The sequence below is a fragment of the Corvus hawaiiensis genome, chromosome 8 (assembly GCF_020740725.1).
Source record: "Corvus hawaiiensis isolate bCorHaw1 chromosome 8, bCorHaw1.pri.cur, whole genome shotgun sequence".
Classification (NCBI taxonomy): Eukaryota; Metazoa; Chordata; class Aves; order Passeriformes; family Corvidae; genus Corvus; species Corvus hawaiiensis.
The window spans coordinates 1,084,134-1,224,807 of NC_063220.1; the positions used below are offsets into that span (position 1 = coordinate 1,084,134).

General features: G+C 51.7%; 1 protein-coding gene and 1 long non-coding RNA gene across 2 annotated transcripts; both read left to right on the plus strand.

Moving 5' to 3' along the window:
• The first annotated feature begins 6,961 nt into the window (after window positions 1-6,961).
• LOC125329575 lies at window positions 6,962-11,338 on the plus strand. The gene is made up of 5 exons (XR_007205215.1): window positions 6,962-7,034; window positions 7,219-7,323; window positions 8,673-8,819; window positions 8,968-9,105; window positions 11,007-11,338. It is a non-coding gene; the product is annotated as an uncharacterized LOC125329575 (long non-coding RNA).
• A 41,560-nt stretch (window positions 11,339-52,898) lies between these two features.
• On the plus strand, window positions 52,899-104,212 carry TCERG1L (transcription elongation regulator 1 like). Its single transcript, XM_048311547.1, has 13 exons — window positions 52,899-53,186; window positions 54,794-54,940; window positions 55,802-55,982; window positions 65,710-65,874; window positions 84,223-84,348; window positions 88,385-88,479; window positions 89,538-89,626; window positions 91,921-92,075; window positions 95,109-95,178; window positions 96,407-96,542; window positions 99,479-99,568; window positions 101,706-101,824; window positions 103,272-104,212. The coding sequence occupies exons 1-13, from the start codon at window positions 52,914-52,916 to the stop codon at window positions 103,426-103,428; spliced, it is 1,803 nt and encodes a 600-aa protein (XP_048167504.1). The 5' UTR covers window positions 52,899-52,913; the 3' UTR covers window positions 103,429-104,212.
• The last annotated feature ends 36,462 nt before the right edge of the window (window positions 104,213-140,674 follow it).

A 140,674-nucleotide genomic window follows, 5' to 3' on the forward strand; every position in this document is an offset into this window, starting at 1 on the left:
GTCCTGGCAGCGGCATTGGGGATGCTCGGGGATGCTCAGGGACCTCAGCCCTGGGCCCCACAGCTCTGAGAGCAGGACACTTTCCCACATTAAATGTACCAAAGAATGCACAGGTTCCCTGACCTGGCTGTGAAATTGTAGAAGAAATTGCAGTAATTACCTCGAACTGCCACCTCCAACCATGCTGCACCACAGATTTTTTTGAAGTAAATCTGTATTTCACTTTACAAATACCTATGAATGTTTTAATTCTCCCCTTCTACAAAAGAGACGCGCGAGCTGACAGAAATTATTCACCATTTGGGACTTCTGCGATCAGGCAAACTATTTAATTTTCTAAGTGTAGATTCGAGGTCTGACTTTGAGGAGCTGAAGTTTTGAATATTACATTATTTCTTTATTTTACAAGTGCATGCAGGGACGGCACTGCGCTGCTGGTGAAAGCCTTCAGGACTTTGTGTGGGGAAAGTCTGCACTTGGCTCCAGGTTATCTTAGAGAAGTAAAACTTCTGAGCTTTCTGCAAGAATCCAGATATATAGATATTATATATATATGTGTGTGTGTTAAAGGATTGAAATATATCTGTGTCTGTCTAAGCTTCCATAACTGACTGAACCAAGGTCTGATCTGAAGGCAAACTCCTCCCAACTGCCCTTGGTTTCCTTTCTCTGTCTTGCAATCACATCAATCTAATGGAAGATGCCTGAGCCTTAATTTGGAATTTTTTTATGACCTTGGGTTTAAAAAACCTCTGTGTTTCAGCATGGAAAGGGAGGTCAAGCCTTGGCAGGGGCTGCCCAGGGAGGTTTGGAGTGCCCATCCCTGGAGGTGTCCAAGGAAAGCCTGGAGGTGGCACTCAGAGTTCTGGGCTGGGGACAAGGTGGGGATGGGCACAGCCTGGACTCGATGATCCTGGGGGGCTTTTCCAGCCTTAAAGATTCTGGGATTCTGTGTTGTTTTTTCATTTGTTTTTCTTTTTTTTTTCCTCCAACCCACAGGGATTCTGTAACTCTTAGACCTGTTGGCTGAATACTGTTGAAATTATGCTTTTATTTTCGAGGAGTTTTGCATTCTGCATCTCATTTTATTGTGAGCATACATCAGCTATTACCGAGCGTGACTCCAGAACTAATTTTTCTTCTATTTTCCCGGTTTTTCCTTGCCTTCATGCCAATTGTGTTTTACAGCACACCTTGCTCGCTGCCCTTTCGTTATAATTTTAGGGGATTGTCACATATTTCACACTAACTTTTTTCAGTGTTGCTTGGAGAAAGGTTAAGTAGGTTCTTGATTACCCCTGTAGTTCTGGGGTTTATGGCCCTGTTGAATTAAGAGCACCTGATTTGTGGCATGGCTTGAGCACCAAATGTATACATTGAATTATTTCTTTACATCTCATCGGAGCTGGGAGTATTCTAGAGGGTAAATATGTATGCAAATTACCTATATTGAGAAAGCTTCCTACACTTTCCATTTACAGAAGATGGATTTATTCCTTTGGAAATATAACTGTGAAAAGACCCAAATCTTTCCAGTTTTTAGAAACCATTCCAGAGTGCCACAGGAGAGGGGCAGCTTTACAGCCACGGTAGAAGATGGTTTTATGTGTGAGTTACTTTTTATGTTGCACTGAGCCCAAATACTCACACATGCTCTGATCCCTGTTCTCAGTTCATATATTTATATTTATTAATTATTTAAGACATTCATTGTTACTGTGTGACTTTGTTCCTTGTCTTGCCTAATGTGCCTTGGCATGTCAGAGCTGTATTTTTACAAAAACCCCACAATTCTAATCAGAAGATACTTAGCGTGCTGTGAAAATTCCGTTCCCAAGACAGAGGGAGTGGGGGGATGCTTTTTCTGGACTTACAGGAGTTACAAAGCAGACTGGGTTGGCTTCTTAAGAATGCAAATGATTGCGTGTGAGCAAGATCCGTTGGTACAAAAATAAAATATTCCACATCCTGCTTGGGAAATAATAATCCATATCCAAGCAACACGTAGTAGGTGGCTGAATAAGACCTTGGCCTCAACTTTCTGCAAAACATGAGGAGCTGTATTAATTTGGCAGAGATTAAAAATCAAAGTGTCAGTGGTAGCCAGCAGAGTCACGGTCTCCTTGCGATGGGGGTGGATGTGCCCAGCTTGCTCTGGAAGCTTAAAATTCCAGGCACATTTCCCCACGAGGTTTCCAGTGCTGGTGTTTGATTAACTGTGTCTCACATGAAGCATTTCTTCTCTAATGCGCTCTTGATGTATTTGATAATGTACAAATTCCTGATGTATCATAGAAGGGGGGCTTTAGTTTAAGGCAAACTTTGATAATTCTTTAACTTTGGTAAGTGGAGAAATCCTTCCCTGGGAGGGTGGGCAGGCCCTGGCACAGGGTGCCCAGAGCAGCTGGGGCTGCCCCTGGATCCCTGGCAGTGCCCAAGGCCAGGCTGGACATTGGGGCTGGGAGCAGCCTGGGACAGTGGGAGGTGTCCCTGCCATGGCAGGGGTGGCACTGGGTGGGCTTTGAGGTCCCTTCCAGCCCAAACCAGTCTGGGATTCCATGATTCTGTGATTCCATAAATCTGATTCTAAGCCAGCAGAGCCAGACTTTATTCCCATGAGATTCCCATGAGATTTCAGTCCTATAGAGGTCAATCCCAATATTTTTTACAAGCTGGAGAAAAGTGTGTGATGGCAGCAGCAGAGGAGGTGACCTCTGGGAGTCCCAGCCGTAATGGCTTTGCGTTTGTTGTTTCCATTTGATTCTACCCAGCTCCTGTAAATCCCACACCTCCAGGGCGGAGAGCTCTGGGAGAACTGTCCATGCTGTCCCTGAGCCTGCCAGGGAAACTCAGTTGTGCCAGTCTGAGCCCTGGTTTTGCAGTGGGCTGGGCTGGGGAGCCCTGGGCTGTCCCAGGAATGCTGTGCCAGGTGACGGATGGTGGGTGGGATGTGCTCCCGCTGTCCTGCTCTGAGCTCAGAATTCCCAGTGCAGTGCTGGGAGTGAGAAACCAGGCCAGGGGAAGGTAATTAGTCCCTCTCCAGTTACGGAAGGAAACTGCCAATTTTGTGCATTGTTTTATAAATAAAGCCCTCACAGGAGTGGAATGAGCTGCTCCATATGTGCCGTTCCTCATGCACAGAGCACGGGGGGTTTATTATCATATTTTTGATGACTTGCTGTTGTTCTCTGTTTACTTTTGCCCAAAAATATGTCCTTGCTCTGCTGTAGTAATTTCCAGGTTCCCTAATTTGTTTTGTTTGAAGTGTATTTCTCGCAGTCACACACTCCAGCATAATGCTGGCATGGAGCTTGTTATTTAGCAACTCATTTAAATGAAAATAGACATAATTTAAATAGACGGAAATGTCCTTTAATACTATTTTTAAAGACTAATGGAAGAGCTCTGTGGGCTGGTGCAATGCACTCTGGAATACAAAATAAACAGAGTTGTTCAGACGCATTTAGATGATTCTTCCAGCCCTTCATGGGGTTGTTTCAACTGCACAGTGGTCAGATTTATCAAAGGGATTGGGAATCACTTTGATACAAAAGAGATATTTATTTCTCTGCAAGCTGGCGTTTCCAGGAGGTGATGGAAGGGTTTCTTGTTTTTTGAAATACTGTTTTAGAAAATGCCAGTGGTGAGAATCCTTTGTGTCTGCAGCTTCTGCTCTTTCATGTACAGTGCCCAAATGATGATGGATTGTTTTAATTGGAGAGATTGCTGCATTTCTCTTTGGGGTGGGTTAGAGGATGGACACAGCCTCAAGCTGGGCCAGGAGAGGTCTGGATTGAGTATTTGGAATTATTTCTCCATGGGAAGGGCTGCCCAGCCCTGGCAGAGCTGCCCAGGGCAGGGGTGAGTCCCCATCCCTGGAGGGCTTTAAAAGCCCTGTGGAGGTGGCACTTGGGGACATGGGGCAGTGGTGGCCTTGGCTGTGCTGGGATGGTTGGACTCAATGATCTGAGAGGGCTTTTCCAGCCTCACAATTCCCTGACTGCAAGACATGGAGCACAGCAGCAGCCAAGGCACCGCCTGTGGTGTGGCTGATGTTCCCCCAGATAACAGCACCCGGGAGCATCAGGGCCAGGTTAGGCCTAATTAGGGTTAAAGCTTTAGGGATTAGGATTAGGATCAGTGTCTCCAAATGCAAAGAGAGGCACTGTAAGCAGGGCTTTAGATACATATAAAATTTTATTTATTTATTTCTATATTTATATGTGTTTGTATTTCTTCCTTTTTTAACGTAAGAAACACTTTTGTTCTTTCTGGGTTCAAAGAATTTAACACAGTATCTGAAGTTTCATGAGTGAGCAGAGGAATGCTGATGGGCGTCTTTATCGTCTCTTCCCTCCCTCTTTTATGTCTCATGAGCAAAATTTGGTAAATTGGGGCAAGGAATAGCAAGTTTAAGCAAGGTTTGGGCAAAGAGGAGAAAAGGCCTCATGAAGTCCCAGCCTTTACTTTCCTCCTTTTTGGTGAAATGAATGTGGCTGGGAGGGACTTCAGGAGCTCTGTGCCTGAAAGGGATTTTTAAAAATAATTTAAAAACAATTTTAAGTGAATGTTTGCATTCAAAGAGGAGGTTTCAGGGCCGTGCCATGGGCAGGGCAGGGACCTCCCACTATCCCAGGTTGCTCCAAGTCCCATCCAACCTGGCCTTTGGCACTGCCAGGGATCCGGGGGCAGCCACAGCTTGTGCTCACCATTGCTTCTCCACAGGAAAGGAATTTGTCCCACTCTGCAGACATATAGTTTTTAAACCATGGCAGCTGTATAAATTAATTTTTATGACCTGCAGTATTTAATCTTATTAAATAATGACTTTAGGAGCCTGTTCCCTGGTGTAAGAGGATTAGGCTGCTCCACACTTTGTTTGTACTGCAGCGTGGAATCAGCTTAACACAAGTTTTATTGAATTTTTCCAACTTATCTTAGGAGAAGTGGTTAAGCAGAACTCATTGCTAATTACTCTGCTGAGTTAGGGTGACACCAAGTGCTGCAGGTCTTTGCTGGTCCCTTGAAGTGCTCAGGGCTCTCCAGGTCCCTGCTGTCCCTTGTGTCACAGTGAGTGTCTGCAGAAGGGGAGCAAAGCCAGAGAATCCCAGATTGGTTTGGGTTGGGAGGGACCCTAAAGCCCACCCAGTGCCAGCCCTGCCATGGCAGGGACACCTCCCACTGTGCCAGGCTGCTCCCAGCCCCAATGTCCAGCCTGGCCTTGGGCACTGCCAGGGATCCAGGGGCAGCCCCAGCTGCTCTGGGCACCCTGTGCCAGGGCCTGCCCACCCTCCCAGGGAACAATTCCTGCCCAATCTCCCATCCATCCCTGCCCTCTGGCACTGGGAAGCCATTCCCTGTGTCCTGTCCCTCCATGCCTTGTCCCCAGTCCCTCTCCAGCTCTCCTGGAGCCCCTTTAGGCCCTGCAAGGGGCTCTGAGCTCTCCCTGGATCCTTCCCTTCTCCAGGTGAGCACCCCCAGCTCTCCCAGCCTGGCTCCAGAGGGGCTCCAGCCCTGGGAGCAGCTCCGTGGCCTCCTCTGGCCTCTCTCCAGCAGCTCCACGTCCTTGAGTTTGGGGCTCCAGGGCTGGATGCAGAAGCAGAGAAGAGGTGTCCAGGTGGACGAGGCCACGTGAAAGCCCATCAGGAACCTGACCATGTGCGAGCCCTGGATCCACCCCCCCCCCACGGATGTGCCTGTGGCTGCTTTTCCAGTGTCTCCATGTCCTGGCCTCTGGCCCTGCAGCCCCCGTGTGCTGCGTGGGAGCAGGAGTGGGAGGCAAGCTGCTCCTGGGTTTCCCTTCCCTCCATTCAGCTGCTTCCCCTGGAAAATGCAAGCTGCATTAAAGAGGCGGCATCAAGCTGGTAGAAGAAAGAGGTTTAAAAAAAACTCCACAGAAAAATGCCATAAATTAGAGCCATTGAGAGTTTCAATTTCTTTATTCTCATTGTTAATGTAATTTTTTTCACTTCTTTCTGTCTAACAGGATTGAAATTTCTACCAGTGTAGTATTGGCACAATATAATAAAATGAAACTCTTTCAACAAACTGTTGCTATAGAAAACTTAAAAGCAGGAAATTAATGTGCTTTGAAGTGCTGTAATTGTGGTTAATAGAGGGGTACATGGAGGATTAAAAAATATATATTTTGCTTACTTACTTTTCCCTCACCTGAATTCAGTTTTGAGGCAAAAAGCAAGACATTTTAAATTCCCTTAATGTCTCCAAATTAAACTGCTCCTCTTTGTATTTCTGGATCACTCTCAAGTTTCTGTAATTAGGAATAGAAATAAGGCTGGAAAATGGAAGAGGCAGAAGCATGAAAAAATTAACTTTTCACGGGTTGCAGCAAGTGCCGGTTTTTCTCCCTGAAGCTCAGATTTTAGGGAACCTGGGATATTTTAAAGATTATTAGCATGGAGAGATTTGTTCATCAAAGGTGTGTTTTAATTGAATATTTAGAAATATTGGAGTATGTAAATAAATAAAAATCAAAACGAAGTTTCCTAGGTGGGGCATCTCCACTTACCCCAGGCATCTCCACTTACCCAGGCTGTGCTCAGAGCTTGGCCTCTCCCATTGTTTATGGAGCTTATAAAATCGTCCTGTTGCCCCAAGAGAACCCAAACCAGGGGAGTCAATGGGCTGGGGGAGCTGGGGGTGCTCACCTGGAGAAGAGAAGGATCCAGGGAGAGCTCAGAGCCCCTGCAGGGCCTAAAGGGGCTCCAGGAGAGCTGGAGAGGGACTGGGGACAAGGCATGGAGGGACAGGACACAGGGAATGGCTTCCCAGTGCCAGAGGGCAGGGCGGGATGGGAGATTGGGCAGGAATTGTTCCCTGGGAGGGTGGGCAGGCCCTGGCACAGGGTGCCCAGAGCAGCTGGGGCTGCCCCTGGATCCCTGGCAGTGCCCAAGGCCAGGCTGGACACTGGGGCTGGGAGCAGCCTGGGACAGTGGGAGGTGTCCCTGCCATGGGAGGGCTGGGAACTGGATCAGCTTTAGGGTCCCTTCCAACCCGAAGCAGGCTGGGATCCTGTGAGTTCTAATGAAGAATGAGAAAAGTGCTGTTTCCAATGGTGATTTCAGTACCGTGGATCCCTTCCCCTGCCCGTGCCGGCTCTGGGTACCGCGCACTGAGCAGGGCTGGGGCAGGGGGAGACAGGGCTCTTACAGTCACACCTTACACTGAATAACGGCGCTTTTGTTTGGGTTTTTTTAGGCAAAAAGGAACTGTTTGATGTAACAGGAAATTTCCCCACGACATTTCTGTGACTGGCACTGAATGCTGAGCGTCTGGAGAGGAGCAGACCCGGTGCGAGCTCGGGTAGGAGCTCACCCCATCCTTTCCCCCGACTCGGACCCCGTTAGCTGGGGCTGGCAGGATCACGGTCATCCCCAAACCGTGCCCCAGCTCCTGCTGGGCCGGGTGCCAGCCCTGGTGCCAAGGCAGAGCTCAGCCCCCTTTCAGGGGCAGGGGAGGCGGAGCGGCGGTCGGAGCAGGGGCTGAACGGCGGCTGCGAGGAGCGGGCCCGAGAAAAGGCTGTGCTGGGCCATTGTCAGCTCTGGCTTTCACTGACCTGTGCAGGGCTGTGGAGCAGCTCCAGCCTCACAGACCCGTACAAAGCCACGAGCATTGGCTTTGTTCCTTCCCTGCGGGGTGTGAGGGTGACATCCCCTCAGAGCAGGAGCAGCACGGCCCCAGCCGGCAGAGCTGCCTGCAGAGAGCCCGGCCCGCAGAGAAAACACGGAGTATTTATAGCTCCGAGGGCTCCAGGCGCAGGGGGACGGACCCTGGGGAGCAGCAGCAGCAGCAGCAGCAGCAGCAGCAGCAGCAGCAGCAGCAGCAGCAGCAGCAGAGCCTTTCTGGGAAGGAGGATCCGATCCGTGCGGCCGAGCCGAGCCCCGGCAGCGCCCGGCGCCAGGGCAGGGCTGGGATGAGCCCGGGGACTGCCGGTAACCACGGCTCCTCCTGCCCACAGACAGCCTGAGCGCATTACCGAGGAAATTGGAGATGGCAGGGAACAGCCAGCTTTCCATTCTTTATGTTTCTCCCATTCTGTTTTGTGGGTTTGTCAATTTATTGGCCATTTCATCCAGCTCCTACTGGAGCACTTGCTACTGAATCGATGTAAAGATAATTTTAGTTTGCTTGCATGTAAAATTTATTCAAATATTGATAGTTCTCCTCACAATATGGCCCACATAGATCTGTCAGGACAAGGCAACCTATTTCTGAAAGCGATGTTTAAAATTAACTTCAGGATTTCAGAGCTGGACATGCATTACTTGGAATAATTTTAACACTTCAGGTTTTGAATCAGTAGCCCTGTTTGTAACTTAAATAACCATAAGAAGAATTCAGTACTAAGCACCAAAGTGCCTTGGCTGATGTTTGAAAGCTCTGTGTGTGTATTCCTAAGGCAGGGTGGGGGAAGGGAGGATGATCAGGAGAGAAAATTCCCATTTGTGTTTGCTTTCCTTGTGATTTCTTCTCTTACTGTCTCAGATCTGCTTCTTTTTTCCTTCATCCCTCCTTTTTCTTGGTCCATCCCCAGGTTCGATGTGCCAGAGCCAGCACTCACAAAAGGCTGATTCCATATTCCCGTTTTGCTTTTCCTTTTAAACTGAGGATGCTGAGCTATCTCAGTAATTTGAATTTTCCATGTTGAGCAGGACGTGGTGTCCAGTGGAAAGGATGACTGACCCTGGTGATTGCCTGATGGTCTCCAGATCTGGTGTGGAGCCTGTGCCTTCCTCCCTGCTCATCTGCTGACCCGTGCAGCATCCCAGCCTGCTTTGGGCCATTTCATTCACTCCTGGGTGCGTTTGATCCTCAAAGCCTTTGTTGGGACGCCTTGGATGGGAGAAAAGCTGATACTTGTTATTTATTTGGGAGTGAGCTGCTTCCTGGGAATTTTTGAAAGCTTTAATTCCTTTTCTAGGCTTTAAGTTTGAATTCCTGTTTCAGGTTTTGCTGTTTGCCAGTGTCAGTGTGGCAGAGGTGGATAATCCCATTGGATAGGGTTTGGGATAATGGCTTTCCCAGCACTTCCCACTTCACAGTACAAGCCTCAGTCCTGCAGACACAACCAGAGTTATGTTCCAGGTAATTCCTAGAACTGACTAGACAGAACCAGACTTTTTTTTTTTTTTTTCATTTCCATCTCCTTTTATATCTGAAACAAATTCCAATGCATGAGAAGGAAATAGAGACCCATCAGTATTAGATGTCAGATTAGAAGCTTTAAATAGGTAGGTCTGGAGGGAAGGCAGAAGCACTTGCACAATTCCTTTTTCAGGAATTCTCCTGGGAAGAAGAGAGATCCTCACACAGCATCTCTCTGAAAGCAGAATTACCTTTTTTAGATGGCTGATGAAAGTAGATGTGATGGCTACAAAACCCGTCTCCCACTCCCTCCAGTCTTAATTAATAGCTGGGCAAAGTTCATATGAATTTCCCACCTTGCAGAGACACCTCTTTGAACCTTTGTGCAAATATATTTTGAAGGGGTTTTTTGACCAACACTTAAAATATGTTTATTACCCGGGTTTTTTTCCCCAAGTCCTGATTCCTTAAAATGAAAATAATGAAAGAAATGCTTTAACTCCTCAGTCCTTCAGGTGCCCTGTCCTGCACTGAGCGCACAGTACTCCTGAGCTTCCTCGGGGCTGTTCATTTATTTGCCAAAGACCAAAAGGTCAGGCACTTCCAGCTCGGTGAAGCTTCCAGTGAATTACATCATGCATAAAAATTTGCTATTTCCAAGCTACCCAGCCTCTCCTGTGAGGATACCTTGCTCGCCTGAGCAGAAAACAGGCTGTGCTAGCAGCTTTTGTGAGCAATGTTCTCCGTGAGCACACGGGCCCTCCACACAGCCCCTGCATGCAGCCCCAGCTCCTGGCTCCAGTGCTGCCCTCGGGGGCCATCCACAGGTTTGATCCCCATTTATTCTTCAGGGAATCACAGGGAAATGAGCTCCTGTCCAGGGCTGAGATGTGCACAGTAAGGGCCTGTCTTGAGCTGTGCACACAAACAGGGTTTGAGTGTCCGCTTAAGGCCCCAAACCTTCAGAAAAGACTGGGCAGGCATAATCATAGGATCATGGGATCGTCAGGCTTGGAAAAGGCCTCCAAGATCATCAAATTCAACCTTCAGCCAAACCCCACCATGCCCACTAACCCATAGCACAAAGTCCCAGGTCTGCTCCTTTTGAACACCTCCAGGGATGGGGACTCCACCACCACCCCTTCAGTGAAATCTTTCCTCATATCCAACCTGAGCCTCCCCTGGGGCAGCTTGAGGCCATTTCCCCTTGTCCTGTCCCTGTTCCCTGGGAGAAGAGGCTGATCCCACCTGGCCACCACTTCCTGTCAGGTTATGAACTTCCTCACAGTCTGATTGTTGCAGAATCATGGAATGGTTTGGATTGGAAGGGACCCCAAAGCCCACCCAGTGCCACCCCTGCCCTGGCAGGGACACCTCCCACCGTCCCAGGCTGCTCCCAGCCCCAGTGTCCAGCCTGGCCTTGGGCACTGCCAGGGATCCAGGGGCAGCCCCAGCTGCTCTGGGCACCCTGTGCCAGGGGCTCCCTGCCCTCACAGGGAACAATTCCTTCACTTACCAAGGTTACAGACTTAGCAAAGTTTTCCTTAGATTAAAAAATTAAATTACATTACAGCAGTTGTAGGTGCTGGAGCTGCAGTTTTCTCTCTGTTGGGGTGGCTCTGCCCTGGTTTCTTCTCTGGGATCAGAGGGAGGGGAGATGCTCCAACAGCCTGAGCCTTGCAGTGACAGTTTTGTGGTGGAAGCAGATCAATAGGTGGGACCTGGAAAATACAACCAAACCCTGAGGGGCTGGGGGTGTCAGTCACAAACCCTGCTGAGTGATCAGTCAGTGACTGGTGGGGGTGGAAGGGGCAGTGGGGCCCTGTGCTGCCCACAGGGACCCGGGGGAGGGGGCAGGGATGTGTTGTGATTGTGCAATCCATTATTTATTTTATTTTTAGGAATAAGAGATGACTAATGCTGAACCACTCCCAGAAGATTTAAACCTTTGGCTAAGCCCCATGGAGCAGGATTATCCCCACCTGCCTGACTCCCCTGCCCTGGCACCCTGGGGCTCCCTGGGAGCAGCACTCAGGTGAGGGGAGGCACAGGGCTCACCACAGCCTTTGGAGCATCCATCCCACAGTGGTGGCACCTGCAGCACCTTCCAGCTCCTGGCCTCTGAGGGACGAGGATTGACCTGGTGGCTGTGGGAATTCAACAGCTGAGCATGGAGAGAAGGCAGTGGTGAGGTGAGAGGGGAGGGAACCAGCTGGTTCCCTCTGGGACCTAGGAAGAGGTTGTTTTATCTCCTTTGAGTAAAAGTTCGGCCCTGTTGAGTCTCCCCTGTTCCCTTCCCTCTGTTGTTCCCTTCCCTCTGTTCCTGGGTGGCGTTGGACATCCTCTGTGCTGAGGGGAGATAACACCCAGTTCTCCTGGTGAATGATAGCAGCATTGTGGGATTTGATGAACCCAGCTGAGAGCACGATCTGTGCACGGGTGTGTTTAGGCAAGGCCCCTGGACTGGAAGTCCTGTCACTTCCAGAATCACATTTCCAATTCAGAAAAGACTGGGCAGGCATATTCATAGGATCATGGGATTGTCAAGCTCGGATACCGCAAAACTGCAAATCCACGGGAGCTGGCACCCAGCCGATGCTAATGAAAACCATGTGTGGGAAAGGACAGTGGAAATGGAGGTGCTGCTCTTGTAGGAGCACTCCCAAAGCAGGAAGAGTCCCACACATCTTCTCTCTCAGGGCTGGTTTTCCTGAACCTCCAGGCTGGACACTGGGGCTGGGAGCAGCCTGGGACAGTGGAAGGTGTCCCTGCCCATGGCAGGGGTGGAGCTGGATGAGCTTTAAGGTCCCTTCCCACCCAGGCCATTCTGTTATTTTTTATGATTCTGTGTAATATTGCAAAACCATCCTTTTTGAAAATTCTGTCCTGAATTTAGAAAATAATTCTAAATGAGTTTATTAAAAAATGAATTCTGATCAATTTTAAAAGGAAAAATGAGACTTACCATGAAAAAATTTTGAACCATAGCAACAGTATAAAAATTATTTTTTGAGGGGGATCTTTTACAACTTAATTCCATCCCTATTTTCTATTTTTAACTTTTAATCAAAGCTTCTGGCTTGTTGGGAAATACAATAAATCTTTATATCTCCAAAGCTTTTAAAGTGTTCACTGTGCCTGCTGTTCTCTTTCTGACAGGAGATTATCCTTTTGAGTTGGAAATTTTCTGTAATTTGGGTCTAAAACGGTTGAAAGTGGAAGTGGGGCCTCAGGTCCGATTAACAGCAGCCCTAATGAAGGTGTGGGATGTGTGGAGGCTTTTCATGGCAGGGATGTGCTCCGGCCCCGCTGCCATGGCCACGCTCAGAGCTCGGAGAAAGTCCCACTTTTGTCCTATGGTCGCTTTTCTTTTTTGGTTCCAGCCCTGCTGTCCTCACACAGCCCTGTCACAGGGACTTGCCCAAACCTGAGGGTTGTTTTCCCCGCTCTGTCCTCAGCTGGAGCTGCCTCAGCATCATCACCAAACCGGAACAGTGGGGATTCCATGGAATCACAGCATCACTGAGGTTGGAGAAGACATCCCAGGTCATCGGTCCCAAACTGCACCCAGATCCCACCACGCCCAATAAACCCCATCGCAGAGTTCCTCATCTGCTCGGTTCTTGAACACTTGCAGGGATGGGGACTCCACCACTGCCCTGGGCAGCTGTGCCAGGCCTTGAGCGCTGTTTCAGGGAAGGAATTTTCCCCAATATCCACCCTGAACCTCTCCTGGTGTAACTTGAGACCATTTTCTGCTCTCCTTTTCCAAGTTCCTTGGAGAAGAGGCCAACTAACTCACTAACTCCTCCTTAGTTTATTATTAATAAAATGTATAAAATCATTGAGTCATTAATTTTAAGGCATTGGATCCCAGGATTTCCTGCCTGACTTTTTCTGCTTTTTATTTCCTATCTGCTCAGAAACTTCCCCAAGACTTGGATTCCTTCTTTTTCCTCTTCCCACTTTGAAATTAATCATTTGTGTGTTCCAGTCTGTTGGATGCTCAAAGGAGCACATGGAAGAGGAACAAACCCCAACCCTCCAGCTGCAGGATGCTTCATCCAGCACCATTTCCCTTAGCTGGAAGTGGGAAGGTGGAGCTGCTGGAGCCAAGCTCTGGGGTGGGGCTTGGCACTGGGGAATGGATGTGGTGATGTGGGAAACTTATCCAGGTGATGTGGTGTTGTGGGAAACTTATCCCTCATGGTGTTCATTTATTTCCTGAGAAATATTTCTTTTGGGATGGCTGCTTTTTTCTGGAGAGCTGGACTTGAATAACGTGTTTATTAGGGCATTTCAAAGCATTTATTAGGGTATTTCAGTGCATTTTAGGATATTTTCAATGCATTTTTAGGGTGTCTCAAGGCCAGGGCTGGGGCACTCCCTCGCTGTCTCCAAATGATGGGAATCAGATCCAACAGTTCCTACTATGAAAACTTAGGGAAGCTGCTGCAGCCAAACCAGGAGATTGTAATCCTTGAGTGACCATAACCATTGGGGGAGTGGGAGGACAGGAGGCTCTAAAGCTGCCCTCTTGAGCCACACTTACTAAATCACTTTTACAGCCTGTAAATTCCCATGGATGCTTCATGTTCCCTGATTTTGTTAATGCTGCCTTTAAATTTAGCTTTAAATTCTTGTTACCATCAAGCTTTGCTTATGGATTTTGAGCACATGGGAATTAATTTCAGACTATTGCCTTAAAAGTAGGAGAACACAGTATTTGTGCAAGGCTTCTAAAATATTTTGTTCTCAACTTAAGAGTCCTACTGTTTCATACAAACCATCAACACTTTGAGTGAGTAATTCTCCTAAAAATAACTCCTACCTGAAAGGGAAATGACTCACCTTTAATGTGAGTCAGCCCGTGGACTTCAGAACCCCCAGGATTTCTTTCTAGCAGAGGTGGGACTGTGTCACTGGATGACCTCCAAGGTCCCTCCCAGCCCAAACCAGGCTGGGATTCTGTGATTTTATCAAGGTGCTGAAGTCCAGACCCATGGCTCCCCTTGGACAGCTCTGACACTCCCTCTGCTTCCATGGTGGTGGAGTGCCCATCCCTGGAGGTGTCCCAGGAAGGCCTGGAGGTGACACTCAGAGCTCTGGGCTGGGGACAAGGTGGGGATGGGGCACAGCTCGGACTGGATCATCTCAGAGATCGTTTCCAACCTTTTTGGTTCTGGGATCCTGTGATTCCCTGCTCCTCCCAGCCTTGCTCTCCTGCCATCACCAGCTTTCAGCTGCAGTATTGATGGCACTTCATATTCCTTCCCTCTGCTTTTTAGTCCATAAAGACCCCTTTTAATTCTCTGAAATGAAGCTTCTGTTTTCAGAGAAGCTCTTCCTCACCTCTTCTCTCTCCAGTGAGCAACACCCTAAACTCTGCTCCCCCCTGGGATGAACCCACTGGTGTTGGGGCAGCGGGGGGGCTCTGTGGCCTCTGACCAGGGCTGGGCCCACCCCAGCTCTGCTGACCCTGGGGGAATGTCAGGACCTGAACCCAAACCCGTTTCCCTCAGGAGTGGCTTTGTGACAGTGCCTCACATGGCTGCTTCCCACAGCCTTGAGTTGTTCCCATGCAGGACCCACGAGGCTCACAAAGGCATCCACATGCCCTGAGCCTCTTGAGCTGACAATTCCGTGGGAACAGAGTCTGCCTCACGATTTTCTGCTATTTCCTGCTCTGTCCTGATGGCAAATTGCCTTGGGAAGAGCCTCTCCTGCTGGGCTCAGGAACCTGCCTGATTTCTGTTGTTGCTCTGGAGTGCCTTCAACAGCGTCTGCATGCACAGGGTGAGTAACAGGCACTGTGGGGAAAAGGGACTTGGGACTGAATCCCAAAGAACCTGTCTGGAGCTGCTGGTGCCGGGCTGTGCTCTCCAGGCTGTGCTGTCCCTGCTTTCCCAGTGTCCTGGCTTTCCCACTGCCATCGTGTCCCTGCACAGGACCGGGAGTGACCGTCCAGCCTCAGGACGGCGTGGGGCTGGCTCTGCCCCTCCTCCTGCTGCTGTCTCCCAGGGCTCCCAGCTTTGGAGTCGATAGCACATGGATTTTCCAATTCTGATCTCAGACAAGCAGTGCTCAGCTCGGGTCAGCACAGACTCCCTTCGCTGCAGCTCTGGCTGTGATTGCTGATAAAAGATATTCCTGAAGACCCAAACACACCACGGACCCACCATCTCCTCATAGACAGAACAGGTTTATTGAAAAGCATGTGGCTTTCACCTCCTGGCCAAAAATCAGAGGGTTTTTTTCCAGCTGTCTCCTGCAGTGTGAACCACACTGGCCTGAGTGATGGGGCTGCACCAGTTGCTCAAGGATATTTTGTGTTGAGCGATGTCCAGCTGGATTTAATGACACCTGAAGGGCTGTTCCTGCCTGGCTGAGTGCTCCAGCCCCACCGAGTATCAGAGAAACCTGATATGTGACAAGTGGTATTTAAAGGAATTGTGGTCCTGGGATTTATTTGTCATGGATCAGTTTAATTAGGAATGGCATTGTGCTGATTGGAAGCCATGCTCTGAAGGACTTGTTCACTTTGGTTTGGATGTTAGAAATCCATGGATTTCCCCAAGGCCCTGCATTTGGAATGAGCTAATCCTGCTGGTGTAACAACCACTGCCTTGGCAGTGCTGGGGGAATGCTTGGATCCATAGTCTGGGAGGGTTTTTCCAAATGAAACCATTCCAAGTTTCTGTGAAGATGAACTCTTTCTCATCCTGGCTTTTAGGGAAAGATTTCACGGAGCTCACCCTGAGGATGTTTAAGGCAGAGGTAGCTGGAGCTGACAGTTCATTAACAATGCATGGGATGGACTAAGCTGACATTGCCCAATGGGCCATTAAGCAAAACTGCTGCCAGCAGCTTTAAACTCTCATGCCTTAAGTGACATCCAAACTATGAGTTTGGATCTCAGGAATAAAGCAATTCCTGGAAGAATGCACTGGAGGAGTTTCCCTGAACAGCAGATTTTTCCAGGGAGCTGTTGCTCAGCACAGCCACAGCAGCACTTCACAAAGCACAGTTCCGTGACAAGCCCCAAAAGTTCCATTTTGTATCCAAACACCAACACGTTTTGGGGGTGTGAGTGGCTGCCCCTGGATCCCTGGCAGTGCCCAAGGCCAGGCTGGACATTGGGGCTGGGAGCAGCCTGGGACAGTGGGAGGTATCCCTGCCCATGGCAGGGCTGGCACTGGGTGGGCTTTGGGGTCCCTTCCCACCCACACCAGTCTGGGATTCTGTGGTCCTAGGAAAAAGTGTTCGCTGGAGAACAGGAATTCTCTCCTGGCACCGAGCTCAGGGCTCAAGAGCTGAGAGCCCAGGGGGCTGAGGAGCAGCTTCCCCTTCTCCCTCAGCTCCTGTTCACCTGTAGGAGGAGTTAGGGACAGCCTGGTGTCTGTCCGAAACCCTCTGCAGTGCATGGCACGTGCCAGCAAGCAGGGAGGGAAATCCTCGTCGGAATGAGAGGGTTGATAATGGAAATAATGAGATTGGAATTAAAAATTTCAAGTTTCAAATCCAGTCTGGGACATGAAAGTTTGGGAAAAGCAGCAGTGCCAAAGCTGTGTTTGTGTCCTGGGCCCTGCCTGGGTGGAGTTGGTCCCTGGGGATGCAGAGAGGGGCTGGGGGTGTTTGTCCTCACATTAACACAGGACTGGGTGTGCTGGGGCAGGGTTTCACCCTGTCCCTGTGCCAGGGAGGGCAGAGCCTCAGGAAGGACGTGTTTTATAAAGGAAGCACATCCCTCAGTGGGGCTGTGATTCAGAGCATGGAACTCTGATCCCAGTCTCAAATTCAGCATTGCAACCAACATTAAAACAACACTTCAGTGAAAAAGGCAAACCTCCCAATTTTTTCAGTCTGACATCTGCAGTGCACACTCAGAACAGGGGTGGGGGAGGTTGGGAGGGGCTGGAGTTTGCTTTTGGTTCGTGCTGGTGACAGAGCTGTTGAAGTTTTCAAGGTCACTTGGAGTACTTTTAACACAATTTATCAATACCTTAATGACACCTGCCCCTTTGTGCATGCTGAGGTAATTGGGTTGAAATTCCCCAGCTGTCTGATGCAGGTGTCGCTCCTGGAGCTGGGAAGGGAGAGGAGGAACTGTGATTCCCCAGAGTGGGAATGGGGCACTGGGAGTTCTGTTCCCAAAATAAGGGTGTTGTCTCAGGTGTATCTGCCCACTTTTATATAATGGAGTTTATTCATATGCCATGGAGTGACAGGACACAGGGAATGGCTTCCACTGCCAGAGGGCAGGGATGGATGGGATATTGGGAAGGAATTGTTCCCTGGGAGGGTGGGCAGGCCCTGGCACAGGGTGCCCAGAGAAGATGGGGTGGCTGCCCTTGGATCCCTCTGGGGGCTTTAGTGGGGCTGTGCAGGGCCAGGAGCTCCACAGCTGTCAGGGGAAGTGATTTGATGGAGATCTGACCCTTCCTTGGCTTCTTTCTGTGCCTCCTAAAGCCTGAGCTCGGTATCTGGGTGGTTTAATTTGATATCTGCCACTTGTGGCTGTGCTGATCGATATTGGTAATATCTGTTCATAGGGAGATTTTCCAGGAGCCGGAGCACATGTTCCACACTCAGTCTAAGCCAGCACTGCAATTTTGTGTGGGGATTAGTTTGAGACTCGAGCTACGCAATATTTTCCTCTCCAGAGCGTTCATTGCCTTTAGCCTGATATTGATCATTATTTTTTTTATTATTATTATTATCTGCAGTCCCCGGCAGTGACCTGTGCTGGAAATCCCAGCTCCTGCTCGGGTCAGCCCACAGCAGCTGTGGTGCAGAAGGATCAGTACCTTGGAGAGCTGCTCCGAGGGGAGAGGGCTCCCTGCTCCATCCCGCTGGAAATGCGGGTGTTACGGGCCGGTTTTCCCTGCTCCATCCCGCTGGAAATGCGGGTGTTACGGGCCGGTTTTCCCTGCTCCATCCCGCTGGAAATGCGGGTGTTACGGGCCGGTTTTCCCTGCTCCATCCCGCTGGAAATGCGGGTGTTGTGGGCCGGTTTTCCCTGCTCCATCCCGCTGGAAATGCGGGTGTTACGGGCAGGTTTTCCCTGCTCCATCCCGCTGGAAATGCGGGTGTTATGGGCCGGTTTTCCCTGCTCCATCCCGCTGGAAATGCGGGTGTTACGGGCAGGTTTTCCCTGCTCCATCCCGCTGGAAATGCGGGTGTTACGGGCCGGTTTTCCCTGCTCCATCCCGCTGGAAATGCGGGTGTTACGGGCCGGTTTTCCCTGCTCCATCCCGCTGGAAATGCGGGTGTTACGGGCCGGTTTTCCCTGCTCCATCCCGCTGGAAATGCGGGTGTTACGGGCAGGTTTTCCCTGCTCCATCCCGCTGGAAATGCGGGTGTTACGGGCAGGTTTTCCCTGCTCCATCCCGCTGGAAATGCGGGTGTTACGGGCAGGTTTTCCCTGCTCCATCCCGCTGGAAATGCGGGTGTTACGGGCCGGTTTTCCCTGCTCCATCCCGCTGGAAATGCGGGTGTTATGGGCCGGTTTTCCCTGCTCCATCCCGCTGGAAATGCGGGTGTTATGGGCCGGTTTTCCCTGCTCCATCCCGCTGGAAATGCGGGTGTTACGGGCAGGTTTTCCCTGCTCCATCCCGGTGGAAATGCGGGTGTTACGGGCCGGTTTTCCCTGCTCCATCCCGCTGGAAATGCGGGTGTTACGGGCAGGTTTTCCCTGCTCCATCCCGCTGGAAATGCGGGTGTTACGGGCAGGTTTTCCCTGCTCCATCCCGCTGGAAATGCGGGTGTTATGGGCCGGTTTTCCCTGCTCCATCCCGGTGGAAATGCGGGTGTTACGGGCCGGTTTTCCCTGCTCTGTCCCGGTGGAAATGCGGGTGTTATGGGCAGGTTTTCCCTGCTCCATCCCGGTGGAAATGCGGGTGTTACGGGCAGGTTTTCCCTGCTCCATCCCGCTGGAAATGCGGGTGTTACGGGCAGGTTTTCCCTGCTCTGTCCCGGTGGAAATGCGGGTGTTACGGGCCGGTTTTCCCTGCTCCATCCCGGTGGAAATGCGGGTGTTACGGGCAGGTTTTCCCTGCTCCATCCCGGTGGAAATGCGGGTGTTATGGGCAGGTTTTCCCTGCTCCATCCCGCTGGAAATGCGGGTGTTACGGGCAGGTTTTCCCTGCTCTGTCCCGGTGGAAATGCGGGTGTTAGGGGCAGGTTTTCCCTGCTCCATCCCGCTGGAAATGCGGGTGTTATGGGCAGGTTTTCCCTGCTCCATCCCGGTGGAAATGTGAGTGTTATGGGCAGGTTTTCCCTGCTCCATCCTCACACACACAAGGTTTGGCCGAGTCACTACTCCCCATCCCGACAACAGCAGCTCAGGCTGCAGAAACCACCCCGAAATTGAATTTCTCTGCCAAATAAATAATTGTGCTGCACCAGACAGTTACAGTGGGAACTGAATTGTTTCAGCAGAGAAGTGTCCTCTACTTAGAGGAATTTGTTTTTCAAATAGGAAATTTGCTTCTCCTTGCCCTGAATTATAGAAAGGAAATATCAATGCCGAGGGATAAATTCAAGCAATGACACTTTGTAAATCCTCTGGCCTGTGACAGCCAGTTAAGGTGAAGGAGGTCCTGGTTTTTAGATTATTTCTAGCCCAGGTGATCTGACAAAAAGCTGCTCTACAAGTTGTCCAACACCTTTTCTGGGAGGTCTTGCAGAATTTTTGTGCTTGGCTTAGTACTGACATTTAAAGCTGGTCTAGAGCAATTATTTCTGGGTTTCCTCTATAACATTAAATTCTTACTGTAGCAATTCTGAAAAGAGTTTTCTATTATTTAATCCTGTGATATCTGAGTGGAATAAGAGGGTTTCATTGGGAGGTTTTGGGCACTAATTTTAGGTGAACACCATTTGCTGGCAGCTCACAATCACAGCAAGGAAAACTCATCACTGTGGTACCACACAGTCCTTAAAATACACCGAGTTTGTGGGAATAAAGTTGGTTCTGATGTGTCCCCACTGCAATGGTGTCTGTAAGGGGAATAATACTGGTCAAGTTTGTTCCGAGGTTGGTGAATGGTAGAACAGAAATGCTGCCATACAGGGGGAATTTGCAGCTGCTTATAAAACCTTTGGGGCCCAGGAAAACACTCAAACTCTGTTTTAGTGAGAGGAGAAGGCTGGAATAATGCTCCCATTGGAATGGTGGGAATTGCACACTGGGGGTGAGGCTGGACAAGCTGGGTAAGACAGATGAGTGAGGAAAGCTTGAGCTGGGGTTCTGTCCAGCCCCCTCACATCCAAATGCTTAAAGTTCATCAGGTTTCTCCTGAACAGCAGTTACAGTGATCATAACAGGGCCACAAATCCCTGGTGCTGGCTGCAGACCATCCACACTCATCCCATTAAAATTCAAATGAAGGTAATTCGAATTTGGCGTTCTAATGCAGGTAAACAAAAGGAACGCCCGAGTTAGGTGGCAGCCCCTGCTTGTTTGTAATGGATTTGGCAGTTACTGAGATGGATGGGTTTGTACAGAAGGGCTGGGCTGAAGGGCTGTGAAATGAAGGCTGAGGATGGTGGATTCCGAGGCCTGAGCTGGCTCCTTTCTTCCTGCACCAGCAGCTGTCACAGCAGGCCCTGCACAGCTCCTGCAGCCCCGGGAGGATGGCAAAATCCCGAGCTCCTCCTGCCCAGCTGCCCCGAGCTCAGCAGGGCAGTTCTGAAGGACAGGTTGTCATTGTCACCCAGCCTGGGTTTGGCCCAGGGCACTTTGGCTCAGCACATCTTGGGTGGGACTGGTTGAACCGTGCCTGACACTGAAAACTAAATTAGAGGGAGAAAAACTCTCAGTTAGAGAGACTTGGGTAAAAGTACAATACTGTAGAGCATGAGGCTCTCACCTGTATAGTTTGTAAGGCCTGGGAATCCGTTTAAAAGATGAATTATTTAATATTAACACCCCCCTTGCCCTATAAGCAAGAGAAGTGGGTAATGTATAGCAAAGACTCTGCCTTCCCCTCCAGCCAGAATTGCCAGTGTTTATTTATTGCCAATATCATCAGCAATGTCCTGAGCCTGTGTGAGGCTGCTGCTCGCAAACCACCGGAATGTTTCTAGATGAAATAGAAGATGGATAAAAAGGATCTTTATCCTGTCAGTTTGATGAATAATTACAGTATGGGAGCAGCTAAAGAGCTGTGCTTGGTGCAGGTTCCATCGTCAGAGTTAGGGCTGACAGAGAAATGGGTTTTTTTACTAGATTAACAAAAGCTGTGTTTACAATCCAAAAATTGACTGGATGGCCCCAGTCCTTTATGGGGGTATTAATGCATGTTTAATTCAAATATATGGCATTGATCTGGGTCGTGCTGAATATAATGGAGCTTCCAGCATGATGGGCCTCTCCTAAAGCCTCAGACTCCAAGTGCTTGCCTGACTCCACGCTTTCTAAGTCTGTTTTTCTGCAATTAATGACAATCTGTGAACTTCCCTTGGCACAAGGGTTGTCATTGGAAATCAGTGTCTGTGATGAAGCTGTTCCACACCAGGACAGGTCCCTTTGGGGCCACAGCTCCAGCCTCGTGCTGTGTCCGTGTGCATGTTCCTGGGGTTCCTCTGGGTGACTGAACACTGAGATCCCGATTTGCACCCCGGGAGATCCCAGCTGTAAACACAATCCTGGAAATGAGCGTGTGCTTGGAATCACTCAGTTCTGTAGGGAAGGGCTCTGTGCAATCAGGGCACTAAACCCCACTGAGCTCTCCCTGGAGTGTGGGAGAGCACAGGGCCACGTCGGGATGGGATTAAGCTGAGGGAGGGTGGGTTTAGAGTCTGTATTCGGAGAAATCCCTCCCTATGAGGGTGAGGAGGCCCTGGCACAGAGCAGCTGTGGTTGCCCCAGCCCTGGAACGTCCAAGGCCAGCTTGGACAGGGCTTGGAGCACCTTGTGAAGCAGAAGCCCCAGGGCTGGCCCAGTCTGTGCTCCTGAGTGCTCTGACCCACCAGCTCTTTGCTGAGCTCAGGACTTTGCTCTCAGGGTCCAAAATCTGCCACCATCAGATTAGAAAGACTATGGGCAAAGTGACCCCACCAAAGCCTCCATGGATTTAATGTGATGTGTGCTCAGTGCCTCCTCACTTTTTGAAGAACATTTAGTTTGGAATTTAGCCCAGAAAGTGCATCTGCCCCAGCAATTTACACCTCATTGGCTAAGCCTAAGGAGGGAGGAAATGAAGGTGATTAATTAAGGAAAAATAAATGAGTCTCACTTTGTATGGACCGTGGCTGATTTGCCTTTGTACAGAAAAGCTGTTTGGGGGCTGCTGTGGCCCTGGATTGTGAACTAAAATTCAGTGTGTGTGATGGACTGCCAGGGACCAGCTCGGGGGAGCTGAGCAGGGTTGTGGTAAGGAAGGAAAATGTGCAACACAGCTCAGAAGGGCTCTTCCCCCGTGCTGCCATTTGTCTTTCCATAAGGTTTTGTTCTCACTTCATTCTATGCTAAGGATGATGCTAAATTTGCTATTTTCGAGATGTAAGAGTCCAAAGAAAAGTTAATTGCTCCTGCGAGTGGATAAAACGTCTCTGGAAGTATATTTATTTGGGGAAAAGAAAAATCTTCTAGTGGTGTTTAGGCTCTGGGTTTGATTCTTTCTTGATGCTGGTGTAAATCAGGAGCAAATCAAGACAAGTGGTCTGCCCTCCGGAGCTTCTGAGGGGATGTTCCTCAAGTACTTTATGTGAACCCCCCTGTTGAAAGTGGGAAATGCACTGGTGCCACCAGAAAGAGGAAATAGTCCTTTGTAATGGATTATTTGTTGTTTAGGTGCTGCTCTGGCAATGTTTAGACTCTGTATTAGCAATAAATCTGACCAGGATCATCCCCATCAGCTCTATGTCCCTTGTGCCTGGCCCAGAGCCTTCCCTCGGCTCCTCTGCCACACTGGAATATGGAACCGAAGCAGCTCCTGCATGTGCAGGAAAAGCCAGATTAAAGCAGGAATGGCACCAGGGTCTGTATTATGTGCAGCAGCTGAAGAATAAAGCTGTGGTCGAGTGAGAAATGAGAGGTTTGGTTGGGTTTTAGTGCCAGCACTGAGACTTTGCTGCAGTTTTCTAACAGAAATGGGTGGAAATCCTTCTCTGCTGTCTGAGCAGCCTGAGCAGGGCCCGTGGGCTCTGGTGTCAGGTGTGGGTGGCCAGGGGCTGCCAGCCCTGCGGGGTGGCCGGGGCCAGCTCTCCCTGGGCCCTGCAGAGGGATCTCGCCCTGTGCAGCTGCAGCTCCCAGCTCCTGCAGAGCTCAGGGAACGAGCTCCCACTGCCTGCCCAGAGCAAGCCTTGGGTGCAGCAGGGGCACGAGCCCCGGCTCCCTGACAGAGGAGAAGCCCTGTGCCCAGCAGCCCCTCCCTGGGTGCTGCCCCGTGCCCACCTGAGCGCCCATCCCGGGGGCTCCACATCGGCTCTCAGTGTGTTCATCTGGGCAGCCCCCCGGGTAACTTGTGATCTCCTGTGGCTGTCAGGGCCTGACTGCCCCAAGGCACCAGCCCTGACTCTTCAGAGGTGAGGACATTTATTCTTAACAAAGCACTCACAGTCTTGTCTTCTCATTTTAAAGGGGCTGGATTCTGTTGGTGGTTGGTTATTCTGTGCCCCTCATTACAGGGAAAAACTCCTTTGGAGAATGCATCCAGGCTCTCCTTTGTGGGACACCAAAGGTTTGAGTTCATTTTGATACATCACAGTTAGAAAAAAAAGAAAAAGTCATGAAGATTAAAAGACTTATGACAATCTCCTTTGGACTTTGCTCTGCCTTCAGCAGCAGCATCTTTATTGGCTCCAGGAGGAGGAAAATATTCTCTGAGCTAATGAGACTGGCAGCTTAAACCTAAATGTTGTGGCTTTTCCATGGAGCAGGGCAGGGATTGCCTCATGCAAATGTCGGCAGTTTCACTGCCCAGCCCTCAAACTTCACAGGAGAAGTTCTCACCCGTGGACGAGAATGAGCAAGAGATGTCCTGAGATGGGGAAGAGGAGCAAACTTGAAGCTGGTCAAGGCTTTTGAAATGAGTTTTGTTCTAGCTAGACTGAAACTTGTTTAAAAATCAGTCAATTAAGGTAATAGGCAGCACATTCTTGTGCTAGGGAGAGCCGTAAAGCAGCAGCACAAAAAAGAGAAGTATTTCCTTCTGTGAAGCCACTTAGATTAAACAGATCAATAACACACCTGTATCACGGGAAAACAGCCATAAATGACTCAAAACTCCCGGGTTTGAAGAAATCTTCGGGCAGATGGGCACAGGCAGAGCTGCTCTCGCTGCTGCTGCACATGGCAGCGTTAATGACCCCAGCTGCTGTCACCAGCAAATGAGGGATGGGTGGGAAATGGGCACACAGGGAGAAAGCCTGGAGGTAACACAGAATGAAGGAAGTCAGTAGCTGTGTGCCATGCAGTGGATTTAAAGTCCAGCCTCAACTCCTGGTGGGAGAGTGGGAAACTCCATCTCTCAACACATCAAACACCGCCACCGAGGGAAACACTGGCTCTGAATCCATCTCCAGCTGTCCTTCACCTTGGAAATCTGGGAATGGCAAGTGCTGTCTTCCTTCAGGTGGAGGGTTTATTGCTCTGCCACTCCCGGGCCTGGGTGGGTGCCGAGGCGGGATGTGGGGGCAGTGGGCCAGGTGCCAGCAGCTCTGATTTGGGGGCAATGGGCCAGGTGCCAGCAGCTCCAGCAGCAGTTCCGTGGTTTCCCTAGGAAAGCCCATTTCCAAGCAGAACTTGGCCGGGTGCCTGCCATTCCTTTCACACTTTCCAAAGGAGCTAATGGGAATTTAGCGCAGCGAGCTCGGCCCTTTGTCCCGCTGCCAGGCTCTGTGGCTGTACGAGCCCGTGCTGACAGCTCCGAGGGTTTTCCTGCACAGGGAAGGAACACGGGCTGGGGGAACGATACCAAAGTGCTCGGGAAAGCAGAGCTGGTTTTTCCTCCCCTGCTCTCCTCGGGATAACAAGAGCTGCTGTTTGCTAAACAAACGAGGGCTTGTTCAGGTGTGAATTCCCTGTCCCGGGGCTGTGCAGCTTCACTCCGCTCCTTCTGGAGTGGAGAAGGCTCCAGAGAGAGCTCAGAGCCCCTTGCAGGGCCTAAAGGGGCTCCAGGAGAGCTGGAGAGGGACTGGGGACAAGGCATGGAGGGACAGGACACAGGGAATGGCTTCAAACTGAAAGAGGGGAATTTTAGGATAAATATATGGAAGGAATTGTTCCCTGGGAGGGTGGGCAGGCCCTGGCACAGGGTGCCCAGAGCAGCTGGGGCTGTCCCTGGATCCCTGGCAGTGCCCAAGGCCAGGCTAGACAGGAAGGTGTCCCTGCCCATGGCAGGGGGTGGCCATAGGTGACCTTAAAGGATCCTTGAAGGATCCCTTCCAATCCAAGCCATCTTCTGGCTCTGTTCCTTCTGCTCTGCAGCCCAGCCTGAAGGGATGCAGAATTTTTTTCCATCTGACTTCTGCTAAATGAAATTTGATGGCAATACTGCATCAATGAGCTCGAAGGGTTTCTGCTGAAGATGCTTTGCAGAGCTGAATGATTCCTTGGGGGGATTGCTCTGCACTTTGCAGACTCCTCCTTGAATCTCTCCTGTGGCTTTAAAGGGAGAAGCAGCAAAGGGGAGGGTGGGATTCTACTATCAGCAACTTTTATCAGTTACTTCCAAAGCCATACAAAGAAAATCTTTTATAGGTGGCTCTGTTATCTGCTGCTTCATCTTCATATTACAAGAAATTTCTTCGCAGGATATTTTAATATCACTTTTTCTTTGCTTATCAGAAAGTCTAATACTGGGCAAACAGGCCCCAGCTGCTTGGTGGGGTTTATCTGAGCTCAGAAATGCAGTGTAATAACAGATCTTTAATAATGCAGCACGGGGCCGTGCCTGGCTGATTTATAAACTTCATAGCCACAGCAAGTCCCAGCTAACAGGGATTTACTGCTCCCTCTGCACCAGCATCCCAGGAATGCAGGGGGAGCAGATGCGGAGTTAAAAGAGCGTCACCATTTGTTTCAGCAGGGCTTGGGATAAATCTGTCCTCCCGTGTCAAGGATCTCAGCTTTGCTCCTGGGCCAGGCAGAGCCTGGAGACAAGAGATAAAACACAAGTGCTGAGAGGGGCAGGACAGTATTTGCAAAGCAGCTCTGGGGCTGTGGGGTGTCTGTTCAGAGCTCAGTGCCCAGGAACTTCTCGTGTCCACCCTAAACCTTGTCCCTTTTTCATCCCAGCACGTGAGAGCTTGGTTTAGCAGTGGGACACAAGTGCCAGGACCCCTGGCTGAGGCAGAAAGGCCACTTAGGTCCTCTGTGCCTTGTTGGCCTGGGCTAGACCACCCTGCAGAGCCCTTCCAGAGCCTGACTCCAGCCCAAAGTGCTGCCCGAGGCTCCCACCCCAGCACTGACCCTCCCTGGCCAGAGCCTGGGCGAGGGGAGGCTTTGGGTGGGCAGAGGTGTCACCTGTGGAGCTTCCAGAGAACACCAGGAGGGGTCTGGGGAGGGAAGAGGCTTTGGAGCAGCTCTGGCCTGGAGCTGCAGGCTGAGCCCTGGGAGTGCCTGGGAGCACCGAGGGGCCCTGTGGGACCCACCTCACTGCAGCCTCGCTCTCCACAGTCCCAGCCCTGTTTTACAGAGCCTGAACGTTCCGGATGTGTGCAGCCAGCTGGGCTTTCCCTGTGGGATCATCCATCATCCCCCTGACACTGCTCCTAACTGCCTAATAACAGCTCCAGATGGCACGGAGGCTTTGTGGGAGCTCCTGCCCATGCAGTGGCAAAAAATCTTCAATATTGTCTTTGAATATGCCACATTCAGTCCTTTCAAGAGAAGGGTCAGTGAGGTGAAGGGGTTAAATGTGATGCCAAGCTTGGAGATCTCAAGATCTTGGGCTTTTTCCATCTGAAGGGGAAGGAAAGCTGCACTTGGAGATTCAGGACAAACCAGGGTTTGGGGGTTTTCCTGTAAGGAGGTTTTAAAACACCTTGGATTATATTAAAGCATTTGTATAAAGTGATGAGTGGGGAGGTTTGTCAACATCTTCAGTCTCAGCTGCCTTCAGAAATTCAAATGTCACAGCCAAGAAAAGCACAGTGAGAATTGGCTGAAAACTTTGAACTTTTCAGGGAAAAGAAAGCAATGACGACATTATCTCCAAATTCCCCTAAAAGAGACACTCCCAATGCTCCCAGGGCTCTTGAGAAGGAGGCATCTTTCCCTGCACTGGAGCAGAAAGGAGTTAACTGCTGAGGGGGTGAGCAGAGCTTTTAAACAGACTGGGGAGAGAATTCTTCATCCACCTCTTTTCATTCTTCAAATGAACAAATGGCAAAAAGCTCCATGTTATGGTTTCTCAGCCCATTATTCTCCCCTCGTTGTCAGGGCAGCTGCTCGCTCCCTTACAAAGCAGGGGAAGGGCTGTGCTTGCTCTAAAGGGCATCCTTTCACTTCTTCTGTTCCTGCTGCCACTTTAAAGAGAGATAAGGAAAATGAGGTGCTATTTTTCCCTGCGAATACCTGTTTATCCTCGTTGTCATGTCTCTGCTCTGAACTTCGGAATGCGGTGGGAGGATTTCTCTCGCTCTCCCTTGGGCTGTTGCACAACTAAATCACAGCAGAAGGCAGAGGGTTCTGGCACAGCCTCCTCAGCTCGTGTGTGTCTCTGCAGGGAAAAATAGAATCGTGGAATCGGGGAGCCTGGAAAAGACCTCGAGGATCATCACAAGGAGGCAGGGTCCTAGGGAGGAGGGGTCATGCTGAGCCTGGAATTTGGGGAGTCTGGAATGGGTTGGGTGGGAGGGACCTCAAAGCCCATCCAGTGCCAGCCCTGCCATGGGCAGGGACACCTCCCACTGTCCCAGGCTGCTCCCAGCCCCAATGTCCAGCCTGGCCTTGGGCACTGCCAGGGATCCAGGGGCAGCCCCAGCTGCTCTGGGCACCCTGTGCCAGGGCCTGCCCACCCTCCCAGGGAACAATTCCCAATTCCCAATCTCCCATCTCAGTCTAATCTCTGGGTCACTCCTCTTCCAGAACCCCTTGGTGGTGGCTCTGCCAGCATTTTCTTGGGCATGTGCCTGCTCCTCTCCCTTCCCCAGCCCCAAACCTCTCCCCTGTTCCTTTAAAGGCAGCTTTATGCCCTCGGTTCCAGCAGGAGGGCTCATTCTCCCTGCTAGGTTGGCTTTTCTCTCAAATACATGGTTGAGAGCTTTAATCTGCTGCAAGCAGGTGCCACTGCAGGTGAGCTCTGCTAAGAGCGTATGTTTAATTATGCTGCTGAAGTCAGAAAAAGCTGTTATTTTAAAAAACTTCCTTTAATAGTCTGAGTAAGTGTTGGCAGCCAAACATTCTCAGCTGCAGATGCATTCAGCTTATTATTTCAAAACAAATTTCAGACTTGCAAAAATATTGAATTGAAGGAGTTTAAGTACAAAGGAAAAATTAGAGATGTTTCATTCAGGGAGCTGCGGTCAGCTCCCTGCATCCCAGGAACTGAACTGAACAGGGAAGCCTCAGCCCTAGAGGGAAATCTGGGATGAGAAGCTCTGGGTAAGTGGCTTTAAGAGGTCAAAGAATGAAGGTGTGTGCTTGGAATCAAAGAACCCACGGCTTCCATGTCCCCAAGTGCCACAGCCACACTTAAATCCCTCCCGGATTGTGGGATGGGGACTCCTTGGATAGACTGTGCTAATGCCTGAGCACCCTTTCCATGAAGGAACTTTCCCAATCTCCAATCTAAACCTCCCGTGGCACAGCTCGAGGCTGTTTGCTTTTGTCCTGTTGTTCCCTGGGAGCAGAGCCCGGCCCCACCTGGCTGCCCCCTCTGTCAGGGAGCTGCTCTGCCAGAGCACCACGGCTGGAGGGGTCAGGAGGTGATGGGGCTGGGGGGACTGGACACCCCTCCCTCCGAAACAACTGGAATTTCCAACAGTTCTCTGGGAAATAACAATTCCCAACTGACTCTCTCAGTGAAATGTGTCTGTGCTTCCCAGGCAGCCTTTGGATGGAGCCTTTGGAGGGAGCAGCCAGCCCACGGTGGGAATGCTCCAGCAGGATCCCATTCCAGCTGCAGGGAAGGCTCTACTGTGCACCACTGCAGACTCAGTGACTTCAGGGGAATTTTATTTATGGGTGAATAATCCTCAGCATCGATCTCCCCAGCATTAATCTCAAAGCAAGGGCTTTACTTCCACATTTCCTGCTATTGTAAAATAACTGCCAGGTGGGACGCAGCGGAGGATGCAGCGGAGGATGCAGAGGGCTGCTCCACTCTGCAGCTGTCTGGGTTTGCTGTTTACAGCCACAGCTGCGCTCCCAGACCTCTCCCCAGGCAGATTTCCTGGGAACCTTCGCTGTCTCTGAGTTCAAGCCGTAACAACCAGGTGCAAATCCAAGGTGATGTTTCAACTGTCTCCTCTCCCACTGAATTAGAGCCCTCTAATGATGCAACACTAAATCCATCCTGAAGGCTTCCAGCAAGCAGAGTTTCACTGGGAAGTGTTGAATCATCACACCAGGAAAGTTTTGCTGGAACAAAAAAGGTGATTCTGTCTCTCTGAACGGTCAGTGACCTCGTTGCTCCCAGTGCAGATGGATCAAATGTCTCCTGGGGGTGTTGGGAAAGGAATTGCCAGCAGGTCTGGGAGGGGCAGGGCCTGAGCCCAGCAATTGCCCTGCACAGGAGGCAGAACTGCTGCCCTGGGCAGTGCCCAGCCCTGGACAGAGCCCAGAGAAGGGCTGGAGTCTCCTCCTGGGGATATTCCAGACCCCTCTGGACACAGTCCTGTGCCCTGTGCTCTGGGATGGCCCTGCTGGAGCAGATGCCCCACTGGGGTCCCTCCCAGCCTGACCCAGTCCAGGATTCTGAGAAAATGAGCACTGCCAGCCTGCTCGGTGGGAATTTCCTTCTGGTTCTCATTTTCAGGAGAAAGTGTCACTGAAATGCCACCGTGTGAGCAAATATCTCCATTCACCCTGTCCTGCTCCTGCCTTCAGGGCTGCTCCTGGACTGCAGGGTCCTGCTGGGAAATGCCCTCCTGCCAACGCCTCATTTCCGTCCCAAACCCCTCATTCGTGAGTGTCAACACTTGTGGAGATCAGGAAGTAAAAGTGGGCTCTAAACCTGAATTTGACCTCCTAATGCCATTTGTGATGTTCCAAGTGCCTGGTGTTGAGCAGTTTCATTGATTCTCAGCCCAAATCAGCAGCGATGGGACAACTCCCACCCCTGGCATCCTGTCCCCACCAGTCATGGGAAGTTTCCACCTCATACAGACCCGGGGTTCACAGCTCCACATTTAGAGATTTACTGGGCATTAACCTGTCTCAAAATGGCTTTTAGCTATAAATGTACTCATTTACCTTTGTGGTGTGATGTGACATTTGCTTGATCCTGGTGAAAAAGGGAAGACTTCCAGAGATGAATCGAGCGAGGGATAAATTATTCATATGCAGTGTCTGGAAATCTTTCCATTGGTTTCCTAAATCGGAGACACCAGGAAAATTGGAAACCTCAGCTAATACCCTTGTAATAATGTGTCATCCTGGAAGGAATTAGAGCTCAGCTTTTGTCACTTTTCAGCACTTTCTGTGAGCGCTTCGTGCTCGTGAAGGCTCTGTGAGGCACAGGCTGGCCCTTGTGGAGATTGCAGGGCAGGGAATATTGCAGGCTCCCATCCCAGAGCCAGCCCGGGAAAGGATTCCAGGAAGGGCATCCTCACCCTCAGGGTGGGGGGAAACCAGGCCCCTGCGAGGGGGGCAGGAGGAGCTCGGGAAGGGGCAGGAGGAGCTCGAGAAAGGGCAGGAGGAGCTCGGGAAGGGGCAGGAGGAGCTCGGGAAGGGGCAGGAGGATGCTCCGGGTGCGGACCAGGGAGAGCCCCCGGGGAGGGAGAGCTGAGCTCTGACCCTCTGGGCTGGGGACATCCCCCAGGCTGTCGCTGTCACAGACGGAACTGCAGGCAGTGGCACCCCGGTGTTAACCGGGGATTTTGCCTCTAATGTTCTCTTTCTCTCCTTCTCTCTTGTAACCTTTCTGCAGACGCGGGGAGGATGAGGGGCCCCACTGAGGTTGTTCCTCGGGGCACGGGGACGCGCCAGGATGCAGAATGGAACTGGAGCTCTCTTTGATCTTTCCCTCGCTGTTGCCCGCAGGCTGGGGCTGGGAATTAGCGTGTGGGGATGATTCCACAGGCACGTTGTACTCCAGGGATTACAAACGCAAAGCTCCACGTTTGGTATCCATACCCTGGCTGCCCTGTCCGGGCAGACCTCAGCGGTGATTCCACCCTGGCATTGGGAGGCACAGGAGCAGCAGCGTCTTTGTGGAATCACAGTTCTGTGTAGAATCATAGAATCCCAGACGGGGTTGGGTGGGAAGGGACCCCAAAACCCACCCAGTGCCACCCCTGCCATGGCAGGGACACCTCCCACTGTCCCAGGCTGCTCCCAGCCCCAGTGTCCAGCCTGGCCTTGGGCACTGCCAGGGATCCAGGGGCAGCCCCAGCTGCTCTGGGCACCCTGTGCCAGGGCCTGCCCACCCTCGCAGGGAACAATTCCTTCCTAAATAATGCACCTGCAGTGCCTCAGGAGGAAAAGGCTCCGTGTGACCCCCCAGTGTCACCTCGGGAGCAGGCGGGGCTGGGCTGTGGGAGCAGCTGGAGCCTTTCAGCCGCAGCAATGATTCCTTTAAAGTCCAGTCTGTCCCTCCAAGCCGCTGTTCAGGAGAGCCTGAACCAGATGGAAGCTGATGAAGTAAACATGGAAATAAAAAGCTTAGAAATGGCTTTAATGTTTACTTTGAAGCAAAGTTATTTTAATGAATTCCAATTAACGTTAAAAAAAAAAAATCACTTTTGCTGGATGGTCCCTATGGTTAACAAGGGATGCAGATGTTTTTTGCACTAATTGTTCTAATCTAAGTGTTTCCCTGCTTTGCATTCTGAGGGCACCAGCTCTCATTGCCCCATGGTATTTAAATAGGAGAAAGTGATTCCATGATGCTTTATTTCCCCAAAAAGCAGAAAAAAACTGTTATACTTTTCATTTTGACATTACCTGGCAAATTTGATGTCCTTCTGAATTGAAAAAAAAAAAGAACCAGTATTTCAAAGATCTTTTGCAACACAGAAACCAAGACATTCCAATTTAGAATTTTGTTTATTGTCAAAAAATTTATTTCGTCAAACTCTTGTACTGTGCCCCAAAAACTCCTCACTTGGATCTCCTGTTAAGTGAGGTCATCAAAGATATTTGATACAAAGAAAAGGTAAACTGGAGGTCTGGATCTTTAGTTGTTGAAAAGCCATTGTAAATCACAGAATTATAGAATTGGGTGGGAAGGGACCCCAAAGCCCACCCAGTGCCACCCCTGCCATGGCAGGGACACCTCCCACTGTGCCAGGCTGCTCCCAGCCCCAATGTCCAGCCTGGCCTTGGGCACTGCCAGGGATCCAGGGGCAGCCCCAGCTGCTCTGGGCACCCTGTGCCAGGGCCTGCCCACCCTCCCAGGGAGCAATTCCTTCCCCAAATCCCACCTCAACCTACTCTCAGTTCGATGGACACTACAGTTAACTCTAAAAGTAGGAAATGTACCTGGAATGAATGTGTATTCCTGCTTTTCCCACCTAAAAGCACACAGTCAGTGCATGAATTGTTGCCATGACTCAAGAAAAAGCTAAACCCACCTTAGACCTCTGCTTCTGCTGAGCCAAATTCCTTCCAAGAGCTCTGAAGGCCGGGTTGGATGGGGCTTGGAGCAACTGGTGCTAGGGGAAGGTGGATGGGGTTTCAGGTGCCTTCCCAGGCGGGCAGGCTGTGATTCCATGAGTTCCCTGCGATTCCATGAGTTCCAGGCACGCTGCCAAGCCCAGAGCTGCACCCACCCAGAGAATTCTCTGTGCTGCGCCTCATTAGCACCGAGCAGCTGCTGGTTCATTCACAATTAATGGCAGGGATAATGAACGACACCCACCGCAGGAAGGGCTGGAGCTGCACAGGGCTCCAGGCAGGGCTCTGGCGTCAGTCGGGGGCTGGGCTGCAGCCAGCCAGGCTTTGGGAATGCAGGAGGGATGATGGGAAAAGGAGGGAAATGTCCATCCATGCTCCTGACCCGGCAGCCCGTGGCCACAGCACGTGTTCAGCTGGGAATTAATGCAGCAGAGGAAACTGAGGCCATTGCTGGGATGATTTTAAACATCAAAACCTAAGAGATATGTATTTTTATATATATTTATATATATGATGCTGTTCATGCGTGAGACAACCTGACTCTGCTGCTGCTGCATCAAAATTTTGCCCTGGGGAATATTTGCAAAAAACAAACCCTCCTGAAATGAAACTCACTTCATTTGTTTTCCACTTCTGAAAATATAGGAGAGGAGTTTACAAATCCTTAACCATTTTTCTGCCTTTTAGGAATTCAGAAGGAAACAGTGGATCTGCAGTGGGGGTGTGCACTGTGCTTCAAACCCAGAAAACATAAAAGCCAAGCAAAGTATTTGCTGGAGGAAATGTGTTTTTGTACAAATCACAATGTCTATACAAATTACAACTCCTATACAAATTACTATTTTGATTCAAATTACAAATATTTTGCAGAGATAAACAGTGATGGTGCTGCTGAACGGAGGGCAGGAAATCTGAGCAGCAGCCCAGGGTGAAGGAGAAAAGGCCTGTACACAGGGGTGGGATGGGGAAGGAGGGAGATGGAGCCATGGGTCAGGGGGCTGGGAGTGCTGCACAGGCTTGGGGGGAGCTGGGGGCTCCAGGGTTAATTTTGGGACCAGGTAAGGCTTTTAAATGTCTCCACTCAGCCCTGCAGAATGATTCGTTTGAGGTCAGGCCCCCGTGAGAGCACTCTCTTACTCCTGGGACACTCAGCTGTTCTTAATCCAGGTTTAGAGAAATGTGTGGGTTGTTGGAATCACAAGAAGCAGCAAACAGCCAAGAAACCTTTAAATTAAAGGTGTAAAAGGACCAAATCCTGCACACACAGCCCCAGCCTGGTGTCATGCTGTGCCCTAGAGCCACGGTGACCAGTGTCACACTGCCTGGCACCCTGGTCTCTCACCCTCCTGGCTGCTGACAGCTGTCACACCGTGTAAAGGAAAAACAGATTAAAGCAACAATGACTCTGCCACTTAAAAACCCATTCTGAACAGAAAGGGGGTTGGTTTGGGGTTTTTTTTCCCTGCCAGCTCCTCAGGCAATTAAGATCCTTTCCCTGCTCCAGGAGCTGAGAGTCCCTAAGGCAGAACAAAACCCCGTGAGCAAAACCCTTCCCACCTTTCCCTGCCAGGGGCCAGCCCCAGTGACACCCACAGGGGTGACACCCACAGGGGTCCCACCCACAGGGTGGGATCTGGTGCTGATTTTGCCGCAGGATTCCGTGCTGGAGGGATGCTGAATGCCACCTGTTCGAGGTGCCAGGGCGGTGTCAGCCCCTCCTGGGGACTGCCCTCTTCTCCCAGTGCTGTCTGTGCCTTGCCCGTGGCTGGCACTCTCGTGGAAGTGACCTGGGATCAGTTCTGGCTCAGGGCTGTCTGAAATGTGTCCCTGGTGCTCTGTGCTGGGCGAGGGGCCCTGCAGTGCTCCCTGTCCCTGCTGCTCTGGGGCGTTTTGCTCTGTGGTGAAGGAAACCACTCCCCAAATTCGGAATTTTGGCCACTCAGTGAGTGCTGTTTGCTTTTCCTTTCGGGTACAATGCTCTCATGAACTCATTAGCATTAGCTCCTGCCACATATTTTATGCAAATACTGGCTTAATTTATAAACTGCTCTTTCTTTTCAGTTTAGGGTGGGATAGTTATAAATACCCAGACCAAAAATAGGCTTATTACAAAAGCTCTGGGCTCATTAGGAGACTCAAAGGTGTGTTGATTTTTCCTGTACATATATTAACTTGTCTGGTTTCAAGGATTCTCAGGGAATAATGTTATGACTGGGTTTAGACCGGGGATCACAAGTGATGATGGTGGTGGAAAAACCCCAATTTTTTTCTACATTGTTAATATGATAAGAAATTAGAACGTCATTTGAGCATGCAATGGGTTTTTAATTTTAGTTTTCTGTAGCTCTGTGCCTTTTCCTGACTCCCCAAACCCCTCTGGTTTTGGGAGAGGGGATGACGTGGGGAGGGTCCTTTCTCAAGTTGTGTGTTCAAGCTTAATGGAAAAAAAAGTTCCAAATGAGAATGATCTTTGCACTGCTCCAGGTGAAGCACTGACCCCAATGACCCTAACTGGACATTAAACAATGAAGATGTGGTGAAATTCCTTTTCTGCTGCGTGTGTGGGGAGGAGCAGGGCTGGCAGGAGAACAGTGGGAATGGCAGCATGAGCCAGGGGGTTCTGGGCCTCACTTCTGGCCCATAAAAATGATGCTGTGTGGAGGAACAACATGAGGACGGTGCTTCAGCAGCAGCTGGTTGGGATTTTATTGGCACAAGGCTGGAGCTGCCCATGGCTGCCCGTGTCAGGTCCAGCCTGGACCTGGCAGAGTGAGGAGAAGCAAAAAAAGGCAAAATACAGTGAACAGTTAGACTGGGTCTGTGCTCAAGGGTACAGGAGATGAATCCCATCCCTGGCAGTGCCCAAGGCCAGGCTGGACATTGGGGCTGGGAGCAGCCTGGCACAGTGGGAGGTGTCCCTGCCATGGCAGGGCTGGCACTGGGTGGGCTCTGAGGTCCCTTCCAGCCCACAGCAGTGTGTGAAAAAGGACAGCAGCAGTTTGGATACTGAGTCACAAGTTTCCTAAAGATGCCCAATGCTGGAACTGGACAGGAAGTTTTAAATTTGCCATTTCAGGAAATGTAACTTTGATGAGTTTTCCTCCTGAGCACGCCCTTGTGTGGCTCGGGCTGTGCTGCTGAGGCTGCAGCCGTGGCTGGGGGTGCAGTGCAGTTCCCTCTGATGGAGCCACAGCCACCTTTGATTTCTCTGCGTGAGGCCCCGTGAAGGCTCCGAGGTGCCTTCGTTGGCGGCTCCATCGCTAATTAGGTGCCATCAGGTAATTATCCACGGGCCGATCCGTGCAGCCGCCTGTGAAGCGGTGCAGGAAACGCAGCGCTGAGAGGAGACCTCAGGGTGGGTGAGCTTTGCTGGGAGTCCCGGGGAGAGGGGCTGCGTTTGCCAGGGAAGTTCCCTGTGCAGGTGTGTCGAGGGGCTGCTCTGTGCCCGATGTGCGGGAATGTTCCGTCCTCATGGTGGGCGAGTGAGGAAGGTGAGCCCCACGGACAGCAAAGGCTCATTAGGAGGGTCCCGCTGCTGTCGGGCTGACAGAAGCGAGTGCAAGGCTTGAGCAAAGCAGCCGCGAATAACAAAAGGTAGCAGCAGTCACGGCACGCGTGAGGGAGCCTCTGTCATTGTGAGACTTCTGAATCGCACAACTTCCAGAGCACAAATGGTTTTTTCATCGATCCAAGGCCTGTTTTACTCATTCCTGCTGTCTCTCGGTGAGAGCACTGCTGCAGTGTCTGTTTGGATGTGACAGTTTTACGTCTGCTCTTCCTGCCGTCCCCACCCCGATGGCTCTCAAGTGATGGGGGGCAGGCAGTGGGGCCGGGGTTCTTTTATTTTCCGTGTGATTGCCGTGATCTGCTGGAGCCGTGTGGGGCAGGCATCCTGCTCGGCATCTGCATCAGCTCTAGTAGCACCAGGCAAATAAGTAACAGGTATTAACGGTGAGGGGGACTCCTAAAAACTCTTTCTTTACAGAGGGACAGCAAGCCCTGGGCGCGGGCAGGTGCTGGGGCTGAGCCAGAGGGTGGGGTGGGCTCTCTGTGGGCTGGGGGCCCTGGGCACAGGGAGCTGTGGTGGCTGCTGGAGGTGAGCTCTCGCTCCCTCCCGTTCCCACCTGTCACCCCACATGGAACAAATCCCTGAGTGTGTTTATCCCCTGCTCGTGTTGCGCTGTCTCGCCTATCCTGAGATGCTCTGTGTCTCCCGCTGCTTTTGCCTGCGTGTCTCGCTGTGAGTTAAACAAGCACGGTCGGGGTCTGCGGGGATCCTCGGAGCCGCAGCCCTGGGGCATCCCCAGCTGGGAGATTCCTGGTGCTGTTTGTTCTATTGACTTGCCGGGGTTTTCAGTGACTGGAGAGAGAGCAGAGGCAGGGACTGAACTTGCAGGAATCATAGTAAATAATTCCAGTGTCCCAGTTACCCCAGAGGGAAGGCGAGGGGAGGTTTGGGGAGCCTGGCAGGCTGTGCACCCACACTGGGTTCTTCCAGGTTGGGAACATATTTCCACATACCTCAGGAACTGGCTACATTGAGGTTTGTGTGAAGCAGAGCTATCAGCACTAATCAGCTCTCTCCTGTCAGAGTATGAGCATCCTCCCTCCCAGCTCGGCTCCTCAGCGAGCGTGGGCCACAAACCACGGGCTCAGCAGGCTGCTCCCTGCCCCACAACCAGGCACTGATTACCTGAGTGATGCCTTTCCACAGCCTGCCCCAGTGTCTAATGAACTCCTGGATAATACTGATTGCAATCAGTTCTCTGTCCACAGCTCCCAAAGTGATGGCTCTGTTCTCCTGCAAAACAACCCAAGATGTGAGCATACATCTTCTGCCAACTGTCCAATGAATATTAATCTGCTCATAATAAACTGTCTCATAAATAATTCCAGCTTCGCAAAATGAGGGAGTTTAAGATATTGCAAAGTTAAATGAACCATTAGTGATGTGTCTCTTCTAAGTACCAGTGATTGGATGTTGTTTCAGAGAGTTTTCCATCATGTACTTTTATTCGTTTATGAACGTGTGACAAAGAACCCTTAGCTTTTGTTCCTTATCTATCTTTTTATTGTTTCTATTGAAAGGTGAGATGGGTTTATTTGGATTGCAGTGGTTATGGCCCATTCTAAGTATGAAAAGGCTGCAATGCTGCCAGGCAGTGAGGAACACAAAGCAGGAGATGGCAAAGCAGCTTCATAAAATGAGGGCTACGGATGTCTGAGTGGAACTTTCTGGATCTTAAATTCCCTGCCTTAGCCAGGACAAGACTTGCAGCTATCCTCAGTTCCCCATATTACAAACTAAGGATGCCATTCCCTATTACGTTTGAAAAATCCTTTCTTGATGAGAATTCTTGGGCATGCCTGCCCTTTCTGCACGAGTGTGGGAGAACTCAGGGCAGGAAGTTCTGTTGTGTGATTTTGTTAATACCAAAAAGTTGGCCAAGTTTAATCAACTTAAGCTTAGATAAGTAAAAAATGAAATAAAACCCAGAATGGTTTGGGTTGGAAGGGACCTTCGGGACCATCTCGTTCCACCTCTGCCATGGGCAGGGACACCTTCCACTGTCCCAGGCTGCTCCAAACCCCATCCAGCCTGGCCTTGGCTTCCAGGACTCCAGCCCTGCCCTGGGCAACTGTGCCAGGCCCGGGCAGCCCTTTCCATGAAGAATCTTTTCCTATTCTTCCCATGTTTCCGTTGTTCTCTTATTTTGAAATAGAACATGTTGTTGTAGGTGAGCGTCAGGTGGGCGAGATGAAGATTTGCCTTTGAAATCACAGGAATAGTCAAACCACACGAGCTTAATTATCAATCACAGAGAAAAAATTGTGAAACTGCCTCCGCCAAAATAAAAGGTCTAATAAACTGTGGAAAAAGCAATTTTAAGGGAAATGTTTATCGCAGTGAGATGATTTATTCCCTGGGAACCACTCTCAGCTTGACTTTTCGGAAGCTCTCAGTACAAAACAATAAATTGCTACTTTAAGCCATGAAAAATTTTGAAGTAGACAAAGTCACAGTGACAGTGGCCTACTTTAATCTGCCATTTAAAGCAAATTAAAAGCTACCCTCTTTGTAGGTGTAGGTTTTAAAGCTGTTGCCATGTCTGGTTCCAGGAATACCTCCAGGATTGCTGGGATTCTCCCCTTTTTTGCATGGAAGGACACGGTGTCCATGTGGGGAAGGAAATGTTTGGGGTTTTGTTTGCAGGGTCTGATCCCGGGATGGAGAGAGGTTTTCCTTGAGTGAGCATGGAGCAGGAAGGTGCTGTGTCAGCACATTCCCTCCTCTTTCTGTGCTGCCTGGGATTCCCAGGGAGTGTCAGAGCCTGGCTCTGTTCTCCTCACACCTGGAGAGTCGATATTGCGGAGAGTTCATCAAACCCAGCTGGCTGAAAACCTCGCACTAATTAGGAGGCAGCTGTACAGTGGCCATAAATCCATTTCCTCCAGGAAACGAGGTGAGACACGAATCTCTGGGCTCTCAAACCGTGAGTGGTTAAGGAATTCAGTTATTTATAAAAATATGCAAGCTGTACTGAGAGAGATAAGCCTTGCTTATGAATAACATTACCCTAAAGTGCTCAGCTGAGCTCTCATCCCTTCCCTGCCACTGCTACGCAGATTGGAGAGGAGATAACGACCATTTGTAAGCCCAAGGAAAGGGTTTGTAAAAATTATTCTAACATTTCAGCTTGGATTTTCCTTTCCCACGTTGTGTTAATTTGGACCTTCTCCCAGCACTCTTGGTGAGGCGCCCATCTCTTGGTGCCACCTGCCCAGGAGCCCCCAGGTGCCACATGTTGGGGGTGCCACGTGTCCAGTGGGCTGTTGGGAGTGACCTCTGGAGAATTTGGGCATGAACAGCAGTTCAGGGTCAATCCCTCTTTCCAGAGGATTGGAACTTTATCCTCATTATTCCTCCCTGGGAGGGTGGGCAGGCCCTGGCACAGGGTGCCCAGAGCAGCTGGGGCTGCCCCTGGATCCCTGGCAGTGCCCAAGGCCAGGCTGGACATTGGGGCTGGGAGCAGCCTGGCACAGTGGGAGGTGTCCCTGTCACTGGCACTGGGATGTGAGATGGTCTTCCAGGTCCCTTCCAATCCAAACCATTCCAAGATTGACCTTGGAGGATGCTGGTGCTGGGCCTGAAGAAAGAACAGGTCACAACTCCATAAACTCTGCCCAAACCCAACCCCTGCAGCCCAGCTCTGGCCATCTGCCCTGGCCTGGGGTGTTTGTCCATCCTCCCTGAGCGCAGCCATGGGAATGCTGGGAAGCAGCAAAGATGGACTTGGTTTGTGGAGGTGATTTTTCTACTTTGTTCTCTTACAGAAAATTAATTAGGCCATTATCAGGGCTCAGCAGCAGCAGGTTGCCATGTGGCTCTCGGGTGTGTGGGTGTAGTCCTGGAGGTTTTCTGAATCTTTTAATTACCAGTCATGAGTGTAGCAGAGCCTGGAGGAGATTTGTGCCCATGGAGGGAAATGTTAACGCTGTCTGCATGGGGGGCTGTGGGAATGTCTCTGTGCCTGCAGCCAAACCTGCTCCAAACAGGCTCGGGGAGAAATAAACCCAGAAAGAACAATTCCAGGGCTTTGAATCATCATTACAGAAGCAGTGGGGATATGTACATTCTGCTTTTAATTTTAACAATCCTATCAAATCTGCCTTCCACACAGGGGGGTTCACAGGGCCTTTAGCACTGCCAATATTTTTTCTCCACTAAAAGTAAACTTTTATGTGTTCCTTCCTGAAAAAAAACCCTTCCTGATTTCACTGGGCTCATCTGATTTCTTATACAGATTTTAAAGGTTTGTTGCTTGCTTGGACGGGGCTTGGAGCAACCTGGGACAGTGGAAGGTGTCCCTGCCCATGGCTTTAGGCTCCTTCCCTGCCCAAACCCTCTGGGATTCCATGATTATCCCTTGTAGTGTTCCCTGTGGTGGTGTGGAGTGTCTGGCAAATCCTAAATGCCACAAAGACTGTTGAAGTTGGAGGTTTTGAACAGCATTTGCTGCCCTGAAAACCCCACCGGCTCTTTTTGTTTCTTGGCAATCTCTAGATCATCCCTGTGCAATTGTGGAGAGAAATTGCTGCATATAATTTTGATTCTGAGGACAGGCATTAGTTAACAAAAGAAATGAAAAAAACCTCCTCTAATAGCCTGTAATAACTCATAATGTCAACCCCTAAATTGTGTTTCTGTGGCATTGAGATTGGCATTGAGATTGCACAAAGGTTTTCTCCAACAGAGGCTCTGGGAGACCTGAATATTCCATTGTGTTGATGAAGACAAATCCTCCCCGTGCTCAGTTGCATTAGGTTAATGTCTGAGTGTGTTTCCTCAGCACTATGATGATAAATTAAATGGGTTGGTGTTGGGCGGGCATGTGCAGCTGATCAGGGCAAGGTTCCGGGATCACACACAGACCTTATCTACCTGTAAATATACTCTGTATTTAACGTGCTGCTGCCATCACCTCTGCTGCTGTTCCTCCCTCTCCCAGTTCAGCTGTGGGGTTGGAGCTTTTCCAGACCTGCCTTTGCCCAGGAGTTGGGCTCAATCCTTGTGGGTCCCTTCAAACTCAGATATCCTGTGATTCACCCCTCCTGTGCAGAGCTTCAACTGACTTTGAAGATGCCTCTGGAACTTTCCAGTTCTGTCCAGCCTGAGTTTCCTCATGTAAGAAATGTTCATTTGTGAGATGGTTTAAAACTTGTTTTTCTTTTAACTGAGTTTTCTTGTTCTCTGTGTTTCATGACTTTCTTCCCATCATCTCTTCTCATGTGTTTTATTCATCCATCTTCCCCCATGTTTTACTTATCCTTTCTGTTTCTTACCTCTCTTGATGATAGGACAGGACACAGGGGAACGGCTTTAAGAGAAAGAGGGTGGGACTAGACTGGGTTTTAGGAGGAAATCCAATCTAGGGTGAGGGTGGGCAGGCCCTGGCACAGGGTGCCCAGAGCAGCTGGGGCTGCCCCTGGATCCCTGGCAGTGCCCAAGGCCAGGCTGGACATTGGGGCTGGGAGCAGCCTGGGACAGTGGGAGGTGTCCTTGCCCATGGCAGGGCTGGCACTGGATGGGCTTTGGGGTCCTTTCAAATCCAAACCATTCTGGGATCTCCCAGCAGTCCTCTCTCTCTGCCTTTTCCTATCATTGCTCTCTTTGCATTTCCTTTTGACACCATTTTTCCAGCACTACTTTCTGGATACACAGTTGGAAAAGCTGGGAGAGTGCCAGGGTGGAGGGAAGTCCTTGGAATGAGGTTTCATCCACTCCCTGTTTTCCATCCAAGCAAAAAGCCAGTTTCTGCTTCCAGCCTTGAGTCCAGCTGTGCCTTCCACAGCCTTGCAGCCCCCCAGGGTTCGGATTGAGAGGTGAGCCTTGGTGGCAGTGTGGTGACCTTAGTCCCATCCAGGCTCTTGTGGGGTTGGAAGCAGGGAAGGGTGGCCCTGGTACTGCTCCTCTGCACCGGTCAAGTGCTGGCCAGATGTTCATGGAATAATTTCTCCTAATGTCATCTCCTGCCATCAAAAGGAGGGAGAGAGGGAGAAAAAAGTGATTCAGAATGGGTTTGACTCAAGAGAACGCTGCTCCTGCCTCAAACACAGCTTGACCATCTATGGAAGAATTATGATCTATTTAGTTTAATATTTCAGCCTTCTTCACTTTCGGCAAGTGCAGCAGTAATGAGTCACTGACCCTGGAAAAATATCACTGATTTGATTAATTAGCACTTAAAAAGGACTCCTCAGAAAGGCAACTTTCAAAGGTTGGCAATAATGCTGGTATTTTATTTGTCCTTTCATTAGCTGGAGCACTAAGAAATTCTGACAGGAGTTTTATGTGATTACTTCCCAGTTGGTGCAGTGCAACCCCTGAAATATTCCTACACTTAGATCAGAAGGAAAATTCAAAGGGAAAAAGATTTAATGTCTCTTTAAATTCAACTTTTTAAAACAAGGAAGCAGAGGATTATTCAGGGTGGGTAATGGACACTTTTCTGCTCTGCTGCCCCACCAACCCTGGGGTTGGTAACGTTATGGACTGGTTTGGGTTGGGAGGGACCCCAAAGCCCATCCAGTGCCACCCCTGCCATGGCAGGGACACCTCCCACTGTCCCAGGCTGCTCCCAGCCCCAATGTCCAGCCTGGCCTTGGGCACTGCCAGGGATCCAGGGGCAGCCCCAGCTGCTCTGGGCACCCTGTGCCAGGGCCTGCCCACCCTCCTTGTAAAACACTTCCTTGGAGAGTTCCCAGAGTCTCATCAGTGGATCCAATGAATCAATGAGGCAGGAAAAGCTTCCTTTGAGTGCAAGAGCAGCTCTGCTCCGGGGAGCCCGCGGGCCTGGCGTGAGCCCATCACTGCGTGCCCCGGGAGTGCTGCTGGCAGGGAAGCGTCTCCCGGAGCACCTCGGGCTCTTCCCCGGGCAGCGTGGCTGGCCTGGCAGTGAGATTTAGGTTTTTCCTGCTTTCCAGTAGAGCAGAGCAGGATTTTAAAGGGACCAGTGCTGGGGATTTGGTCACCCTTTAGGACACTGGACATGGATTGGGTCTGATCATCCAAGGGGGATGAGCCAGGGAGGGCCGAGCCCATAACCAGGCCTGGGGAATATTCTCATGTCCAATTCCAAGCACTGGTATCAGCACTCAATGATTCAAGAAGCCCACAGATGGTCTTGGATTAATCAACACCTCTGGATTTCATGAAATCCATAAATTCACCTAATGAAATCTGATTTCCAGCCTTCTGCCTGTGCCTGTTCTTGGAGGCTGCTCAGAAGGAAAGGGAGAAGAGCAGCTTTCCCTTTGGTTCCATCTAGGCCTGGCTGTGCTCTACACTAATTTAGGATTTAATCTGAAAACACTTTACAGCGCTATCATTGCGTGATGTAATGTTATTGCCTGTTAATTAAATTAATTGGAATGTGCTCCCTGGTGATTAGCCAGGCACTCTAATGGGATAGATGGCGTGGGGGCACAGGGGATAGCGGGGCACAGGCGTCCTGCAGATCCCCACCTTGGGCTGGCAGTGTGAGCAGGAACAGCCTCGGCATTTGCTGTGCTGAACTTTACCCGAGCGCTCCTGTGCCTCTGGGGCCTCCTTTGATCCGTGCTGTTTATGTTTGATTGGATTAAAACTGCTTTAATAACTGCGCAAAGCCCTGTTTGGATTAAGGAGCGAAATTAATGCTACGAGGAGGGAAATAATGAGACTGATCCCACGCCTCGTGCCTCTGCCTGCAGCCTCCTCGCCCGAGGAAACGGGGCTGTGGGGAGGGAGGGGTTGGGAGGGCACCGGGGTGCTGCTGGGTCACGGCTGCTCTTGGAGGGCTCTTCTGAGCTGAACAGCTCCTGGATCCTGTGCAAGGCTGGGCAGGCTTGCCTGGCTCCTGCAGGGTGTCACAAATCAGCAGGGAAAAACGAGGTGTTTGTTAAAGTTTTCTGAACTCTGCAGAGTTTGTCGCTTGTCATCGGGGCAGGAGTCAGGGCAGGGTCTCTGCCTGTCCTGGGCAGCTGGGCCTTCAGCCAGCATCGCTCTGTGTTTGGGGAGAATGGGCAATTTCCAGATGCAAACTGTACAAACTTACATTTTCCGCAGTGCTTGGGTCCAGCAGGTCCCAGTTCTGTGTGCTGCTTGAGAGTGGAGTTCAACCTGGGGGAGAGAAGGATCCAGGGAAACCTCAGAGCCCCTTGCAGGGTCTAAAGGGGCTCCAGGAGAGCTGGAGAGGGACTGGGGACAAGGGCTGGAGGGACAGGACACAGGGAATGGCTTCCCTGCGCCAGAGGGCAGGGCTGGATGGGAGATTGGGCAGGAATTGTTCCCTGGGAGGGTGGGCAGGCCCTGGCACAGGGTGCCCAGAGCAGCTGGGGCTGCCCCTGGATCCCTGGCAGTGCCCAAGGCCAGGCTGGACATTGGGGCTGGGAGCAGCCTGGCACAGTGGGAGGTGTCCCTGCCATGGCAGGGGTGGCACTGGATCCTTCCAACCCAACCCATTCCATGACCCTGTAAGTCTGGAGGAGCAGAGTGAACTGCTGTCCAGCCCAAGGCTGATGTGGGATGCTCCATCACGGGATCCATCAGGATCAGCTGCTCCAGGGACAGACTGGCCCCACATCGATGCCCACCCAGGACCAGCAGTGGAGCACGGGGGGCTCAGGGAGCTCGGGGGAAATCCTCCTGCTCATCCCCATCCCATGGGAAAAGAAAAATCCCCCATGTCCCCTGTGCTGGCCCATCATGGCACATCCTGCTGCAGCAGATGAAAAGTGTTTTTTTAAAGCTTTTATTGGTATTCAACAAACAATAATAATGTAATCAGAGCGATCAAATCCTCAAGTACTGTCAAATTATTTCTGGGAGATGAAAGCATGAAATGTTCTGTGCTCCTGGCAGTTTGTGCTACAGAAACTGAGCAAACTAGAGAGTTTGATAATGCATTAACGGCACTGGTTTTAAGAGGAGCTGCCTGAAATGCCACACTTCCCTGTCGCAGGAGTGCTGGGGGTGTTTTCCTTTCATTTGATGTGTTGGGGGTTTTCTCTCCCATCTCTGACCAACATTCTCAGGCCTGGCACAGGGTCCTGAGTGTTCCCAGCAGTGCAGCAGCATCCCCTGGTCCCCTCGCCCTGCCCCAGGCAGGCTGAGCTCCACTCACAGCCTGGGCAGGCACAGAAACTGCCCCTCATGGGGACACCTGAGAGACCTGGGGAGTTACAGAAACTGCTCCTTATGGGGACACCTGAGAGACCCGGGGAGTTACAGAAACTGCTCCTTATGGGGACACCTGAGAGACCCGGGGAGTTACAGAAACTGCTCCTTATGGGGACACCTGAGAGACCCGGGGAGTTACAGAAACTGCTCCTTATGGGGACACCTGAGAGACCCGGGGAGTTACAGAAACTGCCCCTCACAGGGGCACCTGAGAGACCTGGGGAGTTACAGAAACTGCCCCTCACAGGGACACCTGAGAGACCTGGGGAACCAAACCCCACTGTGGTTGAATGTTTGGGTATTTTTTATATTGAGTTTTCTCTGAAAAAGCCCATGGAAAACCTTAAAGGAACCAAGAAAAAGCCCCAAGCCAAAGCCCAAAAGAGCCCACAAAAGACTGCGATACCTCAGGGACCTTCCCCCCACTTTCTCGAGGGTCATAACAAGGGACAGAGAACTTAATTACTAAGAAGAATTCCCATGGCAGCTGGAATTGTCATCTGCCAGCAGGATCCTCTGGAATTGATTCCCTTTTCCCTTTAGGACTTTGCTTGTCGATTGAGCTTTGCCTGCATTGAAACACTTCTTTTTTCTTTCAATTTTCATCTACTCAAAAATACCCTAAAAAGAAACTCAGTTGTTTTTTTCCTCTCTAGTAGAATGGCACTACCAGCAGTTGCTCAGGCTATTTTTAAATTAAGCAGAGCAGAGGAATTTTCTAATAGGAAGGGAGGATTTTAGTCATTATTAGTCCCCCTTCCAGCCCAGGCCCAAAGCAGGCAGCTTTCCCCATCCCCAGCTGTTCCATTTGGAGAGGGAAGGGGCAAGTCTGTCATGCCAGGCATGGGGTTGGCTTGGGGTGCTTCTTATTGTAAAACTTTTGTCTTAAATTTGCAGAGTTCAAGTCTGGAGAATCCAATGCTTGAGGTCAATCACGAGTCTTTGCTGAGCAGTAACAGCGACTTTTTTAGTGGCTTTAAGGGTATTTCCTCAAAAAAAAAAAAAAAAAAAAAAAAAAAAAAAAAAAAAAGCAGTAATTGTTTTTTAAAGTTGCTTAAAAATCACAGAACCAGAGAATGGTTTGGGCTGGAATGGACCTTAAACAACATCTCATTCCAGCCCCTGCCAGTTGGGACTTCCAGGGATCCAGGGGCAGCCCCAGCTGCTCTGGGCACCCTGTGCCAGGGCCTGCCCACCCTCCCAGGGAACAATTCCTGCCCAATCTCCCATCCAGCCCTGCCCTCTGGCACTGGGAAGCCATTCCCTGTGTCCTGGCCCTCCATGCCTTGTCCCCAGTCCCTCTGCAGCTCTCCTGGAGCCCCTTTAGACCCTGCAAGGGGCTCTGAGGTTTCCCTGGATCCTTCTCCTCTGCAGGCTGAAAGTCCCTTCTCCTCATGGCTGAGCCCCAGCTGCTCTGGAGCCATTTCCTCTGCCCGGCTCGGGGCTGTGCCCTCCTGCCCGTGGCTCTGCACGGCTCCACAGCACTTTGGAGCAGGGGTTTTGATGCAAGCATTTGTTTCCAGGAGACCTTTGGGTCCTTCCTAATTCCTTGATGGATGGCTGAGCCCTTCCCAGGTGTGCAGCCCCGGGCTGGGGCAGGGGACTGCCGTGTCCCTGTGTCCTGCAGCTCATCCTGGAGCCCACCAGTCCCTCCAGGACCAGGAAAGCTCCGGATCAGGGGGAGGGAAAAGGCAGCATCCAGCCCTGCTGCAGGGCTTGCCAAGCCTGGATCGCAGGAGAAGGGACTGGGGTGGGATAAATGGCCTAAGCCAGAGCGACTGCAAAGGAAAATCATCCCTGCAGTGGGTAATTAGGCGGGGAGGAAAAGTGGCTGCAGTGAGGAGAGGCCGGGAAGCTCCATCCTGGAAATGCTCCTGCGGGAACAGAGCAGAGCCCATTTCAGCTGAGTGGCTGTGCAGCCATTCCGGGGGTTTAGTGCCGGGGAAATGAAATGGGAAGGGTTCCAGATGGAATAATTAGTTCTTGGTACCTTTTTTTGTAACTTGACACTGCTCTTCCCACATTTGGTTCCTGCAGTGGTTCTGGAGGAAGTGTGGTGTGTGATTTGGGGCCCTGAATCCAGAGTAATGGTGATGTTACTTAAGAGCAATAATCTGGGAAGGGAAATAATTAGGAAACAAAAGTGTATTAAAGTTACTGCAAAGAGGATAAAGCCCATAAAACTGTAATTGCTCGGCTGATAAAGTGAAGTTTAAAATTTGCAATCAGCTTTGACATAATCGCGTTAATGTGGGGAGGTAAAAACACCTAATTAAGGAGCCAAAGCCATGTGTTCTACCTTGGGATAATGGATGAACTGCAGAGGTGGGGATGATTCCCCCCCGCTGTGTGAGGCACAAGTGCCCATGAATCCCCTCCCTGCACTCATGGATTTAACTCCTGAGGCTGGGTCTGGGATCCTGGGGCAGCTCTGGGCCCCTCCTGCCAGGAGAGCCCTGGAGGGGCTGGAGCGTGTCCAGGGCAGGGAAGGGAGCTGGGAAGGGGCTGGAGCCCCAGGAGCGGCTGAGGGAGCTGGGAAAGGGGCTGAGCCTGGAGCAAAGGAGGCTCAGGGGGGACCTTGTGGCTCTGCACAAGTCCCTGACAGGAGGGGGCAGCCGGGGGGGTCGGGCTCTGCTGGCAGGGAACAGGGACAGGAGGAGAGGGAACGGCCTCAGGCTGGGCCAGGGCAGGCTCAGGGTGGATACTGGGGAAATTTTCTATCCAAAAAGGGCTGTCCAGGCCTGGCACAGCTGCCCAGGGAGGTCTGGAGTGCCCATCCCTGGAGGTGCCCAAGGAATTCCTGGAGGTGGCACTCAGTGCTCTGGGCTGGGGACAAGGTGGGGATGGGGCACAGCCTGGACTCAGTGATCCTGGAGGGCTTTTCCAGCCTCAGGGATTCTGGAATTGTGATGACATGACCATGGCTCAAGGAGCAGCAGTCCCTGTCCATACTGGAAACAGCAGGATGTCTGGGGCTTCTCACACAAATATTCTGCTGAAATTCATGAAAGAGTTAATTTCCAGATGAGTTATTTGGAGTGAACTCATTGATCTGACTCCACTGAGAAGCTGCAATGCTCAGAATTTCTTCCTTAGCTCCCTGAGGTTCCTGGAATGCTTATGAGATGAGTGGTGGTGCAGAGGACCAGTTCTCCAGGCTTCAGGGATGGCTGGAGAATGTAAATGAGGGAAGCATCCCTGGAAACACCCGGGGCTGTAGCAGCTGCAAACCGTCTTTTCCTCTTGATGCCACACTTGTGTCTTGCTGTTTTGGAGGGCTGAAAGGTGCAAGTCTGACTCTGAGAACGCTATGTTTCTGCAGTGTCTCCTTGGAGATCATCTCACAGAGTCCTCCAGACAGTCTGCTGGCTCTGGAAAGATGGGAGGGAATGAGGAAATTTGTCTCTTTCTGCTGTGGGCAGCAGTGCCTGCCAGGAGTGTCTCCCATGGAAAGGAGAAGTGTTGGCCCCAGGGAAGCCCTGGGGGCCCTTCTGGAGCACTGGACCAGCCCGAGGGCAGCAGATCCATGGAATCAGGGAACCCCAGACTGGTTTGGGTGGGAAAGGACCTCAAAGCCCATCCATCCTGCCATGGGCACGACACCTCCCACTGTCCCAGGCTGCTCCCAGCCCCAATGTCCAGCCTGGCCTTGGGCACTGCCAGGGATCCAGGGGCAGCCCCAGCTGCTCTGGGCACCCTGTGCCAGGGTCACTGGCATCAACAATGCCCGTGTTTGAGGGAGGCACCCACCTCCCTGGCGTCTCCTCCCTGAGGGCATCCCTGGGTGTGCTTTGTGAATTCCAGGCGGGAATTCAGGGTGGGTTTAGCCATCTCTGGCTGTAGAGAGGAGCTGAGTTGCTGCATCTACCGACTGCTCAGCTCCCACTTGAGCATGGAAACTTTTCTGGAGTCTTTTAAGTGGATGCCCAGATCCAAGAGAGCTGTGTGTGCTCTCAGGAGCGCTCTGGTACAAAGGGGGGCAGAGGCAGATATCTTTATCCTGGTTTTCTTTGATCCTTCTGCTGCTGTGGAGTGGCACTGGGACTGCCTCCCCAGAAGGGTTAAATCCCTGGACTGGAGGCGTGTTCCAAGGAGCTGTTACAAAGCAAACCCTCCCTGGACTGACTGTGCTCTTTATTCTCCAATTCACAAAGAGAATGTTTCCAGCCTCTCCGTCTCTCTCTCATGCACACACAAAAGATGTCTTTTCTTTTTTTTGTATTTCTTTTGGTTTGAATGTTTTCTGTTTCTTCTCACAGCTACCTGAAGTGATCTTCCTGTATGCAAACCCTGCCGAGCCTCACCCTGCGTCTGGACTGGTTTTAAAGAAGAAAAATGTCTTTGACTTCTGCATCCAACAGGATTAGAAGAAATTCAGGGTCTGAGTGAATGAATTTAGATGTTGCCCAGAGCAGCTGGGGCTGCCCCTGGATCCCTGGCAGTGTCCAAGGCCAGGCTGGACATTGGGGCTGGGAGCAGCCTGGGACAGTGGGAGGTGTCCCTGCCCATGGCAGGGGTGGCACTGGGTGGGCTTTAGGGTCCTTTCAAACCCCAACCAATCTGGGGTCCTGTATTTGCCTGTGCCTTCTTGTTCTGCCTTCAGCTGGCCAGGAACTGAAGGGCAGTGATCCCTCGATTGTTTTTCCTTCCTAAACTACCAGAGGTTGAAGTTTTGGTATCAATAACTCCAACTTTGGATAAAACCAGCTTGTGAATATTGTATAAATACCAGAAAACAAATTGATTGAAGTCCAATAGAATGGAAACAGATATTTTACAGAAGGAATTTTACAGGGGGAATGCTGCTCCATCCTTTTCTCCACCCAGTTTGCCAGAGGTCACCTCCTGCCAGAGAGGGGGGAGAGGCTCCCGAGGAGCCCAAGGCAATTCCCACCGTCCCAGAGACTGAAAAAGGGCTCCTGGGGAGGCTGAAGTCCTGCATCACACAGGTATTCCTGCGGTGATTTTTATTGCACTGAAGCTACTCTTCATTTACCTCCTCTTTTTTTTGGTATCTGTTAATGGGGTTGTAACAGGGCTCGTGCAAATCAATGGATTTCAGCAAAAATCACATCAAAGACCGGGTATTTCACATGCCAGGAGCCAAAACAAGGGGTCATTTGATGTCAATCTTTGATTTGATGTGTTTGCCTGGGGCTCTGCTCAGTGGAGGCTTGACTTGTGCTCCGAGGAGCAGCGGGAGCTGCTGCACCACCCACCACGGACACCCTCAGCAGCCACGGATCCCACGGGAACCCCGGTGCTGGCACCTCCAGGCACCTTCAGAGGCTCAAACGTCCCTGGCCACAGGTGCACCTGCACTCAAGGTGTTCCACGGGATGCCTTTGGAATGCGGGGTGGGATCTGGGCTGTTTGTGCCACCGCCCCAAATGACATGGATCCCTGGGGACGGCTGCTGATCTACAGCAGCCCTTCCTTGAAACAGTTCAGTGCACCAACATCAGCAAGTTTGGTCATTACCCGAGACTGTCTCACCGCACAACCGCGGCATGAGGAAAAGTGGTTAAGAGTGTCCTCAGGGAGAGAAATCTACAATGCAGATATGAACAAAAAGGATGTCTCTTTGGAGTGCTCAGACCCATTTTTTAGACTTAAAAATGAAGGTGGTGGGTCTAAACCTTTTATTTCAGTGCTAAATTGGCTTTTTGGCTGCCTAAAGTGCTCTTTGCAGTATTCAAGGGCCAAGGTGTGCACCGGAGGTGACGCTGATGAACTCTCTCAGGTGCCTTTTCCCCCCATTGCGTTCAAACCCAGCTCCTCAAGCACCAGTGCATTTCACAGGAAGCAGCCCTTTTTCTGTTTGTTGGTTTTTTGCTGTTGATTTTGTCATTGTGTTTCTGTTCCTCTGCTCAGTCCCAATTACCAGGATGTGGTTTTGAGTTGTACAAACAGCCACACACTAAAACATTTAGCAGTGATCCTCTGCTCATCAGATTTCTGTCGCTTTGTGCTTTACTCCAGTCTCCATTTCCCAGTGTCTCTCAGGGTAATTAGAAGCACTGTATTTCCCTGATCTCGTGCTTAGCCAGAGATCATCATCATTTGATTCCAAAACTTCTTAGGTATTACCTTTACTGAGGTATTACCTTTACTGAGGTTGTCTGCTGCCATGGGAGATCCAACTCCTCTGCAACGATTTTAAACCATGAAGCTGAAACATTTGTGAGTTCTGTGAACTCAGGCTCAGCCCATTTTGCTGTTATTCATCCCTTTAATTTTTTGCTGGAGCTGCTGGAAGCTGTGATGCCGTCAGCAGAGGCTTGCTCATCTCCTTCATTTCACAGTAGAGAGGAGACGGCAGCAGAAACAAACCCACAGGTCGTAAGGGAACATTGCTGGCCCTGGGGCGCTCAGCCCGGAATCACCTGGGCTGGGCTGGGCTGGGCTGGGCTGGGCTGGACTGGACAAGACAGGACAAGGGAGGTGCTCAGGCAGCAGCAGCAGCACCAGGCTCCTCTCCTCTGGTCTGCCAGGAAATTCCCAGGATCCCGGACTGGTTTAGGTTAGAAAGGACCCCAAAGCCCACCCCGTGCCAGCCCTGCCATGGGCAGGGACACCTCCCACTGTCCCAGGCTGCTCCCAGCCCCAATGTCCAGCCTGGCCTTGGGCACTGCCAGGGATCCAGGGGCAGCCCCAGCTGCTCTGGGCACCCTGTGCCCCTGCTCACAGGGAAGAATTTCCTCCCACTATCCCACCTAACCCTGCCCTCTGGCAGCTTAAATCCATGTCATTTTCATTGACGGCAGAAGGGTCTCGGCTGAGGGGGCAGCCGTGGGATACCCGACCCTGCTGCTACTCTGACTCCGTGGCACTCGCACGGCCTGGGAAAGGGGGAGATTGGGGGGGTCGGGAAGGTTTGGGGGCTGCGGCTTCTGGGGACGGCGAGGAGGTTGGGGAGCTTTGGGGGTCGGAGGTGTTGAGGGGGTTGGGTGGTCCGGGGGATTTTAGGGGTGAGGGGGGCTCCGGAAGGTTGGGGGTGTCGGGGGTGTCGGCAGTGCCGGCGCACCCCAGCCGTCTCTGCCATCCCCACGCGTCCCCCGCGGGCAGGGGCTGCCTCCCGCACCTGCGGCCGCGGGGGATGACGCCGAAAATCCCACTCGTTCCTCCGCCGACCCCCGGCAGCGGCGGCGCTCCCGCCGGAGCCTGCCCCGGGGCCGGGGCTCCGTCCCTCCGCCCGTCCCTCCCCCATCCCTCCCCTCCCCGGGGCGGCCCCGCCGCGCCCCCGCCCCGCTCCCCCCGCGCCGGGCGGAGCCTGCCCGCGGTGCCGCGGGCTCGGAGTTGCGCCGGGCGGCGGAGGCGAGCGGAGCGCGGCGCTCCTGGCCCGGGCCATGCAGGATGCTCCCGGCCGCCGCCCCGCGCCCGCCGCCGCTGCTGTGGCCGCCGCCCGCCGAGCCCCCCGCTCCCCCCTGGGCCTGGGTGCTGCCCGCGGCCGCGGGGCTGCTCCGGGTGGGCGCTGCCGCCGCCGGGGCCCCCCCTCCGCCGCCGCCGCCGCTGCTGCTGCTGCCGCCCCCCGCGCTGGTGCGGCCCGGGCCGGGCTGGCGCGGCCCCGCCGAGCCCCCGCTGCTGCCGCTGCTGCCCGCGGCCGCGGAGCCGCTCCTGCACGGCCAGGTAAGGGCGGAGCCGCCGTGCGGGGACACAACTTTCCCGGAGCCGCCGGCCCCGGCACCGAGACCCCTGCCCGCGGCGAGGACGCGCCGGGCGGGATGGGGGCGGCGGCGGGACAGACCCCGCGGGGCAGGGGGGGGCTCCCCGGGCGCTGCATTCTCCCTTTCCGAGCTCTGCATCCTCCCCTTCCCCGGGCGCTGCATCCCCCTTTTCCCGGGCTCTGCATGTCCCCTTCCTGGGTTCTACATCCCCCTTCCCCGGGCGCTGCATCCCCCTTTTCCCGGGCTCTGCATGTCCCCTTCCTGGGTTCTACATCCCCCCCTTCCCCGGGCGCTGCATCCCCCCCTTCCCCGGGCGCTGCATTCCCCTTTTCCCGGGTTCTGCATCTCCCTTCCCCGGGCTGTGCACCCCCCCCCCTTCCCAAGCTCTGCATCTCCCCTTCCCCAGGTTTTACACCCCCTTCCCTGGGCTCTGCATTCTCCCTTCCCCGGGCTCTGCATCTCCTTCCCGATGCTCTGCGCCCCGCGGGCTCGCTCGCCGGTCACGGCCCCGCGCGTGTTGGAGCGCGGCACTTCCAGCGGCTCTGGAAACGTGCGGCGAGGATTTCTCCGGGAGGAGAGGAGCTGCCAGAGGGGCTGGGGGTCCGTTCGGTGCGGCCGGGGGTCCCTCCGGCGGGGCTTGGCTCCTTGCTGGCTGCAGGATGCGCTTTCCGCAGAGGCAGCCGGAACGGGAGGGATGCTCCGGGCGCGCTCCGGCAGCCGGGGCAGCATCGCCGCTGTGCGCTCTGTGAATATTTATAAAGACGAAAGTTTTGAGCCGTGTCACTGGAACCAACGTGTCGCGCCAGTGCTTTCCCTGATGAATATTTCAATTATTAATTGCTGCCATGAGGCTGCTCGCAGTAGCGGAGCCTGCAGCCGCGTGTTCGTCCCGTCACAGCGGAGGGGTCGGAGCTGTGCGCGCAGTTTTGCCTCGGCTTCACGTTTTTTGGTAGACAGAAGTAAAAATAAACGCGAGCTGTGAGCGCTGTGGTGTCCGCTCGATTCGGTGTGATGATTTCCAGCCTTTTCGAGCTCGAGCGTCTCTTGTGGTTCGGGAGAAAACAGTCGGTGCTGCTCTAATGAAACGGGAACATCAATTATTCCCCAGCGGGAGACCACTCGACGAACCTGCAGAGGTGGTTTTGCTGTGGGAACCCACTTGCCAGGCGAATTTAAGTTGAGAAAAAAAAACATTTCTGCCGTTCCCTTTGGTTCTCCAGACGCGTTTTAAGGCACTTTCCGGTGCTGTTTTGGGTTCGGTGTGAGGTTCGGTGTGAGGTTCAGTGTGAGCAGAGGAAGCCCCGCTTGCCTGGCAGCTGCAGCCATTGCCGGTGCTGCCCTGCTCCAGGTTTTGGGTTCGTGGCTTCCCGAACCGCTCTGTGCCGCCAGTGCCGCTCGCTGCTCACCCTGCGATGCCCAAAGAAACACAAACCCTTGAGCTGAAGGGACATTCCTGACATTCTCCGTGCTCATCCGTCACGGATTAGGAAATCATGGAAAGCATCGGTTACTCAGAGTAAAATCCTTTTGTTAACTCCTCCTCCTATGGTTTTTTTTTTCCCTCCGAAGTGGCTATTTGGAGCTCACTCCCCGGTCGTAGGATTTTCCCCTTCTTCCAGCGTGGAGTTTGTTCCGGTTTTGCCGCCCGTGTACACAGCCACGGTGCCGCCTCACGCCGGGAAGAGCTGGATTGATAAAAGGCTGCCCAACTGCAAAGTAAGTGCGGTCCTGGCGTGCTGAAGGGTTTTTAAGGCTGGAGCATATGAAGTACCTAAGCTGAAGAGTGTTGTGGGCTCAGTGAACTGGGGAGGGCTGTGAGAGGTCGGTGTTTGTCAGGAAAACCCTGCGGGGGAGGAATGTTGGAAGGGGCAGGTGATGGAGCAGCAGTTACAGCCTCACTATTCCCGAGTTTTAATGAGACTAAAATGTCTTTAGTATTTATTCCTTTGAGTAGAATGTCTTCATTTTCCTACAAGACATGGTTATGGGGGTTTTCCATCTCCCCTTTCTCCCTGGTTTTCCCACTGTTTGTCCCTAAGGGGTGCCACAGTCCAGTGCTGGCAGAGCGGTGTCACCGTGGGCGCTGCCACACCCCCGGTGCTAGGGTGTCCCTCGGGGGGTCCCGTGTCCCCATCCCACCTCCGTTCCCCACATCTGCCCATTTGCCAGCTGTGTGCTGAACACCTGGTTTTGTGCCTTTGTCCCCTGCTGCACCTCAGCTGTTTTGTGCCTTTGTCCTGCCCTGTCCCTCATCCCCATGTCCCGGTTGGGGACGTGATCCTGGTGCCGACGGGGTCGCTCAGAGCGGCTGTGTCAGGACAACGCTGCCCTCAGTGATTCCTTGCCTCCTGTGCTGCTGCAGCAGCTGATGAGTCATGTCAAAGCCAATTAATTTTTAAGTGGTCGCTTCAATTCAGCCTCGGCAGGGAGGGAGCAGAAACCCCCCTGGTCTGGGAAGTTTGTCCCCAGCAGAGGCACTGCCTGCTGTAACATTGAGTTAAAGACACTTCATTCTCACTTGTATTTCTGAATTTTGGATCTCAAACTGTAACATTTTTCTTTCTTTCTGTTGGACAGATCTACTTGAACAATGCCTTTGCCCTGGATTCGGCCTGGATCCAACCTGAGGAGTCCAGGCTGTTCCAGGGCGCTGAGAAGCCTCTGCTGCTGAGCAATCAAGTAGCCATGGCTGTAGCCAGGCCAGCTGCTGCCTCCAGGCCACTGCCCACGCTCGTCTTGGCCCCTCAGCTGATCCCAGGTCAGGATATAAGTGCATCAAAAATAATTAAGTATCTGCCTGTTTCTTGATGTTTTTCCCTTAATGCGTCCCCCAGAGAGGCAAAGCTGCTCTCTAAAGTGAAGGTTTGCTTCCATTCAGCTGAAAATCTCTTGCTTGAGCAGACCCTTGATGGCCAGGTGCAGTTCATCCTCTGAATGACTCCGAGAGAAGGAAAAGGCCGTGTGCAATTATGGCAGGTTCTGCCAGGCTGTTCTGTAGCTGCTTGGTGACCTCTGCAAGGAGGGGACCAACCACTCCCCATCTACTGAGTTTATTTTTCAAACAAGAAATCGCTGACAGCCTGAAAGATCCTGTGATTCTGTGGCACAGCCCATGTAGGATTCTGCTGTCTGCTCATTTTAAGAGTTTGGTGGGGTCTGTGCAGACAGCCAGCAGGAGAGCAGAGCAGTGGATCCGTCATCTCATTACAGCTCAGTCATTTGTGAAATAAATTCCATTAATCTGCGTGACTTAACAGAAGAACTAAAAGCTATAAATACAAATATGAACTGTGTAAATATTCTGTGATGCTTTAGGTAACCAAGATTTATACCTGGAAAAGAACATTTACCCTTGGCCAAGAGCAGACCATGCATTCCAGTCGGGTTGGAGCTCTGTTTTGTTGCTGCAGGAGTAAATTAAAATAGCAGTTGTTCTATACAGAAGATTGAGGAGTAAAGCACCACTGATGCTTCGGCCCCTAAATACACTCTTAAAGTGGGAATTAGAATTACTGCTTGCTGCCAGTTGTTCCTGCCCTCCTCAGAGCGTAGGTGCTGTCCCTGGGGTTGAGAGCAGAGGGGTTGAGGCTCCCTTTCCATGGCCTTTCCCCAAAGTAGTTTGTATTTCAGAGCTGTGCAGCACTCAGGACCTTGTGTTTGCCATCAGTGCTGAGGTTTGGAGTGTGCTGGAATAGATCCTGGCTCCTGGGCTCGTTAGCCAGCCTGATTAATTAGCAGGGAATGCCCTGGAACGTGTTGGCCCATTCAGTCTGGGTCCATGTTTTGGTGTTTTAGCAGAGCTATGGCTCAGCTGTCCTCTCCTGCTGCCAGGACTGCCTGGGGCTCAGCTGGAGGAGGCACTGCTGTGACAGGGGAGACCCTGTCATTAATCCATTTCTATTTATTAGAGTATTTATTGGTATTTATTACCCATAAAAGCAGCTGTGTGCCCGGGCTGCCTGGGGAGTCACCGAGCTGTGCTCCCAGGCAGGAGGAGCAGGGGCTGTAAGGATGGGTGTGCTGGTGAGGGAGGGGGTCTGGGCAGGGGACCCACAGCCCCTCCTGTTTCTGCATGTCTAAAAAAGTCAGTATTTTAAAATATTTCTATATTTTAAATGTGCACAAGCATATTTTATCACGTGCAAAGTGTCAGATGTAAGGCAAGAGCATTCCTGGGAGTGGCTCAGGGACAGTGCCAGGCAGAACAGGGACACTGCCAGCCTGGTGCCACGTCTGTGGGCTGCAGGGAGCACCGGGAGGGGAAGGGTTTCATGCCTGTGCCCATGGCTGTTTGCTCAGTAGCCCTGCAGCTGGATCCTGCTCTTCCCCCAGCAGCAGGTTCAGTGCTGGCTTCCACCTCTGAGGTGGGAGAAGGGCAGGGAGAAGCACAAATCCCCCCAGCCATCTCTGTAAATAATGGAATCACAGAGTCATGGAATCCCAGTCTGGGTTGGGTGGGAAGGGACCCCAAAGCCCTCCCAGTGCCAGCCCTGCCATGGCAGGGACACCTCCCACTGTCCCAGGCTGCTCCCAGCCCCAATGTCCAGCCTGGCCTTGGGCACTGCCAGGGATCCAGGGGCAGCCCCAGCTGCTCTGGGCACCCTGTGCCAGGGCCAGTCAAGAATTCCTTCCCATCCCTCTTGAGATCTCCTCTCTGGTTGCTGTGGTTGGTGCCAGTCCAACATCCCAGGCTGTCAGGGGCCTCCAGAGCTCGTGAGGGACAAGTGGCCATTCCTGCAGGGTGGCCCGGTCCTTGCCCTGCAGCCACAACCAGGAGCTGCTTCTCCAGGTGTTATGGCAGCACTGGAGGTATTTCCTATGGAATCCTTGCACTTAATGTGAAGAGTAATAAAAATTGCTCGGTTAAGTGGGATAAAAGGGAAGTTAATCAGGTTTCTGTGCAGGATTCATTTCGGGAGCCGCTCCTACGGCGGCTCTGCCTTCCCCAGTTATCAGTAATGATATAATTGTTTTCTCAATGGAGCTGCAGCACTCCTCAGATAAAGGAGTGAGCACGGAGGCTGGCGAAGGGTAATGCGCATAATTTAACAGCTGCAGCTCCAGCTACTCCAAGGTGTTATTTACTGTGAGAAGCAGCAGTTATTATTCTCTCACAAACTGCAAAACGTGAATTTATGTACTCTGTGTTGAGTGTTTCTGAGGAGAAGGGTGGCCTTTTCCCTGGCAATGATAGCCTGGTTTATGTGTGCAGGGGGAGGCGCTTTGGGGAGGAAGGCAGCATTTAGATGTTTCTGCAGAGAGAGGACTGTAAGAAAGGATTCAGATTGCTGTGATTGGTATTTCTGTAAAGAAAGGATTCAGATTTCTGTCTCCTGCATGGCGCTCTCGGCTGTGTGGGTCAGGACTGGCCAGGTGTGTCCCTGTGCCCCCCGTGTGTCCTGCACATCCCTGTGAGCTCAGGGCTGCTGGATGGGGTGAGGGAGCACTGGCAGGACCCCTCGGTGGCACCCATCAGGTGAAAGCAGGAGCCCTGTGGTACAGGACACTCGGTGCTTTCACTGTCCCTGATGTCATTCGGAGGTGTGCTGGTGCAGTTTGGCACTCCTGGCTCTCAGGAGCATCACCACCAGTGCTCCCTTGCCAAGGGGGTGTTCCTGTGCGTGTGTTTGGGAAGGGTTTCACAGAACCATGGAATGGTTTGGGTTGGAATGCACCTTAAAGCTCATCTGGTTCCTTGTCTGTCCTGCTTGGAGACAAGGATGTCGTGTGGGACGTTTGGATCCTTCTCATTAATGTCTTTTCTTTCCCTTAATGCCAGTACCCTTTACAGAACCACGCCAGTGTTTCTTGCAGCCAGTAGCAGCACTGCCTTTGATATGCAGATACACATCCAAACACAGAAAAAAACCAGTTTGCTCGGTGATTCCAGTTTGGTAATTCCAGTTTGTTAATTCCAGTTTACAGATCTCTGAATTAAATAGGGCTGCTCTGTGTTAGATTGGGGTTCTATTTTCTCATGAAATAAGTGACCCAGGACCTCTGACCTCCTGTATTTCCTAAGCCCAGCTCAGTGTTTGAAGCACATCTGCATTTACAAGCACTCAGGTTTTGGCTTCCCAAATCGGATTATCTTGTAGTTAAGTGCGTGTGCTGCTCCCTGTTTGGGGACCAAGAATGGCACAGCAGGACCCCATTCATGTCCCTGCAAAGCCATCAAACCTCTCTTTGTTTGTGGAGCATTCAAGCACAGCCGAGCTGAGCACTTTATTAGGTCTGGGAATGCTTGGCTTTAATCACAGCCTTCACAAAGTTTTTTGTTTTGCTTATTAAGTTTATGGGTTTTTGGTGCTTTTCCTGTTATCTCTCCAAATCAAGAGAAACTTTGAGTGACGGTTGTTTTCCCACTTAAATGACAGAAATAAACCCACGAGCAATGTCTTTATGGGCTGGGCTGGTGGTTCTGACCTTTCCTTAACATCATCCTACCTGACCCTGAGACCTCCTGGTGAATAAATCCAGCTCTCCCGGTGCTTCCAGGGCAGGGGGTGTTTGTGAGGAGCCAGGGATTTGCATTTATTGCCTAGGAGCAGAAAAGTGAGCGGGGCTGTTCCTGGGTTTACAATGGCAGTGCCATCAGCTGTTTTCCTCCTTGGAAAGCAGGGATATCAAGAAAGCAGGGATATCCCTGTGTTCTCCTTTGCAGGGATATCGGGGTGTTCTCCTTTGCAGGGATATCCCTGTGTTCTCCTTTGCAGGGGTATCGGGGTGTTCTCCTTTGCAGGGGTATCCCTGTGTTCTCCTTCGCAGGGATATGGGGGTGTTCTCCTTTGCAGGGGTATCCCTGTGTTCTCCTTTGCAGGGGTATCGGGGTGTTCTCCTTTGCAGGGATATCGGGGTGTTCTCCTTTGCAGGGGTATCCCTGTGTTCTCCTTTGCAGGGATATCCCTGTGTTCTCCTTTGCAGGGGTATCCCTGTGTTCTCCTTTGCAGGGATATCCCTGTGTTCTCCTTTGCAGGGATATCGGGGTGTTCTCCTTCGCAGGGTTATGGGGGTGTTCTCCTTTGCAGGGGTATCCCTGTGTTCTCCTTTGCAGGGGTATCCCTGTGTTCTCCTTTGCAGGGATATCGGGGTGTTCTCCTTCGCAGGGATATCGGGGTGTTCTCCTTTGCAGGGGTATCCCTGTGTTCTCCTTCGCAGGGATATCGGGGTGTTCTCCTTTGCAGGGGTATCCCTGTGTTCTCCTTTGCAGGGATATCGGGGTGTTCTCCTTTGCAGGGATATCGGGGTGTTCTCCTTCGCAGGGATATGGGGGTGTTCTCCTTTGCAGGGGTATCCCTGTGTTCTCCTTTGCAGGGATATCCCTGTGTTCTCCTTTGCAGGGATATCCCTGTGTTCTCCTTTGCAGGGATATCGGGGTGTTCTCCTTTGCAGGGATATCCCTGTGTTCTCCTTTGCAGGGGTATCCCTGTGTTCTCCTTTGCAGGGATATTGGGGTGTTCTCCTTTGCAGGGATATCGGGGTGTTCTCCTTTGCAGGGGTATCCCTGTGTTCTCCTTTGCAGGGATATCCCTGTGTTCTCCTTTGCAGGGGTATCGGGGTGTTCTCCTTTGCAGGGGTATCCCTGTGTTCTCCTTCGCAGGGATATCGAGGTGTTCTCCTTTGCAGGGGTATCCCTGTGTTCTCCTTTGCAGGGGTATCCCTGTGTTCTCCTTCGCAGGGATATCGAGGTGTTCTCCTTTGCAGGGGTATCCCTGTGTTCTCCTTTGCAGGGATATCCCTGTGTTCTCCTTTGCAGGGGTATCCCTGTGTTCTCCTTTGCAGGGATATCCCTGTGTTCTCCTTCGCAGGGATATCGAGGTGTTCTCCTTTGCAGGGATATCGGGGTGTTCTCCTTTGCAGGGATATCCCTGTGTTCTCCTTTGCAGGGGTATCCCTGTGTTCTCCTTTGCAGGGGTATCCCTGTGTTCTCCTTCGCAGGGATATCGGGGTGTTCTCCTTTGCAGGGGTATCCCTGTGTTCTCCTTCGCAGGGATATCGGGGTGTTCTCCTTTGCAGGGGTATCCCTGTGTTCTCCTTTGCAGGGATATCCCGGTGTTCTCCTTCGCAGGGATATCGGGGTGTTCTCCTTCGCAGGGATATGGGGGTGTTCTCCTTTGCAGTGGGATGAAAATCCAGATTGATCCATTGAAACTCCGCACACCCTCCTGTCTAATACATCGTTATTACATCACCTGCAGAATCGTGTCACTGGTACAGCCTCACCTAATGCGTGTCACTGCCCCTGCCCGGGCCCTATGGGCGTCTCTGGTGTCGTTTGGGAGGTGCCTCCCTCTCAGTTTTGAGCCAGGTTCAGCTCAGAACCCCAGGTCAGTGCAAGGAGGAGGTGCCATGTTCCCTCGGGCCAACGCCAGGCAGGTTGTGAAGTACAAGAGCTTTCCATAAACATTGAGCACCCCCTGTTTGACACCCCTGGGAACATCTGTTTGCATTCAGAAGGGGGTTAAGGGTGACAGGGGCACCACCAGGCTCCATCTGCAACCAAGGTCAAAGGAAGGGACAGCGAATGCTGCTTTAAGTCCTGGAGCTTAAAAATGCAGAGAATCCTACTTAAAAATACAGAAAATTCTGCTTAAAGCCATCAGGTGGGCTGGGGGGGCTGTGGAGCTGTGAGGAGCTGGGCTGGATGCAGGCACATAGGTCCTCCCGAGAGGCTCTGGGAGCTGCTGTTCAGGCAGGACTGCTGTCAGGGGGTGCTGGTGACGTTTGGAACAGAAACACTGAAGTGCCCAGGGAGGTTTGGAATGCCCATCCCTGGAGGTGTCCAGGGAAGTCCTGGAGGTGGCACTCAGGGCTCTGGGCTGGGGACAAGGTGGGGATGGGGCACAGCTCGGACTCGGTGATCCTGGAGGGCTTTTCCAACCTCAGGGACTCTGGGATTCAGAGGACAAGTTTTCACCTCAGGATGTACCATGGCCTGGCAAAACCAGATCTGTGGAAAACACCACTGCTAGAAAAAATCCTGTCTTTTCCCCCTCATTGGAATATCAGTGATAGTATTTTACTCCTTTTTTCATGGCATTTGACTTTTGAAATTCCCCCTGTAAATGCAGGATGATTAATGGTAACTCTCAAATCCTTTCAAAGCCTTTTTGAAAAAAAACTTTCAGCAAGACCTGGTTTGTTTCTGAGGAGAACTTCTCACATGGAAGCCCTCAGCTCTCAAGGAGTCCTGGGCCAGCTTCTAGAGGCTTTGGCAAATCCAGCATTGTGTTTGAGTGGATGAGCTGTGGGATGCTGCTGAGATGAGGCAGAGCAGGAGCGTGGCCCCGCCAACCTCTGCCCGTGCTCCCTGTCCAGCACTGACAGCCACAGGGATGGTCCTTCCTCCCCAGAATTATTCAGCAGGAGAGAGAACTTCATCAAAGGAGGGGAAACCACCCAATCTTCTCTTTCAACTGAGTGATGAAACTTTAATAAGGGACTGATGAAAGTTTAATAAGGAAGCCCAGCTCCAGGAGCGTTGCTCATCGCAGGCTCCGGCTGGCCAGGCAGCCCAGGCTCACATTATTTTCCTGTTTTCCTGCCCTCTTTGGGGAAATCACATCCTCCTTTCCAGAATAAAAGAATCAAATGAGAAGTAAACAACCTTTCTGCTCTTGTGCCCTGCAGGAAGCCACAGAAAAGTCGTGTTTGCAGACAGCATTCGTTTTCACAAGAGCTACAGGAGATGTTTTGTGGGTTTTTCCCAGCAGCAGACAGCTGGAATTGGGAATGAGCACAGGCTCTGGGAGGGCAGGTGTTTGACCTCACTGAAGGATTGTTCCAGCTCCCAGGTGAATGAACAAGAAGCTTGTATTTAAGCTTGGATTAGTTGGACACTGATCGTATTTTGTTTTTTTAATTTCCATTGTCACTCTGGCAGAAAATCTGTTTTCATTTATCCATTGCTGAATGATGAAAACTTAAATATTTGTGGGGTTTTGTGGCCTGTGTGCCTGTTATTTAGTGCACCTGCAGGTGCTCCTTGGCATGGAGGAATACTGGAGAAATAATGGACTTTTTTGGTGACACTGAAAATACGTTACTTCTGTTTGGCTAATGCAGGGCTTATTGTTGGGAAATAATTGTTTGTAAAGGGTTGTGACAAGCTGGGAGAGCTGGGGGTGCTCACCTGGAGAAGGGGAGCTCCAGGGAGAGCTCCGAGCCCCTTGCAGGGCCTAAAGGGGCTCCAGGAGAGCTGGAGAGGGACTGGGGACAAGGCATGGAGGGACAGGACACAGGGAATGGCTTCCCAGTGCCAGAGGGCAGGGCTGGATGGGAGACTGGGCAGGAATTGTTCCCTGTGAGGGTGGGCAGGCCCTGGCACAGAGTGCCCAGAGCAGCTGGGGCTGGCCCTGGATCCCTGGCAGTGCCCAAGGCCAGGCTGGACATTGGGGCTGGGAGCAGCCTGGGACAGTGGGAGGTGTCCCTGCCATGGCAGGGGTGGCACTGGGTGATTTTTAAGGTCCGTCCCAACCCAAACCATTCCCTGATGTTATCCAAGGTCCCTGCTGCGGTTCTCCTCCCTGGAGCTGTTGTAGGGGGGCTGCATCCCTCACCCCACAGTCACCCTTCCCAAGCAGCCACTCCCTGTGCTCCTTGCCAGGATACACAGGGAAAGAGACACCTCAGGGTGATGAAATGCCTGGAGTGAGGAGTGAGACCAGATGGGGATTTGTGGGGCCACCGTTGTCTCCCGTTGCCTGCAGGATCTGCACCCGAGCTGGGAGCTTTGCTGGATGCCATAATAAGCTGATGATTGCTTAATTTTTGAATCCTGAGCTTGGTGTGGAGGGAGGAACAGCTGCTGTTTGTCAGATCTGCTTTGCTGCTCAAGAGTTTCACAATTCCTGTTCTTGTTTATTTAAATATTTAGCTCTGAAGGTCTTCCCTGCCAGTGTCAGACTGGGGAGTGAATGGGGCAGGGCCTGAAGGGTGTTTGAGCTTTGAATTGGGAGATTCCTGGGTTCCATTGGCAGGGGCTGCCCAGGGAGGTGTCCAGCGAAGGTCTGGACGTGGCACTCAGAGCTCTGGGCTGGGGACAAGGTGGGGATGGGGCACAGGCTGGACTTGCTGATCCTGAAGGTCTTTTCCAGCCTCAGTGATTCCATGAAGTGCCCTGTTGTGTTTTTGGGATGAAGGAGATGAGATGTAGAGCTTGGTTTGTGTGCAGGACACGGGAGAGCAGCCAGGCAGGTGAGGGAAGAGTGGGTGTCTAATACAGCAAGGAGTAAATTCAGATTTGACATCAGACAGTTACACTTAGGAAAGTTGAGAATAATTGTGTTCCATGTGTTCAAATATTTGGCTTTTTTATTAAGTTTTTTCATTTAAATTTAATAATCCTGCACAGTTTGTGTGTGAGTCACTGCTGCCTCGTCCCTCAGGGTTGTGGTGATGTGTTCACATCTGTGGGGTTTAATGGCTGAAAATGCTCCAGCCACGAGCTGGGGCTTTGGAATCACAATTGGCAAAGGGGCTCTGGGAGTCCTTCAGAAATATCTCAGTGACACAATAGCTGGGGTTGGAAGGGACCTCTGGAGATCACCCAGTTCAGGGCGCTGCCCAGGCAGGGTCACCTGGAGCAGGTGACACAGGAACGTGTCCAGGAGGGTTTGGGATGTCTCTGGAGAGGGAGACTCCAGCCCCTCCCTGGGCAGCTGTTCCAGGGCTCTGCCCCTCCATGGAAAGAAGTTTTTTCTCATGTGGGGCTGGAACTTGCTGTGGTTTAGTTCCTGGCCGTTGCTCCTTGTCCTGTCTCTGGCACCGCTGAACAGAGTCTGGCACCATCCTCTGACAGCCCTTGAGGATATTTGTATGGATTGATGGGATCCCCTCTCAGCTTCCCTTCTGCAGACTGGCCAGGCCCAGCTCCCACAGTCTCTCCTCATCTCAGAGATGCTCCAGTCCCAAAATCATCTCTGTGGCCTCTGCTGGACCCTCTCCAGTAGCTGCTTGACTTCCTTTCTTCGTTTCTTCTCCCAGGCAACCAGTGACAGGATGAGAGGAAACAGCCTCAAGATGGGGGCCTTCAAGGGAAGGTTTAGGTTGGACATCAGCAGGAATTTCCCCATGGAAAGGGAGGTCGGGCCTTGGCAGGGGCTGCCCAGGGAGGTTTGGAGTGCCCATCCCTGGAGGTGTCCAAGGAAGGGCTGGAGGTGGCACTCAGGGCTCTGGGCTGGGGAGAAGGTGGGGATTGGTCAAGATTTAGACTCAATGATCCTGGAGGTCTTTTCCAACGTAAATGATTCTGTGGTTCTGTGGTTCTTGAGCTCTGGAGACCAGAACCGAGCCCAAAATACAGCTATATTCTATATAACCCCAGCTCAGGCTCTGGTGTCTCTCTGAGGGGGCGCACAGGCCAGGTGGGACATGCTGCATCTTGTTCCATTTGGTGCCAAAATTGAGCGTGCTGAGCACGTCATTCTCCCCAAGCCTTTGCTCTCCCCTCCAGCTCACGCTCACTGTGTCTCTCTCTCCCACAGGTGGTTGCCAGAACAGCCTTAAAGCAGCGGCTGGCACTCAGAGCCTGGCGCTGGTGTCCCTGGAGCCCGAGGCCCCCCAGGGCCCCCCGGGGCCGAGCCTCCAGCCCTGCCACCTCCTCACCTTGTCCCCCATCAAAGTCCCGCTCCTGGCCTCGCCCTTCCCAGGTAAGGTCCCTGCCGTGGCCCTGAGGAGCAGCACAGGGCTGCTGTGTGTGGCTGTTGCTGGGTGCTGAGGGCTCGGGTGGCAGCGCTGCAGCTGGGGCTGGAGTTGGGGTTTTGGAGGGGTTTGGAGGCGTTCTCTGGGATTGGGTGTCAGGAGTGGGTTCTGTGGATGTTTGTCATGGTCGTGTCCCGGTCACGTTTAGGGGCAGTCAGTGAACTCATCTCAGGGGGTTCTGTGGGAAAACCTTCTCTGAGCCCCAGCGGCACATCCTGAGCTGCAATGGGCACTCACAGGCTGGCTGCTCAGCGTGGTGAAGTCCCAAGCAGATTCTCTGGGTGTTTGGTGTTACAAACGTGCTGGGAGAGCGCAGCCTGGGTCTTTTCCCAGAGGCTGAGGTGTGGTTGCTGCCTGGAAAAATCGCTCTTTTCTGGATGTTGAGTGAAAACTTCCTGGAAGTGGCAGCTGAGGAGGCACTGGGGCATCCCTGCCTGGCTGGGCAGGTCTGGCTGACTGGAAGCCTTTAGGGTGATGTTTGTAACTGCGCTTGGAATGCTTGAGGCTATTTTTAGAACAGTTATATGCCAATTAAGTTAAAAATGTAAATGAGGGTGCTTGTTCCATCTTTTTGGTAATTGAAGCGTAGCACAGCAAGGCACAGGGAGAGTGAATTCTGCAGAAGGTGCAGTTCTGGCTTGGTGTTCATGGGAGAGCTTTTAATGAGAAATGGGTCTCAGGGATTCTTGTTCCTGCCGAGGAGCCACCCGGAGAAATCCCAGGGGTGTGAGCAGGGCTTTGGGATCAGGGCTGGGAAGAGCAAACTGACCCAGAGGAGTGAGGGGCAGGAAAAGGAGCTCAGGGGGGACCTTGTGGCTCTGCACAAGTCCCTGACAGGAGGGGGCAGCCGGGGGGGTCGGGCTCTGCTGCCAGGGAACAGGGACAGGAGGAGAGGGAACGGCCTCAGGCTGGGCCAGGGCAGGCTCAGGGTGGGCAGCAGCAGGAATTTCCCCATGGAAAGGGTGCTCAGGCCTTGGAAGGGGCTGCCCAGGGAGGTTTGGAGTCCCCATCCCTGGAGGTGTCCAGGGAAGGGCTGGAGGTGACACTCAGAGCTCTGGGCTGGGGACAAGGTGGGGATGGGGCACAGGTCGGACTCGATGACCCTGGAGGGCTTTTCCAGCCTCAGGGATTCTGTGGAATGGCTGAAAATATTTTGTACTTAGTCCAAAAAAAGGCTGGTGCTGAACTTAGAGCAGAAAGCAGAATTAATGCTGCTGTGGGACAGGGAGTTGGTGCTGCTTCCCAAAGAATATCCTGTTTGACCCCTAGAAAACATTTTGCCTGTTTAGGAGTATTTTAGAGGAGAAACCAAAGGAGGACAAAATCCCTGTTTATCTGGAAAGCAGGATTCCATGTGAGACATGTTCTCAGTGTGGGGAGGAGCTGATGTGCAGCTGGGAGAGCCGGGCACGGATGGCATGGTGATTCCAGGAATCTCTGTCCCTCCAGAACCTCCTGGGCTCTGGGACAGTGGTGATTCCAGGAATCTCTGTCCCTCCAGAACCTCCTGGGCTCTGGGACAGTGGTGATTCCAGGAATCTCTGTCCCTCCAGAACCTCCTGGGCTCTGGGACAGTGGTGATTCCAGGAATCTCTGTCCCTCCAGAACCTCCTGGGCTCTGGGACAACAAACGTGCCCGGCCAGGAGATTGTCCCGGTGCTGTCCCTGGGTGTGTGATGGGCCATCAAACAGCGCATCCTGAGTGCCTCAGCAGCCATCCCATTCTCAGTCACTCACAGCAAACCCACGCTGGGGGCGTTCTGTCCTGCACGATGGAGAGCAGCTTTTTAGGAAAGAAAGCTTGGGAGCGCCTGATCCACGAGCAATAAACCTGAGACTCGGCTCCTGGTTTTTCTCTCTTATCCCATCTCTGGAGGGAAGGCTGGGGCCTTTGCAGAGCTGCCATAAAACAATTTTATAGGATTCATTTTGCTGTGCTGGAGGAGGACAGGATGAAAGGTGTTAGGGTTGGATTTTGTCACCACCAGCCTGAGGCACAGCTGCCCTGGGAAGGAGCCTTGGGGTGCCCTCGGGGCAGGGACCTCTCTGTGGTGTCCTTGGCCTGGGCAGGTCCAGCCACAGGACCTGGCAAAAAGGGCTGAGGGTTTGGAAGGTCTGGGGAAGGGACCAGGCTTGGGACAGGGAGGGAAAGCAGGGGAAAAGCAGGTGCAGAAAGCCTAAATCCAGCCTGGGCTGCATCCCACACGCACAGTTTGGGACAGTGCTGAGGCCAGGTGTGATGGGACAAGGGGGATGGTTTTAAACTGCAGGATGGTCCGTGTAGATGGGGGATTGGGAAGGAATTCCTCCCTGTGAGGGAGGAGAGGCTGCATTTTCCTCATCCACGTGTGACCCAGAATGTGACATTGGGGTTAATGATCTGTGGAATTGGGGTTAACGACCTTCCCACATTCCCCTAGCCTAAAGTTTATGAAAGGCTATGTTCACACAGTAGCAATGAACTTCAAAACCCCAAAATTAAATTATTTCCAACTTCAGCCTCCATGTTTATGGGTGCCTGGAAGGCTGAACGTTGTGTGTGTGATTATCCCCAGTTAATTGATTCCATTAGAGGCCAGTGTCCCATTCCTACCTTGTGTAGTCCAGTGTCCCTAATCACAGGGATTTGCTCGATCAATAGTCTTAGAAGTGAATACTTATTTTTTAGACCTTTGATTATGGTCAGTTTTGCAGCCTTACAATTAATTTCTGGCAGCCTAATTAGTAACCCTGGGAACAGCAGGGCAGTGCCATAAGGGGGGAGGTGTGGGAAGGGCCCTGGGCAGGTGAGGATCCAGGCTCTGCTGCTTTGCCCCCTCACAGAGGAAATTCCTTGGAGCTCCCTTGAAGCAAATCACCAGGAATTCAGGGGAACTGAGAGTGTGCACAATGCAGTGGTCATTTTTATAAGTTCATTTTAATACAATTTATTTTACATTTTGTGAAGGAGAATCAGAAGAAAGCTCTATGAGAGAGCACAGGATATTTAGGGAATTTAAAGCCACGTGCAGCCTTTCCCTGGCAGGATGCTGTGAAGGATCCCAGCTCGATTCCTGGGAAATGGGGCTGAGCAGGCAGGGGTGGGATGTGCTGGCTGGTGCAGGTTGCTGTGCCTTGGCTCTGCAGTCAGTTGTGCTCCTGGGGATTATTTTGTCGCTGTGCTGATCTTAGAAAAACCTGTAATGATGAAATAAACGTATGGGAAAGAAGCAGCATAAAACCCCCGGCTTTAATGGCAACATAAAACACTGTTTTATATGGAATAAAACATTGAAGCTTGAGGAACCTGTCCATGGAGTGATGTGTGGCTGGACATTGGAAGGCTCCAGCTCAGGCTCTGTGCAGTGAGAGGGCCCTTGGCCCAACACTTCTGTGCTCTGCTCTCCCACCAGTGAGGCGAATGGAGAAGGTTCCAGCACTGCTATTTCAGCCCCATTTTGGGTTGGTATCGCTTTTATTTCCTTTCTTCATTTTGCATCTACTGGTGGTGCTGCTTGTGCATCTCCCAGGCAAATGTTCCCTTAAATATTTAATGACAGCCTGGCCGTGAGTGTGGATTTTGTGCCAGGTTTAACATAAAGACTAAACAGGAGCTCGTGGAGCTGCAGCTCCTCACTGTGCTGCATCTTCCTGCGCTCTGCTGGGGGAGGAAACTGCATTTCCCAGCACTGCCACGCCAAGGCTTTGAAAGCCGTCTCAAAGAACCCCTAAATGCATTAAACTTTGCGAAGGCGAGCACTTACCTGCAGTAATTAAGGAATGGAGTGTCTGGTAATCTCTAATACCACTTTGCAGCTACTGCAGAAAGAGGTGGGTATTTATTTTGTTCACATGCAGGTTTTTAGTGATAGGAGTGAAGAAGGTAAGAGATGAGTCTGTGGTTATGAACTCTGTAAATTAGCAGTGAGCACAAATATTAAAAAAGGCACCATCTGCCATATAATCCATTTGCCACCTGTTCCCTGGCTCTCAGCATTATTTAAGGGTTTAAATGTAGCAGTTTAGGCTGCCACAGAACAGCTGGGAAGTGGCTGAGCCTTTTTCCTCTCAGCACCTTAATGCTGTGTGTTGACCCCGGCTCTCGGTGCCAGGGTTGTGTCCGAGCTCTGTCCGGTGACTGTCAGTCCCTCGTTAGCAGGAGCTGCTGATTGAACCACGGCTCAGAGCACAATTAGTGATGGTTCAGGTGGGGCTGGGAGGAAACAGCAAAGAGAAGCAGAGGCTGTCCCAGAGTGGCCACAGAAGCTGGGAAGGGGTCGGTGCTGCGGGAAGGTAACAGGGCAGTGGAGTTCCTCCCATTAAATCCTTGAGCTCAGCCTGGGATCCTCATGGAATCACAAAATCCCAGGATGGATTGGTTTGGAGGGACCTTGAATCCCATCCAGTGCCACCCCTGCCATGGTGGGGACACCTCCCACTGTCCCAGGCTGCTCCAGGCCCCAATGTCCAGCCTGGCCTTGATGTTCCAGCATTTTCCCAGATGTTTCCTGGCCAACCTCTTCCCTGCCAGTTCATTACTGGGAGGGCTGTGCTGAGGACATTTTTCCAGCCTCTGTGGGAACTCCAAGCTCTTTCCTTCCTTCCTTCTCTTAATGAGATTAATTAAAAGCTGGAATCCAGTAAGTGCTTGGGAAGCTGGTGCAGCTCTGGGCACTGGGATGGTTCCTGCTGGCTCTGCCAGGCCGGTCTCTCTGCTGGGCTCACTCCCATCCTTTAAGGATACACTCTGTGGGAATTCTCCTGGTGCAGTTCTCAGTTCAGATTAGTCCAGCCCTTCTGTACACCAGAATTCCAAGATATTAGGGGAGCAAAAAATAACAATTTTGGAAAGATCGCCATTATTCTGAGCAGGAATGTGATGTCCTCTCCTGAGGAGGCTTCTCCTTTGCCTTGCTGGGTGTCCCACATGCCTGGCACTGAAACAGCTCGGCTTGGAATGCTGAGTAGCTGTAACAGGCTCGTTGTAAATGATCTGCCCAGCTCTAATGCTGGGTAACGAAGCAAGTAAATGAATGTTTATAGTTATTAAAGTGATAACTGCCTACCCCAGCTAATATTCAGCACAAAATCACTTTTTGGTTCCCTATCTGTGTTGGCATGTGTGAGGGAAGGTGAGCTCGTACAGGGGGCTCAGATAACGCCCAGAACCACACTGAAATGGCACCAATCCCCTCCTCCCTGCACAGCAAGTCTCTGCTGGAAGCTGCAAGTGCTCAGCTGCCCAATTAAGACCCTGTAAGGAATGGGATGATGGTTCTCAGAGTGTGAAAACTCAGCTGTTTCTGGGTTACCCAGGCAAAGTGCAGGAGCAGGACGGGCAGGGTGAGATCAGGCACAGCTTTGTGATATTGCACATTTTTGCACCATCCACGTTGGAAACTCATCATGGAGAGTTTATTGATGCAAATGCATGGATGGACCAGACTGGATTTATGGATCACGGTGCATTTCATACAAACAGGGGCTTTGGGATGTCTGAGGAGCAGGGACAGGACCTGAGGATCGGGCTGGACATCAGGAGAAGGTCACACCTCAGTCCTGCTTCGTTTGGGCCACGCTCATGGTTAAAGAGCTGCTTTTGTGGTGTGCACCACAGGAGCCTCTCAGTGCTGGGATGTAATAGCAAGGTATTGACAAAGGGAAAAATATCAATACTTCAGTGGCAGTTACAGAAGACAAACAGCCCAAATCCTTTCAGTCGTGTCCAGCTCTTGGTAAATGTCATGAAAGTCAGAGTTAATTTACTGTATCCTTAACTGCTTGTTAAAACACTGAGCTGGGTTTTTCTGTGGGAAGTGCAGTGCTGTGCAGTGCTTAAATCAGGTTTCACTGTTAGGAGCAGCAATTCCACTGTTAAAATCCCTGCCAGGTGGGTTTTCCCCAGCCAGGAGCCAGGCCAGGTGTGCAGGCTGGGGCTGTCATCACTGCTGGGACTTGGGGGGGTAACACTGATACGGGAGTTTATCGTTTTCCCGGTGTCCCTTTGAGGAACTTGGGCTGGATTGGGCAGATCAGGCTCTTTCCCTTTCTGTTGCAGACTCAAATTTAGTTGAAATTTGTGTAGCTTAAAAAGTCTTCACTAGACTGGATATACTTCCTGTTAGTGGAGCAGAAGTCTTAGAAGGAAAAACCAAATTGAGTGAAACAAAGGAATAAGCCTTGGAAGGATGATGGGATCATTCCAGGAAGAGTCCTTGCTTGTCCCTCTCCAGGAGAAGACGAATGAATGAGAATTCCTGTGAGAATTCCATGAGGTTTAAATCAGAGCTGAGGGAACACCTTGTTTTGGTGGCTGCTTCTGCTGTGTCCTTAAATTTATCTGTGCAATTCAACCCTTAGGAGCTCTGCACGTGTGGCTGAGGCTCAGTGGAATGGTGCTGGGGTGCAGAGTAATTCCCAGTGGATGGTCAGACCCAGCTTTTGTGTCCTGCTTGGGGGTGCCCACAGGAGTATTGGGGGACTTGGAGAGGGGAACAAGGGAGCAAATCTTGCTGAGGTCCCTGTAAAAGATGGGAGTGGCATTGCTTTGTGTGCATTTGTCTTGCTTGTTACCAGGGAGAAAAAAAGCATCTTTTATAATTATTTTCTGTGTGTTCAGCCAAGTTTGTGTTTCAGCTATTTGGGGGCTGGTGTTGATACTGTAAAACAAAGCCACAGAGTGGATTTCAACCAGTATATTCCCAATGTTTGGCCTGAATTTTCAGTCCTGAATCAGGGCTGGATATGAGGTGGATTCAGTGTAAAACTAAACCTGATGGAGGAAGAAATTCCCCAATCTCCACTTTCTGGATTTGCATCTGCAGGGTCCTGTATATCCTGGTGACAGCTCTCAGTGTGGTGTCTTAAGCAAGGGAATCATCTCAGCATTCCCTGGAATAGAAGGGGACCCTGGAAGGCTGAGGGCTCAGTTTTCTCCAAACGTTTCGCCAAGGGGACTGAGAGCTGAGCAAACCCTGTGCCACGAAACATCCTTGGAATCATTCAAAAACACTGCTACACTTCATCTTGGAAATCAAAATGGATATAGAAATACCTGATTGGGAGTTTATTATGCAGGAATGGAAATTCCAGGGCATCATGGCACAACATGGGGGGCTCTGCAATGCTGAGAGCTCAGGGTTTGTAATATTATTATTATTATTATTCCAGTCAAAAAGCTATTCCTGCTCAGCTCCTTGGATGGTGGGAACCAAATTCACAGGGATTTTCCTGGTGTTTGTACCCAGTTTTGCTTTGGAGGCTGTGGATGTTTCCTGGGTTCCTCAATCAGGCCCCACTAAAGTGTAAATAAATGTAACGAGGTAAAATGAACCTTCCTTCTTGGCCAGAATATAAATAAGGGAAATTAATTACATTTCCCAATTTTAAGTGTGCCGTAGATGTTCCCCAGAGCACTAAATGGAATTTCTTGGATTTTATTGCAATTGCAGCTCTATTGGCACATGCAGGACGTGGTGATGGTGGAAGGGGGGAAAGGAGAAGCACTTGGGGATGTTGGTGGCTGCCCCATCCCTGGAAGTGACCAAGGCCAGCTTGGAGCACCCTGGGATAGCGGGAGGTGTTGGGGGGGGGCGGAATGGGAGGTGCTTTAAGGTCCTTCCAACCCAAACCAGTCTGGGATTCTGTCATTCCCAGAAAATCCCTCCTGCCAGCCCCTGTTCCACGTTGAGTCCCCTCTGTGGTTTCAAGACCCCAGGACCTTAGACCTCCACTCAGAAACCACCATAAAAATTGAGCATGAGAGGCACATTCCTGGTTTCTGCTTGAGTGGGTTCAAAATTCCACCTCTAATTTCTGGCTCAAATCCTCCCAGAAATGAGCATGTGAAGATTTCACTCTGAAACACAAAGGATTGGTTCATGCAAAAATAATTACTCTGCTACAATGGGGAGCGAGGGGGAGTTCTGAGGGTTTGATGCTGCATAATTCAGTGTATTCTCTCAGAATTACATCCCATCCAGAGAGGAGATTGAAATTTGGTGCTGGAGCCTGCATGAGGCTGGAAACGAATCATAAAAGTTTGGGAAATGGGACTGGAAAGAGCAGTGAGAAGGGCTGTGGGAGATGGAGGGTGTGGGGTCATCATCACCATCATCCCCTTTTCTCCTGGTGTGGGCAGAGGCTCCCTGGCCCCGTGGCACCCTCGGGTGCAGGGTGGTCCCACCTCCCCCTCCCTGGGCTTGGGGAACCTCTGCTACAGCCCAGGAGAGTCCCAGCCCCTGCCAAACGTGCCCAGCCACACTCAGCATCAATTCCTGCTGTGGCTTTGGGGCCCTCCATCCTTATTTTCCAATTTTCTGTGATGGCTCCATGAATAATTCAAGAGGAGTCTTCTACCCGGCGCTGGCTGCCCCCTTCCCTGCTCAGGAGGTCCCTGTGTCTGGGAGGTCTCCCGGGTCAGGCGCTGCTGCTCTCAGGAACTGGCCAAAAATCCAATACCAGCTTTTTTCCCCCAGTTTGGAGACTCCATTAAGGTCTGTAATGCAGCAGGGCCTGAGGAGAGCTCGGTGGAGTTTTCCACACCCAGAAACCACGGCTGGAGAAATGCTGCAGTCCCTGCTCCGAGCGTGGGCTGTGTCCTGCTTGGGATTTACTGGAGAGGGAATGCCACAGCTGTGCCTGGGAAAATGGGAATGGGGAGGGAGGGATCCTCCAAATGAGATCCCAGAAAAATTGGAATTGTTGAGACTTTAATACAATATTAATAATGACTTATATTGCTCTGCTCCCTGGGCCAGGGACAGCACCCAGGGAGCAGCTGGAGCTGGGCCAGGGCAGGCTCAGGCTGAGATCAGGGAAAGGTTCTTCCCCCAGGGAATGGGCACGGCCCCGAGGCTGCCAGAGCTCCAGGAGCGTTGGGACAGCGCTGCCAGGGATGCCCAGGCTGGGGTTGTTGGGGGGTCTGGGCAGGGCCAGGAGCTGGACTGGATGATCCTGTGGGTCCCAGCTCAGGGTATTCCATGATCCCATAGCATTTAACACAAAGCCCAGAAGAGGATCAGAGTTTTTAGGAAGCAGGATAAATAATCCCAGGATTTTTCCCTCAGTGAACACCAGAGCTTGGCTTTGCTTCACCCGGTGCTCATGTGGGTGGTAAATCCAGGGGATGATGGAATGCCATGGGCTCTGCCAGCCCCACACCCTGAGCAGCCTGGATCACTCCCTGGACCGAGGGAGGGCTCTCCCTGTCTGTGCAGTGTCCCAAATCCAGCTCCAGTGTTTCCATGCCTGGCAGGAGCTCTGTCTGTCCTGCTCTGTTTGTGGAGGCAGAGGCTGGAGAACAGTGGGCTTTGGTTTATTTTTTCTGAATTCCCACAGTGTTTGCTTTCCAGAGGATCAGATCCACTGCACTCTTGGCTTTAGAAGGCTGCAGGGGCTTTGGGAAGGACAGAGCCCAGTGACCTTTGCTTTGGGGGAGTCGCTGCCGTGGTGAACGTTTCCTCTGCAGTGTTCCCAGGGAACGGAGTAATTAATTGATTAACTATTACCTGGTGGTGATCTTGTCCCATTTGTGGAGATAACTCAGGGAGTGAGGCAGGGACCTTGGTTTGACCTTGTGTGGTGCAGATCCAGGAGATGTCCAGGCTCTTCCCACTCCTGGACCTCGGGGACATGATGGGCTCTGTCCTGCTGAGGGGGATTTCTTCCTGCTGGAGACTTTCCATCATTTTCCCTCTTCCTTTCTGCCTTTTCTTGTGCCTTTGCCCTCTCCAGCCCAGGTCAGCTGGGGGAGGTTTCAGTGTGTTTTGTTTCAGTACTGGTTCATAGTGTGCAAAATGTCACTGTCATTGTCATCTGGGCATGGGATCCAGGCCTCAGGTGGAGAGATTTGCCTCCTTTTTGGGCACAGTTCTGGCAAGATTTCTTTTTAATGAGTAAAACCACCCTGATACTTCTTTCTCAGTGCAGACTTTTGAAAATCAGGAGCATATTCACTAGAAAGGTGCTGATGCAAGAGGAGCAGCAGATGCGAGGCAGGGGCTGTGTGGTGATAACTGGTGGAAACTGGTTTATCCTGGGAAGTGATGGATCCCATTGAGGGAGCGCCATTCCCACCTTGCCAAAGCAGCTCAGTAACTCAGAGAAACTTGTTGTAATTCCAAATAATCCCAGAAGTGTGCCCAAAGGAATGGTTTGTTTGTGCTTCCCAGTGTATATTCTGGTGTCTGCTGCTATCCAGTCCCTCTTTGCACAAACCAGGCTCGAGGAGAAGCCATCCCTGGGGGCTCTCTGCTTTTCCCTGGGCTCCCAGTGTAGGAAGGGTCTCACAGTTCAGCTTAGTATCTGTGCAGGAAAAAATCAGTGAGTAAAGGTGAGTTTTACTCTGGGATCACAGAATCACAGAACATCCTGAGCTGGAAGGGACCCACAGGGGTCGAGCCCAGCTCCTGGCCTGGCACAGATGCTTCGGGAATCCCCCCACACCTGAGAGTGTTGTCCAAACACTCCTTGCCTGTTTGTCTTTCAGAATAAGAGCAGTGAGAGAGAGCTGCCAGCAGGAGTTGTATTTGCAGCCTGAAGCTGTGGGATCTGAGCCCAGGCAGAGTCTGGGGCAGGGGGAGCAGGGCTGAGGCAGCTCAGCAGCCACCCAGGGACACGAGCTGAGCCTGTGAGGATTTGCATCGTTTGCTCTTCCAAGCAAGGCTCGGATGGTGTTTAATAATCCTGCTCTTCTTGTTATTAAATGTGTCGGGTTTAATTCCGTCACTGTGAGCCCTGCTCTTACAGCCCTTGTCATTGGAAATCTCACTGAAAGCAGGGAAATGCTTTCTGTTGGCTTTTGCTGGTCACAGAGCTGCAGAGTTCTCGTGGCACTTTGGGCTTTTTTTCCAGTCAAAGCCAACGCTGGGGTTTGGCACAAAGGGGGGAGTTCCTGCCTGGCATCTCCGGGCTGCAAGGGCAGCACCAGGGAAGGTGCAGCACGGTCAGGGCTGGGCAAGGGCTGTGCTGGGGTGGGCACAGGGGCTTGAACAACCATTTCCCCCCAAAAGGGAAGAGATGAGGATGCTGAACCCCATCTACAATAATTCTTCTGAGGAATCTTTTCGACTGGGACTCGGCAGGTTTCCCAAATGCAGCAGCAAGGCGTTGAAGAGCAATCAGAGCCGTGGCTCCCCGTGATTGTCCCTGTCTGAATCAGGGGAGGGGAGCAGGAGACTTCACAGGGTTTTGGGGGATATTTTGTGTCCCTGAACCCAGCAGGTTTGGGCTGTGGGGCTGTCACTGTCATGGAATCACTGAATAGTTTGGGGCTGAGGGACCTTCAAAGGTCGATCCTGTCCAACCCCTGCAATGTCTCCCTCCCTCCGGGCAGGGAGCATTTCCCTGGCTGATTTTGGTGTTTCAGGCATCAGTAGCACAGGACAGAACTGTAAAACGTGGCTGAACGTGACACTTCAGCTTTCAGGGGCTTTGATTTGTTTTGATTTCACTTTGCTTTTCAAGCTGCTGTGACTTTCCTTGTTTTGCTGCTCATTTGGTGGAAATTGCAAAAGACCAGGTTGTTAAGAGAAGAGAAAGTGGAGAGGGAAATTTTCCCCCAGCACAGCTCATTGCAGAAGGTGCTCGTTGTCACTTAGTCCTGACTCTGCAGATTTTCAGGAATTCTTGCTGACTTCCTATCTCCTGTCTTCCCTTCCCGCTCCAATAAGCAATTTACTCCAACATTTACCAGTTCCTGAAGTGGTTATGGCAATGCATATTGAAATGAAAGCTCCAAATTATCCTGCTGAAACAAAAGTGCAGCTCCTGCTTGTGCTGGGGAGGGTGCAGGGTCGGGCTCGGAGCCAGCAGGATTTGGGATTTGCTGGAGATCGAGAATCATGGAGTGGTTTGGGTGGGGATGACCTCAAAGCCCACCCAGTGCCACCCCTGCCATGGCAGGGACACCTCCCACTGTGCCAGGCTGCTCCCAGCCCCAATGTCCAGCGTGGCCTTGGGCACTGCCAGGGTGGGAAGTATCCTGTGGAAGAGAGAGGCGATGTCTCTCCGTATTGCTGTTCTGCTCTGCACTGATTTATCTGTGCATATAGCCCTACCCAGCTGTAGTTCTGCGTCTCATGCTTTCATTTTTCATTTCACCAAAGACAGAAGACCCTTCACTAATTTTCTGACCTCCTTCTAGGGCAATTTATTCCTCTGATGGATGGGGTGACTTGGCTTCTACACCATCAGTTTTAAACTAAAAACACAAAGCATTTCTGTGCCAAAACCCAGAAGCAGCTCCTGCTTCTCCCAGTCCCTGTGATGGCCTCGAGTCTCCTGTGCCAGTGCCAGGCTGTGCCATCCCTGCTGAGAGCTCTGCCTTTCTAGGAATGAACATCCACGCTGGTGTCACCCCTCACCTTCCAGCTCATTGTCATTCTCCTGTGCTCCACCCCAGGTCACAAATGGATTATTTTTGTTACTTTCCAGTGCAGTAGAAAAGGAGCTCTTCAGTAGAAATTCACATACTCTTTTTTCAATTAAAAAATTTAAAAAAGCCCAAACAAAAATAAACCAGGGGAAACATGGATGAGGAAGTGCAAAGCAGTTGGGATGATTCTGCCAAAACCAGTGATGCTGCCAAAATTTCGAGGGTTGTTTCTGTTTGGGTTTGGAAACCAGAGAAGTCTGATTTATAAAATTCTCCTCCTCTTTCCCACTGTTGATGGAAGTGGTCCATGGGACTGCCCTGGATCCCTGGCAGTGCCCAAGGCCAGGCTGGACACTGGGGCTTGGAGCAGCCTGGGACAGTGGGAGGTGTCCCTGCCATGGCAGGGGGGGATTTAAGGTCCCCCCAACCCACACCAATCTGGGACTCCGGGATTCTGTGGTGTAAATGCTGTTTGTGTCTGGTGTGTCCTTCTCTCTAAGCAGCCCAAACCACCCCTGTCTGCCCCTGCCACGTTTGTTCAGTTTCCCGTTTCCAGCTGGGATCGAGGGGCTGTTGGCAGGTGCCAGCTGGGACAGAGCTGTGCCCACCCATCACCCCTGCCCTGTGACCCCCTCTGGGGTGGGTCCCAGGAGAAGGGGCAAGCAGGGATTGCCTTTCCCAGCCCCAGTTTGGGCTGAGAGGTCACAGAGCATCCCAAAGCACTGCAGGGTGCTGGGCTCTCTCCATCACCCCGGGAGCACCAGCTGAGCTCCAGCTCACCCAGTGAGCCTGGGGCTGAGTTTGGGGGGGCAGCGAGGGCAGGGCAGCTGTGCTGAGCCCTGCAGCAGCTGTGCCAGCTGTGCCAGCTGTGCCAGCTGTACCAAGCTGTTCTCCCCAGCAGCCCCTGTGCAGGCAGCCAAGGGCAGCTGCTGCTCAGGAAACACCACACGTTCCCAGGTCTGAGGCAGAGGGAAGGGCATAATCAGATTCAGAAAGTGCTGAATATTTTTAATGAACGTGTCTGGGCCTTACAAAGAAACAGAGGAAGGAAGGAAGATTTCTCAGAGGTGGCTCCTGGGCAGCCTTGTGTTTACCCAACAAGAACTGCCTTGAGGAGGAGCGTGCTGTGTCCTTGAGGGGAAGGGGGAGCAGAGCTCGGGGGCTGTGTGTAGCTGAAGGAGGCTGCCTGCCTAGTAAAAAGTTGATTCTTTTTTTTTTTTATAACTGCTCAATTCTTCCTTTTTTTTTTAAGCAAAGAGATTTCTCCTGTCCTTTGCAGATAGGCAGGAATGCCCCAAATTATCTCATCAGGACAGACAGTGCTTCTAAATGAAGCAAGTCCCTGGGCCCTGATCTCCAGTAACTTCTGGGGTCAGGAAATGCTGGCAATAGTAAAAATGATGGGGTGCATTTCTGGGCCGGGCTGTTGGACACGGTGGCTGCAGCTGCTGATTTCACTGCTCTTTTCCATTAAACAGCCTGCTCATGGCCCAGGATGTCACAAATTCCTCCCTGGGGCTGCGAACACTTTGGTTGCACCAGGATGAGCACAGGGGGCTCCTCACGAGGGGCAGGGCACCCACAGCAGGGGAGGTTTAGATCAGATATTAGGGATGTTTTTTCATGGAAGGGGGTGTAAAGCTCTGGAACAGGGAATGGTGGAATCACCACCTCTGGAGGGGCTTCAGAGTCCTGTGATGTGGCACTTGGGGACATGGTTTAATGGTGACCATGGGGGTGGTGCTGGTTGGACTTGATGGTCTGAAAGGTCTTTTCCAGCCTTAGTGACTCTGGGACTCCCTGATCCCAGGTGGTGCCGGAGTCATCCACCTTGGGCTGGGAACGGGCAAATTCCTCCAGAGTAATGTTCCAGTGGTGACAGAATTGGATGAGATCTGGATTTACTCTGATTCCTTCTCCCCACACCATCCTGCATCCCGGTCTCTTCTGCCTGGAACGTCCCTCACCAGCACAGAGCTGGATTTCTCTGCTGGGCTTGGCTCACCTCGGGCGGGAGCTTTGTGCTGGTGCTTCTGCCCGACCTGCATCACCCTCATCACACAGTGCTTAAGGTTATTATCTTCTCTGGCAACAGCTCTGAACTCTACCCCTGGTTCTTTCTCTCAGTTCAAGTCCAAATCCCGCGGGAGACGTGGAGAGGCAGCAGGAGTGAGTTAAGTGGGAAATGCTGGCGGTGGTTTTTATGAGGAGCTGTGGTTTCACTGCAGCACCGGGCAGGGGATTTTCACTCCCGGCGCTGGCTCCCGGAGCTCCCCACGAAGAGCTGGGAATTGCAGGCATTCCTCACATCCCACAGGGGCTGGGGGAAGTGCCCAGGAGCAGATCCCTCTCAGACATTTTAATGCCTTGAGCTCAGTGCCAGCGGAGGCTGAGCGGGGTTGGAAAACAGGGCAGACACCAGAGTGACCGGGGGATAAATCTGTGTCAGGCATGGAGCACCCTCCCCTCCTACCTTCTCCTGGCTCTGCTCACGCCTGTCCCTGTCACCTTTCCCAGCCCTGCTCACCCCTGTCCCTCTGACCTCTCCCATCTCTGTTCCCAAGGCTGTTCCCACAGGGCAGGGCAGCATCCTGCAGCTCCGGGATGAGGCTGGTGTGTGCCTGCCCTGCAGCCCAGCTGTGCTCATTACCCGCTGCTGGGAGCTGATGAGTGCCTGGCTCCACTCCTCTCCTCAAGGTTCTGTTCCTTCCAGCAGTCTCCAGGCATTCGGGGAGATTCCTCTGCAGAGGAATGCGTTTCTTTATCCCAGTTTTGTAATTTGGTGTTAAAATGGAGTCTCAGAATCCCAGAGTGGTCTGGGCTGGGAATGACCTTAAAGCCCATCCGTCCTTGAATCACACTGAGAAAAGCTGGGCTTAAACCCTTGCTGAGCTGAGCTTTAATATGAGGATGAAGTGCCTTGGCTTAGTTGGGAAAGGCACGAACTGAAATTTACTGCAGGAGCAGGAGCTCTCCATGGCTGGAGTCAGCTGCGGTGCAGTCCAGGACCAGCATCCCATTGTTTTTCCTGTGCAGTGATTCCTGTTAGCAAAGGTGGGAATGTTGGTTTTCTGTTCTGGGAAAACTCTACTGTCCAGTTTAATTTGTGGGATTTGGCTCCTGGTTCCTGCTGGAGCTGAGGTACATCCAGTCATTTACAGGATGGGGAATTTCCCATTTTCTTCTTCAAGTGCTGAAGCAACTGTGCAAAAATGGCACTTCGGCTGCTGGGGGCTGGGTGTGTCCACTGCACCCTTCCCAGTCCAGCCAGTGTGGCTGTGGCCGTGCCCAGCTTGGCCAGAGCGGCGTCCCCGAGCTGCCCTTTCCTGGGAGCAGGGAGGGGACATTCCCTGGGGCTCCAGCAGCCCCTTGGCTGAGCCCCCTGTCCCTGTGGAAGGTTTTTGCTGCCAGAGGGACAGAGGAGGTGCGGCTGTGGGGCCCCAGTGCCCCGGGCAGAGGGGCTGGGGATGCCAGTCCAGCCTTGGATCTCCCCTCTGGATTCCATCAGCAGACACCAATCAGGGCAGTGGACCATTTGCAGTAGGATCCCCAGATTTCTTGCCCTTCCCCTTCTGCCTTCGTCTCCTTTGTCCCTGTGGCAGTTAATGGCAGTGTGGGTGGCTCTGTGTTTGGAAAATGCTGGGAGATGACTGAAATCATCTCAAGAATAGGCAGATGCTCTCCAAAGGCCCCGTGCTCGTCAGGCCTCTCGAGCTCTGCATCTTCCAAAACTTCAGAGGGAAGAACTTTCCTCCTCCCTCCCCTCCTCAGGATTGTTTTAGAGTAAAATTGGCTGGAATTTAATCATGAAGCACTCGGAGTGTGGGTTCATACTCAGGTGTAATTCCAGCCCAGGTTATGTTCAGTTCAGACCAGGGGCTGATATTGCATCGTGACATTCAACTTCATCCAGGATTTATCTGTATTCCAAAGCCATCCGTTGCAAAGACTGCTCTTTATAAGCACAAAGAGCTCCAAAGCATAAATATTTATTCCTTAAAGGTTAAGATTGCCTTAAATCATTCCAGCTTATTTGGTGAGCAGCAGTTATAATTAAAATAAGCAGTTGAACTCAATCTGCATGTGTGAAATGCATATATATGTGTATATAAATATATATTTATATATACTTGACTCCGATGCGGATGGAAGCCGTGGGATAATTGCTTCCATCACATCAAAAGATGCACTGATATTGTTCCTGGATTGGATAATAAATCAACATAAAGAAGCAGCTGAAATTATATAATGGCAAGTCACGTTTGAACAGGCGGCAGAAGCCGAGGAGGGGATGAGCAGAGCTCGTCTCGAGTGCTGGCTGGGATTGCGGGAGATAATTATGCAAGTTATGGAAATGATTCCAGTTCTGGGTGCAGAGAATTCATAGAACCCAGACTCCTTTGGGTTGGAAGGCACATTCGAGTTTATCCCATCCCACCCCTGCCGTGGCAGGGACACCTCCCACTGTCCCAGGCTGCTCCCAGCCCCAATGTCCAGCCTGGCCTTGGGCACTGCCAGGGATCCAGGGGCAGCCCCAGCTGCACGGGAATTTCTCTGATGCTGGATTAGTGTTGGGGGGGAAAAAAAAAAAAGTAATAACAAAATTATTTTCTGATCATCCTTTTCTCATGTTTTTCCTGCAGAACTGCTTGTAGTTAATCTCCCCCTATCCCAAGGAAATCCTCACCTGTGAGGGTGGGCAGGCCCTGGCACAGGGTGCCCAGAGCAGCTGGGGCTGCCCCTGGATCCCTGGCAGTGCCCAAGGCCAGGCTGGACACTGGGGCTGGGAGCAGCCTGGGACAGTGGGAGGTGTCCCTGCCCATGGCAGGGCTGGCACTGGATGGGCTTTGAGGTCCCTTCCACCCAAACATGGAATCCTTCTGGGATTCCATGGTTCTGTGCTGGAATATTGTGCTTTGGCACCTGGAATTGTAGGGACACAGATCTGTGAAGGGGTTCCGAGTGTGAGAGTTTTTTTAACTGACTGAACATTTCAGAAATGATCCATATTATTCTGAAATGTGGAGAAGTTGGGGTGGGAACTCTTTGACAGCTCAGGAAGAGCTCATGAAAGGAAGGGGCAGGAAATCCTGCAGCTTGGATTGTGCTTGGGAATTGTGTTACTGCCAGAGTCTGCCTTAAAGCAGGGATGTGTCTGCACAGTTTGGCAGTGGAGGCTTGTAAATGAGCCGTGGGGACTGCTGCTGGGACACCTGGACTTCCCCTGGCAGGAGATGGTGTTGGGTGGCTCAGCTTCTGAAAAACTTGTGCCCAGTTAGTTGGAAACGAAGGCTCCAGGTGTGACCTCGGATGTGGCGCCAGCCAGGAATTGTGCAGACTGAGGAGCCTGGTGTAACTGGCCTGGTCCTATAATGCACATGAGCAGAGCAGTGGGTTTCTGCTCTGGGCCTTGTCCGAGCAGACTGTGAGCCCCTGGGTAAAGCTGCACTTTGAAATTACTGGCAAAATCATTTCCCATGGACAGAGTGGGACACAAAGAAGTTGTGATGAATAACAGTGGAAACCAGAGGGGTATTATTTAAAATGAGAACACTGATCTTGCTGTGACCTGCTGGGAGGGCATTGATCTGTCCTGGCAAATTCTTATTTTGAGGGCCGCAATTTAATTAATTTTAAGTTTCTGGGACTGTTTATTGGCTGAGAATCCGTGGGCATCATTGCCAGGAACTGAGCTGAACACAAACCTTGTTTTAACCCTGCAGTGGGGGCAGGGAGCTGTGTTAACAGATGAATTCACTGAATCATTCAGGCTGGAAAAGCTCCCTGAGATCCCCAAGTGCAGCTGCCAGTGCAGCACCACCGTGTTCACCACTGACCACGGCCTCGAGTGCCGAGAGCCGGGGCAAAAAAGCTGAGGATTTTAAGGGAATTTTTATTTGCTAGGGAAAAATGCCATTCTTTCCTTGTGGTTTGCTCCCAGGTTCTGCCTCCAGGCTGGACACTGCCGTGGGCCCCTTGGTGCCAGCACAGGTCACCCGTGTCACCGCCGTGTCCGCGCCCGCCGTCACCTTCATGGCCACCAACCTGATGGATCAGGCACGAGCAGGTGGGTCGTGGCCCCATGTCCTGCTTCCGTGGCTGGGGGGTCTGTGGCGTGTCTGTGTCCTGCAGGGATGGGGTCCCCGAGGAATCACCCTGGGTTTGATGGGTTTGCTGTGCTGGGGTTGTGCTGGTGCTTCCTTTGCCTGACCTGGGGCCACTCAGCCAAGGAGGGGCTGCCACCCTTGTCGCCTTTGAGGCACCATGGGGCCCTGAGGGCACCTTCCTGGCACTGTTCTGTGGAAAAAAATGGTGTTTATGAGGAATTGCTAGGGATCAGTTCAGACATGACCTATCTGATCCTTCACCCCGGGGATTACACTTTGTTACCCAGAGAAGCTCTGGCTGCCCCAGCCCTGGAAGGGTCCAGGGGTTGGATGGGGTGTGGAGCAGCCTGGGATAGTGGAAGGGGTGGCACTGGATGGGCTTTGAGGTCCCTCCCAACCCAAACCAGGCTGTGGTTCCATGATTTCCAGGGCAGTGGCAAACAGCACCTCTTGGGCAGTGCTGGATGTGTGCCTGGAACACCCAGCCATGGAATGAGTTTGTCCTTGAATCCACACCAACAAAGAATTTGTCTGTGTTGCTCTCCTGTTCCCATTACAAATCCCCTGAACAATAACAGGGAGGGTGGGGAGTGATTGTTGCAGGGAGGAGAAAAGCTCAGCTCAAGAGTTGTTCTGAGAGGGGAAAGGAGCACTTGGAGGGCAGCAAAAGTGGTCAGAGCAGCAGACAAACACCAGTTACAGGGGAAAGCAGCATGAGAAGGCAGGGGCTGGAGTGGGAGCTGTGTCCCTGGAGCCGTGGTGAGGAGGGAAGGTGGGACCCCACTGCCTGGAGCAGGGCAGGGGCTGGCTGACGGGGCCAGCACTGGAGTGCCTCCCTTGGATTGAGTAAGAGCCAGCAGAGGATGAGCTGGGGACCAGCCAGGGAAGGTTTTAGCCTGATCTCAAACACCAGAGCAATGAGGTGGTGGGGAGAGACAGAACTGACCTGTGGAGATTCTGAGGGAGGGTAAACCCCACAGTGTGGGATGTGTGCACTGAATAAATCCAGTTCTCAGGAGCACTTAAAATCGAAAATTTAAACTTTTTTGAAATTAATGGAGGTTTGGCCTCTACATATTTTTACAAAACAAATTTTTATTATGCCTTGTCCACAGCTCCTCATGGCATGAATCCATCTTCGCTCTTCCCCTCCCTCTCTAATTCTGCTTTTATTGAGGTGTTTGTGATCATACCAAACATCCTCTGTGCTATACCCAAGGTAGCTTTGCTGCTTCACCTTTCCTTGCCATGCTGTGAATTATTCATGTCCCTGCACCTGCCGTGGAGCCTGGGAGAAGCCTCTTTAATCAGGAGGCTTTATCTCCATCTCCCGCTCATCCTCCGGCAGCCGAGCAGGAACTCACCAGTGCTGACTGAGCTGCTGAGTTTGGGGGCAAAAAAGGGCTTGGGAATGTATCGTGGTGGCTTCACTGTTGGGCTGCAGCTTCATTGTGCACTTAAGAGGGGGGAAAAGGTTAATTAATGAGCGAAGAGTAAATCTGGGTGAAGGTGTGCCCCAGTGAACGCCTTGTGTTGGTCCTGCCCAGCGTGGGCAGAGGAGGGGAGGTCTCCCCTGGGGCTCCACGGCCCCGTGGCACAGCCAGCCCCACTCCAGGGCCAGGAGCTCCTGCCCTGGCCTCACTGGGAATTCCTGAGCCTGGGGAAGGAGAAACAACCTTGGATTATTTTCCTCTTTACGTTGTATTTAGGGAAAGCACTCAGTGTTCAACTGCAGGTGTAAAACTAAATGGCTCCTGCTGTGCACAGGGGCTTTCAGGACTTTCCTTTGTTATTTTATTTTATTTGGGGTTTTTTTATTCCCATCTTCTTTTATATGTGCTGACTGCCCAAAATGCTGTGGCAGCGTGTTCCACATGGGAATGCCCAGGGAGCTGCCTGCTGCAGGAGCTCACCCACGGGTGCAGCGAGGGCTGCAGCACCCAAGGGTCTCCCTGGGGCCTTGGCTTTGCTGGGAGGGGGGTGGGAGGGAGCTTTCACAGGAGGGGAGAGGAGAGGAGCTTTCAGGAGGGGTCAGAGACTGCCTCGGGTGCTGCAGCACAGTGTCTGTCTCCCTCAGGAGCTGTGGGAGGTTCAGGGGCAGAGTGGCTCTGTGCCCACACCAGCACCTCCCCACCCTGAGCCTCAACCTCATCTTCATTAATAAATGACCAAGGCAATTACCTTGTGCTGAACCCTCCTTTCCACAGTCCAGAGCTCCTGGAGTGTGCTTTGGGGTCTCCTCCTATTTCAGTTTAAATCTGGCCGTTTACATCTGTGTATTATTGGCTGGGAGGGTGGGCAGGCCCTGGCACAGGGTGCCCAGAGCAGCTGGGGCTGCCCCTGGATCCCTGGCAGTGCCCAAGGCCAGGCTGGACATTGGGGCTGGGAGCAGCCTGGGACGGTGGGAGGTGTCCCTGCCATGGCAGGGGTGGCACTGGGTGGGCTTTAGGGTCCCTTCCCACCCAAACCATTCCAGGATTCCATGGTTTGTATTAATGCTTCCAAAGCCAGGGAATGTTTTCCTGTTCCTCATGCCTGTGTGCCTGTTGCCTGCATGTGGATGAAATATCTTGGCTGCTTCTCAAACCAGCAACCAGTGACGACTGTAAAAGTACCAACATCACCTCTGGCCATTGCCTGTGGCCTCTGCAGGTGCTGGTCCCGGGGCTGGCCCTGGCAGTGGCCCTGTGCCACCCCTCTGTGCCAGGCCTTGCTGAGTGCTGTCCTTCCCTTCCCAGGGGCCAGGCAGGGGGAGGCCGAGGTGGGCACTGACACCGAGTGTGACTTCCTTGTGTTCAAGGACCAAGGTGCCCGAAAAGCTTTGATTCCCAATTACCAGATATCCAGGGAAGGAAGATGAATTTAGAGCCCCTTTTGATGTGCATCAGCAGCTCCCTGCTCCTGGCTCCTTTAATGTGGAAATTAATGGCTCTGGTTTGTAAATCTTCTTTTTTGCTCCCCATAAGAAGGGAGAAGTCATCTTCTGAGCAAAATGCCATGGATTTAATGTTTTATTATTCTGAGATATTCAAGGGAAGCAGAGTCAAATGGGGGCCTGTTCTGTACCCGGAGTGATTTTGAAGTTAATGGAGTAGCATTTAGAGGTGAATCTTCCCCACAGAACCACAAAATCCCAGACTGGTTTGAGCTGGAAGCTCCTCCCATTCCCCCCCTGCCATGGCAGGGACACCTCCCACTGTCCCAGGCTGCTCCAAGCCCCAATGTCCAGCCTGGCCTGGGACAATGCCAGGGATGTCCAAGTTAAGAAAATGCCATATTTCTTAATGTCTTGCTGTGCAAACTCCTTTTTTGGGATGGTTGGGTCTCTGTCTCACACCTGCTGCCTTCTTGCCTTTCCCTGTTGTCCCTCAAGGCCTCTCTGTTATCGACACACAGTTTTTGTAGGCAGCAGACATTTCAGGGTTTAGGATTTCAGGATGGTTTAGGGTTTAGGATTTCAGGATGGAGACAGCCGTCTGTAACAGAGAGGGAAATGTTCTTTCCCTGCTTCCAGTGGGAATCAATCCAGCGTTCCCTGGGGATTCCCACAGAGGTTACCTGGAGCACAGCAGGATCTGGGGGCTGGGAGCAAGGGGATGTCTGGGGGTCGTGGTCCCCAGGCAGAAGAGGATCAGAGAATTGGGGAATCCTTTAGGCTGGGAAAACCCTCTGAGATCCCTGAGTCCAACCATGAACCCAGCCCTGCCCAGCCACCTCTGCCCGTGTGCCCGAGGGTGTCCCGTGGGGGCTCTGGGAAGGCAGGACACCACACTCAGTGCAATAAAAGCCTCTCCCTGAGCTCTGGGAATGGATTCCACTAAAATGTGGTGTTTGGAGAGGAGATGCATCCCGGGCACAAGGGGTGTGTGAATAAAGGAGGAAGAGGTGGCAGGAGGAGGCTCAGAGCCACAGGCAGCAGTTTGGCTTTTCTTCACCAGTTTTGGCTTGTTGTGGGTTTATTTATTTCACATTAAAAGAGCTCCTTTCCCCTCACAGATCGTGGCAAGGAATCGAGCAGAGCCTCCTGCCCCCCGACGCTGATTCTGCACACGGAGAGGAAGAGTGTCCCCACGGGCAGTGACAGTGACAAGGTCTGTGCTGAGCCTCCTGGGACCTGTGAGCTGCACAAATCCGGGTCAGGGTCAGGACTGGCCTGGCTGGAGCTGTGCAGGAGCCCTGTCACTGTCAGAGGACCAGGGGAGGGATGCTCAGGGCTGGTTTGCTCCCCATGGAATCCCAGACTGATTTGGGTTGGGAGGGACCCCAAAGCCCACCCAGTGCCAGCCCTGCCATGGCAGGGACACCTCCCACTGTGCCAGGCTGCTCCCAGCCCCAATGTCCAGCCTGGCCTTGGGCACTGCCAGGGATCCAGGGGCAGCCCCAGCTGCTCTGGGCACCCTGTGCCAGGGCCTGCCCACCCTCCCAGGGAACAATTCCTGCCCAGTCTCCCATCCAGCCCTGCCCTCTGGCACTGGGAAGCCATTCCCTGTGTCCTGGCCCTCCATGCCTTGTCCCCAGTCCCTCTCCAGCTCTCCTGGAGCCCCTTTAGGCCCTGCAAGGGGCTCTGAGCTCTCCCTGATCCTCCTCTTCTCCAGGTGAGCCCCCCCAGCCCTCCCAGCCTGGCTCCAGAGGGGCTCCAGCCCTGGGAGCAGCTCTGTGGCCTCATCTGGACTCTCCAGCAGCTCCAAACGTGTTTTTGCTGTTTGATGGGGACAGAGGTGCAGCTGGGGGACAATCAGTCACCCTGGCAGTGGTGATGTCCCTGAGCAGTCCCAGAGGAGCAGGGAAGGAGCAGAGCTGGCACAGGGCCCTCCCTGGGCTCTGGGGAGCCCCTGCTGCTCCCAGGCTCGTTCCTGTCCTGGTCAGAGCCACACTTGGAGTTATCCCTCATCCCACTCTCCCAAGGGACCCGTTGGTGTGGACAGAAGGTGTTGGCTGCTTTGTCCCTTACACTGCTCTAAGTGGGGAGGCATTTTTAGCCCTTCCCCTTTATCTGGGCTGCTCCAGAGGCAGCTGGCTGTCCATAAAGCCTCTCCTGGAATTCTGGCCCTGAGGTGACCCACTCCAGGCCGAGGGGTGATTTGTACACCAGGAACAGTTCTCTGCTCCAGCTTTATTTGTTAACTCATCCCTCTCTGTGTCTCTCCAGGATCACTCCTTCAAACTCGTGAGTGAGGCTGACAGCGCTTCCAACGGGAACAAGCCCGTGGCGTCCACCCCAGTGCCGGGATCCCCATGGTGAGGAGGTGCCAGAGCCCTTCCCCAGTGCCACCCCCTTCCCACAGTGCCGTCCTGGGCTGGGGCATGGGCAAAACACTGCCAGGGCTTCAGCAGCAACGCTGGGTTCCTGGTGCAGCGCCTGGCAGAGCTTTTCCTCGTTAATCACAGCCTTAGGGAGACTGGGGGGGGGAGCCACGACCACCAGCCAGATCCCTGGGATCTGCAGGCTGGGCTCTGCCTCACTGTGTCTCAGCTTGGGTGGTGCTTGGATTGAGCAGAGAGGAAAACCAGGATTTAAAAGAAAAGGTTGCTTTTTGGGGCCAGATCCTCTCTCTCCCAGTTCTTTCAGTGGCAGGGGTGACTCTGCCTGTCTTGCAGAGCTGGTGTTGGCTGCAGGCTGTGTCTGACACAGGCTGTGTCTCATGGTCCAGGTTCCCTGAGCACGTTCCCCATCAGGTGACAACATGAGCTGTTGTCATGTCACCAAAGCTCTTGTGACATTTCTAAGCAGATAAACCCTTCTGCACTTTCTGCCCTGAGAGGTTGACAGAAGGATTTTCGTCTCCTTCACCCCTATAATAATTAGTTTCTATTTAGGGGCTGACATCCATGGGATCTTTGCTCCCAGCCCCAATGTCCAGCCTGGCCTTGGGCACTGCCAGGGATCCAGGGGCAGCCCCAGCTGCTCTGGGCACCCTGTGCCAGGGCCTGCCCACCCTCCCAGGGAACAATTCCTTCCCAATATCTCATCCATCCCTACCAGCCAAGTCTGTCTCTTCACCTAAATGCCTGGATTTTTCCCTTCCTTCTGGAACAGCTGTGGTATTTCTGGAGCCTTGGTTTGGGACTGTTCCTGTCCACCCCCTTTGTGTTCTCCAGGGCCTGCTGGGTTGGGGTTTCTGGGAGAACAGAGCTTCCCACAGTCCCATAACTCTTCCAAATCATTCCAACTCGAGGAAGAACCTCTCTTGTGAGATAGATACCCAGTGGTTTGTGATCCACACCATTGTGCATGAAGAGACGTGGAGTATTCATGTAGTGTTTATAGGATGTGTACTATATATTACATAGTTACATAGGCAATATGTCAGAAAGGTTAGTAAAGATATTTATCATGTGCATGTCACTGAATCAAGGATGCCAAAACTTCCATGGGTTTGTGCAGCCAATTTTATGGGATCTTCCCTGCCCTACACGGGGTGTGTTGGGTTATTTTATGGCAGTACCCTGCAGTGATGGAGCACTTTTCCTGTTTCCAGTCTTTTACCTGGACCAGACCCTTTTAAACCCAGCTTTGAACCCTGCTTTTAATAACAATTAATCATCAGAGCTTGTAATTATGAGGTTGGTTCCTTCCAGGTAATTTTGCTTCAGAGACAGCAGCATTTTCCTCCCAGCAGTGTGTGTGTCTCAGAATGGGTTTAGTTCTCATTGGGATTCAGGAAGCGCCAGCCTGAGATGGAAATTCTGTTTATTTATTTACATATAAATTTAGGGACGTACATCTCCAGGTTTTTGAATGTCTGTTAAGGATGGTGCAATAGTTATTTTCATATTATTTTGGCTGATTCCAAATGAATGTCAGGACAAGGAGCTGAACTGCTGCCGTGCATATTTCCCTGGCCAAGCCCAGGGACCGCGGCTGCTGCTGCAGAGCTGGGTCACGTTCAGCAGATCCCAAACAGAGCCCTAAAAATCATCCTAAAGATTTGGGGTGGCAGGGGGACCTGTCAGAGCAGGTGGGAGCTGGCTGGGATGCCATGGGGGCTGCACAGGGATGCTGTGGGGATGCCATGGGGAAGCTGTTGGGATGCCATTGGGATGCCGTGGGGTTGGCACAGGGATGGCACAGGGATGCTGTGGTTGCACCTCTCCCCGCCAGTGCAGCAGGTGAGGCTCCCATGGCCACCTGCCAGCCTGTGGCATCGAGGCAAGGGCCACACAGCCCCACAGCCAGAGCTCCTGCCCCTGGCTGTTCTCAGCCATGGCTCCAGAACCCGGAATGTCCTTCCCTGGGGCTGCTTCTGCTGGGAGCACCACGGCCTTCTCCTCACCTGGTCCTGTTGCCCTTCCCTGACAGACTGTTTCACCTGCTGCTTTTGGGGCTGTTTCAGCCCTGTCTGTGCCTGTGTGTGGGTGAGAACAGCATTCCCTGCCTGGGGTGCCGGGGGGCTGGCAGGGCAGGGCAGGGCAGGGCCAGGTCGGGCTCCCTGCGGTGTCCCCGGGGTGCCCCTCAGGGTTGCAGTGCCCCCGCTGCGGGCACGGTTCCTGTCGCTGGACACGCTCTAAGGCTGGTTTATCGCTTGGAGCAGGTGTGTAGTCTGGACTGGAGATGACCGCGTGTTCTTCTTCAACCCCACCATGCAGCTGTCAGTGTGGGAGCGGCCGCTGGACCTGAGGCACCGCGGGGACATCAAGCGGCTGCTCGAGGACCCCCCGCACAAGCGCAAGCTGGAGGCTGCAGCAAGTAACTAAACCCTGGCACTGGGGGCCTCTCCCTAAACTCCAGTAGCCCCTGGAACCTGGAGCTGAGTGTGGAGGTGGAGGTTTGAGACCCAGAGTGAGAGTGGGTGTCCCGGGGAGATTCCCGATGGAGGATTGCGTGGAAATTGATGTGCATTGCAAAATCCTTGTTTTCACTGGAATGCTGAGCTGGGGATTGAGCCTTCTCCTTCCTGGCAGTGAAGAAGCAGGTGGCTTCCTTTAGGAGATGAATCTTTGATGGATACAATCCCTCTCAGAAGGCACAGTGTGTTTTATTGCCCGAGTCAGGGTGTACATTAGGAATGCATTAGCAGTGCATTACTCAGCTGCTCCCAGAGCACACACTCCATGGCTAATGATCATCCAGCCAAGCTGTGGAGGAGGGAAAATCCCAGCAGTGAATCTCTAATGGGCACTGAGAGGCTTGGTGCAAAGGCTCCCCTGCTCCTGGGAGCTGCTCTGTCCTGTGCCAGTGCTCCTGAGGCTTCACACTGGCTTTACTGGGACTGCTGTCCCTTACTGGGGGACATCAGTCATGGCAGTCTTTGGAATTGCTCCTGGCCTTGGCTGGCTGCTTGGAATTCTTCAGTATTCTGGTTTTGGTGGAGAAAGAACAGTCACCATCCTTCAGCTGCTGCTTGGAATTCTCTAGTGGTGAGGGAGAAGAGCGGAGGGGGAAAGAAGCGGGGCTTTTGTCATTGTTTGCAAGTGCAGTGTTTCATAACTGAATCAGGGTGGTGGCACTGCCAGGCAGCATGCTGCAGGACCTGCCTGTCCCCTCAGGCCAGCAGGGCTGGGCACTGGCTGTGATCCACTGCTGTAAACCCCTAATGAACCACTGCAAACTCCTAATTAACCCCTGCAAACCCCAAATAACCACTGCAAACCCCAGTGAACCACTCCAAACCCCAGTGAACCCCTGCAAACCCCAAAGAACCCCTGCAAACCCCCAGTTAACCATTACAACCCTGTGCCTGCAGGGAGATAAAAGGGATCCATTATCAGCTTTTCTGTCAGAGAAAAGCAGCTCCAAGGAGGGTTCTCTGTCTGTGTCCTCCTTATCCACACAGCCTGTAATTCCATTTTTCTCTAGGAATTTCCATCAGCAGGTGCCTGTGTATATATTGCTGTACAATTTTTGTGCATGGCTGGAAGAACTTTAGCTGTGTATCTAATTCCTCCAAAGCCTACCTGCTGGAATTCATTCTGCAGGGTGGAAACAGGGCTTTTATTGCAGGATCTATTGAAAGCACAGTGAATTCCTGCCAAGGCATGGCCAGAGACAAAGCTGAGGGTCATTGTTCCTGCTCTGTAATTAATTAACTGAGGAGTCTAAAATCGCGGCTGATAGGTGCCACTTCAAAAATCTATTTTTTGCTGTGTTCCATCCTTCTTATTTATTATCTCTACCACAAAGATTTGATTCATGCTCCTGGCTTTTTATGGCCATGACTTTCATTGTTGTTAAGTAGTCTTAATCTTCCCTGCTGTAATTGGGCCTTGTGGTTGCTGAGTGCTGGAGCAGGTTATAATTAGTGTAGATCAGCTCTGAGGTGAGGGGATTATTTGTTACCTCTCCTCTGAGCTTGTAATCTTCAGTAAATAAATAACACCAACGAGCTGAGTGTGCCCAGCAATGCTTCCCACATTTATTTAGCTGAGTGGCTGCTGCTGAGTTTTAATTAGAATTTTCAAATCAAACATCTGAAAATAAAAGATGTCAAGCAAAGTTATCCATGGGATGCTCTGGGCTGTCTCTGCTGAAGGATCAAGTGCTTTTTAAATTTGGGCATAAATGAAAAATTACTCATTTATCAATTACTCCTCCTCCACCAAGTGTTTGTTCCAGGAGGTTGATGTGGCTCTTCCCTAATGGGTTCCCATCAGGCCATCCCATGGGGCTGGAGGGGAGGAGCAGCTCCTCCCAGGGCCCAGAGCAATTTATCTGCTTTGATCTCTTCCTTCAGCTGCTCCTGGCCTGTCTGGGTGCTCAGGCTGAGGAAGTTTTTCCAGCTAATTAAACGAAAACGGACATTATGGAGTCATCAAATCATGGAATGGTTGGGTTGGGAGGGGCCTCAAAACCCACCCGGTGCCACCCCTGCCATGGCAGGGACACCTCCCACTGTCCCAGGCTGCTCCAAGCCCCAGTGTCCAGCCTGGCCCTGGACACAGTTGGTAGAATTCCTACTGAAAACCAGTGATGATGTCATTTACTGAATTCCTGCAGATCCTTTGGACCCTTTGGCATTCAGACAAGAGTCTGAAGCCCATCCCTAGAAACAGCACATGAATATTTCCCAGCCCAGGTGCTGGGGACCCTTCAGTGCAGGCACTGCAGGGATGTGACTGCTGGTGCTGTGTCCCTTGGGCTTTGGTGGGAGCTGCTGCTGGTGGAGGTGAGGAGAAGCCATTTCAGAATTCAGTGTTTGTTCCCCTTGTCTGTGACTGCAGATCCAGGCTCTGAGTCCCTCAGGGACCCGTGTTCAGGTCAGACCAGGGGGTGACACTGCCTTGGAGCTGCTCTGCAGCCTCAGGAGTGTGGAGGGTGTTGGATCTCCCCAGGTGCTGCTGGAATTCCTGGGAAAGCAGCCTTAGATTGGCTGATAGGAGGAAGAGAAGTGGGAAAGGAGGGAAGCTCTGCTGGGAGTCACCTCCAGTGAATCCTTCAGTGCCAGCATGGAAATGATCTTGCAGGAATGTCTTTAGCTGCTGTTTGTAGGGAAGGGAGGAGAGAGGATCAAGTGAAACAATAACAAGATTTAAAGCAATCATGTCATGAATGAAGAATGAGGAATTTTGCTGACTGAAAATGGTCACTTTATTGCTGTTGCTTCCATTTGGATGAAGGCAATTCTGAGGATTTTATAAAATACTTGTTATTTTTTAAACCCTCTGTGGGGAGTGAAAGCCAGGAAATACCAGAGCTGCAAAGACAAGGGAAGAGAAGTCAATTTGAGAAATTTGTACTTCCATTTATCTTGTTCAAATCTGATAATGACTTACTTCTTTTCAGCAGACAAGTGTGTTAGCTCTTGTCCAGGGGATGAAAACGATGATCTGAGCATCAAAACTAAGAGAAATAAGTAAGTTCTGAGGTTTTCTTGTCTCTGTCTAATGGTGAGAAGGGTTGGTACAAAGAAGGGCAATTTAAATGCAGATTTTCTTCTGTGTGGGTAAATGATGGGAGCCATTTTCAGGTGCCCAGTCCTCACCAGAGCCAGGATTCTCTGTAACCTCTGTTTCTCATTTTTGTCTGGGTAACTCTTCCTTTGCAATGGTTACAGACAAGGCTACCAGGCTGTGGAGTTACTCCAAAGGCACTGGATAAAAGCTTTCCCTCACTGAAGTGCAGCAGTTTTTTCCCTGCTCCCGGGTTTGCAGGCCCAGAACCAGCCCCAGGTGCTGCTGTTACTGACCTTTATTACCATGTGTGCTTCAGTTCTCCTGAAGTCACGACTGAAAAAGCAATTTTGAGGCGTGCAGACTTCCCAGATCCATTCCGGGTGTCCTTCCGAGTGGGCAGGCACAGGGTTTATGGTGGATTATTGTAGATGTGCAGAATTGAATTCTTTATTGTCATCTCTGGCATGAGAAAAAGAGCCCTTTAAAGTCTGCCCTCCTTGGCAAGGGCTGTATGAAGCTGTGGCTTCGCTGCACCTTCAGTTGTGGTGTCAGAGCCCTCCGATGGCTCCGGTGACCCTCCTCCCTCAGCAGGAGCTGCCTGCAGCCCACGGTTGGTACCCACCCGCAGCTCTGGGGCCTTTCCCATCTGTGAGCGTCCACTCCACGTGGACGAAAATTTATCCCAGTAATCAGCAGGCTTTAAAGGGGGATAATTAGAGCTTCAGCAGCAAATTATCTCCACGCCAGAGCTGCTTTATTAATACATCTTGTTATTTGTGCTTCAGAAATGCAGAAGGGCCATAAATGAGCCCTGGGTGCAGACTTTGCTGGCAGATTTGAACTCGGGGGCAGTAAGTCAATATTTGGCAGAATTAGGGATGGTCTAGAACAGGATCTTCAGGTGTTTCTATGTAAGATTTGCTCCTAAAATTAAGAAATTTGGGAAATTCAGTGTTTGGCTTTGCTGTTGTTTAAAAATGGGGAGAGAGGAGGTTACTTTGCTCTTGCCCTGGGCATTTTTGAGCTGTCCAGCTCAGCATCAGCTGCTTGGCATGGCTGAAGCATAGGGAGACCATTAATGCCACTCCACGTGGGGGAGGCTCTGCGAGGGTCCGGGGAGGATTAAAAGGACTAACCCCCATCCCCCAGTGACCACTGCTGGCCTCTCGTGTGTGTTGCCCCGCACAGGACCGAGGAGTGCCCGGCCGCGGGCCCGGGCGGCGCCGAGGCGCGGCACGGAGGGGAGCAGGGCTCGGCCGCGCGGAGCTCGCCGCCGCTGGAGGAGCGCATCACGCACTTCAGGGACATGCTGCTGGAGAGGGGGGTAAGGAAGGTGCCCTTCCCGGGACACACCGTGCTCCTGCAGCCAGCCCCCGTGAGGAGGCGGCGGTGGGGATCCTGTCCCCGGGCCCTGGGCCTTGCTGGTGCTGCCAGTGGCGTTTCCCCTGCTGCCACCCGCGGCAACTGGGAGCCCTTTCCAGACAGATTCCCAGAGACACACCCAGGGATACCCAGAGGCAGCAGCTCTTGCAGCAGGCAGTGGCTCAGCAGGGCACGGGGCTGTGAGCACAGCCCATCCCAGGGCTCCACAGGAACCCCAAAGAGCAAAGGACGTGTCTTGGTCAGCACCTCACACATCAGGAGTGGTCCTGGGCAGCTCCTGAGTGTCCAGCACCACAAATTCCAGTGATTCCAGCAGTGGGGAGCCAATTTCACTTACTGGCTGTCCAAAATCATGGAATCATGAATGGTTTGGGTTGGAAAGGATCTTAAAACCCATCCAGTGCCACCCCTGCCACGGGCAGGGACACCTTCCACTGTCTCAGGCTGCTCCCAGCCCCAATGTCCAGCCTGGCCTTGGGCACTGCCAGGGATCCAGGGGCAGCCACAGCTGCTCTGAGTTCTCTTCTTCTTCTGTGCCAGGGCCTCACCTCCCTCCCAGGGAACAATTCCTTGCCAGTGCCACATCCATCCCTGCCCTCTGGCAGCATAAAGCCATTAATGTTTACAAAAATCCTTGGGAAAGGATGTTCTGCAGATGGTTCCAGCTGTGCTGAGCTGCAGGAACAGGGAACGCTCTGGGTTTGGGCTCAGCGAGGACAGGGAGGTGTGAAATGAGCAGTGGGTGCAGATTTTTTGCCTCCCCCCACGTTGCCACGTGTATTCCATAAAGGGAATGTCATTCCTGTAAGGAAACACAGCCCAAGGTGGCTGTTGTCAGGCAGTAAAGCCTACGAAATTTATCCCAGTAATCAGCAGGCTTTAAAGGGGGATAATTAGAGCTTCAGCAGCAAATTATCTCCACGCCAGAGCTGCTTTATTAATACATCTTGTTATTTGTGCTTCAGAAATGCAGAAGGGCCATAAATGAGCCCTGGGTGCAGACTTTGCTGGCAGATTTGAACTCGGGGGCAGTAAGTCAATATTTGGCAGAATTAGGGATGGTCTAGAACAGGATCTTCAGGTGTTTCTATGTAAGATTTGCTCCTAAAATTAAGAAATTTGGGAAATTCAGTGTTTGGCTTTGCTGTTGTTTAAAAATGGGGAGAGAGGAGGTTACTTTGCTCTTGCCCTGGGCATTTTTGAGCTGTCCAGCTCAGCATCAGCTGCTTGGCATGGCTAAAGCATAGGGAGACCATTAATGCCACTTAAATCTCATTATTTAATGACCATCCCCTGCCCTTTCCTCCTCGTGCTGTTGTCTCTCAAGGAGTTGCTGGATGGAATCGCAAAGAGCCCGGAGCAGATGGAGTTTGCCAGTGGAGTTCTGCAGCTTCCTACAGAAATTATGTCAACAGAAGAATATTGATTGTAACATTTTAAAAAGAGATGAGGGTTTGGGGGAGCTCCAAGAGACAGGCACTCTTTATTCTGAAGTCTGGGGCAAGTTTTCCTGTGTCAAAATGTAATCTGGATATTCTTCTGGAAGTTTCAAAGTTTCCACACAATTCTAAGAGAAAGAGGAAAATTTAAAGTTCTTCCTGGCTCCCTCCCCTCACAGCATCAAAATATCCACGTTCTAAGCCAGCATTTCCAGGAAAGTCTCCTCTCTGCTGGGCTGCTCTCCAGACTTTTGAGAGGATTCCATGGGGTGTTTTTTCTCAAGGTTTTCCCTTCTCAGTCCCGGGGAGAGAGGGGGATTTGTGTGTGAAGTGTAACTGGAATTCAATCAGAAATACCAGGTTATTTTAGGTGACGTCTGCCAAATGTGCAATGTAATAATTGCTGAACACAAAATCATCAGCTGAAACGGTTATGTGATGAATTAGTCTGAGCTTAATTGGCTTGGAGCTCAGAGTTGGGGTGTGGGAACAAAACTGATGTCCAGGAGAGTGTAAAAGACACCAGGAAAAGAGGATTCCTGGTGCTGGGGACTCCAGAGCTCAGGACAAGGAGGGCACCAGGAGGGGACCTCAGGCTGTGGGAAGGGGATGTTGGGGGGATATGGCCTCAAATCCCCAGAGGCAGCCAGAGCTTTGGATTTTCCAATCTCAAACCACTCTGAGAGGAAAATGAGTCCACTTAAAGTCACTTTGCTTCATCAGAGCTTTCCTGCTGGAGTGTTAATTACTCTGTTTAATTATACTTCACATCCTTGTTTTTCTAGTGAATTCACTCTTTTGTAATTAGATGGAGTAATTAGAATATTTTATTTCCTTCAGATTTTTCTGTAGCCAGCAAATTACCAGAGATGCTGTAGAAGCCTCTGAAATAGTGGGAATTGTCCCTGCCCAGGCAGGGGATGGGTCTGGGTGGTCTTTGGGGTCCCTTCCAAGCCAAACCGTTCCACGATTCCATGACTCCACGAAGCTGGCAGCAGCCCTGCAGGATGTGGTGTTCCCATGCCAGTGGCTGTGGGGATGCGGTGCTTTGCAGATGTTCACTGCCAGCTTTCCCCGGGTGCCTCAGCTGGGTCACAATTCCAGCTCTGGAGTGAACGTTCCTTTAGTGGGAATCGGTGTCTCTGCTGCACAAACAGCACCCCAAACTGGCATTTCCCTGCCTGCTGTGGGTTCCTTCCACCACAGATGTGGGGGGACCTCTCCCGGAGCCTCGCTGAGGTGTCCTGGAGCGAATCACTCCTGGCGCTGTGGGGGCGACCAGAGCTCTGCCACAGACATTCACATTCACCTTCAGCCGCCCCGAGAACCCTGCCCAGGGTTCCTCAGCTCTCGGAGCTCCTCTCTGTGCTCACCTCGGAGCATTTGCTCCTTCCCCACCCTCATTAAATCTCCGTGACGCCGCTGTCTGTGCTCCCAGGTGTCGGCGTTCTCCACGTGGGAGAAGGAGCTGCACAAGATCGTGTTTGACCCGCGGTACCTCCTGCTCAACCCCGAGGAGAGGAAGCAGGTGAGTGAGCGCTGCCCAGCCCAGCCCTGTCTGCAGCAAATGATTTACCAAGATATGAATATTGATCTAGTATCGATATCCAACTGAGACGGACAAAAACTCTCTAACAGCTTAGAGTTAGAAAGTGCATGTTTGATTTGGCACCGGCCAGTGCGTGGGATAGCTCCCTCAGATGCAGGGCCCCGATCCAAGCAAACACGACACTTTTTATTTCCAAATATGATGAATATCCAAAATACAAATGCATATTCGTAACATTAACACCTCCCATTCTCCGCTTCATATGGAAATGAGCTTAAATGTCATTAAGCATGCATAGTGTGTGTCCTGAATGGAGTCAGTGGTCTTGAATTGGGTCAGTGGTCCCAAGAAAGATGAAGTAACTCATCTTCCTCATTTTGACCTTTTTGCCTCTCTGAACTTTAACAATCCTAATTACTTTAGTGACCTCTAAGTTTCCTCTTGCGTGACTTTTGAACGGGTTCCCACCAAGGGAGGAAATTGGTAATTGTCCTTGTTCCCTACACCAACTTATCAAAGTTTCTATTCCTCGTTCTAAGCACAGCTAAGCAAACATGCAAATGACAGATCATCAGTTATTTGGCAATCAGTTACTAACATCTTAAAACCCGTTTCAGGTCCAGCTCTCCTAACTATTTTAATTAACTCTCACTGAGCCCAAGTTCTTTCCTAGTCCAACTAATCTCAACACAGCTAGCCTATAACTAAAATCTTTATGTTTCTTCTAAATCTCTGTTTCACAAACACCTCCCACATGGCCCTGGATCCCGGAGCAGTTGTCTCGGGAGGATGAAAGAATTCCATAAAATCAGGACTCCCTGGGGACGCCCATAGGTTTGGCTCTGGCCAGCGGGAGTGATGCTCAGCAGGCACAGGGTGGGATTTTGGGGCATCTGGGAGTTGGGCTCCAGGACCCCTGTGGGTCCCTTCCCACTCGGGCTGTCCTGGGATTCCCAGTGCTGTCTCCTTGGACAAGCAAGTGCTACGAGGAGGTTGGAACACAGGGATCCTGTTCTTTGGGACGCAGGAACAACTCCTGAGCCTGGGAAACCTGGCAGTAGGGAGGGAAATGGCCTCAAGGTAACGGTTCTACCCTGAATTACTGGAATATTGTAGAGACACTACTGAATTTTCATTGTTCAGGACATTTTCCAGGAGTCTGGCAGGATTTAGGGCTGCAGTTTGCAATAACAGACCCCACTGGACAGAGCACTGGCGCCTGGCTGGGGGCTCTGTGCAAGGCTTGGGTTTTTCTGGGGAGCTCCAAAGGGATGTGGAGTTCTGCTGCCTGGATAATTTGGGCATTAATTTTCACCAGGGATCCCAAAGTCTGCAGATGAGGCTACAAAATTCAGGGGAGATGCAGGGATCTTGCAGTGAACACTGCTGTTCTGTGGTTATTTCTCTCCCTTAAAAGTCTTTTGTCATCCTGCAGAAAGAATAATTTTGAATACGGAATTGTCCATTTTTTAAATAAACAGGATGAAAAATGGATTTATTCCATATTGTCCTGTGGTTCTCCAGAGAGCTTCCTGTAGGTATTTACCAGAGGACGGGGCACATACATCTTCATTTACTCCCTTTCCAATATTTTCCTTCCTAAGGAAAAAAAAAATGAAATGAAATAATAAGGAAATACAGGAATGAAAATGTATGAGGAGCTGCCAGGATGGAAAGTGCTGCTAAAGAGCCTGAGCAGGGAGTTTGGGATTTATGTCAGGGAATGGGCAAGGACAACACCTGGACCATGATGAGTCAATCAAGACACATTTCTTGGAATCGTGGAATCATTTTATCAGCCTTGGAGCAGCCTGGGCCCATGGGCCATGGCAGGGGTGAGACTGCGTGGGCTTTAAGGTTCTTCCAACCCAAACCAGTCTGGAATTCTGGGATTCTGGGGCTAATATAAACAGTGTTACCATTTAATTAAATACCCCATTACAGGCAGGACACAGACCCCGTCCTGCCTTGGAGGTGATGGAATGAAAACACCTCCTGGACACGTGGGGAGGGCAGGTGAGGACTGCAGGCGCTGGGGTTGCAGCTCTTTGGTGAGGCAGGAGCAGCCCAAAGGCTTTGTCAGTAACTCCTTGTCTTGTGTCCCTTCCTTGGCCAGATTTTTGAGCAGTTTGTCAAGACCCGGATCAGGGAGGAGTACAAAGAGAAGAAGAACAAGTTGCTGTTGGCCAAGGAAGAATTCAAGAAGCTTCTGGAAGAATCCAAGTTATCCCCAAGGTGGGCATTGCCTTAGGAAGGGTTGGGAAGCTCAGCTTTGTCATTTAGGCTGAGCTTTTCAGCCCGGAACGCTTCACAGCAAGTGGAACATGCCTGTTCTAATGCTGGGATGGCATTTCTTCCCTGATATTCCCCAATATTTTGTTGTATTCCTGGGAGAGGAAATGTTCCATCTCTCTGTCCATCTCTCCCTCTTTCTGTCCCTCTCCCTCTCCTCTCTCCCTCAGGATGTGCAGTACTTGGCACAGCACGTTTATTTTGTGTTCCTGTGTATGCTGTGGTCATAGAACACACATTACTTATGGAAAATCAGTACCACGATGTTCAATCTCATCTATATCACACATGCAGGTGAAGTTACCCAGAGATTATATTTAGTCCTGGGGTTTGGTGGAAGAGAAACACAAGTTTACAAAGTTCCTGTTAATGCCACTGCTTTAAATTCATGGGATGTGTCCCTGCCCATGGCAGGGGGTTGGAACAAGATGATCTGTGAGGTCTCTCCTGACCCAAACCCTTCTGTGACTCTACAGCTCTGTGATTAAATTAAAATACAGCGTGCAAGGCACAACTTATTTTTCACTTTGTTTTTCAAGTGACGGATCCAGACTCACACAGGGGCAGGGGCAGTGCTTAGGGCAGTGCTTTCTCATTTGTAAATCACATGAAAATAAGGAGTGCATATTTTAAACATTGTTAAATTGCTGGAACACAGAAATTAGTTTTCCCTACTAAAACATGCAGATAATTACTCAGCGTGAGCTGTGTGGGCACATGGATACAAGCAGCAAGTGTTGTAATGGGAAGAAGCATTTTACAACAAAACCATGAATATTCTGGGCTGATGGCCCACCCGAACACTGCTTCCAGCACTCATACTCCCAGTCCCCAAGGGAAAAGCTGTGCTGGCCCAGAGGCCAGGGAGCATTTCAACCCTGAAGGGTTTTGGGAGCTGCCCGTGGCACCGAAGCACCGATGAAGCTCCTTTCCCTGCCTTGATTGAGGCACACAATGAGAGAAATAAATCCCAAATATTTCCAATAAAAAGCAAAGAGTCGCCTTGGGGAAAGGAGCTGGGAATGCAGCCTGAAAGGAAATTAAGGTAGAAAACCCTGCTAGGAGAGAGCTTGCCTTGGAAATACAAAATATCCAGGAGTTCAAATAAAAACTCCTTGTCACTGGTCTGTGAGCGTGGTGTTAATGGCTCAGCAGCCTCCTGCCAACCATCAACCCATTTCCAAATCCCAAAGGTAATCCTTGCTCACTGCAGGCTGCTCCAGGTGTCCAAAGCCCTGGCGTGGTCTGGCCCTTCTTCATCCCAGATTTACCATCCCACTCCTGTCAAACATTCCCAGAGCCCCCCCCCAGTTCTGGTGTGGATCCAGGTCCAGGAGCCTGGGGGTGGCCTGGCCGAGTCCCAGGTTCCCAACATCTCTGTTTCCCACAGGACAACCTTCAAGGAATTCGCAGAGAAGTACGGCCGCGATCAGCGCTTCCGCCTCGTCCAGAAGAAGAAGGACCAGGAGCATTTTTTCAACCAGTTCATTCTTATTCTCAAAAAGAGGGACAAGGAAAACAGGATAAGGCTACGGAAAATGAGATAAAAGCAACTGAAACTGGCAATAAAGACACGAGCCCGGGCTGTGGCTGTGGGAAGGGATTCCGAGGAAGGATGAAGCACTTGGGGTCCAACAGCACCACCAGGAGTGGGGGATCCCGAGGGAAAATGCCTCTAAATGGAGTTTATGGGCCATCCATTGGATTTGGGAAGGCTGTTCTGCAGGAATGGGAAGGATATTTTGTTCTCAAAGAATTAATGTTTCATATTGAAGCTCTCTTTTGTACAACATCCAGAGTTTGATGCATTTCTAATTGCCATGATACGTTGATCCCTTAATTGTTTTAATTATGCAAATTACTTGTAATATACACAAGTTATGACTCCAATGCAGGTTTATAATTAAGCAGAAGCAGATGCCATCCAGAGCAATCTCAAGGCATTTCCATCATTTAGGGGAATTATCTCAAGCAATCTTTTGGCAACTCTGCATTTCCACCAAGTGTGTGGGGTCTGGTGGTCTGCAGGATCCACTCCCGCTGCTCATCTGTCTCTGTCCAGTCCTCTGAGTAGTAGTAATCAGCTATTAATTGTTAATCTTGGTGAAGAGTGTGAAAATCTTGGCACATGTTCCATAGGAGAACTCTCCGATCCAGAACTTCCCGTGGGCGGTGCTCCAGGACAGCGCCACGGCCCCCTCAGCCTTCCAACCCCAGTTCTTTGGTGAAGCCATCCCAGTCGGATTTGGGTTCTGTTCCTGTGTGTGAAGAGTCTGCATGAGATTTTTCTCATCATATTTGTATAAATAAATATTTAACTTTTGTAATTAAGGAGCATTTCAAACTTGTTTTCAGGGGGATCTCAGGGGTGAAACTTTTTGAAGAGATTTTTGCCAGAGCTCAAGTGGAAAACGCTCTCAGGGACAGGGTGGGATTGTCGGGGTGTGTGTGCAGGGTCAGGGGTTGGACTGGATCCTTGTGGGTCCCTTCCAGCTCAGGATACTCTGGGATTCCATGAAATAATGGGTAAAATAACACAGGGTTTGTGATTTTTACTGGAGAGATGGAAAACCAGAGGGGGCTCCTTCCACTCAGGATTTGAGTGCAAATTCCATTGACATCCATCAGAAATCCGAGGATGCTGGGAGCAAAAGAGTCATGCTGGCTACACAGGTAGGATGTCATGGCTGGAGGAACATCAGGACATCTCTGCCTTTGTGCTGCTCCAAATGTGCTCTGTCTGTGGTTGTCATGTTTTTCTCAGGAGACCTAAATTTTAAGTTAATGCTCCTTAAATCTATGGGTTTCTGCTTCCTTGGAGTGAGAGGGATATTTTCTCTAACTCACAGTAATTTTTATTTAGGTGTGTGCTGGGTGTTTATAGTCACAGAGATAAAGGAACTTCCTGCTGCCGTGGAAAAATGAACTCGGAATAATTCACAGTGCCAGGACACAGGGAATGGCTTCCCAGTGCCAGAGGGCAGGGTTACTGGGATATTGGGAAGAATTCCTGGCTGTGAGGGTGGGGAGGTGCAAGGAGAAGGGCTGACCCAGGCCTTGCCACCTGTCACAGGCCAGGTTCAGGTGCTGCTTTCCTTGCTTCCTGCTGGAGTCTCCAGTTGTTCCATGTTTTCCATCGGTTGCTCCATGATTTCATACCCTGACGGATCTCCTGGATGTTCTCCTGCTCAGGTAAGTGCCTTGGGCGTTTTGGACATCTGCTCTTTTACCATTTTCAAGGTGGAAAAAGAAAACATTTCAAAGACTGGGATGTTTTTAATGGTTTTCAGTTCAACCAAGAGCACAGGGAGAACAGCCCTGAAACCTCTGCAAACACCCAGGGCAGGGCACGGAGAGCGGCTCTGTCTGCAGCTGCTGGGATCACTGGGAAGGAGAATGAGCCCCGGCTATCTCCAGATGGAGCTCGGGGTTTGCCTGCCCAAGAAAAGACACTGGAAATGAGGGGAGTTGTAATTAAAAGCTAAATTAAGGTGGAAAGGGCTGCCAAGGGCTCGAGCTTGTTCATTTTAGCTTCACGTGCCAATAAAATGCTGATAATGACTTTGCTTGGGTAACGCTGTGTGAGTGAGGAGCAATTTGTGTGCTTACATCCTTAGCTGGATTATATTGGCCTGAACCCAAGATAAATAGGAGGAAAAATCAAAGGTGATAATGTTATGTGGCTTTGTTTATTTAGGAAAAAGGCAAAATCCTTAGGGAACAAATTCCAAACAATGTGGGCAATGTGAAGGTGTACTAAAGATAATTTTTGGGAAGGTTTGGTGAGTTTGGGATGGCTTTTTCTCTCCTTTTCAGTCTCCCAACAAGGCAACAGATTTTTTAGTGGTTCAGCAAGAGTTAAAGCCATTTTGGTTCTCTTTTTTAAGTACGTTGTGACTGGGTTTAACTTAGTTCTTCATATTTTGATTTCTTTGCTTGGGCTTACTTTGGTAAATATTGCTTTGATCCCATCCCCTGGGAGCAGGTTTCCCTATTGCTGTGATCATTGTTGGGGGAGCTAATCCCGAGCAGAAATGAAGAGAAGTCAGAGAAATGAAAACAAATGATGGCAAAGTTCCCAGGAGGCTCCGAATTTACTCTTCTGGATTCACAGTGAGATGCTTTGGGTTTGCTTCTGTGAGCAATTTCACTTGATTTATGCCCCGAGTGTCAATGGAATATCCATCCATTGCATCACCTCAGCAGTGCTGCTGGCACCTGGAATTGTTGCCTCTCCCCTGGCTTTTCCCACTGAATTCACTTCTGGCAACTTGGCTTTTCTCAGAGCTCTCTTGGATCCCAGCAGTTTTCCATGGGTTTCTTCCATGTGCTTGTCTTGAGGCTGTTGTGTTTAAAGTCTCCACACAGGGAGGGAAAACAGGGAGAAACTGGGAATGCAGAAATGGTGTTTTTCCTTGGAAAGGGGATGGAGTTTTTCTGCAGGGAGTGATCTGGATCTGGCTGGGAACTGGGCACTGGGTTCAGCCCTGACTGGATGCTTCATATTTGTCAAAATTGCTCTAAATTGGACTTTTTTTCCCTCCTCTCCTGTGTGGGAGGGAGGAGCCTACAACTGCTTTCTGATCCGCTGTATTTCCTTATCCAGGTGCTCAGCAGGGTTTGGCTTTGGGAGAAAAATCAAGAATATATTTTTTGTTGTTTTTTTTACAGTTAGAGAGCTGATCTTGTCCTCTCACCTTCATTGCAGACCACAGCCCCATCCCCTTTCCTTCTCCATGTAAGTGAATAATTTGCCAATATTTAACTCTGAGAACAATTTTCAAGGTAAATCATCGAATGGTCTGGCTTGGAAGGGACCTTAAATATCATCTCCTTCCCCCCAGTGCCTTCTGTAGCTGGTAATTCTGGAGGTAGTTGCTGGTAAAAATGAAGGGTTTGATTAAAAAAAGGCGAAGAAATCTTTGCCAATTCACTGAACATCCTCTGAACACTCCTTCCTGAGCTTGTTATTTATTTAGAGAGGAAAAACCCCTGTCCTTGTAAATTCTCCTGCTTGTTTGAGGTGCACATTTCAGGCAGCTTTTCAAGGACACTGGAGTCCCCAGTCCTACTGGAAAGTTTCTGAGCTGGAAGGACTCATCTAAATCTTTCTAAATGAATTTTTCCACATTTTCCTGTTGGAATCAATTTGGCCATCATTGGTTTGGAACCAATGACACCAGCTGGGATTAACCATCAAAATGCCCAGAGCCCTGTGGCTGGCCCTGGATCCCTGGCAGTGCCCAAGGCCAGGCTGGACACTGGGGCTGGGAGCAGCCTGGGACAGTGGCAGGTGTTGGGTTGGAACTGGATGGGCTTAAAATCCCTCCAACCCAAACCACTCAGTTCTCAGGTCAGGCTTTACCCCATGAAACAAAATATCTTTTAAATGTATTTCTCCTTTTTCTCCTTTGAAGAGAGAAGTCTTTCCCTGGAATCACAGCAAAGCTGTGCTTCTGCTTGGAACAGGCACTGCCTGCAAAACAAGATTATATTTAACTTTAAAGAGCATTTTTAATAAAGACCTTCTCCATCTGAGGAGCTGTCATTGTAGGCACAGTAGGCTGAGACTTTCAAGGCCCGTGTTTTGTTTGTATTAAAAATAATTTTCCCCTCAGATGTGATGTTTTTCCTCCTAAAAGAATAAAATATTGATTTAATAATTCAAACACAGTCAGCTGGAGGTTGATGTGTCTGGATCTTCTGCACAGATCTTACAAATTGCAGCCGGGTGTTTTTATGGCTTTATTTTGAAACAAAAGCTGCCCCTATGTTGTCTAAAATATCCAGTGTAGCTGAGGTGTTACAAACCCAGGGCAAATCCTCTTCCTGCAGCAGCCACTGGTGATTCCCAGAGCGAGGAGAGCCGGGAGTGGAGGGAGCTGTGTCCAAAGCTGCCCGTGGCCAAAGGAAGCAGGTCTGCACGGTTTGTGGTGAGTGCCCATCCCTGGAGGGCTGTGACAGCCCTGGGGCGGTGGCACCTGGGGACACGCTCGGGGCAGGGGTGGCCTGGGCAGTGCTGGTTGGACTCGATGGCTCCGAGGGCTTTTCCAGCCTCGCCAGTTCTGGGATTCCCTGGCTCTAAGCAGCTCCCAGCCCTGGCCCTCCCCGGGTGTTACTCTGGCCCCACAGCAGTCCCTTTAAGGGACACTGCAACTCTTCTCCCCTGGGATAATTCCCACCCCCACACTGTCCAGGATGGGGCTGGCTCAGGGCTGTGGGTGCTGGGGAAGAGCTGCTCTGCCCTTTCCTTTGCAGGGCAACCTCAGCACATCTGAATCCAGCCCTGAGCCTTCCTTGGGTCTACGGTGCCCTTGAAGTGGGATCTGCTGACGTGGAGCACTTGGTCCAGGCTGGGGAACCCCACTTGGTGAAGGTGAGGTGACATTTGGAGTGCTGCCACTGGGGCTGCTGCTCCTGCCACCCCTGCTGGGCTCTCACCAACACCTGGGGCTGCTACCCTGGAAATAAAGGGAATTGCTGGAAATAAAGGGAGTTTCTGGGTGCTGCAGTCCCTGGGTGGGTGTGGGCTGTCAGTGATGAGTTGAAGAGCCAGGAATGGTCTCAGCACAGCAGAATTGATGGTCCCTCTTTTCTGGCACTGATAGGAGAGAAGCCCAGGTGAGGCACTGATGGGGCTTTGGCTTCTCACTAATTAAAAATGAGGAAATCTTTCAGATCACTGCCGCTGCTTTCTGTTGCTGAGGTCTCAGCAGTGAACAGTGAGAGTTTGCTCCATGTCAGCCTCTGAAATTGCTACACCAGAAACTCCATTGCCCTGGGATGCTTTGGGGAAAGCAGAGCAGTGAACTGCTTAAAAATTAAAGTATTTGCTTTGGGCAGTTTTTGAAAAAATCCATTTTGACTTTTAATTTAAAAAACAGAGGAAACTACAAATTCCAGTCATGAAACGAAGAGCAGGAATATCCTGCTCTCTGCTTCCACGAGCTGCATGAGTCAGGTTTTTCTGTAAATTATTCTGTGTATTGGGAGTGGTGAGTCCAGAACTGGGGTCCAATATCATCAGGACTTGGAGCTGCTGGAGAGAGGCCAGAGGAGGCCATGGAGTGATCCCAGGGCTGGAGCCCCTCTGGAGCCAGGCTGGGAGAGCTGGGGGGGCTCACCTGGAGAAGACTCCAGGGAGAGCTCAGAGCCCCTTGCAGGGCCTAAAGGGGCTCCAGGAGAGCTGGAGAGGGACTGGGGACAAGGCATGGAGGGACAGGACCCAGGGAATGGCTTCCCAGTGCCAGAGGGCAGGGCTGGATGGGAGATTGGGCAGGAATTGCTCCCTGGGAGGGTGGGCAGGCCCTGGCACAGGGTGCCCAGAGCAGCTGGGGCTGCCCCTGGATCCCTGGCAGTGCCCAAGGCCAGGCTGGACATTGGGGCTGGGAGCAGCCTGGCACAGTGGGAGGTGTCCCTGCCATGGCAGGGCTGGCACTGGGTGGGCTTTGGGGTCCTTTCCCTCCCATTCCAGGCTCCTCTGGGCCTGTGTTATCCCATGGCTTGGCCTCAGCTCTTCCCAAAACCACCTCTTGCTTGGACAGCTTTGTGAGCCTCCCCAGGGTTATCCAGTGAGGAACATTCCATGAAAAGAAGGGATTGCCCTTTCCAGCAAGGCTGTGCTCCCCACCATGCTCATCCTGGGGCCCGCCTGGTTTGTGTTTGTCCCTCTCTTTTTTCTCTCAACTTTGCTGTGTCTTTAAGTATTCCACACTTGTCCTCTGCCTGGAGAAAAGTTTTGCCCTGGGAGGGGGATCCTGGGGAAAAGCAAACCAGAAAAGCTGTGAGGTTGTTTGCTTTGTACCCTGGGAATTCTAGGGGAGATTATGCAGAGTGCCAGGAGAGAGCTCAGGAGAGGGGATGTTGGGTTCCCATCCCAGCACCAGCCACAAACCCGGATCCTCCTGCTCCTCCCAGAGCACATTCCTGGGGGCTCGGGCAGGGGTTCTCACTGCATGAGCCCCTGTTCCTCGATGCCTTTAATCCCGCTGGGGAGGCTTGCTCTGGGAGGATTTCATTTCCCTCTTGGAGTTGTCAGCTGCTGCCTGGGCTGTGTAAGGAGCTGGTGATTATCTGTCCATGATAAAACCTTGGTGCTGATAAAACCTTTGTGTTCTCCAGCTGGAGCTGCTGGTGTTGGGCAGGAGAAGGGTTTTTCTCTAATATGTTTATTTCGAAGCAGCAGACAAGGTGAGGAGTGTTCCTCCACTCAGGAACACAAGGCTTTACGTGTCTAATCTCACCACCTTCCTCCCAGTGGCTCCTTGATGTGGGTTTAGCAGTCCTCTCCCAGCAACGGGAGCTGGATCTTAAGGAATAGGAAAAAGCAGTGTATTCCTTGACTGGGATGTGTTGTGGGATCAGCCCTGGGTGGGGCACCGAGGGCCACACTTCCATATGAGCATCTGAGGGTTGTCAGGGAAACCTGCTGCACCAAGCTGCTCCCAGTCCCAGGGAATCAGAAACGTTCCTGGTTAGTGCAGACAGCTCCAATCTGATTCCCAATTAAGTAAAAGCCAGCCAAGGAAAACAAACGAAGCTGGGGAGCCCATGGTGGCTGCTGCCCTCGATAATTCCCGAGGCAGCGGTGCCAGCCCGTGCTGGAGCTCAGGGTTGGCAGCCTGGAGTCACTTAGCCCCCGTGACAGTAATGACACAAGCAGATGGTTTGGCACATGGCTCTTATTCCTATTTCTACAAACAAGCATTTATTCTGACTGTGCTGAACACATGGGTTTTATGGGGCGGTCCGAGCTGCTGCTGGGAGGGACGGGAATTACCCCAGCCCTGTGCTGGGTTTATACCCAGTGTGACCCCTTCTCTACAGCAAATGGATATGGGATCCATAAATCCCATAAATATCTGAGTGCAGTAACATCACTCCCAAATTTAACAAACAGTAATAAACAGAGCCACCTTCAGCTGGCACTCCACAGGCAGAATCATTCCCAAGCCATCTTCCCGCTGTCTCCCATGCTGCCGAGGGCTCTCCCGTGAAATATTCAGCAGCTCTGCTTCTGCCTTGTGCTTGTGACACGACTCTTGTAATGGGAAAATAGGCAGTATCCCTTCGCAGCACATCCCTGCATCTTCCCAGCAATGCAGGGAAATGTTCCAGGGAAAGAAGGTGTTCTTGGCTTCCATCGAGCATCTGGGGCTGTGCCCTGATCCAGCACCAGCTCCCTGTGTCCCACAGCCCATCCCAAAGCCGCCCCCACGCAGGGAAGCAGCACAGCAGCCAAACCCACAGGAGAACAGGTAACAGGGCCCAGCAGATTGTCTGCTGTGAGCCCAGCACAAACCCTGCCAGGGTGGGATTATGCTTGACTCAACTTTCCTGATCTCTTTGTATTCTGCCCCGTGGATGTCCTTCTAAACTGCAGCTCCTGGTTTTTCATTCTAATTCCTGAACTCGATTATCCACTCTCCCCAGTGTTTAAGCCAGTTTCGGTTCATTTACTTCACACTTATCCTTTTGAAAACCTGTTTGTGTTTACAGTTTAACTCATTTAACTTTTGTTTTCCTCCCTCTCTCACCACCATTTCCCTGTCTCCCCACAATTATGTGTTATAGCTGATAATTTATGCTTGGGGGATACAAAAAGGGAGATTTTGTTCCAAACCTGCCTGGCTGTTCAGCAAAGCCCTCTCCTCCCAACACTGCTGGTACAGCTCCTGGAGAACCACCTGGAATTCTGCCCCGGTCCTGGCCCAGCACGGCAGGGACCTGGAGCTGCTGGGGCCAAGCCAGAGGAGGAACTCAAGGATGATCAGAGGGATGGAGCAGCTCTGCTGGGAGGGAAGGCTGGGAGAGCTGGAATTGTTCAGCCTGGAGAGGAGAAGCTTTGGGGTGACCTAAGTGTGACCTTCCAGTGCCTGAAGGAGCCGACAAAAACCATGGAAAGAGACAATTTCCAAAGAATGGAGTGATGGGATGAGGGGGAATGGTTTCCCACTGCCAGAGGGTTAGGATGGATGGGAGATTGGGCAGGAATTGTTCCCTGGCAGGGTGGGCAGGCCCTGGCACAGGGTGCCCAGAGCAGCTGGGGCTGCCCCTGGATCCCTGGCAGTGCCCAAGGCCAGGCTGGACATTGGGGCTGGGAGCAGCCTGGCACAGTGGGAGGTGTCCCTGCCATGGCAGGGGTGGCACTGGATGGGCTTTGAGGTCCCTTCCACCCAAACCATGCCAGGATTCTGCCCTGCCTTTGCCCAGTGCAGCACCCAGCATGGGGCTGGGGGGTTGAGGAGCTCCTTTCCCACATCCCAGCCCCTGCCAAGGAGCTGCCCCCAAACAGGGATAACGAAGCCCATGGCTGACGTAGGGCGGATACACATCTCTCATTTCCCAGGCTCATTGAGCAGCCCCGTGTCCTTATCCATGTGTGCAATCAACATCTCCTGCAGCTCCTGCTCCCCTCAGCTCCTGATGGAAGGGGAAGCATTCAATTAGCAAACAGAGCTCCAAAAGGGTGATTAACCAGAGCTCGGGAAATAATAAACCCATATAACGAGCAAGGGCTTTCTCAGCCTGCCACTGAAGCTACTTCTGTTCTCTGCAAGCAGGAGAGCTCCTGTCAGGAAATGCCTCCGAGCTGTTATCCAGGGAGCTCTGTGTTCCCACGTGCGCTTCTGGGACCATCCCAAAGCTGTTCCCGGATATTTACAGTCCCTGGTGGGTTCCTGGCTGGGGAATGGTTAAATGCCAAAGCAGAGTATGCTGAGCAGGAGTTCCCAGCTGTTGCAGGGGGACAGGGGAGGCACAAGGCAAATGGAATTTTGCCTTTGGACTCCTTTCCCACAGCATTTCCAGAGCTGGTTTTCCCTGGCTGCTGCTGGGACACGGCTGTGGCAGCAGCTGGGGGCTCCTGGGCCCGACTGAACAGGCCTGGGAGCAGCAGGAACCCTGCTCGGAACCTTCGGGGGAACGGCTCATCTTGGGCTGGAATGGATGTCCTGGTTCGTGTCCCTCCTGCCCTTGCCTGGGAATGCTGGGCTGTGGGAAAGCTGGGCTGTGGGAATGCCGGGCTGTGGGAATGCCATGGAGTGGGAATGCCGGGCAGTGGGAATGCCGGGCTGTTGGAATGTTGGGCTGTTGGAATGCTGGGCTGTGGGAATGCCATGGAGTGGGAATGCCATGGAGTGGGAATGCCGGGCTGTTGGAATGTTGGGCTGTTGGAATGCTGGGCTGTGGGAATGCCATGGAGTGGGAATGCTGGGCTGTGGGAATGCCGGGCTGTTGGAATGTTGGGCTGTTGGAATGCTGGGCTGTGGGAATGCCATGGAGTGGGAATGCCATGGAGTGGGAATGCTGGGCTGTGGGAATGCCGGGCTGTTGGAATGTTGGGCTGTTGGAATGCTGGGCTGTGGGAATGCCATGGAGTGGGAATGCCATGGAGTGGGAATGCTGGGCTGTGGGAATGCCGGGCTGTTGGAATGTTGGGCTGTTGGAATGCTGGGCAGTGGGAATGCCATGGAGTGGGAATGCCATGGAGTGGGAATGCCGGGCAGTGGTCACTCGGCTCGCTGGCAGTGCCCAGTGCTGGGACAGAGCTGGCTGAATCCTGGGAGTCTCTGGAGCAGGTTCCTGACACCTCCCATACGGGACCGAGGGTGGAAAGCACCATCTGAGGTCATGGAATTGTGGAATTGTGGAATGGTTTGGCTGGGAAGGGATCTGAAAGGTCACCAAGTTCCAGCCCCTGCAGTGAGGAGGGATCCTTCCCCTGGATCAGGTGTCCCAGTCCTGTCCAACGTGGCCGTGAATGTTCCCAGGGATGGACCTGCCCGGAACCATCTCCGCGTGGATTTCCTGTTCTTTCACACACATAACGGAGTTTGCTCCATCCCAGAATTACAGTTTTTCTCTGTAGCTGTCGGCAAGTGCCGAGTTTGGGATCCAGTGCAGGCTCAGGGCAGAGCAGCTGGAATGAGCAGGGTGCTGATATCCAGGTGCTGGGAGAGGGACTCTCCTCCTCCTTGAGCAGAAACCAGAAGGGACTGAGTTAAGCCTGGGCAGGCTTGAGCAGAGGTTTACACCCCCCAGCCTGCAGTCACTGCTCTGCAGAGCCAGATCAAAGGAAATTGGATTTTCTTATCACTGAAAAGTCTCATTTTTGCAAGGAAGTGTCATTGTAAAAGTTTCTTTTTAGCAGGGGAAAGCATTCCTCCCTGATTGACTAAGCCAAGCCCAGCAAGGGGAGCAGATCGTGCTTTATGGAAGTAATTTCTTTAATCTTGTGGGCTGCTAGAAGGCTCCGGTGTCTGTTGCGAGGATCACAGGAGCTGGTTTATTACTGCTGGGATTGCTGATCTGCTCGGGCTTAGGCACTGCCTAATGGAAATCCCTGTGCCTTTTCCTGGCGATCACACCTCCCTCGTTAATCTTTTAATGTGCTTCAGTGAGAAAGGAGAACAAGGCTGGGCTTCTCCCCTTTGTAGGAGAGGGTTTGGGATTTGTGTTCTGCCCTTTCCATGCTCTGGCAGTGCCGTGCAGCAGGGCCTGGGCTCCTTCCTCTGCTGCTCCCCTGCACCCACACGGCTCCAGCACTTTTCCAGGGCATTTAACCAGGGAAAAACCTCTGTTTCAGTCCGCAGCAGCACAGAGGGCTCTGTCCCAGCCAGCTGAGAGGGAAGGATTCACCTGGCTCAGGGTGCTCTTGGACAGCTTGCAGGGAGCTCCAACCCTGTCCAGCCTGGCCTCAGACACTGCCAGGGATCCGGGGGCAGCCCCAGCTGCTCTGGGCACCCTGTGCCATAGCTTACAGATGAAAAATACAATCTAATCTAATCTAATCTAATCTAAAACTGTAAATAAGCAAATGGGAAATAGTTTTAATGCCCCTCCCCATTTCTGAGTTAAGTAAAGGGTCATAAGGGTTTGGCAATAAACCAGATTATCTTGGAGCAGTAAAGGAGAGTCAGCAAGGTCTGTGCTCCCTCAGCTCAGCAGATTGTTCAATTGATCCCACAATTGATTGGTCTCAGCTAATGAGAACTGTGCCTTCCTTGCCCCTTTCCCCATGGAAAAGGGCAAGGAAGTGCACAGAGAGTGCACAGACACCAGAATCACACAGAGTCACAGAATTCCAGAATCCCTGAGGCTGGAAAAGCCCTCCCAGCCCATCGAGTCCAAGCTGTGCCCGATGCCCACCCTGTCCCCAGCCCAGAGCCCTGAGTGCCACCTCCAGGAATTCCTGGGTGCCACCTCCAGGGATGGGCACTCCAAACCTCCCTGGGCAGCCCCTGCCAAGGCCTGAGCTCCCTTTCCATGGGGAAATTCCTGCTGCTGTCCACCCTGAGCCTGCCCTGGCCCAGCCTGAGGCCGTTCCCTCTCCTCCTGTCCCTGTTCCCTGCCAGCAGAGCCCGACCCCCCCGGCTGCCCCCTCCTGTCAGGGACTTGTGCAGAGCCACAAGGTCCCCCCTGAGCCTCCTTTGCTCCAGGCTCAGCCCCTTTCCAGCTCCCTCAGCCGCTCCTGGGGCTCCAGCCCCTTCCCAGCTCCCTTCCCTGCCCTGGACATGTTCCAGCCCCTCCAGGACTGTCCTGCAGTGAGGGGCCAGAACTGGACACAGGATTCCAGGTGCCCTCTCGTGTTCCCAGTGTGGGGGAATGTGCTGCATCCTGCCCCGTCCTGCAGCTCCAGTGGGTTTCACTCACTCCTTGGAGAAGGTGCCCAGAATTCCTGTGCAGGCTCCCGTATTTTTCAGGGGGCATTAGAGGTGTGCCCAGCACAATGACATGTTTGTTAGTGTGACTGGGAGCTGTGAGGCTCACAGAGCCTGATCCCCTCACGGCACATGGAGAAATGTGCCTGCAAGGGATGAACTCTGCACACCCAATCTGCTCACACTGAACCTGGGACAGCTCCCTGGAAACCCTCTGGGTCAGGATTTGATTCCTCTGTTGGGAAAGGCAGCGTGGAGTAGCATCCCCTGCAAGCCCTGGGGAGGGGAGGGACAGCAAAGGGAAAACGCAGGAGGCAGAGGGGACAAGGGCTGGGATATTTAAGGACTGGGAAAAGCGTAAAAAGAGTTTTTTAAAAGTCTTTGCACAAACACACTGGCTGGGTGTGACACTCACGCGGCACAAACATGGAATCATGGAAGGGTTTGGGTGGGAAGGCACCTCAAAGCCCATCCAGTGCCAGCCCTGCCATGGCAGGGACACCTCCCACTGTGCCAGGCTGCTCCCAGCCCCAATGTCCAGCCTGGCCTTGGGCACTGCCGGGGATCCAGGGGCAGCCACAACTGCTCTGGGCACCCTGTGCCAGTGTTTAGATCAATCTCTAAATTAATTAGCTGTTAATGTTTAACCCTTGTCTTTGGAAAGCAGGAGAGGCTCTGCTGCATCCCCGGGTGTGGGGGAATGAGCTGCTCCTCCCCTGGGGCTGCAGGAGCTGGAAAATCGTGGAGAAGCATCATCCCGGGAAAACCAAACTGCAGGAACAACGGTGGGAATCAATCTTTCCAATCGGTCAATTGATCAGTGGAGTCCCAGTCCCTAATTCAAAACAAGGCAAGTAATTATTGAGAGAAAGCCACTAATTGAGGAAAAGCTTTTATTGAATGTGCTGCTGGGTCGTTCTTGCAGACGCTTGGGGGCTGTTGCTTTGTGTGTGAGATGAAGGAAATCGCTGGGAGGTCCCTGGGAGGAATCGTGGGGATGGAGCACGTCCCACCTGAGCATGGAAAAGTCAAATTTGATAAAAACACAGATCTGAAATATTTAAGAAAATAGAGTTTAAGGCCAGGCGGGTTGGGGCTTGGAGCAGCCTGGGATAGTGGGAGGGGTCCCTGCCCACCGCAGGGGTGGCACTGGGTGGGTTCGATGTCCCTCCCAGCCCAGACCATTCTGGGATTCTGTTTCTGGCTCATTGCCCAGGATGCCCAAAGCACATGGAGCTGAGGGAAATGGGCAGTGTGGGGCTGCAGAAGGGGCTGCAGGAGGGGTGGGGTCCTCCCCTGCTGTATCCTGCTGTGCCCTCCTTCCAGCACGGGCTTTCCAGCTGGCTGCTCCTGCTGGGCACAGCTGGAACTGGGATCCATGGTTTACACTGGAGTAGGAAGTATTTTACACTTTTGCATCCGTTGGAGCTCACCTGGAGAGGCCTTTCCAAGCCTCCAGCCTGGCCAGGTGACACAGGGAGCACGAAGGAATCTGTTCTGCCCACCGGCTACTCCTCCAAAACCAAAATTCTGAGGGAAAGAGCGATTTTCTCCTTTGTGAATAAAAGGAATGAGAGGATGAAACAACCTCTTCTCTCATTCCAGCTTCATCTGTCTGGGGCTTTCTGTTGCTGGGCTTTGTTATTGAGACTGAGTTGATTTTCTAATTATCAGCTCTGCCTGCCTCCAATCCTATTTTGTTCCAGCTGATGGAAAGCATCGAGTCCTCCCTGTGTCTGTTCAATCCCTCACTGCTGCAGCAGCTGGAAGGAAAGGCTGGAATGTGTTGGAGGCAAAGGTAGACTCTGGCTGCAGCCAGGGCTGCTCAGCTCTGGGGAACTCCCTGGGCAGTGGGATCCCAACCCCTCGTTCCTGTGGGAAGCAGCTGGGATCCCAACCCCTTGTTCTGTGGGAAGCAGCTGGGATCCCAACCCCTCGTTCCTGTGGGAAGCAGCTGGGATCCCAACCCCTTGTTCTGTGGGAAGCAGCTGGGATCCCAACCCCTCGTTCCTGTGGGAAGCAGCTGGGATCCCAACCCCTTGTTCTGTGGGAAGCAGCTGGGATCCCAACCCCTTGTTCTGTGGGAAGCAGCTGGGATCCCAACCCCTCATTCCTGTGGGAAGCAGCTGGGATCCCAACTCCTCGTTCCTGTGGGAAGCAGCTGGGATCCCAACTCCTCGTTCCTGTGGGAAGCAGCTGGGATCCCAACCCCTTGTTCTGTGGGATGCAGCTGGGATCCCAACCCCTCATTCCTGTGGGATGCATCTGGGATCCCAACCCCTTGTTCTGTGGGAAGCAGCTGGGATCCCAACCCCTCGTTCCTGTGGGAAGCAGCTGGGATCCCAACCCCTCATTCCTGTGGGAAGCAGCTGGGATCCCAACCCCTTGTTCTGTGGGAAGCAGCTGGGATCCCAACCCCTCGTTCCTGTGGGAAGCAGCTGGGATCCCAACCCCTCGTTCCTGTGGGAAGCAGCTGGGATCCCAACCCCTCATTCCTGTGGGAAGCAGCTGGGATCCCAACCCCTTGTTCTGTGGGAAGCAGCTGGGATCCCAACCCCTCGTTCCTGTGGGAAGCAGCTGGGATCCCAACCCCTTGTTCTGTGGGAAGCAGCTGGGATCCCAACCCCTCATTCCTGTGGGATGCATCTGGGATCCCAACCCCTCACTCCTGTGGGAAGCAGCTGGGATCCCAACCCCTCGTTCCTGTGGGAAGCAGCTGGGATCCCAACCCCTCGTTCCTGTGGGAAGCAGGTGGATATTGCTCAGTGGCAGAGGTGGAAAGAGGGATCTCCAAAGGTTGGTGAGGAGGAGCAGGGAAATCCAGATGTGAGATGGGCAGTGGGGCATTGGCCTCGGTCTTTGGTGTTAATTGGGGCTTTCTGATTAAAATGGAACTGGGGGAGTCCCCATCCCTGGGGGGTTTCACAGCCCTGTGGAGGTGGCACCTGGGGACATTGGTCAGTGGTGGCCTGGGCAGTGCTGGGGAGCAGCTGGATTCAATCATCTTTAGGTCTTTTCCTAAGTGATCCTGTGCTTCTGGGACTCTCCTGGTGAGGCACAGAGGTGTGGGGTGACAGGGTGTTGTGACCAACCCCCCCAAGTTACCCCATTTCAGAGGGAGCAGCTCCAGTTGCTGTGCCTGGGCAGTACCCGAGCACCTGTAATTCCTCAGCCCTGCATTCCAGACACAGCATCCCGGTAACTGTGCTGGGAGGATCCTGGGGAGGAGCAGCCCCTGGAGCAGCAGGATGGGTTTGTCTGTGTGACCCCAAACCCAGCCAGGGCTCAGTCTGGCTCCGTGCTGGGAGACTCCTTGGGGGACGTTCTGCTCAAGGTGGGTTTAAAGCACAAAGAAATCCATAACAAACTGAACAACCCAAGCAGCAGCATGAGCAAAGCAGCAGGAAAACGCTGAGTTATGAACAGGCTGTGTGGGATCTCTGGCTCTGGGGCTGAGCAGGGTTTCCTTTTCAGAGGGTGCTGAATTAGGAGACACCAAAGCCCTTCCATCCCTCAGTTTGTGTTTCCAGCAGCCCCAGTTCTGGTCTGCATTCACGCTGTCCATGGTGCTTCTTTATGTTGATTCAAGCTCTACCTGCCTCTCCTTGCAATCAGTAACATTAATTAATGAATGCCCCAAACTGAAAAGTTACAGGAATTTATTCAGGAGATTGATTTCGGCTGTGATCAGGAGATTGATCCAAGCCCCGCGTGGCAGGGAGCTGCTGCCTGCCCCCCGTGATTGCAGCACTCTGTTCCCAAAGTGGGTAATCAGCAGTGGCACCACAAACAAACGAGCAGGGCTGGGAATGGCAGGGCAGGCACGGAGCTGATTAACATAAATATTCCATCCTTCCCAGAGCACTGCTTTATCCGGAGTGGGGCTGCAGAAGTGAAATCATTTATTTCCGTGACTGTAATGGCGAGAAAAATGACATCATGAGCAAAATGGAATAAACAGCAGAATGTGATTTAGGGATGGTTAACTCATGCTAATTCATGCACTGGCAGTTTGGGGCACAGGCACTAATTTGGATTTCACATTCTTTTAGCTGAAAGGGAATCATTTCCCAAGGCATGGATAAAGGAGTGTGTGGCAGGATGCTGCCAGGTGTCCTGAGGGATGTTTTCCTCCTTGCTGCACCGAGCTGAATTCAGCAGCAGGAATTTCCCCATGGAAAGGGTGCTCAGGCCTTGGCAGGGCTGCGCAGGGAGGTTTGGAGTGCCCATCCCTGGAGGTGTCCAAGGAATGAGCTGAAGTTTCCTGGCCCCTTAGTGGGTGGGGAAGGTGTGGCAGATGCTGCTGACACCTCCCAGATAAAAACTGATCAAAGCACAACCTTTTGGTTATTCTTTCCATCCTGTGATGCTCCTGGGACTTCCCTAAACATGGAGCTCCTAAACCTGTTGGGCTGTACAGCAGCCCAGCCAAGCTCTGTTTGACAAACACATTTCCAGGGGCCTGACTCGTACACTGCTGTGTTGATCTCCTCTGATCATCCACTCGGCTGTGCCGAAGAAAAACCTCTTAGCTGGCATTAGTCCTTCCAAACCCAATTAGTTAATCATAGAATTAGACTGTGGCACGAAGGTCTGTGTGCCTTGTTTGCTTTAACCCAGCCCAGCAGGCTGGGACATTCCCAGGGCTACAACAGGGGATGGTTTAATGGCATTTATTTATTTGTTTGATCTTGTGGAGCTCCAGAGCGTCCCCGGGCCCAGGCCTGGCACATTCCCTGGGAGGGCAGTGGCTGCAGGCAGGAGGCAGCACCACCTGTGGGCTCCCAGGATGATCTGTCAGGTCCTTTTCCATGCATATCTCACTGCACGAGGCTGCTTTGCTCCGTGGAAGGCTTTTTCTTCAGTCAAACAAAGTAAGTCAGAAGGAAAATCAGTTCTGTGTTAGAAATTGGTGTTTTATACCCAGCAAGAGAGATCAAGTGTCAGGTTTGATGTCTCTTGCTCTTCTCTTTGTAATTCCATGAATCTCTACAGAATCCCCTGTGATTTATGTCCTCTTGAATAGAGCTATCCCATCTTTTTGATTTTTCATATCCTGACTGATCATGGCAACTTTCTGCCTGCCCAGCTCTTCTGAGGCTCTGAGAAATACTCAGTGCATTCTCCAGGCAAGGCCACTCTGGTTTAAAAAATACAAATTTAGGCTGGGACAAAGATTCTACACCAGGTCAGATGCAATCCTTGGTATTTGCAACCAGCAATGCCACACAGGGAGCACATGAACCTGAAAATGGTTCCCAGGTCTAATCCCTACAAGGAATCTTCCAAAGTTCATACAGATGTGTTTTTGGCATGCTGGGTTCCTCCAGCACCGCCCTGCCCATTGACCTGGACTGGTCTGGTCCCCTCTGAGTGTCCTGAGTTTGTTTTTCCTGACCTTTGCCTGGTTTCAAGGGATTCGTGGCATCAGTACTTTCCTCACTCAGACCTCTCCAGAGCTCACACAGCAAAGGCACAACTTTAAACCGCAGAAAATCTTGGCCACTCCTGCCTTGCCCTTGATTTGTAAATGAGGAGGAGTGAAAGGCCTGGAGTTTCTGATGAAATCTTGGGAAGTTTCCTGAAATCTCTCTGGGCTCAGAGGAGAGGAACCCCAGCAGTGCTCCTGTTTCCCTGGAATCCCCACGAGTGTGGAGCTGCTGCTTTACCCCCAGCTCTGGCCGAGGCTCCCATCTGCTCCTTCTCTCCGTGGAATTTGGGAGTTTTCCGCTGCTGGGAGTGGCGACAGCCGAGGAACAGCAGCTGTGCCAGGACAGCCCCGCTGCCACCGCCCTCATTTTGAACACTTCTGGTTGGGATGAAACGTCTGGCTGGGATGAAACGTCTGGCTGGGATGAAATGTCTGGTTGGGATGAAACGTCTGGTTGGGATGAAACCTCTGGCTGGGATGAAACGTCTGGTTGGGATGAAACGTCTGGTTGGGATGAAACGTCTGGTTGGGATGAAAGGCGGGGGCTGGAGCTGGAGGGAGCAGCTCAGGTTTGTTTGTTTGCTCCTCGCTGTGGCTGCAGCCCGTGCCGCCCCGGCGCAGGCCGCACCGCAATGGCCGTCAATGTTCGTTCGCAGCCTGCCAGGAGCCTCCCCGCTCCCTGACGGAGCCGACAGCTCCTTGGCAGCCGCAGGGGCTGGCAGCTGTCCCCAGGTGCCACCACAGCGGTCACAACCGGCAGACAAAGCCCACCCTCGGGGCGCTGCACCCTGCAGCCCTTGCTGTGCCCCACGCAGGGCTGCCGGCCCTGCCCGCGGTCCCCGGGCCAGCACGGGCACAGGGGTGTCCTTTCCCCCTTGTGCCTGTCCATGCAGCTTTCAGGGCAGCTTTCCAAGGCCTTCGGAGATAGAATTCTCAGGGAATGTCCCCATGGAGTCACATCCCACCGGCGCTGTTGATCCATCTCTCCTGCCAGGGCACTCCTCAAACCCGGCCCAAGGTGATGATCAGAGCCCAGGGCAGGCAGAGCCTCTTTTGTGATCTGGCAGGAAAGAGCTGCTATAAAACCTTCCCCACCTCCAGTTACACTCCAGGCTGATACCAAACACTCAGGCAGGCCTGAACTTCCTTTTTTTATTTTTAAATTTTTTATTTTTTTTTCATTTGGAACTCATCCCAAGTAGTGCACCAATTGAAATTGAAATCAGGAAAATTGAGTCCCTCTGCTCTGGAGCCAGGCTAGGAGAGCTGAGGGTGTTCATGTGGGGAAGAAAAAGCTCCAGGGAGAGCTCAGAGTCCCTTGCAGGGCCTAAAGAGGCTCCAGAAGAGCTGGAGAGGGACTGGGGACAAGGCATGGAGGGACAGGACCCAGGGAATGGCTTCTGTTCCCCAGCATCAGCCCTGGAACATCACATTTTGTGTGAGACATGAGAAAGAAACTCTTTAATTAACCTTGGGACACTTCTGAGTCCATCTGATTCCCCATTCCCCCTTCTGTGGGATATTCCTCTTCTCTTCCCACCCACTGGCATTCCATTCAAGGATAACAAGGATTAATCATGCAGCCATTGGTGGCTCATCGGAAGATTTATCTTGTTTCCCACAGAACAGAGCTCAGCCTTGTGCAGCTGAATAGCCGTGAATCACATCAGTGTCACTGCCCAGACAGCGCAGAATTAATGGGTATTTTCCTTTAAAATCTGATCTTTGGAAAAGGAAATTCTTCATGCATTTTATGGAGTTATTTTTATTACCCTTGCCACTCCAGCATTTAGCTGCAATGAGGTTTCTGAGGAGGAGGAATGCGGAGCTGGAGCCAGAACTATGGGATGCAGGTGGGTTTATGGGTTTGCACGAGGCATTGATTCCCTCCATCCAGGGAAAAAAAAAACAGGCTGGAAACATGGAATTATCAAGAAAATTCTAGAAGATAATCATAGAATAACAGGATAACTTGGGTTGGAAAAGACCTTTAGGATGCTGAAGGCCTGGAGCATCTCTGTGCCTAGGACAGGCTGAGGGAGTTGGGTCCCTTCCAGCCTGGCCCAGTCTGGGATTCTGGGACCACCACATCCAGCCAGGAGCAGTCTCATGGTTTTGCCTCCAAAGAAGAGTCCCCCACTGTCCCCCTTTGGGCTTGTGCCCAGCCTGAGCCCTGCCCTCACTGGTGGGAGGTTCCACCCCAACCCACAGCCCCCACCCCACCTTTTTGGGGCAGTTTTGGTGCTCAAAGAGCGGCTGTCCCAGCGCAGTTCACGCACAGCCCTTTACAATGCTGTGTAATTTGCAGTAGGAAGGCAGAAAAAGCTCAGGCACTGAGCTTTGGGCTTTGCCAGGTTCCCAAACTCATAAACACAAGGATTCAATAATGTCTTAATTCAGGAAAACTAATTTCCCAAGCCATTAAACGATCTTTAGCAAATTAGCTTAAATTTATTTTTCCAAACTTGGAATTAAGGCTGCCGTACATCTCGATCATGGTCTGGTTTCCCTTCCCTCTCCTACCCACATTTTAGCTGAGCTGCCTCCCTCCGTGCCAGGGCCGTGGGCTGGAATTCAGCCGTGGGCTGGAATTCTGGAATTCAGCTCACCGTGCTCACCGTGCTCCTCTTCATGGACTCACAGAGAGTTCCCATTCAGCAGCCCGGGGTGTCCTGGGAGCGATTCCCAGCTGTGTGCAGAGCAGAGCTCCGTATTTCAGAGCTGCTGCCTGAGCCAGTGGTCAGGTTTCTGGCCAGGTTTTGTGATCTCTGCGTTTTCATTGTGATCTGAGTTCGAACAGAGCTTTGTCTGCAGCAGCAGAGTGACGGGAGGAGCATTATTGATGGTCAGAGCTGGGCTGGACCTGCTGCCAGCAGCTTTGTGCTGCCTCGGGGCAAACCTTGGACAGGAATTCAGCTGTTCTGCAAAGAAACACGTGAACCTCACCAAAGAACAATAATAATGACTTGAACTTTAAAGTTTCCAAGATTAATCCGTGTTGCTCATAAATCTTCCGGATTCCTCCACACCTCAGGCAGCAGGGATAAATGCTGCTGTTTCCTTCCCCATCCTTCCTGGTTCAAGGGCCCTTCTGTTGCCTGCCCAGGCTGAGTTTCCCGTGTGCCTTTGGGCCCTGGGTGGCAGAGTTTGTTCCAAACTGGCTCCAGCTGATGGAATTTCCACTGCCGACCTCAGGGTGGGCAGGTCAGGCAGCTGCTGCTCAGATTAGGATGGAGAAGATGGATGATGAGCTGGCCCCTTCTCCTGCTGTGGAGAAACAAAGTCCTGCATTGCTGTTCTTCTCCTGCACCCCTGCAATGGCAGAATCTGTCACCACAGAAATGTTGTTGGCTGCTCTTTCCTTTGCAATGTGCCCAGAATTAATTTGCTCTGTGTTTGCTGCCTGGCTCCTCCCGGGCAGGTGCCGGGGGACGAGGGCACTGAAAAACTGCTCCCTGCAGCTTGGGTTGCTTTGGGCTTTTCAATTCTGAAGGCAAATATTGTGTTTTCTGTGGGGAAGGCCTGAAATTCCCATCACTTGTCCTCATCCCATAGTCTGAGGAGAAGTTGTGAGGTTTCTCTGCAGAGTTCCTTGCCCAGCCAGGCTGCCCGTGCCCATCAGCAGCTGCTTTGCAAGTGCTTCATGAGGGGCTCCCAGCACATTCCTAGAACATAAACTGCTGCTTTCCCCCTCTGAGCTCCCTGGAGCTGTCTGTGTGATGGGAATCTGGAGAAACCCTGCTGAAATTCCTGTATTTCCTGTGCCTGGGCACAAGCTCCTTTGCAGGAATCCTCCCTCAGCCACAACCACACAGCTCAGGGTTCCATCCCGCTGCAGGAGCTGGGCAGGTTCAGATCAGGAAATCAGGGACAGAGGAGGGTTTGTTCATCAAAGCTGGTCCCTGTCACCAGCCCAGGGCTCTGAGGCCCCTCCCAGCCCCAACCCTTCTGTGATTCCATCATCCTGCTCCGCTCACACCGATTCCCATTAGGCTGTCACTGGGCTGTATAAATGACTCCAAATAAAAACTCAATACAAATTCTCAATGCCCTCAAAGCTCGGGAAATAAATCCATCACATTGAGCAGATGGAAATATGGGCAGTTCAGTGAAGGGCTGTGTAGCAACAAGATATATTGGCTTACTCCAATTTTCTCCTTGTTATCAGAGGCTATTTTGACTGGAAAACTCCTGACCCTTTGAGTAGAAATTCCTCTCCCAGCAATTCCGAAATGTAACAGGATTCTCTTATCAGCACTCCTGGGGTGGTGGCAGTGCTCCTCTCCCAGGTGGCACAGACAGATAGGCTCTTATCCATGCTGGAACCAGAGGGGAAAATGCAGGAAGGAGCATCCTGTGGAGAAATCCTCTCCAGAACCCTTCTCTCCTGGGCTTTCTGCTCTCATGCAGTGCCTGTCACACGGAGAATCTTTAGCACCACGTCCTGCCTGGCTGCTGTGTCCGTTTTTTAATACCCTCTACTGGAAAAATCCAGATGGGATTTGTCTCTGAGTGCTTTCCAGTCAGCCAACATTCAGGATGGAGACAGCTGACAGGTTCCAGTTTTTCTCCACCATAAAGGATGGCAGATCAAACCTGGCCCAGCGGTGCAAGGTGAGGTTACCCCTCTCCCACTGATGCCATCTCTGAGCACAAGGAATGATTTGGGATTTGGGGTTTGGGATACGGCAGCAGGGAAAGCCTGGAGTGCTCTGGGCTCCCACGGGGACTCTGTGCCTTCCCTGGAAGTGGTGTCGTGGGAGTGTTTATGCTCCAGAAAACTGCAATAATTGTGCTTTAATCAGGGAGCACACACAGTGTAAATCTCCACATGGAACACATTTGATATCTGCTTTTTCCTCACATGGTTGTTTTATCCAGTGATTTCTCCAGGCTCCAAACCTGCACTTATTTTGTGTGTTTTCAGGCCTAAACTCTTAGAGCCAAACTGCCGCAGAAAAGGTGTTCTGCTTCTGGAGAGGTTCAGCTCTGAATGCACCCAGGTCTCCTTCGAGGCACTGCAAACACTGACCCTCATCCCAGGAGCCAGAGATCCCAGAATCATTGAGGAATCTCTGAGGTTGGAAAAGCCCTCCCAGCCCACTGAGCCCAAGCTGTGCCCCATCCCCACCTTGTCCCCAGCCCAGAGCTCTGAGTGCCACCTCCAGCCCTTCCTTGGACACCTCCAGGGATGGGGACATCCCCTCCAGGGATGGGGACTCCCTGGGACTCCCTGGGCAGCCCCTGCCAAGGCCTGACCTGAAGAAATTATTCCTGAGTCGAAGCTTTCCTGGAGTTTTTCCGTATTACAATGATAATTTAATGCACAGCAATGATCCCTGGCTGTGGCTACCAAACTTCCTAAAACCCTCCCAAATGTCTGTTTATGAGCACACCATGCTGGACATGATGCTGCTGCCCCATCTCAGTGCCTTTTGAAGCTTTTTCCCACTTCCTTCCATCTTCCCAAAATGTCCCAGACTTGTTCGTGTGCTGGCACAGAATCACCACCCCATTATTCCAGAGCTGCCAGTGCAGGTATCTCCATGCCAGGGATAACAGCAGGAAAAATAAATATTAAATCTTTCCAAATTAGCTGAACCCAAAGTTCCCAGCAACATCAAAGCAGGCTCTCTTAAAAAAGAAGAATGTTTCACTTTAGTCCAAGGAGATGAGAGGGAATGGGAATGAAATGGAAAATTATCAATCACCAGAATTTCCTTCAGACCTGAGAGTGAAATATTCCATGATCATGCTCTCATCAGAGAGGGAAAGTCATGGGTTTAACCTGGCCAGAGCCAGGCCCAGTTGGAGCTGCACTTTGATCGAGGATTTCTTTTGAAGATCCACTGCTTGATTTGAGAATATCAGATGGAATAAATAAAAAGAGCACCAGTCCAGAGCAGGAGCTGAAAGATAAATGTCAGAGGATGCAGAGGCTGAAATGCAGAGGAGTGGGACTGGTTTGAAACAGCAGCATGGAGAGGGACAGTGGGATGAGTGATAGGAGCCACCAAGCATCTTTATCTCTCACCAGGAGAGTGGTGTGGATTAACCTGCTCCTGGCCAGCACTAATTACAGCCCTCCCATTAGCTGTGAGTATTAACCTGCTCCTGCCCAGCCCTAATTACACCCCGACCGTCTGTAGCATTACAATATTTCATGGAGCAGAATCTCGCCAGGGTGGCCTCATGACCTGAAGGAGAAGGACGATGGACCTTGGAGAAGGCAACTTGAGAGGAGTCTGGGAATATTTTCTTTAGAACAAGCCCCTGAAATTCCCTGCATGGGTTTCCCTGGAAAAGGGGACCTGCAGGAGCAGAAGGACAACCAGGGAGCTGAATTTTTATGGACCACACAACTCCCCCACTCCCCTCTTTAAACAGTTGAAAAGGCCTAATTGGTTTCCCTGGAAGAGAAAAGAGCTCAGGCTGGTTACAGAGCAAACAACAATAAATTGTTTTTCTCCTTTTATTCAGGAGAACTCGATCCAAACATTACAAGAGCACTCTCAATTCCTGTTTATCCTCCTCATAAACAAGCCCTGTGCTGCTGTTTTTTCAGGCTTACAAAGCACAAGTCCCCTGCTAAATCGGGCCTTAATAACTGAATATATTAGAGGGGCTTCCCACGGTGCTGAGAGCAGGGACAGGAGGCTGCGAAGGGGATTTGCTGCTCATCCCATTTGTACCCGCTGAGGAAATCACAGGGTTCCTGCTGGACACAAATTGGAAACAGGCCCAGCTCTGCTCAGACCTGGCTGAGGGCTGGGCTGGCTCTGAGCTCAGGGATGGATGGAGCAGGAGGGGCTTTTGGGACATGTGCCAGAATCCCAGACTGGACTGGGCTGGAAAGGGCCTTAAAGCCCATCCCATTCCACCCCCTGCCTTGGGCAGGGCCACCTTCCACAGAGCAGCTTTCCAAGCTGACCTTGTTTTATCCTCTCCCCTTTTCTGCAGGTGCATTCTCTGCAGCTCTGCATCTCCAGCTCTTCCTGGAGCTCCTCCTGGCACGGGGTGGAGTTGGATGGCACCTGCAGGGAATGACACCACAGTGTCTCACCACAGTGACACCGTGTCCCTCCTCATCACTGAGCCCCACGAGTGGCTGAGGGAGCTGGGGGGGCTCAGCCTGGACAAAAGGAGGCTCAGGGGCACCTTCTGAGGTGGGTACAGACAACCACTGTGCCAGTTCAGATGTGCAGCGTTCCCAATAATAATCAGGAATAATGGTTGATTTTCTTACAAACAGCACTTTTTTTATTGCAGTGTTTCCTTTTCCCCTCTCCACTTCATTCCCTCAAGCACCACTGGTGGGTGGCCTTGTTCTGCTCCCCAGCTCCCGACTGGAAGCTGGTTGGAATCCTTGGAGAATCCCTGCAGACATCACTGGGTGATGTGGGGGTGTGAATTTACCTTTACATACATTGTGTGATTCCTGCCTGGTCATTAGAGATGTGTCAGGAGGTGCCATCCCAGCTCAGTGAGCAGGGAAAAGAGGGAACACAAAGCAGTGGAGGGCCCTGGAAGTTGTTTTGCATCCATAAATAAATAGTCCTTTTCGGAGTGGTCAGGAGCTCCTGGAGTCACTGGAGTTTCCAGCCCTCCAGCAGCAGTGCCTTTCACACAGCAGAATTTACTTCTCTTTCAAGATCCTGACATCTCCAGGAGGCTGCTGGAGCACCACATCAAAAGCCAGCCTGGAGAGCTGGGGCTGAGCTGGGGAAGCCCCAGCGGAGCGGGAACAAAGCCACCAGGTAACAGGAAAACAGGGGGGGAGGTGTGGAAATAGAAATCCCTTAATTAACATTTCATTCCAGGGCCGGGGGTGCAACGCTTCATCCATTTTTTGTGATACCAGCTGACTCTTGCAGCTACCAAAATTCACATCAGGTAAATCCAGACCCTTTTTTCCACAGCTTTTGCTGTACTCAGGACTCCTCAGAACTTTGGATTTTCACCATTTCTGAGTGAAGGATTTTAAAGGAGCACTCACACAAACCATGTTCTTCATCTACCAACACGCTCTTTGGGGTGCCTTCACTTCCTGCAGGATGATGAATTTTGTTCCAAGCAAAGTGACGGATTCCTGTCCTCATCACTGCGTTATTTCCCCTGAGTAAAGAAAACCTCTTGGGTTTGTTTCCAAGCAGGGTGGTTGCATGTGGTGTTTCTCTTTCTGAAGATTAAAATGAGCAGGTTCATCCTCCTGAATTTCCAGGCCTGGTGAATATCTGTCTGCTCAGATCTGTGGCACGCTCCAAGGAATCCAGTGATTATTATGGAAATCCTGGATGAGGCAGCACAGCTGTCAGATGTGAGGTGCTTGTGGGGAAATATCAATGTACACAGCCAGGAGCCTTCACCTGGCTGCATATTTCCTACAAAAAGTTCAGATAAATAGGATTTAAATAGGATTTAAGGAGGATTTTACAAAGGGAAATCACATTCAGTATTGCTGCATTATAAGAACTTAGGTTAAATCCCTTTTATTGAATTAATACGCAATTTATGGTCAATGTAAGTAACACATGGTCAGTTTGTGCTGCAACTGCTCTTCACAGGGCATCCAGAGGGCAGGGGTAGGTGGGATATTGGGAAGGAATTGCATGTACTCTTTGTGTATTTCATATACAATAACAGCTCCAAACACCCCAGTTTGCTGTGGAACTTATTGAATAGCACTGATTCTTTTTTTAAGCCACATTTTAACTATTTTCTATCACTTTCTAAAGCTTCAACTCCAGTCTCAGTTAAGTCCTGCTCTGAAATGTCAATTAGCCTTATCAAATATGACATAATTGTCTCATAGCCTCAATTTCCCCGTAACTTCCAGGGAAACTGTGGCCTCATTATCCAATTTCAGAGCCTCAGCACTGGGTTGAGAGCTGAGGGCTGGATCCAGGCACAGTCAGAGCTGTTCTGTCATGTCATCAGAACTGTCAAGGACATGCTGCAGCTCTTTCCAGACATTGATTTTTTTCCTGGGAATGGGGATATTCCCCTCATCCCTCCCTCTGTTGCCTTTTTGTGCTGATCAGAAAAACCTGGGATTTATTGCTGCCTCTCTGTTGAGGCTCTGCTGAAGTGCCTTTATTCAATTTACTTATTCAAATTGGAACCACAGGTCGGTTCCAACCAAAAGTGTCTCAGCTTGGGTGAGAAGAACCTCACAAAGCTGCGTGGAAGTGCCTGATAAGGTAATCTTTGGGAACAGCCCTGAAGCTGGCACAGGGAATCCCCAAATGCCCTCATTACGGCTCAGACTTTTTTATTAAGCCTAATTTGGGGAGTTTTCTTGTCATTTGTCTCACAACTGATTTAGAGAATGTCTTTATTAATCTGCTGTAACAAGAATTGTTCAGGCTGAGGAAATCCACTGAGCCAGCTGCACCTGTAAATAGGGAGAGGCACCAAAACTGAGATTTAGACTGCACTCAAGCAGGTCAGAAAGGCACTGCTCAGATATCCTTGGGGTTTAGTTCTGAAGTGCTTTTGAGAGTGTTATTTTTCATTTTAAAACACTAATTAATTATACTTAATTTTAATTATTTTTTAATTCTCCTGGGCACTCACGGGAACGGAGCTGGGAAGGGTCTGGAGCCCCAGGAACGGCTGAGGGAGCTGGGAAAGGGGCTCAGGCTGGAGCAAAGGAGGCTCAGGGGGGACCTTGTGGCTCTGCACAAGTCCCTGACAGGAGGGGGCAGCCGGGGGGGTCGGGCTCTGCTGGCAGGGAACAGGGCCAGGAGGAGAGGGAACGGCCTCAGGCTGGGCCAGGGCAGGCTCAGGGTGGACAGCAGCAGGAATTTCCCCATGGAAAGGGAGCTCAGGCCTTGGCAGGGGCTGCCCAGGGAGGTTTGGAGTGCCCATCCCTGGAGGTGTCCAAGGAATTCCTGGAGGTGGCACTCAGGGCTCTGGGCTGGGGATGGGGCGCAGCTTGGACTCGATGGGCTGGGAGGGCTTTTCCACCCTGGTCATTCCGTGATCCTGTGATCCTGCTGCACAGGACAGTCCCTGTAGTTGCCCAGGTGTTCCTGATTTGTTTTGTTCCAAGGTCTCTGCAGCACCACTCCCGTGGGGAAGGTACCCCAGGTAAGGGGGACTCACCCGTGAATTCCTGCCCTGTTCTCATCCTGGGTGGGGGCAGGAATCAGAGTTATTTCAGCCCAAGCAAAAAACAGTCCCTGAGTTCTTTTTAAAACACAGAATCTCCCTCAGTGGCCACATAAACATGATCCAGAAACAAGGAAAGCCAAGGGGGCTGGTGCTTCCAGATTCCCAGAGACCAAATCATCCATCCTGCCTAACAGGCAGGAGGAACAGCCTTGGACCTCTAAAACACTTGGATTTATTGACTGGCAGCCTCCTAAGCAGCCCAAAGTTTAATTTGGTAGCTGTCAGGAAGCAGGGCTCAGCTCCTCAGCACTCATCAGACACAAACTGGCAGCTTGTCACGAGGGACAGGTTCCTTTTTAACTTGTTTTTTTTGGCTGCAGGGGCTCAGAGTCTGTGTCCCAAATGCCCCCTGGGTGTGGGCAGACACCTTCCCTCGCTCTGTGCTCACACACAGCTCCGTGCTGGGCTTTGATCCATGGGAAGGGTTGGATGGGATGGTGAACCCAAACCAGCCCAGCTCCAGCTCTGCTCCCCGGGGTGCTGCGACAAAGGGGGAGGAGGTGGCTGTGGTGGCCCTTCTGTGGCACCTCATGGCCCAAAGCCAGCAGAGTGGCATTCAAGGACTTCCTTTAGAACAAGGAATCCTATTTCTATTTTGCCTTTGGCTCTTTCCCATCCTGTTTCCCAAATCTTTTGGGCTTGTTAAGGAGGCCAGGGAGAATTTTTTAGCTTTCTTTTGTCAGGCAAGGACATTTTGATAGATACCAAAACATTTCAGCTGCAGCAAAAATCAGGAGTGTTAATGAGCAAAGACCTCCAAGATCATGGAGTCCAGCCCAGCACTGGGATTTTGGGACTGGGAGGAGGTGCCTGTTCTGGGCTCTGGCCCTGCCTGGTTGCCCTTGCCCAAGCTCCAAACTGTGGAGCAGCTGACCTTAGGAACAGGAGGAGATCCCTCCTCAGAAAGCTGCAGGGAATGTTTGCATAGAGCAGCTTTTACCTGCTACAAGCAATCCCATAAATCCTCTCCCGAAAATAATAAGACCCAGTAGAATACCAGTGCAAGGCTTACAACTCCTGCCCAGGAGCTGTTTTCCATGTGAAAATACACAAAGCCCATCAAAGCCTCCATTCCAGGTTTTATGGGAAGGTTCAGTGTCGTTTAACAAAGGATAACAACAGCAAATCCATCGGGGGGGGGGGAGTGCAGCAAGTTTGCTGTGTAATATAAATTACCTCGTTGTTGAGGTAATTACCTAAATTACCTGTGCAATATAAATTACTTGGCATGAATGATGCCTTTTAGCCTAATGAAACCCATTAGTTTCCAAAAAATGTAGGATCTTTATTGAGTTATCTCCCATCAGTCACTGTCAGGGCTTTGCTGGGCTGGAACTGGGAGCTGCCACTCCTGCACAGGGAACTCTCCTGTCCCACTTTGGGGGTTTGTTCTCTGTCGCTCAGGGCACGTTTCCCTCTTGCTGTGGGTTTGTGTGGGGTGGATGAGTGTGAGAAGGGGATCAAACAAGTGTTTACATCCTCCCCCAGCCTTCCATCACCGATGAGCTCCGTTAATGGCATCAGCGGTGTCCCCTCAGCTCAATCCCTCTGCCAGGGCTGCCACGGGGCTGGGGCTGGGCTCCTGAGCTGCTGATGGTGCCTTCATTAACCCCATTGCTATAAAAAGCTCAGGAAAGAGGGAAAGGGAGCCAGGAGGGAGCGCAGGTGGGAAGGTCAGTGGGTGGTGCCTGGTTTGCAGTCATTTCACTCGGATTTAGGGGAGGAATTTGGATCCAGGGAATGTCGCAGGTAAATTCATGTGATGCCAGGATCACTGGGCTTGGAAAAGCCCTCCAGGGTCACCAAGTCCAAGCTGTGCCCCATCCCCACCTTGTCAGCAGCCCAGAGCCCTGAGTGCCACGTTCAGTTTTCCTTGGACACAATAAATGCTCAATATCCACGTTTTCCATGGAAGCTGCCGTCAGCGTCTGGTGGGGCAGAGGGAATAAACCTCTGCCGGAGAAAAAGCCCCCAATAAATCCTTTCCTCGTGCTTCAGCTTGTCTCTGCTGACTGTGCTCAACGTGGAACAAACACTCCAAATGTGTTAATATTTAAAGGTGCTGTAAAATTATGTTTGCTTTAAAGGCAGAGCATATTAGCAAAGGAAAAGCCTCCTGCTCCTTTAGTAGTTTCATCTCTATTGACTTTGGTTTTTTAAGTGAGCTGACAGCACGGGGAGGTGACAGTGGCAATATGGGAATTGGTGGGGATCCAGTCATGCCTGGATTTTGAACGATTTGGGGAAACCAGCTGGTTTTTTTATTTTTCAGGAGAGGTGTCAGTTAATATTTGAGCAGGGATGTTTAGAGCTGCAGTGGGCTGAGGGCTGCCAGACCTGTGGAGGTCTGTGGCAGTGTAACACACGGTGCTGGCAGCAGGTACAGAGCCCATGAGCACTTTCAACATTATTTTCCTAAGATGACAAAAATACTGCTTGATTTGGCATAAGAATCTTATGGGAGTTGTGGGAGGTGGAAGTGATATTCCTGCAGGCAGGGTTTAAAAGCCCGAGGTCCTTCCCCATTGTCCATTTGCTTCCCCTGTAAAACACTATTTATTCATTCTCATTTCCATTTATTCCAACTGCAGCTTCCCCAGCTCGTGGGTTGAGCTGTCAAACTGCGTCCTCGATGGCCATGGATAAATCACTTTAACTGCTCCTCCCCTGCTGCTGGGACTCACTCTGCTGCTGGAATTCCGAACACATTCCACGGAATTTTGTGCTGCTCTGCCAGCATGGAGCAGGGGGGAGTTCCAGCTCCTGCTTCCCTTCACAACAAATTCATCCTCAGCCAGGACAGCTCAGGCTGGAACAGAAACCCTGTAATTATCAGTAATGCACTTTGAGATAAGCCCAAAGCCACTTGGTTTTTCTGCCTCATTTTAAGGCAATTTTTTTCGGAGCAGATAAAGCAATGCACAAAGAAAAGGGATTTCTCCGATGGGATAAGTGAGATAACTTTTGGGGCCTGATGTTTTTCTATTATTTGTGACTCCTTGGGTGATTGCTTGGAATGCTAAAGGGAATAAAAGCTGGCATCAGTCATCAGAGTGGAAGTGAGTGGGGCAAGGCCTCTATGCACTTATATACACCCACATATTCAGGAGACTGTACATATTTCAAGCGAGTATCCTGGTGGAAATGTGTGTTGAAAAGACAAATCAGAGCTTCTACAACCTCTCTTTGTTCCTAGAGCAAGATGTCAGTTTGCAGGCAGACAAACCTTCACTCCTGGAGCTGTTCCTCTAAAACTTCCCACCACTGCAGCCTCCAGGTGACACAGGGGAAAAACCCAAGCAGGGAATAACTGGGGATTTTTACCTCCTCCCTCCAGGGAAAGGCCTCTGGAGACCCAGCCCTGAGCTTGCACCCAGGGGCTGCCACAGGCTGGGGGTCCCATGGGGTGTGGGGGTCCAGGACCTGGCAGGGATCACCCCCAGCCCCTTCCCCATCTACCCCAGGATCACGGAATGGTTTGGGTTGGAAGGGACCTCAAAGCCCATCCCATTCCAGCCCTGCCATGGGCAGGGACACCTCCCACCATCCCAGGCTGCTCCCAGCCCCAATGTCCAGCCTGCTCCTTCCCTGCTGGCTGAGGCAGGAGCAGCGGTGGTGTCCATGGGCTGAGGTGCTCCCAGCACATTCCCAGCGCTGCCACAGCTGCTCCTTGTGCTGTTATTCCCCTGGTTTGCATCCCAGCCCCTCCAAGGCCCATATTTCAGTTTTACCCAGACTAATGAGTGGTTTAAGGATGTTGGCTATGGAAAACAGGGTCGTTTTTCTTCCTTCCTTCCCAGAGTGCTGCTGATGGGCATTAATGGGGACTTTGAGCCGTTTCTCTCTCTCTCATTTTAAAAAACAGCTGGGGCTTAACTGGGGGAATTAAAAGGCTGACACCCAATTGTGTTCATTGATCACGGCCTCCCTTCATTAACTGTGAGTGGCTTTCATGTCCCACGGTTCCTGTGGCTTTTGCAGTGCAGAGATTAGTCAGGAGGGGAGCAAAGAAACCTGGCTGGAAATAGATCCCATGGAATGCCAGACTGGGATCCCTGGGGTGGGACTGGATGGGCTTGAAGGTCCCTTCTAGCCCAGAGCAGTGTGGGATTCAGTGTCTCTCCCAGGAAAAAATCCAGAGAAACCATTGGTTAGGATCACATTTTATATTTAATAACCGAGGCCCCACCTGACCCACAGTGAGAGCAGCATTCCAGGCAAAGTCCCATTCCTGAAGGAGAGAAGTGGGGAGGGACTTGGGCCTTTGGAAGCTGCAGATTCCTGCTGTGGGGCTGCTCTGCAGCACAGCAATCCTTCACCTCCTCCTGGCAGTGTCCTGTGCAATCTCTGGGCAAGGAAAATCACTTTTTATTCCCAAGTCCTGGAATAGCTGGAAGCTCATCCAAGCCCCAGGCTCACAGACAGAGTGGAACTGGCAGCAGGAGAACGAGGTGGGCGGTGTGGGGCAGCACTGGGACAAATCCTGGCTCTTGGATAGAATTTGAGTGGAGACTTCTCCATTTTGGTCAAGTCTTCCCTAAAATAAACCAGGGCTCGCCCAGCCCCAGCCTTGAGCACCTGCTCCCACCTGGGAGACCTTTCCCCTGCCCTTTGGAGTTTCCTTGGGAAGGACTGTGAAAGTGTAGGGAGGAGAGTTTGGAAGCAGGATGCAGGTCCCTGCTCTGGTCCCCAAAAAGCAAACTCCAAGGATGCAGGAGGTTTGTCAGGACCCTGCCAGCTGCCCTTGGAAAATCTCCAAAAATGCTGAGTTTGTCCAGTCTTTCAGGGGAGCCTCTTCCAGAATTTAACTGCCCTCATTGTCCAGTGCTTTATTCCTTGTGCCCAGTTGGAATTAACTTTGCAGCTTTTGGTTATTGCCTCTCATTCTCCTTTGCACCTTTGCTTCTCTTTTTAGAGCTTTTCAGGGGATCCTTTGATTTCTTTAAATCCAAATCCAGAGTTCGAACAAAAAATACAAAGTTAGAAAAGGCAAAGCTGCTCCATAATGTGTAAAATCTGATTTAAAGTCGTGCTCCAAAGCAGGTGTGGGAGCTGCAGGAGCTCCTACAGATCCAGGTGGATTGTGGGGTCTCAGGGGTCCTGCACGAGCTCCACGGGCTGTTCTGGTGACTGTGGCTGCAGGAGGAGGTCGGGGATCATTGGATGTTATCAGAACATGCACATCAAATGACCATTCAGAATAAAATTATTAAGTTGCCTTAAGTAAAACCCCAGTGATCTCTTTTATTTCCTAGTGGGAAATTAAGGATTTCTGGTAGTCACAAGGTTTTATTGGGAGAGGTAACATTTGCAGGGCTCTCATCCCTGAATCCCTGTGGCAGAACGAGGATGGAGCAGATAAGTCCTGGCCATATTTATGGAGATTAAAGATCCTCATCACCTCAGTGCCCTGTGCTGGGGCCTCCTGCTGCTCCTGCACAGCAGCTGTGGGGAGACGGGGAGGAATGGGGGCAACTTCCAGCATGGAATTCCATGGGCTCGGGCCTCCAGGCAGATTCCTGCAAGGGAGCAGAAAGGTTTCTGTGTGGAAAAGTTCTGGGATGGGCAATGAGCAGGGAAAGGCGGCAGCTGGAGTCAGTGGCAGCAGAGAGGGAGGAATTTTGGGATACATTGGTTCTGGGAACAATGGAAAATCCCTTATCCTGTGCTGTCAGGAGCCACAAGTCCTGCACATAAAGGGATTTGTTGTATCCTGGGTGTCAGAGATAATCTTCGAAGGAAGTTTTCCTTTCCCCAGCCTGCCCAGCTGTGCAGAGGGAAGGGTTCAGCCTGGGTGGATGCTGGGGGGCCATGGAGTGCTGGGAAGGACAGGGGAGGGATCTGTCCCTCCCTGCTCTGCCTTACTCTGGTGCTTGCAAGAAAATGTGCTGCTCATTGATTATATTTCATTTCATATATCTATTATGTGGAATAGATTTTATTCTAACATATAATATTCGAATATATTTGATTATATTTAATGGGACTATTTGGCTCTAAGCCGGAGCTCTCCTGAGCACGCTGTCACTGCTCTGCCCTTCCCAAGGGAATCTTAAGGATGATAAACCTCAGGAAAATACAACCTAAAACATTTTAAAGATGACAAATGTTCCCATTGATTATGATGAGACTGTAAGGGATTTTTATCAGAAAATCCTGGTGGTGTAATTTTAATTTTTCATAAACTCTACCCTGGGTGCAGCTTCCTAAACCAGAGCGTTCAAGCCCCGCTGAGGTCTCTTTGTATTTTGCAAGCTGTTGTGGGCAACAAACAATATTTAAATTAATATTGGAACTATTACACTTCTTTGTTTCCCCCTCCTGAGGGACAGAACACATTCCTTGTTTCCTCCTGTATCAAAGGCTGTAATGTGAAATATCTCAGTGTGTGTGATGAATGGGTTTCAGCTCCCAGCCGCGGGATCTGCCTTGGCACCATCTGTGCACAGATTTCTCTGCAGTGTGGGGTTTGTGTTGGAGCAGCATCCCAGGGAAGGGGTGGAGTCCCAGCCCGGGAAGGGTTCAAACCCCTGGGGATGAGGCACCTGAGGCCAGGGTTTGGTGCTGGCTCATGGTTGGGCTTGGTGAACTTTTCCAGCCTTAACGATCCTGGGATTCCATCCCCTGGACCAGGGACAGGAGGAGAGGGAACGGCCTCAGGCTGGGCCAGGGCAGGCTCAGGGTGGGCAGCAGCAGGAATTTCCCCATGGAAAGGGTGCTCAGGCCTTGGAACTGCCCAGGGAGGTTTGGAGTGCCCATCCCTGGAGGTGTCCCAGGAATTCCTGGAGGTGGCACTCAGGGCTCTGGGCACAGCTTGGACTCAGTGACCCTGGGAGGCTTTTCCAGCCTCAGGGATTCTGGGATAAGAAGATGCAAACGATGTCCTGGAAAGGAAACCCAGCCTTTTATAAGTCATGGGGAGAATTCAGGGTCTGCTGAGGCCGGCAGGGAGACCTCGCTCAGGTGAGGCCGATGCTCAGCTCAGCTCAGCTCTCACTGGGTGTCTGCTGCAGTGTATCTCTGGGTTTAATTGCTGGCAGTAATTAACTACGGAGGCAGCTGCCGTTAATTATCCCCTGTAATGAGGCAGCCTGTCCCGCAGGCTCCTGCCAGCACGATCTGCACATCTGGGAGCTCCCTGCTCACCTCTGGCACCTCCTGCAGCAGCTGCCTGGTGCCAGCTCTGGCCCCGCTCCGTGTGAGACAGCCCCACCTTCCCCAACCTCCGCTGTGAGGACGCAGAAATTCTCCCAGACTTGTCTGGGAAAGCTAAAATGCTTGGGAATCATTTCTGGAGCTGTACAAGAGCTTTGAGGAGCAGAGAGGAGGCAATAATGCAGGTAGAGCTTTGCCAGGGGAGGGCTCAGGGCTGCAAAGTGATTGTAGGAACGGCCAAGCGCTTGGTGCTGAGGATGTGTTACTTGCCCTAAAAAGTTTTGGCACGTTTGGCACGTTTTGTTCTTCCAACAGAGCTGATCTTTGCTTTTTGCAATTTTATTCCATGGAATTCTGGTTGGCATTTGTTTTGAAACACTGAATAACAAAGTTATATTTCCTTTAAATTGGCTTCGTCCAATGATGATTTGTCCAAAGGAATGTTATTCAGGGAGATGCATTCCCATCCCTTCACAGAACCACTGCAGGAGTTAATGCTCTGTGTCGGCGTGGTACCCCCCAGTCCCCACACCAGCAATATCCTGGAAATTATGGATGTGTGTGTTTAACAGGTGCAACTAAACCTGCAGAAACCAGAGTAAAATCCATCAAACCCATCAACCCTTCTGCTTTGTGAAGATGCTAAACAGAAGTCACTTTATCAAATAAAAAGAAATGGCATTTTCATAACAGAGAGTAATAGGGAATTATTTTATTTGCTACAGGAAATGACTGCCCGTCTCCTGCAGGAGGCTGGAAGTGATCTGGAGTTGTAGAACACAGAGCAGCCAGAGATACAATCACATTACTGTGGCTTGTCAGAGCATTTGTTCCAATAAAAGCAGCGTGGGGCTGCCATCGATCACAGCTCAGAGCTCGGTGACACGGGCTGCTCTGTCACCTTTAGGCACAGCAAATGATGCTGTTAAATAACTGCTGCTCTCTCCAGAGCCGGGCTTTGCTCTTCATTAGATCAGTGTCTGAGCACAAATCCCCCTTCTGATGGCTCTGTGCTGCGCTGGGGGCTGAAGGCAATTTATTGTCTTCAGTTCCATGCCTGGAAATGAATCCCGAGCCTTGGGAAGTGCTTGGAGCGGCTGCTGGGGAAAACTTGGGATTCAGCAACGCTTCAGTTGCCTTCCTGGGGCTCTGCTTTGACAGCTGGGCTCTGCCACTGCCTCCACATGACTTAGGGAATTCCGCCCCTGTGCCCAGGTGAGCCCCCACCTGCAGAGCTGCCCCAGCCCTGGCCCAGCACAGGAAGGACCTGGAGCTGCTGGAGCCAGGCACCAAATGAGCAGAGGGATGGAGCAGCTCTGCTGGGAGGGAAGGCTGCGAGAGCTGGGGGTGCTCAGCCTGGAGAGGAGAAGCTCCAGGGGGATCTTAAAGCCTCTTCCAGTGCCTGAAGGAGCCAACAAGAAAAATGGAGAAAGACTTTGGACAAGGGCTGGAGGGACAGGACACAGGGAATGGCTTCCCACTGCCAGAGGGCAGGGCTGGATGGGATATTGGGCAGGAATTGTTTCCTGTGAGGGTGGGCAGGCCCTGGCACAGGGTGCCCAGAGCAGCTGGGGCTGCCCCTGGATCCCTGGCAGTGCCCAAGGCCAGGCTGGACATTGGGGCTGGGAGCAGCCTGGCACAGTGGGAGGTGTCCCTGCTTGTCTCTGTGAGAGGGGGCACTTGGTGAAGTGGCATCATGGCTTTGAGTCACCATTTTTTAGGGTGGAATAGGAAAAATCCCCTAAAGCATGTCGCTGTTACAGATAGGACTGCTGCTGAAGTGAGAATGTTGTTTTAGAGCAAGGTAAGGTTTGTGTTATTTGGTACCAAGAGGGGGCTCTGAAATTTAATTTCACAGACTGTCCTGAGCTGCAAGGGACCCACAGGGATCATCCAGTCCAACCCCTGGGCCTGCCCAGACATCCCAACAATCCCCTCTGTGCCTGAGAGCGCTGTCCAAACACTGTCTGAAGGAGGTCCAGGTCCTTGTGCTCAGTGCCGGGCTCGGGCAGGTGAGGCTCGGTGCAGACCCCACAGCCTGTGCTGGGGAGCAGCAAAGCTTCCTGCTGGAACAGAAATAGCTCCCAGCCAGCCCTGTCACTGCCTCGTGCTCCCTCCTGCCCCAGATGCCCATCTGCTCCGGCAGCACAGGGACTGGGGAGCTGGCGGGGTGGGAAATGCTGGGACACCGAGATGAACTCAGCCAGGCCCGCTCCGTGCTGTTCGAGGGGACTGCGGGGACCTGGCCTTGCTCTGTGTCTGTGCCCCACAGCGAGTGTGGGCTGAGAAATCCCTCGTGGAGCCAGGTTTGGGATCTCACCCCCTAGATGGGCTCCTCTAATAGAGAACTGACTCTGCACAGGACTTGCT

Coding starts and splice junctions, on each gene's coding strand:
- TCERG1L (XM_048311547.1), top strand. CDS start 52,914: ATGCTCCCGGCCGCCGCCCCGCGCCCGCCGCCGCTGCTGTGGCCGCCG. Junction 65,875..84,222: donor CCTGGCCTCGCCCTTCCCAG/GTAAGGTCCCTG, acceptor GTTTGCTCCCAG/GTTCTGCCTCCAGGCTGGAC. Junction 95,179..96,406: donor ATCAAAACTAAGAGAAATAA/GTAAGTTCTGAG, acceptor TGCCCCGCACAG/GACCGAGGAGTGCCCGGCCG.